Source organism: Lycium barbarum, chromosome 3 (genome assembly GCF_019175385.1).
Source record: "Lycium barbarum isolate Lr01 chromosome 3, ASM1917538v2, whole genome shotgun sequence".
In the NCBI taxonomy this organism is placed as follows: domain Eukaryota; kingdom Viridiplantae; phylum Streptophyta; class Magnoliopsida; order Solanales; family Solanaceae; genus Lycium; species Lycium barbarum.
The window spans coordinates 147188046-147322497 of record NC_083339.1 but is presented as its reverse complement, the minus strand read 5'-3'; the positions used below and the strand labels follow the sequence as shown (position 1 = coordinate 147322497).

Genomic DNA, 134452 nt, shown 5'->3' with positions numbered 1-134452 from the left:
TTTGGCTCCGGACTCGAAGAGGACTAATCTTCCTGTTTGTATACTAACACAAAACAGCTCATTAGCTAATAACATAAGGGAGAATTTATCCTTATAGAGATCTTTGTATCGGGGGTAACAAGTTATAGGAATGGGGATTTTATTGAAAAGGTCTAACCATAGTCAATATAAATTCTCTAAAGATATTCTAGTACTAGACCACTATCAAGTGTTCTAACGAGCAAGAACATATATAGTTATTTCGTAGCTCAAATACTAACACTTGGAGGAGAGGCGGAGCTGGGCCAAGTTTAAACCTCCACACAACAAAGTAAACCTTCAGTCTTGGTTCTGAACAAACCCATTAAGCCTTTGACTTTAGTGTGATCTCAATGTCATAAAATCTTGCTCGTATCATATATACATATAAAAAACATTGTATTAAATTCTTATAAGAGAAGAACAATTAGTCCAGAAATTAAATGAATTTTTTGATAAAAAGACATTCTTTAAACTGATGAGGCAGTTTGGAGACCTTAACCTCTTAATCCCAATTTGTCAAATCCCATCAGAATACTTCATTCCTAGAAGCAAAAACATGAGGAGCACTTTGACATATATACTTACAAGAAAGATTACAAGTAAATTATTTTTATTTGTTGATGGCACAATCAGTAAAAAATGTTTCTTTTTTTTTTTTACAGAAAATACGATGGGAACAATGGAGACGGTTGAAGAGGAATAGGAACAGAGAACTCTCGGTTGATGAGAAGACTGAAGAGTACTTTGGGGTATTTTATTTTCAGTTTACCGGAAAGGAGATATTGACAAAATAAGAATTAATTAAAACAACATGATCTTAGGGAGGGCAAATCTGTCTAGATATATTATTTTACATTAGTAATAAATAGAATAAAATAGTTATTACAAAAAATTTAAAATAGGGGAGGTAGCCGTAATACTGCAAACGTGAGGGGAGGTCAGTGAAACAAAGCAAAACGTGAGGGGAGATCTCTGAAATTTTTCCTAAAATAAAAAACTAATCTAATTTAACACAAAAATAATGTTTATCAATTTTATTTTAACTTTCAGTTTTTGTATACATATACTAACTAAATTTGTCCGCATATTGCACAGCCATAAAAGAAAATCAACGAATTATGAAATATTTATATTTTTTCTGTAAAATTTATTCTGTATAAAATAATAAAAATTTGATGTATATCATATAAAAATTAAGGGCTGACTGGCCAAATAGATAGCTCTATTTCATTTTATTTTTTTGGTTGACATAGGAACTGCAACTGCTCCCTTCTGGGTGCACACATGGTAAACTTCACTCTTGTGTAATAGCCCGCAAATTACAAAGGAGAGTTAAATCGCACTAGGCAAGTCTCAAGCGACGAGTTCGACCCAGAAGACAAACCCCTGTTGTGCATGTAAGGGTTTCGAACCTGAGACCTCCCGTTGAAAGTGCCATACTCAAACCAACTGAGCCACCTTTGAGGGTTATATAGCTTTATTTATTTGCTTTCATTTGTTTTTCCTTGAGCCAAGGGTCTATCGGGTATAACCTCTCTACCTCACAAGACATGGGTAAAGTTTGCGACTTTGCGTACATTCTACCATTCCTGGACCCCACTCGTAAAATTACACTGGATATGCTATTGTATTTATCCTATTTTGTCATCGAGAATCCCTACTTTCCGTGAGTTTTCATCAAAACACCTCAATTTATTTTAAACACTTTCAATTAAGAATGTGTAAATTTCGGTTTAATCGATAAATCAAGTCGGAAAAAAAAAAGTATTGATTTATCGATTTTCAAATAATTTTATTTCTCCACATTGGCTTATCAATTTGATTATCGGCTCTATAAGTTTACTTAACGGTTAAATGACAATTCAATAAGTTGTACTTTCTTATCTCTGATTACATAAAAGTGACTTTATTTACCCCTAGTCTCCTATTTCCCTTTCCTAAATCTCGTTTGACTATAATATGTTGGAAGTTTGTTATATTAGTTTGACTATAATATATTGGAGTTTGTTATAATTAAATCGATAATATGATACTTGAAATTTTCTATCCAGTGAATGGTTATAGTGTTGTCGCTTTAGTAAAAGGCAAATGAGATCCACCATGTTATGTACTCAACTAATTGAAAGTAAAAACAAGGAAATAACTTAGACCGAATTGATGCTAAAATATTGTGGTTATCCATTAGTTGTTTGTTGTGGTAACACATGCTAATGTGGAAGTTTAAGACAATAAACTGGCTTAGAGATTGTCATTGTTGAAGCCAGTACATATCAACAATGAAAACAAGAAGGGATATAAAAAATATTTATAGAGAAGTATTTTGGTCGTTGCCCAGCGGAAGGTTTTTTTTTCTTTTTTTGTAGATCAAATTAATAATCGAAATGTTAAGGATCACTAATGGATAATGAATATATTATTAGTTTGATTATCGATTCAATATATTTATATAACCGTTAATATATAAAATCGAATCGAATCATTTGATAAATGACCCTATTTTCAATATTATATGTTCCTCACTTGTTATGACACAAGAGACACATCACATCCACGTCTAATAAATTAAAAGAAATTAAATCAAGCATTCTTCTTCCTTGTTGTGCCTCTATGCTTTCCTTCTATCTAGCTTTATACATTTGAAATATAAACTTAAAAAATCTTGGCTCGTAAAATTGAAAAAATAAAAAGATTGCGTAATTATTCATTCTCCGCAAAAAGAAAAAGGTACATATAAAATGACACTTCAATTAAAAAATAAAAATAAAAGTAATCATACGCGTAGAAATGAAACATCTAAATACACTAAAACGGATGCTTATGATAATAGTCATAATAAAAGTTACTACATCCCAAGCACTGTTATATATCTCTACTAATTTAAAGTCACTTTTAACTCCCTATTTTCTTGTTTAAGTTTAAACAAAATCAAACCAAATATACTATACTTAGTGGGAAAAAATGCAAATTTACCCCTTAAATTTACGATTTAGAACAAATATACCTTTGTTAAAAAAATGATGTATATACACTCTTGCCGTTACACAAATGACACTAAATATAGCCTTTTTGTTGACATATTTTTTTAAAAATCATTTAGATTGTTTTTAATTTAAAAAATATAGCGTGGCTTTAAGAAATAAGTCTATTCATTTTTTAGTAGACTTATTTTTTAAAGCATTGTGATAGTTTTTTCTGGTGGGCCAGGTCTGGTTTGTTTAAAAAACGGTAGACTTAATTTTTTAAGTCACATATATATTTTTTTTAAAACAAATCAGACAACTCACTAGAAAATAATCACAGATGTATTTTTTTAAATGAACCGACAATACACTAAAAAAAAGTCGTTATGTGACTTAAAAAAAATGATATATTTGCACAATTTGATTGAATTTTTTGCCCTTCATTAAAAGACTCTGCAATTGACAAAATAGTCATTTACTATTTTCCAAATATTTAAAATACCACATAATTATTTTCCTTATATTTAAAAATTGACTAAATTATTTTCCTATTATTTATTGCACTTGGACCTTTTTTTGCCATTAAAACATCCTAATATAACTCAAACTCTAAACCTATTTCTATTGGACCCATAAAAATCCTATTTTTGTTGAAACAACCGACTGTATGTTCTTATCACTATTATTACGAACCAAATAAAATTCCTTCCTATTTCTTATTGAAAAACTACTACATAACAGAACTAACAATTTGATCTCCTTTTGTTTTCTGTTTGAATTGTACTGCCAATTTAATTTGATATTTGTCCAGTTTCGTTATATATAATTTTTGGATGAGATGAGATTGTTAAGTTGCAATTATTTAAATAGATCGATTATGATAATTATTTTGGTTAATTGTGACAGGCTTGATGCTTTTTAGATCAGTTAATCAAGGAAAATTCTCTTGAATCCTCATCAAGCCGTCAAGGTATGTGACTTTAACCTACTTTCAAAATCTATTTTCTATTATCATAATATAATCTTTCTGGAATGAGTTGTATTCGTCCATTTTCATTATTGCAGAGTCCTTTTCATATAAAATTGTTAAGTTTCAGTTATTCAAAGAGATCGATTAAAATCATTATTTATAATCAGTTGTGATAGGTTCAATATTTTTTACATCAATTGCTCAAGGCAAATTCAAGCCATCAACTTCCAGGATTTTTTTTTTAATATATATTTTAATCTTTCTGGAAAGAGTAATACTATTCTTTAATAATTTTTTTTAATGGTGGACTCTATATATATAGATATGTTTTTGGTAAATTGTATATTTATGCAATGCATTTGCGGAAGATAAATATTAGAAAGTAAATTTTCCTATGTTTTCAATGTAACATAACAACTCATCTACATTATTTACACGGTTAGAAGTCTTATTGAATGTCATCGTTGAAGAAAATCGTATAGCATGAAAAGTATGTCGACCAAATATCAAGAGGAAGGCAAAATTGGTACCAATAAATTCCAAGAAGAAAGTAAGCAGCTTCCAGTAATGTTTGATTTTACATTCAGCAAGATCCGTATTGAAGGTTAGTTAGGTTTGTGATCTACTTTATTTTACATTTTTCCATAATGTATATGAGTATAAATTTGTGTATAACTACAGATTAGTTTGTGTGGATTGCAATGATTTATTCTAACATTTTGTATATATGCTTTTCACGTATTATGTAAAGATAAGGTTACTGATTCTTTTTATTTTGTTTAATCTCTATTACTATATGGTGTTTGTGTATTTCACATGTAGAACAACACAGCTATGGAGGGTACGACTATATGTCACACGAAAACATACGGACAATACACAAATTAATATGAGAAAGGCACTACCTATGCAAATATTTTGTTTTTCACCTCAAGGTAATCTTCACTAATTTTAGTTGATTCGCTGATGCACAAATGTTATTAACTTATTATTCATCTCCAAATTGCTATTGTCTTCGTACAACTGAGTTAGATGAATTTAGATAATATAATAGATGTTGTTTTTATTATTTGTTTACAATGTTTTGAGTTTTTTGAATAATATTCAACTCCAAATTGCTATTGTCACCGTTTCATTAAACTGACACATTTCAGTTTCGTATAATTTATTATTTAACGTTTCGAAGTTGAAAAGATTTCATATCCTCATACTTATTTCATGATGATTTTTCGTAAATTTATTACAGGTAGACAAGCTGAGGGTAAAAAAAAATCCTGACCACGCACTATAGATTCTCAATTTTTGTTCCATATGATATATAAATATTGATTTATGTACTATTGCCGCTCTTTGAGATTACTTTAGTGTACTCGAGTTAAACATGTTCATACTGTTATTGTAAGCTATGAATAGTGTGTATTATTTTTTATTTACAATCTTCGTCAAGCTTGAAGTTTTACGATATATCGAATTCTGATTAGACAAAATAATTCAAGCTCAAGTCATATAAAGTTATCAAATAATGAATCATTCAAAAATACTAAAGAGCAAAGCCACAAAGACTAAGCAATCGTATAGCCTATAGGACTTCCAGGTCGTCACCAAAGCTATGTCTTTAATCGCTAATCTTCTTAGTGATGAATTAAATTGCATGGTACATCCAGAATAGTCCTAAGAAGACATGATCTCAGGCCGATACTTGACATGTACCTCCTCTTCCAGGTCCATCACAAGGAAAACGAAAACCAAGATTTGCTTTATCTGGTATCAAACGGGAACTGCGAGCAAATAGAACACCATTCAAGAGTATTAATAACGTCACATGAATCGTAAATGCATGAATGTGATGTACCAAGAAATCAGCAAGAGTCATGCTTTTAATCCTCTAAGCCACCAACAAATGAACTATATACCATTTGATCCCTCTATTAGCCAAAAAATATTAATTGTGATAAAATATGTCATCGAGGGATTTTACTTTATCACGAATCCATTGATTCTATATGACTTATTACTACTCCTCCTTTCGCACTTTATATAGAATTTTCTTTTTTATTATCCAAAAAAAAAATTATGAGCAATTTAGCGACGTATTAACGATGAAGTTAGTATCAAAGTCCATCTTTTTATTTTTCTATATAGTGTTTGTTATTAAATGAGATACGCGCTTTTGGTCACGCTAAACTAGTATTATATAAATGTACTACCTTTTTAATGAAACATGTATGTAGGCCTGTCAACCGGAACCGGTTAGGAAACCGGCCGGTTCCGGTTCCAAAACCGGAACCGCCTAACCGATTCCGGTTAACCGGTTTTAAAGTCCAAACCGGAACCGGTCCGGTTTGGATTGGTTAAATTTTTTTATTTTTTTTTGTATTATATATATATTATAGTATTTATTTGTATATTGTAGGTATATTTACATATGTTATACAACTTTATAATTAAAGTTTAAATATTTACTGACTAACAGCCTAACAGCAAGTCAGCAATACAGAATAGTGCTTTTCGTACACATATATATGTATAACTTACATATACTTATATATATGTATAACTTAATATATATACTATATGTACTTATATATATGTACTATATATATGTATACTATATATATGTATATATATGTACTATATACTATATATAGGTATAGCTTAATATATATATATATATATATATATATAGGTATAACTTAATATATATACTATATATACATATCTACTATATATACAATATATACTTAATATATATACTTATATATGTGTATAACTTAATATATATAGTATATATACTTATATATATGTACTATATACTATATATACTTACTTATATACTATATACACTTACTTATATATATACTTACTTATATACTATATATACTATATATACTTGTATACTATATATACTTACCTATATACTATATATACTTGTATATATGTACTATATACTATATATACTTACTTATATCTTACTTATATACTATATATACTTATATTCCTAACTTAATAAAAATAAAAATATGAACACAAGTAAATAGAAGAAAACTCAATGAGCAATATATTTTATTCATTCTTGGATAACATTTATTTGCAAGTTGTATTTTTTTTTTTAACTTGCAAATAATACATGAGTTATACAAAAATAGTAGAATAATAAAATCACCAATTTTGAACCATTTCGTTAATTTCCCCCACATCATATTCGGTCATGGAAATATCTTCAAAGTCTTCCATTTGGTCCGGTCCACTAGCTATCAAATCTTCAATTTCTTCCTCTTCGCCTTGCTCCGCTTCTGAGTTTAGGTTGCGTCGCTCCGATCTAATCCAATCTCGAATGCACACTAGTACTTGCAAGCTAAAGCCGGATAATGAATGTCTATGGTCTCCAATTTGTTGTCTTCCTTGGCTAAATGCGCTCTCCGAAGCCACGGTTGATACTTGAACCGTAAGAATATCTCGAGTCATTCTTGAAAGTACCGGATAGCTTGCCTTGTACTTCTTCCACCATGCTAAGACGTCCAAGTCATCCTTGATATCCACATTTGGCTGCATCAAATAAAAGTTAAATTCATCAAAGTTTGCAGTAGAAGAAGAAGTTGGCTGTGAATGTAAAACTTTTAAACCCGATAAGCCTTTTTTGCTACTCTGAGAAGTAGTAGGGCGTGGAGCAACGGGTGTAGCACGTTCTTCCAAACTAGAATAATGAGTAAAAACTTTTCTAAACTCATCATCAATAGCGAGATCGACTTAAGCTAAAGATGGTTGAACTCCCTCTTCAATTTCTAAAAATGTATAAATTTGACTAACCAAATTTTTAGTATAAGACACTTTTAAACAAGGATTTAAAAGGGAACCCAATATAAATAAAGTTGGGATGGGAAAAAAATACTTCTTAAATTTGATTATCATTTCAAAAATAGCCACTTGATAATCGGGTTTATATTTATACTCTTGTAAAACTCTAGCTATTTCCGCTAAGTAGGCTAAAATTCCGGTTACCGTGGGATAGAATTGTCTAGAAAAAGCAAGAGTTGCATTATAAAAATTTTCTAAGAGTTCAATACATTCTTTAACATCTTCCCAATGCCTAAAAGTTAACCAATCCTCACTATCAATATTATATTTGTTGTGAACTTGTTGTATGGGAATCCTATACTCATATGCTTGTTGTAGCATAATGTAAGTGTAGTTCCACCTAGTCTCAATTTCTACTTGAATTTTCCTAGGTCTAAGGTTATTTTCCACACAAGCATTCTTAAAATATCTAATTCTTCCCCTATTAACATTACAAAAAAGAAACGCAACAGCATTTCTAACTTTTTGAATAGAATCATCAAAATGCATAAGACCATCTTTAACAATTAAATTTAAAATGTGACAACTACATCTTACATGAAAAATATTTCTTAGAGGAGGGTTTATTTCTCTTTTTAAAAGACCAATTGCCTTTGTATTATTAGAAGCATTATCTAAACCAATACAAAGTGTTTTCTATAAATGTTAAAAAATCTCATTATAGTAGACATTGAAGTGGCTAAAATTTTTCCATCGTGACGACCTTTTCCTTCGTCGTATAAAAAAGCTATAATTCTTTTTTGCACAACCCAGTTGTCATCAACCCAATGACATGTAATAGCAAAAAAATCTAAATGGTTAATACTAAGACCCAAATCAGCGGTAAGACAAACATTACAATTTAAAGAATTAAATACATGGCGCAAATAAAATCTATATTTTTTAAACAAATCTATAACATCGGCTCTACAAGTACTTCTAGGAATACCCTCAAATAACGGGTTATAACAACGTTGAATGTAAGTAACAAACCCCAAACCCGAGGGAAAGGAAAATGTTTAACAATCATAAGCTACCATTTTAGCTATTTCTACGCGTTCTTTTTTCTTGTCATACTTAAATTTTCTACCGGTTCGTGGGTCTATCGTCATTTGAATCCCCCTACATTTGAACCCGTTTGCTATCCCCAAACATCCATATGTTTGGTTCTCATATGAGCATTTAGTGTACTCGTTCCACCATCCTTACCAGTTCCTTGCTTAAAACTAAATACTTGTCCACATAGGGTACATGTAACTGATTGGTTTTCCCTATCCTTAGTCATAAATTTCCAAACTTTAGCTGTTGGCTTACGAGTTCTAGGCGGTTTGTCTTGTGTATGTGATTGTGCAGGACCTGTATCTCCTATGGGATTTTCGGGGGGTTGTGTTTCATCATCATCATCATCATCTAAGTCTTCATTAAAAGTGTCGGTAAAATGTTGTTGCATTGCCTCATGACCTAAAAGTGGATTATTTCCACCAACATCAATACCTAAATTAGGTGTTTCTTCCACAAATGTTTCCTCATTAAGCGCACCCCTAACAGTACGACTACTACTACCGGCACCACGTCTTAATCTCTTTGACATTATTAAATAGAAATAATTTAAATCACAATCAAATAAATCACAAGAAAATAAATTACAACAAATTAAATTGCTAGAATTAAATTTCGAAAAATAAATTGTTAGAATTAAATTGCGTAAATTAAATTTCGAAAAATAAATTGCTAGAATTAAATTGCGAAAATTAAAGATAGAGTTGGAATGAAGGTACCAAATTGCCGGATTAATTTCCAACAAAGCGAAGGCGGCTAGAATTGCAAATCCACCAAAGCTACTTCGGATTGTTGCAAAATCACCAACTCCACCAACAATATTATAATTGCAAAATTAATAATTGAAAGTTGAAACTATAATAAGACTTTGTGGCTAATTATTGCAAAGTAACTATAATTGAGAGATTGAGATTTGAGAGAAAGATGAAGAAGAGTGAATTGAAATGAAAATGAAGAAGGGTTTATATAGGGGTGGGGGAGGGGTTAAAGTGTTAAAAATAAATAAATTTGGGGGCCAAAAATTAAGAAAATGACAGTTTGGCAACGGCCATTTTTGCAAATGGACCGTTGCCAACGGTCCATTACCGAGGCCCAACGGCTCTTTCCTTTTTTTTTTTTTTTTTTAATTTTATTTTAACCGGTTTAACCGGTCTGGTTCCGATTAAAAAATTTTTGAAACCGGACCGGTAAACTAATATCCGGTTAATACCGGTTTCGGTTCCGATTTAACCGGTCCGGTTACCGGTTAAAACCGGTTACAATGAACCGGTTGACACCTTTACATGTATGTGCTCTAAATAACAAATATTTACGCTTTTACATGTTTTGATTTATTGGTTTGGTCTCGAATACGCACGAGCGTGGTAAAAAACCGCTGGCACCAAAAACCCTTTATACACGTTCCCTCCCTTTTCCCCCATTTCTCTTCTCTAATTTCAAAACGCCTAGTTGAAATTAATTCAATCTTTTCCAATTAGGGTTTCTAAATTCGTCCATTATGAGTAATAATCCGAATAAAGATCAGTTCGATATGTCCGATCTCGGCGGTTCTCTCCCAGCCGCTGCCGCCGGTAAAATCCCTAATCGTTTCCCCAAGCCAATTCGCTTATTATTCATGTAATCTTTGAATTCCAATTATTTTTTGGTTGTTTCTGTGTAGCTTTGAGCGCTGAGGATCGTGATGGCTTAGTAAATGCGCTTAAGGTTTGGTTTTATATAATAATCACTCCGCTTTAATTTGTTTGTTTAGTTTTAACTTGGCATGGAGTTTAAGAAAATAAAGAATACTTTTGAATCTTGTGGTCTTAAATTAAAGAATATGTAGGATATACCAAAATGTCCTTTAATATTGTAGTCTTAAACATGTCAGGTGGAAAGATAGAATTAAAGAGTTACCAAAAAAGTAAAGAGACATTCTTTTTGAAGTGGACTAAACCCCTCCGTTTCAATTAGTTTGTCTGGTTGACTTTTAGGAAAATAAAGATACTTTTGAATCTTGTAGTCTTAAATTAAAGATATGTAGAATATACCAAAATGCCCTTTAATCTTGTGGTCTTAAACTTGTCATGTGTAAACTGTAAAGTTGGAATTAAACAATTGCTAAAAAAGGAAAGTAAGACAAACAAATTGAAACGAAGGAAGTAATATTTTGTCTTTTTGCTTTGTATTTGTTCCACCTATTTTCAATCTAATAATGCTACGTGTTTTATCTTGTTTATTTTTTTGTTTGATGTGTAGAATAAGCTTCAGAATTTGGCTGGGCAGCATACAGATATACTCGAGACTTTGGCGCCACAAGTTAGGAAGCGCGTAGATGTTCTAAGAGGGCTTCAGGTGCTTTTATTCATCCCTTAAGATTTTCATGAATTTTTGCTCTGTTTCTTCTTTATCCATTAATTTGGCATAGTGTGGAATAATAGAATTGATTAACTCCCATTTCTCTGCGGTTTTGTGGGCCCTCTATTGAGTTAAAACTGATGTGTAATTCAATCTATAGTTCGAATTGTAATGTCTAGGTTGATAAATGTAGAGCAGAATTTAAAATAGTACCAGTTTCAAAAAAAAAAAAAAAATGTAGAGAAGAATGTAAATGTTTGAAGGTTTTTGAGGTACTATTTTTTTGAAAACTGATTTTGTGTTTTGGAAGTTTAAAGTTATCCCTGTTACATGTCCTATAGTGCTGTTGGGAATGAAGTTAGTAGTATTATTATATAGGCTTTCTACGATTGACTTGTTTCCTCTGTAGTTTTTTTTCCTCCCAAAATGATTTAACTCCTTTCTCTCTTTTTATTCATGTTGGACTTTCTAACATATTGCCTATGTCATTACAGAGGGAACAAGTGACATAGTGCTGATAAAATCAAACCGAGAAATGAGAAAAGAACACAACTGAATGACTTAATTCCATCCTTGAAGCTTAAGAACTTGAATGAGAATGTAGAAAGTATTGACCTCAGCTAGCCCACTATTGACCAATAATTCTTGCCGCCTTGTCAGGGGATCCTTCTTTCCTCCTTCATTCAAATGTGAACTCTGGGTGGCATTAGCTGTGTGATAGCTATCTTCTTTACCAGCTTCACCAAGCCCTGAAGCTTCTGTTTCTTTACCCCATGTAACATTTACTTCTGAGGGCCTCTATCAAACTTTAAGAAAAAACAATCATTAATTTAGCTGCACTGCTTACTAGGCGTCTTTTTAGAATTTCATGAAAAGCTTTGGCTTATAAAATAATAGTGTAATTTTTAAAAGGATACCTTGGTAATAAGCGAAGGAACAGATGAACCAAGGGCTTCTAGCTCAGCAGGGCTGAAGTAGCGCGAGCTATTTGGATGCAGTAATTGCCACAGTGGGCAAGGCTTGTAAGGCTACAAGCTTGATAACTGGGAATAAAAACAGCTCTATAGATATATGAATGAGAATGTAGAAAGTATTGACCTCAGATAGCACACTATTGATCAATGGGGGGTTCACTTTTCCATTGATCTTTACCTCTTTTTTTTTTTGGTTTGGAAAATGGTAATTTGATCTTTGCCTCCTCTTTGACTACCGCGAGGAATTAAATCGAAACTAGTTTCTTAATTTACTCAATCAACATTGGATAAGAACATAAGATTTAATTCAGCTAATTAATTACCTTCACTGGTTGATAAGAAGCGAGAAGATGCTGCTGAAATAAAAACAAATAGGAAGATCAGAAATACAAGAAAACATATGCTTTACTTCATGAGTAGTACTTCAGTTCCAAGCGTAGTTAATTTTAGGTTTGACAATTTATCAAATGAGAGAAAGTGGAAGAGAAAGATATAGTAATTGTGATGAGAGTTAGAGGGCTTTGGAGTGTTGCCTTGCCCACAGACAATTCATCGCTAAGGTTTTCAATTAATTTTGCTGTGTTTCTTCTCTATCCAAGAGTCTTAAAGTTGGCATAGGGTGGAATAATAGAACTGATTAACTCTATTTCTTTGCGGTTTTGTGGTTCCTCTGTTGAGTTAAAGCTGCTTTGTAATTCAATCTGTAGTTCAATAGTAATGTCCAGGTTGACAAATGTAGAGAAGAATTAAAATGATGTCTGAAGGTTTTTGAGGTACTATTTTCTTTAAACTGTTTGTGTGTTTTTGGAAGTTTAAAGTTGTCCCTGTTCCATGCCCTATAGTGGCGTTGGGAAAGAAGTTAGGAGTATTATATAGGCTTTTGCTACTATTGAGTTGTTTCCTCTGTAGTTTTTTTCTCCCAAGTCGGTTGAACTCCTTTTCTCCCTTTTTATACATGTTGGACTTTCTAACATATTGCCTCTGTGTTTACAAAGGGAACAAGCGACAGTGCTGGTAAAATTAACGAAGAAATGAGAAAGAACACAATTGAAGGGCTTAATTCCATTCGTAAAGCTTAAAAACTTGAAAAGTGTTTCTACTGTGGGGATAATGGGATAGTTAATCTAGCTCCAAAAAGAATCTGAAAAATGTGATATAATAGCACCTTGGATGTCTATGTGATGGCATAGTCGTTATTTCACTAACCATATGTTAGGTCTTTAAAGGATCGAGTATTTAAAAAGGGGGCACTCCGTATATGCCTGTGTTTAGGTATGTGTTTTTACATAATAGCAGGCTGTTTGGAATGTCCTTATGATGGAGAGTAGTGAGGATCATGGTGTGTTACTAGTCATGCCTGATTTTCCATCTACATTTTAATTGGAGGGACACAGACCGCATGACGAATATGATCATGTTTTTGGTGGCTGTGCCCTGTTGCAGCGGCTTGTCCTTTATTTACATAAAATAACGTGGTGTAAGTTGTGCTCATCTAGAAAGACGTCCTAATTGCATGACAAATGTGCTATGGTTTGTGACGTCCTGGCCTCTTATTCAGCCATGCTATTTTCTTTCCCCAAAAGGCTTAAAACTTGGAGCTACATCCTCGCAGAGGAACAGATTCCTAATGTAATGATTAAGTTGTGGGATCCATACTCATTTCTCCAACCGATTTTTCTTTTTATAGACGGATTAGTCTTACACTAGGCTGGCATGTTTCCAATTGCTCCTCTTGTAGATGGGAGAAAAAGTCTTAACATGATTTCTCTAAATGTAGAGCCAACATGATGAGCTGGAAGCAAAGTTTTTCAAGGAGAGGGCTGCACTGGAAGCGAAATACCAGAAGCTGTATGAACCATTGTATACGAAGGTGAGAAGAATAATCCTAAGTTGTTCCATGTCTGCATGTTGCAGCTGAAATTAACTTCCTGAGAAAAAAGGAAATGACATATGGTTTGGTGTTTTGTGGATGTGTTACAGAGATATGAAATAGTAAATGGGGTTGTCGAAGTGGAGGGTGTTAATGAAGCTCTCGTGAACCCGGGCGCGGATAAAGAGACTGAAAATGGTAAGATTTATTGGATATTTCTTTCATCCATGCAGATTGATCTTAACTCGGGCTTTAATATTTCATGGTGTTAACGTGTGGTGCCAGAGAAAGGTGTTCCCAACTTCTGGCTGAATGCAATGAAGACTAACGAGATATTGGCAGAGGAGGTAAATAATAATAAATGTTATATGTAAATATCTCTTGGTTTTGAAATGCCGGTCATTTAACTGACTGCAAATGACTCTGCTGTAGATCTCAGAGCGTGATGAAGAAGCTTTGAAGTACCTTAAGGATATCAAGTGGTGCAAACTTGATGGTCGAAAGGGCTTTAAGCTTGAGTTCTTCTTTGATACAAACCCTTTCTTCAAGAATTCTGTCTTGACTAAAACCTATCACATGATTGATGATGATGATGATCCTATATTGGAGAAGGCCATAGGGTAAGTTTTAAGGAATATTATTTTTGGTCTTATGTACTGTGATCCTATTTTTGTTTGTTTATTTGATGTGGGATGTCTTGCAGGACCAACATTGAATGGTGTCCCGGTAAATGCTTGACACAGAAGATCCTAAAAAGGAAGCCAAAGAAAGGGTCAAAGAATGCTAAACCCATAATTAAGACTCAGAGCTGTGAGAGCTTTTTCAATTTCTTTAATCCACCCCAAGTACCTGAAGATGACGATGATGATATAGATGAAGATGCTGTAAGTTCTACAACTTCGATTTTGTTCATTTACGCTGTAATGCAGAATGTTCTTGATCTTATTTTGTAACTTTAATATATCTTGACAGGCTGAAGACCTTCAGAATCTAATGGAACAAGATTACGATATTGGGTCTGTTTCTGCTTTCCTCTTTAAGCTTTAGGATTCCTATTGAATTGATGTTTCAGATTTTTTTTGAACCTGGTCACAACAACTTCTACATTTTCCACGAGTTATACGGTGCTACATGTTGTATGTGTTAAATTGAAAGAGTGAATCTGATGTGTTTTCAGCTCGACAATTCGGGACAAGATCATTCCCCATGCTGTGTCATGGTTTACTGGTGAGGCTGCTGAAGGAGATGAATTTGAAGATATTGAAGATGATGACGATGATGAGGATGAGGACGAAGATGATGAAGAGGACACTGAGGATGATGAAGATGAAAAAGAAGAGGAGAGCAAAAAGAAGGTAAAATTAGTTTGGCTTGCTTCTACAAAGTAATTCATATTTTCTCCTTGGCTTTTTCTGGAGATTGCTTTTTTCGTCTTCTTTGTGTCTGTCCGATATGGTTTGTTCGATTGTCCTAGTAGTCTTCAGCACCGAAAGTTAGATGGATGGCTTTGACACATCATTTCTTTTAGGCGATAATGTAAGTCGCCTTTCATTTTCTTTAGTATGTGATGTTGTATTTCTTTGGCAAAATTGTAGAAGAGTGCCAAAGCACAAGCTGGAGAAGGTCAACAGGGAGAACGTCCGCCAGAGTGCAAGCAGCAGTAGTATGTGTTGTGCCCATAACAGCTGATTCTGAACCCCAGCCATGTCATTGGTTGTTAATTTTGTTTCGCCGTGTTATAATGTCTGATCTCTTTGTGTTTATTTATTTTCCGGTCTTCCTTTTCGGTTAGTGGGCGGTTTTGTAAAATCTAGATCGTACTGTGTTTGCTGGGGGTTAGCTTTTGGTCATAACAAAAGTTTCACATTTATGTCCTGTTTCTGCCGGTTCTCCATCGCCTCTGCCTCCATTTCAACCCTTTTTTGTGGTCATTTAAGAATGTCTTTTAGTTCATCTTACACAATTGCTCAACCGAAGGAAGATGGGGTTAGTTTCATAGTCATTACACTTAACTTTATTCCATCAAAAGTTACTCAATTATTTTCTATAACGAAATAATCAGATCTTGTTTTATTTTCTTCATTAAGAAAGTCATTTTCTTGATTTATGAAGAATTTATTTTCTTCAAAAAAATATTTTTCAAAACATTTGCAACTAACCAAACATGAAAAAATCTGGAAAACATTTTCCTTCACTCAAAACACACCCTTAGTAAAAAATTTCCCGTATGATCTTTTCGGTAAGAATGGATATATACTACGTCACAGCAGCCTAATTGCTCCGCATGTTGATTCGTTTAAAGAATAATAAACCGCTTCTGCTTATATTGAGGTTATTTCGACTAAGTTTGGAATTAAATTAGTATATATGACTTACCACTAAGTTATTTGCAAATACATATGTAACAGTGTCTCAACTCTCAACAAGATAATTGCCAAAAATGTATCTTCTTTATCCTTTCCAAATTAAAGCAAATACTAACGCTTTCCCAATATTTTAGGACTTACCTAACTGGCTGTAAAATCTTTCCTAATATTTTAGGACCTCTAACCGATTCTAGAATCTTTCCTAATATTTTAGGACCTCTAACCGACTCTAGAATCTTTCCTAATATTTTTAGGATTTCCATCAATTAATCCTTTTCCAACTTAAAACCCATTTAGGTTTTCCTAGAAGGTCAGGATTCCGTGTAGCTGCCACTGTTTAAAACATTTATATATAGTACTAAAACTTTCTATGTATAATAATAATAAGGGACGGTGAACACCCATATCAGCTTAAAAACCAACTTCCTCAAAGATGTTCTTCTACGAAATTGATAATGAAGGAGATGATTATTTTGATGCCCACGAAGATGATAGTCTTGACACAAGCATTGTTGAACCAACACCTTACGACCAGTTCTTGATCAAAATTGAGGTGGAATTTCTGAGGGAACAGGAACACGAAGAAGATGATGATGAACCCGATATCTTCCACTTAGAGAGCACAAGTAGAACCGAAATATTTCAGGAGCGATGTGATCGATTGCCATGTAACAACTTACCCTGGAACACCGCTGCAAGAATGTTGGATGTAATGGGAGTGCCAGAGCATAAACAACCCATGATGTTGCACCAAATACGATCTTTTGTTGATAGAATTGCTAATGAACCTTATAACAGGAACAAGAAAATACTCCCGATGAGATTTTTTATTAGCGTTTTCACGGATTACTTTGTAGAAGAGAGTAGTGAGGATTCCAGCGTTTGGATTCCTATGAATACGGAGCAATTCAACACAATTTGTGCTGGCAATGAATCAGTTGAAGATTTGGAGAAAGTAAAGATAGAAGAAACAGAGTTGGGAAGTGATTGTGTGTGTGTGATATGCATGGAAAAGATGGAAGTTGGAAGTGAAGCAACAAAAATGCCCTGTTCTCATGTGTACCATGGAAATTGTTTAAAGAATTGGTTAGGGGTAAAGAGGGTTTGTCCAATTTGCCGCTTTGTGTTTCCCTCTTAATAGTGTACAGGGGCGGATTCAGAATCTAGAGTTCAATTAACCCTTACTGAATTAATGTTCAAGGAAATTGTGAGATTGGTCTTTTCTTTTTCATTTAGATCGTCCTATTACTACTAGGTCTGGCAGATTGTGGAAAACCCTTTGTATCTAAGATCAACCGCAAGGGAGTCGATCAACAAAAAGTTTTGAAGATTTATATTATTGACTTAATAGTCATTAGCACAAATAATTACTTGTATTGATTCGAATGGATCAGACCAGTAAGGAAGCCACGTTATAGATATTCAAGAAAATTTAAAATATATGTATAAAGTATTATGAAATATAGAATGGATGTCCACTGCACAAATATAATGTCTCTTCCATTATCTTCCACCATATTAATGGTTCTTCCATTATCTTCCACCATATTAATGGTTCTTCCATTATCTCATATATTGAATGCATATGTAGCACTATAAATAGAGGCATAAGTTTTCATATGTAATGTACTTGAAACACATTTTGGAAGAATAATAAAATCTCTCCGCTTTGTCACTCTATGTTTATAGTTTTCATCCTTTAATATTATTACTCTTTTAGCTTCATTTTATAACACGTTATCAGCACGAGACCCTGCCGTTCCGAGCAAATACTTTAAAAGCCTCGAAGGTATTGACTTTCTATTTCCCTTTACTAATGGCAAATCTTACTAAACGTGAATTTGTAGCCTTAGATATATCCGGCAATAGCTATATGTCTTGGATTCTTGATGCCGAAATTCACCTTAATGCGATGGGTTTGGCAGACACCATCAAAGATAAAATTGAGTCATCAAACCAAGACCGTGCCAAGGCAATGATATTCCTTCGCCGTCACTTTGATGAGGACTTGAAAATGGAATATCTCACTGTTAAAGATCCTCTTACTCTGTGGAATAATTTAAAAGATAGATATGACCACCTGAAGATGGTCATACTTCCACAAGCACGTTTTGATTGGCTCCATTTAAGGCTACAAGATTTTAAATCTATTAAAGCATATAATTCTGCCATGTTTAAAATTATTTCTCAGTTGAAATTATGTGGTGAAAATATCACTGATCATGATATGCTGGAGAAAACATTCTCCACTTTTCCTGCCTCGAGTATGCCTGCAGCAGCAATACCGAGAAATGAAGTTCAAGAAATATTCTGATCTAATCGCACATCTTCTAGTGGCTGAACAACATAATGAATTATTAATGAAAAATCATGAAATCCGATCCACTGGTACTGCCCCATTCCCTGAAGTGAGTGAGGCAAATTTTCGCCATTCTAGGCGTGGAAGAGGTCGTGGCCCCAGTCGTGGTCATGGCCGTGGTCAAGGAAGAAATTTTAATCATGATTCTCGTCTTGCACCAAATAATACCCTTCACCACCAGCAGTGTAAAAGGAAAGATGAAAAGTATGAAACTGGGCAAAAGAAAAATTCAGAAAATAAATGCTTCCGATGTGGAGGAAAGGGTCACTGGTCACGTACCTGTCGTACGCCAAAACACCTAATTATGTTGTATCAAGCCTCTCTCAAAAGGGCAGAAAAGGATGCCGAAGCAAATTTTATTTCTGAAGATAATGTTGAGCCCATGCATCTAGATGTGGCAGATTTCTTTGAACTCCCTGAAGAAAAAATAGATCATTTGATCGGTGATGGATCTGTAAAAACGTAGATATTTCATACGTGTCGTTTGTATGTGGTTATGTTTCCATGTTTATGTAAATGAAGTGTGTGTAATGCTTTGTTTAACTAGTAATATATGTAATAAAATGTGTGTAATGCTTTGCCTAATCATAATATCTACTTCGATATTCACTTTATCTATTATTTCATTTTGAAGAATCTATGGAAATTCCTCAAATTTTATTTGGATCAATGACCAATCATGAAGATATTTGTGTGATTGATAGTGGAACAACACATGCCATATTCAAAGATGAGAAATACTTTTCTCACTTGCGTAGAAAAAGGGGAAATATTAATACAATTTCTGGCAATTCGAAATTGATTGAAGGCTCTGGAAGAGCTACTATATTTCTGACTAAGGGGACGAAACTTGTTATAGAAGATGCATTATTCTCTTCTAAATCCCCAAGAAACTTGTTAAGTTTCAAAGATATCCGCCGTAATGGATATCACGCTGAGACATTAAACGAAATAAATGATGAATATCTTGCCATTACAAAGAATGTCTCCGACCAGAAATATGTTTTGGAGAAATTGCCAACTTTGTCTTCTGGTCTGTATTATGCAAAAAATTAGTATAATTGAATCACACTCGATCGTAAACCAGAAGTTTAATGATTCAAGTACTTTTGTGCTTTGGTATGACCGAATAGGTCACCCTGGATCAATAATGATGAGACGAATTATTGAAAATTCAAATGGGCATCCACTTAAGAACCTGAAGATTCTTGAAAGTGGTGAATTTTCATGTGCTGCTTGTTATCAAGGTAAGTTGATAGCTAAGCCATCACCAATGAAAGTTGACATTGAATCCCCTGCTTTTCTAGAACGTATACATGGGGATATATGTGGACCTATTCATCCACCTTGTGGGTCATTCAAATATTTTATGGTCCTAATAGACGCATCTTCAAGATGGTCTTATGGGTGCCTCCTATCGTCTCGAAACCTGGCGTTTGCGAAATTATTGGCACAAATAATACACTTAAGGGCACAGTGTCCGGATTATCCCATTAAGGCTATACGCCTCGATAATGCCGGAGAATTTACGTCTCAATCTTTTGATGATTATTGTTTATCAGTTGGGATAAAAGTTGAACATCCTGTAGCACATGTTCATACCCAAAATGGCCTTGCTGAGTCATTTATTAAACGACTACAATTGATAGCAAGACCACTACTTATGAAAACACGGTTACCCACTACCGTCTGGGGACATGCTATCTTACATGCAACATCTCTTATTCGTCTCAGACCGACTCATTATAATAAATACTCCCCGTCACAATTAGTATTTGGTCATGAACCAAATATTGCTCATCTCCGAATCTTTGGCTGTGTTGTATATGTGCATGTAGCACCACCACAACGTACTAAGATGGGCCCCCAAAGAAGGTTAGGTATATATGTTGGGTTTGAATCACCCTCTATTATTCGCTATCTTGAGCCATTGACGGGAGATTTATTCACTGCCCGATTTGCAGATTGTCGATTTGATGAAATAAATTTTCCACAATTAGGGGGGAGAGAGAAAAGAAATCAAAAGAGAAATTGTGTGGAAAGTTCCATCACTATCTCATTTTGATCCACGTGCCCCCATATGTGAACAGGAGATCCAGAAGATCATTCACTTGCAAAAAATTGCAAATCAAATGCCAGACGCCTTTACTGATTTGAAAAGGATAACTAAGTCACATATCCCTGCAGAGAATGTGCCTATCCGAATTGATGTCCTAAAGGGAAAATCTACTAGTGTCATAGCCTCTGAATCTCATGCACACCTGAAGCGTGGTAGGCCATTGGGTTCTAAGGATAAAAATCCTAGAAAAAGAAACACGAAAAATGATCAAAATGACACTATGAAAGAATATCATGAATATATTCAAGATCTGACTAATCCTGATACTCTTGAAGATATTAGGGAACCCGAGACTCAAGTAAATAAAGAACTATCATTGAGTTCTTCTGGTGATGGGATAAATTTGAATCGATCGAAGATTATGGTGGATAGTGTTTTTGCATATAATGTTGCACTAAATATTATGAAAGACATTGACGATCAGGAACCCCAATCTGTCGAAGAATGTCGACGAAGATTTGATTGGCCAAAATGGCAAGAGGCAGTTCAATCAGAATTGAATTCACTTGCCAAACGTGAGGTTTTTGGACCTGTAGTCCAAACGCCTAATGGTGTAAAACCAATTGGCCATAAATGGGTTTTTGTGCGAAAAAGGAATGAGAGAAATGAAATTGTGAGATACAAGGCACGCCTTATTGCACAAGGATTCTCTCAACGACCCGGTATCGACTATGAAGAAACATATTCACCCGTTATGGATGACATAACTGTTGACACCCAATTTTATCCCACCTTTCCTCCGAAATACCTATTTTTCGCTTTCAATATTTTGGCAACTTTAAAAAATAATTATTTGCATTTTTTACTATAATTATTAGCTTTTATTAATACCGACATTTCATTATCCTGTCATTATCTTTTACTACCGTCACTACTACCATTATTATTATTATTACTGCTATTATTATTATTATTATTATTATTATTATTATTATTATTATTATTATTATTATTATTATTATTATTATTACCAGTATTATCATAATTTGCGTTTCAGCATTTTTTACCGCCTTCTGCATACGCATCGCATTTTATTTCGCTCAATTAAATGATAGCGTTTATTTATTGTTAAAATATTATTGCACGGCTATTACAACATCGTACAATTTTATTACCTGAGCCCTAATAATTACATATTTTGTATTAGATAATATTTGTCACACTCAGTATATGGTTAATTAAAATAGGTCCTCTTTTAAATTTAGAAGTCAAACTATTTCTTGCACTCAGTCCGTATTTTTGATTTTTATCTGACCCAAATCAAAGCCCAATCAACTCATAAACATTTTTTGGACCAGCCCATGTTTTGATTTATCAAATCCAATTTTCAGACCAGTCCACATTTCAATTTACCAGCTCAAACCAGCCCATACCCGGTCCAATTTCGACCCGCCCCATCGTTTAACAAGGAACCATTAGGGTTCCTTGTTCATTTTCTTCTAAAACGCCGCCCCTCCCCTGTTCTCTCTTCTTTCCTCTCTCTTCTCTCCTCTACCTTCCTACACCCACGCCACTGTTCTCTCCCTTCCCCATCTCTCCTTGTCCCCTCTGTCCTCCACCTTCTCCTGTTCCCCCCACGCTTCTTCCATCCCCATCTCACTTTGTTCCCCACGTTGCCACTGCCACCCCATTTCACCCTGTTCCCCACGCTCCTCCTGCTCTTTTCCTTCAAACAAAGTAAAAAACTATAAATGAGGGTGGCATTTTGAATCAGAGGGGGGTTTTTTTTTAATCAAAAAATCCTCTAAAAAATGAGTTTGCAGTCGCCATTTTTCTAAAAAAGAGATATTAAGTTTCTTCAACAGCTTAAATTCCCCAAGAAGGATGGTTTCCAGTGGCAAAAATTCCTCTTAAGCAATATTAGTTACTTCTGCATATCGGGTCAAGAATACCCAAATCAATTTTTGTTTTTCGTTTGCTTCGGTACTGCTTTGAATTCGAGCATTGCAATCTCGGATTTGATAGTGTTCGAGCATGAATTGAAGGCCCTGTACCCACTTCGCTGCACCCGAAGCAGGTAATTCCCCTTTTCATTTATTTTTGCATTTTTCCCGTTTCTTTAGTTGCTATGTGTTAACTTAAATTTGACATTTTTTTTTATTAAGAATGTTCATATGATGAGTTAATTAGTTAAATAATGTTTTTTCAGTGTTAGTTCGTTTTTACTGTTTCTGCGTGATTTGTGTACGTAGTCTAAACATATGTATATGTGTTAGAGTAATTGGTCCGTGTTGAATCATATTCGTGTTCAATCTTGATTTTAGATTGAAAAGGAATAAATATTATATGAATCAATTTAACTAGTAACTTAATTAGTGATTATGTGAACTAATTTAATAGTGGTGATTAGTTTGTTGTTGCATTCATTGGACAGTATACTATGTTTAGTCTGCTCATATAAACATGCTTTAGAAGTCATTTGGTCTAGGATGTTTATGCTAAGTGTGCACTATATATTGGTCGTGTTCTAGTTAATCATGATTTACAGGTTGTTTTGTTAGAATTGATTAAGTAGGCAGATTTAGATGTTGTTTGATCAAGCGAGCTAGTAAGGATTTCAATATGTTGTATTAAATGTTCAGGATGTCTGGCATAATACCATGACTTCTTAAAGTTGATTATGTCATAGTTGCTGTGCTGATTGTTATTTCCCTTAGATAGGAGCTGATGGTATATTGTGCACCAAAGAGTCTGTTCATTTGTACCTAATTAATCTGTTACTTCTCTTAGAACAATAATAGCTTTTGTCATAATTGGATGCTAATCTTTATCTCTTTTCCCCTTTCTTTTACATGTACACATCGGAGCAAACGGAGTCTTAATTCGGGACTTTATCAAAATAAAGTCTCAAGATGAGACTCGGCACACCCATCCGTAGAGTCATCTCGTTCCGTAGTTCTTAAATCACATCGGGCAGGCGAAGCTCGTTAGAGTCTGCCTATAACATTTGTTCTTTTTTTTCTTATCATTCATTTTCTTTCATCCATTTTTTATGATTGCTAATTTGTCTGCGTTTTGGATTGTGCGTGGTTTAAATTAGGTGGAGAACCTATGATTCATGTAGGATTAGAAAAGGGTAGATTATATCATTTGGGATTACCGCTCTGAACATCAAGTACTTATTTTCACCATATGGAGTGCATCATTCATATAATAATATTTTAAGCTTTGTTAGTTATAAGTTTTTTTTTTTTCTCAAAAGCTATTTTCTTAAATTTTGAACCTCAATTAATTAACCTAAGTTTGGCCGGACAACCGTAGTTAACGGATCCTAGAGGATGCCTAACCCCTTCCCTTTAGGATAATATAGAACCCTTACCTAGAATCACACTGATTAAGCAGACTATTAACGGAGGTTTAGTTAGTTCTACCTTAGTTAATAATTAGGTGCCCTAATTCACCTTAAAATCAATTAGGTGGCGACTCTTTAAAACAAGCAAAAAATAGGAATCACCAAAATGTTATACTCTAAATTAACTCGGTTAAAATGGGGTATAACAGCTTGGCGACTCTGCTGGGGACTTAGGTTCTAACCATAACAAACTTAGGTTAATAATTAATTTGTCGGATGTTTGGTTGTTTTTCTTTATTTTTTTGCCTTTACTGTTGCTTTATTTGTCTCTCTTATGTTGTTTTAAGTGATTGTTTTATTATGTGACATTTTCTATGTAATAATATGTTAATGCTTTCTTTAACTGGCATTCCGTTCATATTTCTTCCACTCCTGAAAAACTCACACATATTCACACACTTAAAGCGGCTTCGCGGTTCGCGCCCGTGCACTACTAAATTACCCCTTTAGTTGGATTGGTCTAGTGGATTTAGTCGATCGGCGGTGCAGTCGACGGCCACAGACTTTCCACTCCCAAGTTGTCCGCTTGGGGGAACCTTGCGTCATAGGAAACAACTCCTAGTCAGCCTAAGATAGAGCTTGCCACCAATTTTATTAAGTCATGCAAGCATAAGCCTTAGGTGGGTCGGTCCTAGGTATCGACTCCACAGTTAGAAAACCTACCAATTGTCGACGGGTTTCATAACCCAACGACCCACAAGCATATTATGTGTAACGTGATAATGATAGAATGATCGAAGCCTAACCATGACATGTCGAGTTTGGGAATCATATCCTTTTGTAGGATGGTTTTTAACATCCCCAAGTTCTGATTTTTTCAATTACGTCACTTAAAACAAAAAAATTTCTCTTGTAAATCGAGTCCTTGAATTATTGGAACAAGTTAAAATACTTTGAACTCGAGTTAGTTATCGCGTTATTTTGAAGTTGATTCATAACTCTTGTCGCCCCCGTCGCTATACGATTGAAATATAAAATTCCTAATTTTTCTTTCCTTTCTTGGTTTCTGTTTAGATTCGTAGAATTTGTGTTATGTGTTTAGCTTAGTTAGTTCTATGGTGGTTCTTCAAAAATGCTCATTTTCTGTTAGTGTTAATTTAAGTCACTAGTAGTTAGCTATATGATCACCATATAGTGCTCAACTTATGGCTCATTACCATGATGTTAGTCATCAATAATCTGTTCTTACTCGTTCCGCCATTAGCTTGATTATATCATTTGTTGTTAGCTAGTTATTATTGTTGGGCTAACCTGATTACCATTAACTAAGGATGAGGATTAAGGTAGGTGTTTAAGTGTAATTGTTGAATGGTATTTGATTTTCATCCCCTTTACATGATTAAGTTCCAGATTGGTTGGAGGTGGAGTTCAGTTTGGATCTTGGATGTGTGCTAGCTCGATTTTTTTTTTTTTGGAAACAGCCACTGCTTTACATCGTTAACTTAGTTGTATTCTTGAGTTTTTGATAACTTTATTCTGTATGTGTTGGATTCAAATGTTAGTATAAAGTTAGAAATGCTGCCTTTTGCCTATGTTCCTTCTTCAGATTAGCTTAAATCAAAATGAATAGAGCACTGATGTATGTTTATGTCCATAATCAGAAATACAACCGTGCACTTGCAGCATCATTATATTAACTCAACAACCATAATTTGATTAAACTCAATATACTTCCAGTAGGAGCAACATTAAAAAAAAATTTAAGTGTTTACTTTGGAATTGAGGTCATCTGAGGCAACCAGTTTATTGAGAAATGAATTCTCTTCCTAACCTGTTATGTTGTTCACTCAAGCATACTTCATTATCACGAAAGATTGTATGTCAAACATACGATGGTAAAGTTACACTGAAATTGGATAGAATTGCAAATTCTCTTATTTAGGGGAAAGATCCCACTTTAAACCAGTAGTTAACCAGGGTTTCCAAACCAGACCATACACTCTTTAGTTTATTATGTGTTTGATTGAGGTTTAACTTGTGCAAAGAATCTTTAAAAGAGCTACTGGACATGTTTTTGAAGTTTGTTTGGTTTTAGTCAACCCACTTTCTTTAAGTATATATGGAGTTTAAGATACATACCAGCTCTGTTTGAATTAATTGCTTTTAAATGTTAAGATAAAGGATAGTCTTGTGGATTTGATATGAGCTTTAATTTGTTTAATTGTTAAAGAGTTGTTTGTGCTAAACTAAGTGATCAACTACATTTATATCAGCTCATGAACTGTGGTATGTGCTTTTCCTGATCCTGCTCCTACCCCATTGAGAATGTCGGTTGAAACAGTTAAGCTCCATCACTAAACTTCTGTTTTAAGGAGGAAATGAATAGCGTGCATTCTGCTTGGGAATTTCTTTTTCCAGAACCTTTATCTCTTATGCGTTATATGCCAAACCTGTCATTTTCATATGATTCAGAGTTCTTTTTCTCTTAGTGGTTTCCCTGTTGTCTTATGATTGTCATGTCGGCCGAAAGCCAAGGCAAGCTTTGGGTTTGTTTTAGCCTTCTCCGATAGCCTGCCATGCCTAAGATTCTGGAAACCCTTTGGATCTTGCGCGGCATTGGAAACATGGATGGTAGTAGCCCCCATTGTTTCCCTAATATTTTTAGCCTAATGCTTTGTTCTATATGGCCAGTCTAGGAATTTTTTTTTTCTTTTTTTTTTCCTTTCCTTTCTTTCTTTCTTTAAGAACAATGTTGAGTTGATGCACTCCTTTTCATGTATTGGTTTACTAGCTGTTAGTTGGAGTCGTTTGAAATGGTTCGAGTAAGGGTCTGTTGAGGTTTAGTTGACTTTCCCTCGTGTTTTAATCTTAATAAGGATTCCTATTTTCTTACAAACTTGACCTGTGGCTAATCCTCGCTCAAAAAAATGACAAGGAGCTGTCCCTGTTTTGTTTTAGTACAGGTTAAACCCGGTAGTTTTTCTTTGTTTTATCATGTTGTAGCATTAGTTCCAAAATGTGCATTTGCTTAGATATTAGTGTGACTAGCTACTGGTTCCTGCCCTTTTATGTTAAACTTGTTCTCTCTGCAAGATAGTCTAACTACTCGATTTAAAACTTCCCACGAGTATTAGATGAAAATGCCTATACTCTCAAGACATGATAAGGTGGAACAATTTAGTTTGACATTTTGTTAGATAGAGGCTATCTTAAAAGGTGTGTAAGACAACTCAAATCGCTCATGTTTGATCGAAATGCTCAGCTTAAGGTCTTTACAAATGGAAATCTGTTTACCATGCATAACTTCCCCTCCCCTTAGTTAGCTACTGTCAATGTTTGTTACACCATAGAATGACTACATGTCGAATTCAAATCTGGAGTTTGTTCACCATTATCTGTAGTTTAGTATATTCTTGTTTCCTTGTCTTTACTTCAAATCACTTGTTGTTTTAATGTAGAAATATTATGATGCTTCTTGAAAGGATTTTCAAAGTTTGAATGGGTAAGCATGTTTTTATCCGTGATTTGTGGTATGTGACCTCTTTCATTAAGGACGTTGAGGAGAACAGTTTAAATCAGTCCCTAGGTTTCATCTTGAGATTTAAAGAGGGAGTTTCAAATCCCAAAATGTCATGGACTGATTGTTGCACGCTTGAGTTACTACTGATCCTTGAAGATTTGCTTGCACATGTAAAATCTTCAAAGCGCTGGGCCTTAACAAACCAGTTGCTGCATTTTGAGGATGGCTATTTATTTTACCACCTCATTTTGGGGTAAACTGCTGGTGTGTTTCGAGCCATCTGATGTTACGTTTTGGCTAAATGGTTGCTGCTTTCAAGAGGAAGCTGCTACTGCTTTTGAGTTCTAAAAGAGCTGCTGCCAATGCTGCAGTTTAAGATGCAGCAACTACTGCATGTTTTTTGGTTTTCTAGTTTTGTTGTGTTGTTACATTTTGCTGCTTTGTTTTTGCTGAAGTTTGGGGTGCTGCTACTGGATTTAAACTGCTGCATATTACTGAGAAACAAATGCTACATTATGGTTTGTTCATTTTCTTGGAATAGATGCCATCACTTCTAGTATTTTGGTAAGGGATAATGAGATTGTATACATAAATTACCTGATTTGGAATGTTTCTCAGTAATATGAAAACAGAATGTTGGAATGTTGAGCTTTTCACCTGATTTGGAATGTTGAGCTTGTAGTGAATAATGAGATTGTATACATAAATCACCATTCCTCTGTCAAAACCGAGTCTTTGCTGGATAACTAGTATGCATATATTGAGCTACTTTTCTCTTTTGGAAACAGAATAACATTTTCCTAATTTGCGAGCTTGCTGAAATAGGAAAAGGTTTTTCCCACGCATCGATAAGTTGGATACTATGTCGGAATTGCTTCAATTGATTTATGAGCTCAAAATGCTTCAACTTTTTTATTTTATTTATTGAATTTGTTGATTCATGTACTTCTTTAAACACTGTTGAGATATCCATTAACCAACATTAACTGTTGTTACGTATTCTGTATCTCACTATTCATGTCGCCTTGCATTTTTTCGAAAATGATCGGGCATTTCTTCTTTAGAAATCCTCTAATTTCTCTGTTAAAATTAGGATTGGATTGGTGAAGTGCAAAAAATGACATTATATATATATATATATATATATAAAATTTTGTTGATATTTTGGATGTTGGAATGGGAAAGCATTAACATACGGATACCTATTTCAAGATCCAATCCCTCTTCTTTTGGTAATCACATTCGCCCACGCATCTTAAGAAGCCGGAGCCAATATTTTCTGTTTTCTTAACTATGTTAGTGGCCCTGGTTTTAAGGTCCATTCACGACTATCTTCATGTCGACGTCATGTGTATTTAGTTGAGATAGTACTTCCAATTGTATGTTATATGTTTGACAATCCATTGTCATCCTAGAGTGTTATATGCTGCTAACTGATACACACCACACTGCAGCAAAGCCTTCTTTTTCCCTATATTCATAGCTTTGGAAATGCTTCTGCTGAGGTTGCTTGGTGAGCATTAATTGCGCCCAGCAACAGCCCACGGTTAATCATTATAGAAAGAAAAAGCGTCATAAAAAAGATTTCTAACCCATGCAAATAAAACTATAATCATGCTTCTATTGGTTTCTTCATAGTGCCCTACAAGCTAAATCCTTGAGAAAGATTTTAATCGTTGATTATACAAAAATAACAAGCAGTTTAAAGAAGTAAAACGGTTCATAAATACACTTCCTAATTTTTCCTTTTCAGCTTTCATTTTCATATTGGCATATGCGATATTTTCATGCTCTTATCACTTCATCAGATTCACACGGTTTACAAAGTCCTTTTGGTGCTAACTGGGGATCAAATGATGCCTTGAACCATCTAGTAGTAGCACTATGTCACCTTTTATGTATTTTGGTTTATTCTCTCGCTTTTGTTATTTTAATGAAACTTGACCTTTTATTTTCAAACTCAAGTGTCTCAATTAAATGGCTTGGATCACTCTATCATAATCTCGAATGTTTGGCGTTAGGCCTACCTCTGGCATAAAGAGGTCCCTGCATATTAGGACGTGTTATTAATGTTTGTATTATAAATTTTGTAAGTTGTTTGCTTGCTTACTTGCTAAGTGATTTACTTGAATTTATCTGTAATATGCTCGCTCTTGAATTTATTCGCGATTACTTGATGCTAAGAGAATTATTTGAATTTATTTTCTACTTGTAAAGTTTTAATTATTTAGAGGTCGCCTAGCATTGAACACTGCGTCGGCTGCGAATCTACGTTAAGGACAAGATACAATGTCAAAAAGATTTGAATCATTCAACATCGGTGTGGGATTGGTACAAGCGCAAAATGAGGATAGCGAGAAGAATGTGATACAAAGAAGCGTGTTGGTCAATTTAGGAAATACTTTCAGCCTTCTTCCTAACACAAGTTCTGCTTCCGGCTCAACCCAAAACATTTCTTTCACTATTTCTCCTCACCCAGCTCCTACATATATACCGCCAAGATACTCTATTAAACCAGAAGCTTTGCAAGTCACGTTGATGCCTAATGTCCAAAAGCCTGCACTTGCAGCAGCCTTCACAGAGAACCAGCAAAATCAGCTAGCGGTATGCCCATATAAGAGATTGAGAAATGAAACGAAGGCAATCAATTGGGATGATTCGGATAGAGAGCTTCACAATTTAAGGAGAATTGTCGAAGAAGAGATGCGGGCAAGAAATGTCGAAAGTTTAAGATATGAAAGCTTGTGCATGCTTCCAAATGTTGAGTTGCCGCCAGGATTCAAAGTGCCAAAATTCAACACCTTCAATGGTAGAGGAAATCCTGTTACGCACTTGAAAGACTATTGTAGCAGATTAATGGGAATTGGACAAAATGAAGCCATACGAATGAAATTGTTCATTCAGAGCCTATCAGGGTTAGCATTAGATTGGTACACAGAACAAGACTTTCGCAAATGGTACACATGGGAGGATATGGCCCGCGACTTTGTAGAACAATTCAAGTTTAACATCGGAATTAGTCCAAATATTTATGATATGTGTGAGATAGAAAGAATGCCACATGAGTTTTTTCAGGATTATGCCATTCGATGGAGATTGGAAGCTTCAAAAATACGCCCTCCGTTGCCCGAGAATGAGTTGATTTCAACTTTCATCCAAACGCAAAAGGGCATATATTATGAAAAGTTGTTATGTGCGCGGTTACGTGACTTTTCTGATCTAATTCAAGTTGGAAAGCAAGTAGAAGCAGGCGTTCGAGCAGGAAGAATTGTTGACACTTCATCAGTACAAGCAACTTCTCAAACTGAGACATTCAACAACTTGCAAGGCAAAAAGAAAGAAACCGACTCAGCTGTCAAGTCTACATATCAGCCGCAATCACGACAGAACCAACAAGTTTCGTGTGATCATATATCTCTTCACCAACAAGGCTTTCAATATCAACCCGATCAAGCACAGTCTAGCTTACGACAGTCGGAGCACGTAAAATTCCGCACTTTTACTCCTCTTGAAGAATCATTAACCAGCATATTTGAGAGAATGAAATCCAAAGGACTCCTGAAGCCAAAGAAAGGATGGATCCCTAAAAGCCTACCGCCAGATTTTGATTGGTCCAAGAGTTGTGCTTACCACTCTAATATTCCAGGTCATGACACAGAGGACTGCCCAGCACTTAAGCATAAGATCCAGAACATGATTGAAAATAATAAGATAAGCGTGCAACAAAATAAATTGTGCGATAATGATGGCCCTCCAGTTGTAAATGCAATTATTGTTACCGGTGATCCATCAAGATTGGCACCGAGACATTTGAAAAGGAAGCGTGGAACCAAGTAGGATGATTAAAAGGATTTACCGTCACTAGCATTCTCCAACCACCCGCCCTGTCATCAGCTTTATTTCTTGTAATTTTGCTAAACCTTTGTATGAACTACTTTTGACCTGATTCCTTCGGGATAAGTAGGCAGTCCATTCTTGGACACGGTCTTAATATAGTGAAAAATTCCATCTTCCCCATAAAGCAACACTGGGGCAGCTTTGCAAATGGCCTATCATTATTCGACAAAAGCATGAATCGAAATCCCGAGCAATATATTAGTGTCACCAGATTTGTCGCAATGCCATCACCACGAGAAATGCAGATTCAATGCCAAAGCTTCAGTGTTCAATGCAAGGCAACCATTTTATTTTACACTAACAAGTTTTCTTTGAGTAACGCAGTGGCATATTTTAGCTATTCTTGAAGGATATCACACGGTATCAAGTCGGCAATTGCAAGATTTAGATAAAGCAAAGGGCAAAGCCAACTTAATACTGATTAAATTTGAAACTCACAAATTTCTTTGAGTGCAGGAACTTTTTAGATGTAAATTTTGGCAGGGTAGAAGATCCCCAAATCATCAGCACTGCATCATGAATATTTGCTGCTGCAAGTTACGCACTGCGTCAAGCTCATCTCACCGCATATGAATGTTCGCTACTACTCAAGCATCGCATCAAGCTCTTCGCTCCGCACCAATTTTAGTAAACATAAATCAAGCACCGCATTTAGGCTAGTCCGCCTTTAATAGGACATTTTAGGCTAGTCCGCCTTCAATAGGACATTATAGGCTTGTCCGCCTTTAATTGGACATTTTAGGCTTGTTCGCCTTTAATTAGACATATTAGGCTTGTTCGCCTTTAATTGAACATTTTTAGGCTAGTCCGCCTTTAATAGGACATTTCGGGCTCATCCGCCTTTTATATGTTGCATGGGCTGTGCACCGCCCCTTTGAAATTTCTGCATAAGGCTGAGCACCGCCTTTTATATGTTGCATGGGCTGTGCACCGCCCCTTTGGAATTTCTACAAAAGGCTGAGCGCCGCCTTTTTATATGTTGCATGGGCCGAGCACCGCCCTCTTGACGTTTATGCATAAGGCTGAGCACCGCCTTCTATCTGTCGCATGGGCTGAGCGCCGCCCTCTTGATGCTTTTGCATGAGACCGAGCACCGTCTTCTATCTCAATTTTATTCTGCTTTGTAATTTGAACTACGCTTGACCTGATTCCCTTAGTGGGATACGTAGGCAGCCTATGTCAGGCTCGGTCTCGTCATTCGCAAAAGCTCAACATCCTCCTATACCAGAAACTGGGACAAATTTTAAGGGCATCACCGCAAAAGCTCAATATCCTTCTATACCAGAAACTGGGACAATTTTAAGGGGCATCATCGCAAAACGACACCCTACTATGCCAGTAACTGGGACAATTTTTTTAAGGGCATCATCGCAAGCGACATCGAGAAACATGAAAGAGTATATGGCCAACAGAGTCATCAGATTTCCAAGTTGCGGAAGCTAAAATATGTACAGCCTTGCAAGGATGGCACGTCGAACGGTTTGGGCTTTCTTATAACAATTATGCTTCTCGAGTATCAACAATTTTCAAGATTTGCAATGAATTAATGCTTGAATCTTGCGAAAATTCATTCAAACGTATCGATGCACAAAATTTTCCCATTGCTTTCAAATACCCCGCACTGCACATGCATTACTACTTTCAAATGCACCGCATATATATTGCTTTATTATTTTCAAATGCCTTGTGAATGCTCGCAAGTGCACCGCACATGCATTGCTTTATTATTTTCAAATGCTCTGCGTATGCTCGTAGACGCATTGCACCGCACCTGCATTGCTTTATTATTTTCAAATGCCCTTGCGTATGCTCGCAGACGCATTGCACCGCACCTGCATTGCTTTATTATTTTCAAAATGCCCCTGCGTATGCTCGCAGCCGCATTGCACTGCACCTGCATTGCTTTATTATTTCCAAATGCCCCTGCGTATGCTCGCAGTCGCATTGCACTGCACCTGCATTGCTTTATTATTTTCAAATGCCCTTGCGTATGCTCGCGGCCGCATTGCACTGCACCTGCATTGCTTTATTATTTTCAAATGCCCCTGCGTATGCTCGCAGCCGCATTGCACTGCACCTGCATTGCTTTATTATTTTCAAATGCCCCTGCGTATGCTCGCAGATGCATTGCACCGCACCTGCATGGCTTTATTATTTTCAAATGCCCCTGCGTATGCTCGCAGACGCATTGCACCGCACCCGCATTGCTTTATTATTTTCAAATGCCCCTGCGTATGCTCGCAGCCGCATTGCACCGCACCTGCATTGCTTTATTATTTTCAAATGCCCCTGCGTATGCTCGCAGCCGCATTGCACTGCACCTGCATTGCTTTATTATTTTCAAAATGCCCCTGCGTATGCTCGCAGCCGCATTGCTTTATTATTTTCAAATGCTCTGCGTATGCTCGCAGATGCATTGCACCGCACCCGCATTGCTTCATTATTTGCAAATGCCCCTACGTATGCTCGCAGCCGCATTGCACCGCACTTGCATTGCTTATTATTTTCAAATGCTCTGCGTATGCTCGCAGACGCACTGCACTGCACCTGCATTGCATTATTACTTTCAAATGCTCTGCGTACGCTCGCAGACGCATTGCACCGCACCCGCATTGCTTTATTATTTTCAAATGTCCTGCGTATGCTCGCAGATGCATTGCAGTATTATTTTCAAATGCTCTGCGTATGCTCGCAGATGCATTGCACCGCACCTGCATCGCTTTATTATTTCCAAATGCTCTGCGTATGCTCGCAGATGCATTGCACCACACCTGCGTTGCTTTATTATTTGCAAATGCTCTGCGTATGCTCGCAGACGCATCGCATCGCACCTGCATTGCTTTACTGTTTTCAAATGCCCTGCGTATGCTCGCAGACGCACCGCACCGCACCTGTCATTTTAATCATTCGCAGTTTTTATGGGTTTATCTTATATCACTTTACTTTCGATATTTATTTTACTGACTATTTTATCTAGTCTAAGCTTCGCAGGAACTTTAGCGCAACGTGGAACTATTTCTTCGGCAGCGAACTGGGCAATGCGTCGGGAAGGAAAGCAGACTTCCCGACAAGGGTCAAAGATTTACCTCGAACACTCGGCTCCAACCCCAAGTATTCCGCTCGCATTCCAGCACATTCATATTTTCAGAACTCTTAAGTTCGACCCAGTGTCAACATAATTCGACACTGGGACAATATTTTTGCGAAGATTCGCGCCAGCCGGGATTCTTTAGTCATAAGGTGTCGTAGTTGTCCCAGAACTACACTCGGCTTGATTCTCATGCAGCCCGAGATATGTAGGCAACTCGGAGACCGGAGTTCGGCCGTAATCCTCTTAAATTTTCTTTACCCTTAGTCCTCCAAAATCCTTTGGCCGGGACAAAATAGGCTACTGAGTCAACGTCTTTGCCCGAAAATTCTTTCATCATTACCGGGCAAAGAGGGACAAGTTGTTGACACCCAATTTTGTCCCACCTTTCCTCCGAAATACCTATTTTTCGCTTTCAATATTTTGGCAACTTTAAAAAATAATTATTTGCATTTTTTACTATAATTATTAGTTTTTATTAATACCGGAATTTCATTATCCTGTCATTATCTTTTACTACCGTCACTACTACCATTATTATTATTACCGTTATTATTATTATTATAATTATTATTATTATTATTATTATTATTATTATTATTATTTTGTTATTATTACCAGTATTATCATAATTTGCGTTTCAGCATTTTTTACCGTCTTCTGCATACGTATCGCATTTTATTTCGCTCAATTAAATGATAGCGTTTATTTATTGTTAAAATATTATTACACGGCTATTACAACATCATACAATTTTATTACCTGAGCCCTAATAATTACATATTTTGTATTAGATAATATTTGTCACACTCAGTATATGGTTAATTAAAATAGGTCCTCTTTTAAATTTAGAAGCCAAACTATTTCTTGCACTCAGTCCGTATTTTTGATTTTTATCTGACCCAAATCAAAGCCCAATGAACTCATAAATTTTTTTTGGACCAACCCATATTTTGATTTATCAAATCTAATTTTCAGACCAGTCCACATTTCAATTTACCAGCTCAAACCAGCCCATACCCGGTCCAATTTCGACCCGCCCCATCGTTTAACAAGGAACCATTAGGGTTCCTTGTTCATTTTCTTCTAAAACGCCGCCCCTCCCCTGTTCTCTCTTCTTTCCTCTCTCTTCTCTCCTCTACCTTCCTACACCCACGCCGCTGTTCTCTCCCTTCCCCATCTCTCCTTGTCCCCTCTGTCCTCCACCTTCTCCTGTTCCCCCCACGCTTCTTCCATCCCCATCTCACTTTGTTCCCCACGTTGCCACTGCCACCCCATTTCACCCTGTTCCCCACGCTCCTCCTGCTCTTTTCCTTCAAACAAAGTAAAAAACTATAAAGGAGGGTGGCGTTTTGAATCAGAGGAGGGTTTTTTTTTTTAATCGAAAAATCCTCTAAAAAACGAGTTTGCAGTCGCCATTTTTCTAAAAAAGAGATATTAAGTTTCTTCAACAGCTTAAATTCCCCAAGAAGGATGGTTTCCAGTGGCAAAAATCCCTCTTAAGCAATATTAGTTACTTCTGCATATCGGGTCAAGAATACCCAAATCAATTTTTGTTTTTTGTTTGCTTCGGTACTGCTTTGAATTCGAGCATTGCAATCTCGGATTTGATAGTGTTCGAGCGTGAATCGAAGGCCCCGTACCCACTTCGCTGCACCCGAAGCAGGTAATTCCCCTTTTCATTTATTTTTGCATTTTTCCCGTTTCTTTAGTTGCTATGTGTTAGCTTAAATTTGCCATTTTTTTTATTAAGAATGTTCATGTGATGAGTTAATTAGTTAAATAATGTTTTTTCAGTGTTAGTTCGTTTTTACTGTTTCTGCGTGATTTGTGTACGTAGTCTAAACATATGTATATGTGTTAGAGTAATTGGTCCGTGTTGAATCATATTCGTGTTCAATCTTGATTTTAGATTGAAAAGGAATAAATATTATATGAATAAATTTAACTAGTAACTTAATTAGTGATTATGTGAACTAATTTAATAGTGGTGATTAGTTTGTTGTTGCATTCATTGGACAGTATACTATGTTTAGTCTGCTCATATAAACATGCTTTAGAAGTCATTTGGTCTAGGATGTTTATGCTAAGTGTGCACTATATATTGGTCGTGTTCTAGTTAATCATGATTTACAGGTTGTTTTGTTAGAATTGATTAAGTAGGCAGATTTAGATGTTGTTTGATCAAGCGAGCTAGTAAGGATTTCAATATGTTGTATTAAATGTTCAGGATGTCTGGCATAATACCATGGCTTCTTAAAGTTGATTATGTCATAGTTGCTGTGCTGATTGTTATTTCCCTTAGATAGGAGCTGATGGTATATTGTGCACCAAAGAGTCTGTTCATTTGTACCTAATTAATCTGTTACTTCTCTTAGAACAATAATAGCTTTTGTCATAATCGGATGCTAATCTTTATCTCTTTTCCCCTTTCTTTTACATGTACACATCGGAGCAAACGGAGTCTTAATTCGGGACTTTATCAAAATAAAGTCTCAAGATGAGACTCGGCACACCCATCCGTAGAGTCATCTCGTTCCGCAGTTCTTAAATCACATCGGGCAGGCGAAGCTCGTTAGAGTCTGCCTGTAACATTTGTTCTTTTTTTTCTTATCATTCATTTTCTTTCATCCATTTTTTATGATTGCTAATTTGTCTGCGTTTTGGATTGTGCGTGGTTTAAATTAGGTGGAGAACCTATGATTCATGTAGGATTAGAAAAGGGTAGATTATATCATTTAGGATTACCGCTCTGAACATCAAGTACTTATTTTCACCATATGGAGTGCATCATTCATATAATAATATTTTAAGCTTTGTTAGTTATAAGTTATTTTTTTTTCTCAAAAGCTATTTTCTTAAATTTTGAACCTCAATTAATTAACCTAAGTTTGGCCGGACAACCGTAGTTAACGGATCCTAGAGGATGCCTAACCCCTTCCCTTTAGGATAATATAAAACCCTTACCTAGAATCACACTGATTAAGCAGACTATTAACAGAGGTTTAGTTAGTTCTACCTTAGTTAATAATTAGGTGCCCTAATTCACCTTAAAATCAATTAGGTGGCGACTCTTTAAAACAAGCAAAAAATAGGAATCACCAAAATGTTATACTCTAAATTAACCCGGTTAAAATGGGGTATAACAATAACATTTCGATATCTCATCAGTTTAGCTGTACATGAAAACCTTTAAATACATCTGATGGATGTGGTTACAGCTTACCTTTATGGCTCACTTGATAATGAAGTCTATATGAAAATTCCTGAAGGATTTAAAATGCCTGAAGCAATTAACTCAAAGTCTCGGGAGATGTATTCAATCAGATTACAAAGATCGTTGTATGGTCTAAAACAATCAGGGCGCATGTGGTACAATCGCCTCAGTGAATACTTGGTAAAAGAAGGTTATATAAATGATGCCATTTGTCCATGTGTTTTTATTAAGAAAACAAAATCAGAGTTTGTTAGAATCGCTGTTTATGTTGATGACATAAACCTAATTGGAACTCCAGAAGAGCTCCAAAAGGCGATTGAATATTTAAAGAAAGAATTTGAGATGAAAGATTTGGGAAAAGCAAAACTTTGTCTTGGTTTGCAGATTGAACATTTGACAGATGGGATCTTTATCCATCAATCTGCTTATACCGAAAAGGTTTTAAAACGATTTTACATGGACAATGCGCATCCTTTAAGTACTCCAATGATTGTTCGCTCACTTGAAGTGAGTAAAGATCCGTTCCGACCTCAAGAAGAAAATGAAGAGCTTCTTGGTCCTGAAGTAGCATATCTTAGTGCAATTGGTGCACTTATGTATCTTGCTAACGCTACAAGACCTGACATAGCGTTCTCTGTTAATTTGCTAGCAAGATATAGCTCTTCTCCTACACGAAGACATTGGAACGGAGTTAAGCATATATTGCGATATCTAAAGGGAACTAGCGATATGGGTATGTTTTATACTAACAAAGGTAGTACAGATCTTGTTGGTTATGCAGATGCAGGTTATTTATCTGATCCACATAAAGCTCGATCTCAAACAGGCTATCTGTTTACATGCGGAGGTACTGCTATATCATGGCGATCCACAAAGCAGTCCATTGTTGCTACTTCTTCGAATCATGCTGAGATAATAGCTATTCATGAAGCAAGTAGAGAATGTGTGTGGTTGAGATCAGTGATACATTTCATCAGAGAAAGATGTGGCTTGAAGTGTGATACAAAATTACCCACAGTATTATATGAAGATAATGCTGCATGCATAGCTCAATTAAAAGGAGGATTTATAAAAGGAGATAGAACGAAGCACATTTCACCAAAGTTATTTTTCACACATGATCTCCAGAAGAAAGATGATATTGATGTGCAACAAATTCGTTCAAGTGACAATCCTGTAGATTTGTTCACCAAATCTTTGCCAACTTCAACTCTTGAGAAGATGACATTCAAGATTGGAATGCGAAGACTCCGACATCTGAATATTGGTCTTCGTCAGGGGGAGTGAAATACGTGTTGTACTCTTTTTTCCTTAACCAAGTTTTGTCCCATTGGGTTTTCTTGGTAAGGTTTTTAATGAGGCAGCTCTCAAAGCCTATTACTAGATATGTGTACTCTTTTTCCTTCATTGAGGCTTTTTCCCACAGGGTTTTTCCTAATAAGGTTTTTAACGATACACATCATCTATGGACATCCAAGGGGGAGTGTTATGAAATATAGAATGGATGTCCACTACACAAATATAATGCCTCTTCCATTATCTTCCACCATATTAATGGTTCTTCCATTATCTTCCACCATATTAATGGTTCTTCCATTATCTCATATATTGAATGCATATGTAGCACTATAAATAGAGGCATAAGTTTTCATATGTAATGTACTTGAAACACATTTTGGAAGAATAATAAAATCTCTCCTCTTTGTCACTCTATGTTTATAGTTTTCATCCTTTAATATTATTACTATTTTAGCTTCATTTTATAACATAAAGGTAATTTTTGAGTTTTATATATATAGTTTTCGGTATATACAATATAATCTTTCGACGAAGAATGTTCAACTGACGAATGACCACCCTTCAATCTATTCTATATGGCTCCACCACTGGACCATACAGATCACTTAGTTCCGGTGTTTGAATATTTCACGAAAAATACAGTTTTGTGTCACAATATGCATGCGTACAGAATTAGAGAGTTAATTCATTAATACAATACAACGCTGTCAAAGAAAATAAATCTATATAGGATTGTATTTCAATTGATCTGAGCTGTTTTCATGCTCCAAGCAGTCAATTTTGAGATGTCAACACTCTGAGAACCATTGTTGAAGACATACAAATGGGTTCGACCATCGATTGCTATATTGGTTGGGTAAACCCTAGCTGTAATGCAAGCCTTTCCTTCTCCACCAAAGCTCTCCACTATTGAGTGATCAATCTACAAAAACAAAACACAATATAAATTGAATAATATTCTCATGACTTGTCCATTATGTATATATTCTGGGTGACATTAAGGGTGCTTTTGGTTCTGAAAAATATTTTGATTGAAGGGATTAAAGAATGATAGTAATGTAAATAACATGTCTAAAACTAGCGCATGCGATATTCCTGTCTCTATGGTAACCAACTCTAAAAGTGACGAAAATCATGTTGTCAGATTTAATGAGATGTTTTTCAAACAATTCTTTTTTTGGATGGAAAAATGACTTATTTCCTGAAAACATTTTCTGAGAAATATTTTTCGTCATGCCAAAACGCACATTGATTTGTATACAATTTAATGATGACTTATGACTAAACATACCAAAGTCCTCAGCGACAATTTTTCTTGAACAGGGTCAACATTCAAGAAAGCCCCATAAGTGGTTTTGTCATAATCACTAGAAGGCAAGTGTAAGGAAGACCTACAATATGGAAAAATGACAACTTAATTAAGGGAAAAAAAGAACATCACAATCACATTTATTTAGGAGACAAATAGGAAAGAAATCAAATTAAAATATACCTGCTCTGATCACTACACATGAGGACTATAAAATTGTTGTTATCTCCTTTGAAAATTCTGAAGAAAACTGCTGTATATTCTTGCATGTCATCAGATGCCAAGACTAGTAAACCAAATGGCCCAAGCCCACCTTTTACTGATGCACCTTTTATGCTACATACTTCTTGTGGATTTGTCCAATTTGCTTCCAATTTCTCTGCGTTTTCCAACGTTCTTGCTGAAAAAGAAATTTCTATATCTGCCTGTAGGCCAAATAATAGTTATAATTAGTTAAAGCAAAAGCTTTTCATGATCTTAATCATATGCTGATGTGATCCAATGTTCAATTTCTATACAATATCGAAAAATCGCTAATTTTGACTTATTTCATCGGAAGTTGGCTCGTCGGGAAAGGATTTCCGACAGAAAAGTTGTCAAAAACGTTTATGTAACTACATCTGTTAGAACTACATGTAACCGTTCATAGCAAGCGGAATTAGCTACTAACTTGAAAAATAAAACATGTTAGTTGCTTTAAAATGTATTGATATAACTATACTTTTACATTATTAGGTCAACTGAAAAATAATTACAAATAACTGTTCGTAATAAGTGAGGCTAGTAATTTGAAAAAATAAGATAGATACCGTGACAGCTATATTTTTACACAATGGGAATGGGTTAAGTTAAAACAATAGCTATATTTTTACACAATCAGGTTGGCTTAAAAGATAATTATAAGTACCGTCCCTAACAACAATGATTAATAATCGGAAAATTAGGCAAGTTACTTGCATTGGCGGAGCCACCTTTGTTCCAGGGGTATAAGTGAATCTCCTTAGCTTTTTCTTTTTATATATTTACTTCTTTATATTTTGACTCTTATTAACAAAAATCCTGACTTGACGACTAATTACTTATTTGCGAACATGTTAAAATATATTGACAGCATAAATTTTCTTTACCTGCGTAGCAGTGACTCCAGAAATTTCACGTACTGATCCAGCCATAAGAACTGTTGTACCTTCAACAACTGGGTTCATTCGAAGCTTTTCAATTTCAACTATTGGCCATTGCAACAACTGATTTCCAGATTTATGTAGCCAAATTCTTCTAGGAATTCCTTGAAGACCAGCCCACCCCCTAATACTATTAATCTCAAGATTATTTACTGATTCATTAACCCATCCAAACGATATCCTCCTATTAGTAGCACTATCAAAAAATGTTTTAGAAGCATAAAATTTCCCATAGTCATATCTAAATCCTAATCCAATGTCCAGTGAGTCATTATCCGGGATAAAAATATCCTCATTCGGATTATATATCCCAATTGTATAGTAATCAGTGTTTGCTTCACTTGCCTTGAATACATGTTTCACATTTGGACCCATTATGGATGTATCTAAACCAATTTGACTAATCGTTGAAACAGGAAAAAAATCAGGGCATTCCCACATTCCTGAATTTTCCAATGAATGCAATGGATGTTCAACCTGAATCCAATCAATGAAGTTTTTGCTTCTATACAATAGACCAATTCCTGTTGTTGAAAAAAAAAAAATTCAAAGTTGTAAGAAATAAAAATTCATTAGGATTTAATATTTTAATTTATACTTCATCTATCTCAATTTATGTGGCACATTCGAAAGTTTGAGATTCAAATATCTAAACTTTTACCGTGAATTCGGACATAGAAGTTTTGAGTTTTTTTGAAATAAAATTTATATGTTTGCAAACCACGTAAAAAGTACTATAAATTACAATAACTAACAACTTAAAATGTTTAAAAGACATATAAAGAAATTATGGTAAAAAAAAAAAACTTGATTGACTCTCGAAATTCTAACCGCGTCACATAAATTGGGATAGAATGAGTATCTAGTTAGGATTTATAGTCAAATTTATGTAGGAACAACTTTTCTATTTTTAGCCAAAGTAGCGTCTGTACTACTCCCTCTATATGTGATACTTTTCGTTTTTCGAAATTCAGATTGCATGAACTTTGATCAACATTTTAATATGTACCCTTTTCATCAAATTGACATGAGAAAAGTTGCAACTTAAGGTATTTTTCATGTTATTTTCAAAAATATAAATTTTAATCTTAAAATATTGAGGTAATTAAATCCAATTCAGCTTCAAAATTTAGTCAAATTGAATTTCGAACAACGAAAGTATCACATAAATTGGGGACATATACAGTATTATAAATAAGGGTGGTGCTAGTTTTATATATATATATATATATATATATAGTGGAGATTATAGAGCATTAAGTAGGCTTTTGGCCATAGAAGCCAAATATTTTTCACTTTATTTAAAATTTTGAAATTGGAATCGAAGATAGAGTTGTGTTTGGTAATAGTTTTTGCAGAAAATATTTAGTTGTTTGAATATACTAAAAGTGAAAAAAATGAAAAAGAAAAAAAAATACAACTTGAAATTGTATTTGAAATTTTTATGGCTAAATGATGATTTTCAAATAAAGTGAAAAAAAAAATCGGAAACAAAGAATAATTTTAAATTTATATGAATATTCACCTGTTCCATTTTGTTGATTTCCAACAACCATTCTCCAATATCCATCAGGATTTAACCAAGCAGTAGTTGGATCTCTAAAATTCTGATCATCAATTTTATTCACAGAATTCGGTGCAATTAATGGATTATAAGGCGATTTGACCCATTCGACAAGAAACGGGTCGGCTAAATTTTTGGGTACAGCTAAATTTTGGACTTGTCTATCAGAAAAGTCAACACCAGTGTAGATAATTGCCGGTTTTGTCCCTGAAAGAAGAGTTGTAGAACCAGAAAAACAGCCTTTGAAATCGTACGGTTCTGATCGTAGTAGAGCTGGTGGTTGTGGGGTCCAGTTGATGAGATCGGATGACGTGGAATGGCCCCATACTATGTTGCCTGCTTGTGCATCGTAAGGATTGTATTGGTAGAAGAAATGGTATATTCCCATGTATATCATTGGTCCTGAATGCATAATCATGATATATATTTATTGGTCGTAACAATTTGATTCAGCCAAACAAACAATAACAACTAGTACTATATCTCAATTTGATTACAAGTTAATATTGGATATAAATCATGAATGTTCATGTTTCTCTGTTTAAATTAACTTCAGATAAACATTGGAGTATATATAAAAAATTGTAGTACTAATATTTTGATTCAACAATGTAATATATTTAATCATTAACAACGTAGTTCGATAAAGTCATTTTGATATAATGGTAGTCATGTCAAGGAAATATTTTTCATGTATAGACAAAAGCCTGACAGTGTTTAAGCAGAAAAGGACAGAGTCATATATCACTGACTTTCTCAAATTTCTCGATAATCAAAGAAGAATGTTTCTCATAAAAAGGTCATTTTTGTGTGTTTCATTACCCTTTTTTTTTTTTGGCGAAAATCATTTAATTTCCATCTAAATGGGAAAATAATTTGCTCCAACCAACACTTGGAAATCTTTAATAGTGAAAAATTTCATCGAAACGTTATTTGATTTGTCAATTTTTTCCATTGTCACTCACCAATCAAACAACAAAAAAACCATCTGTTTTGTGTAAAGTGACTTAACATCATGCCAAACACACTCATCAAGAGTAAATTAACTTGAGAAACTCACCATTAGGATCTGTGGAACCAGAATTATGAATTTGATCACCATGACAAGTAGTCGTACGTGGACAACAGGAAAAAAGAAGACTCACGATTAGGATATATAAAATAGCACAAGTTCAAGCAATACATTGACTACTAAAATGACATGAAATAGAACAAAAGTTAAAAACAGTTCACCATTCATCCAATACTTGGCAGGTTGAAAATGAAAACCAGTCCTGTATATCTGATCCGGTGTCTCTATGACACGAGAAGAAGCTTCAAATAATTGAATGCCATAGCCATGAATTGAAATGAATAAGAAAATTGGAAGCCAAACACTAAAATAACCCATCCTGTTATTTAAGTGATAAAAGTGATCAGAATTTGGCCTTGCTATGAAGTTTGAAATAGAGCCTCAGAATTTCAACATATATTCTGATGCTTTCATGCAAACTCCTATATAAGTTTCTCTTTGTTTTCGTTAGTGGATGTTAAAGTTAAAACTGGTGAAATATTTGAGACATGGTGGATGATTTATAACTAATATGCCATGTGCATGGTTGGAGTTGGAATATGTTGTTCATAATTTTGAAAAGTCATAATGGACCATTCTTCTTGGCATGCGTTAAATGATGGGGAAGAAACCATAACCGAAGTTACATCATATCTCAAGTTGGGCCTCAATGGGTAAACGGAAAGAAAGAAAAACTGGACCATTGACTTATCATCTATGTAGGCCCAACCTACGAGCGAATGGACAAATGTACCCATAGCTACTTCCAACTTGCGAATAGAGGCGGATACAGGCAAACAGTGTACATGTTCGGGGCACGAGATGTCGCTTTGTCAAATTCTTATTAGATATGCAATATAGATATTAGAGCCTGTTTGGATAGGGGTGGGCATTCGGTATTCGATTTGGTATTTTTAAAGTTCGGATTCGGTAATTCGGCAATCGGTAATTGAAAGTAGATACCAAATACCGAACTTTCGAACTTCGGTTCGGTAATTCGGTAATCGGTAAATCAAACTTCGGTTCGATACGGTATTCGGTAATACCATCGAGTTCACTGTATTACATCAATGGTTAGATAACAAGCACAGATTTGGGGTTTCTTAATTTTTTTAGCTGTAAATTTGGATACCCAGATTTGTGATATCTGCAAGTGCGCAGTTGGTGATCTTCAATGTGATGATCCATTTGACAGATAATTTTTCCCTACCAATGATGTCTACCTAAGAATGGCAGAATTTATAGTAATTGGGTTGGTAGGCTCTCTGTCATTTGCCTAATATTAGTCTTTGTAACTGTGCATGCTTTATAAAGTCTCTGGAGTAATTTATTGATCTTTTCGTTTAAGTTAAGATCCTTCAATCTAAAATATAAAGCCAGCCACTCTATATTGACAATGAGACCATAATGCTGCTATAGTCGTCTACTCTGCTCTCTGTATTTCATTTATAGTTTTTCACTTTCAGTTGCCTTGGCCTGTTGGAACTACAGTTTTTGATAAATCATCTGCAACAATTATAAGATGTAAAAGATCAGAATAACAAGTTTTCGTTTTTCTCAACAATCAGTGCTCAAAATGCAATTAACATGATATACGCTAACGGTTAATAATAAAAGGAGAGCATGAGAACTTTTACTATAAAAGAAATGTATAAGCTAAGGACATGGGTTGATGGGCAGATCGCAGATGGGCTGGACTATTAATTTAATGGCCCTCTATTTAATAAATATTTTGGTATTCGGGAATTATCGAATACTGAATACCGAAACCGAATATCAAACTTTTTTAATTTTATTACCGAAAACCGAAATACCGAATACCGAAACCCTCGGTTCGGTTCGGTAATTCGGTTTTCGGCATTTTATGCCCAGCCCTATGTTTGTATGGGCTTATGCCTATAAGCTGTATGCAGCTTATAAGCTAAAAAAAATAAGTTGGATAGTCTAACTTTTTTTTTTTGGCTTATAAGCTGCTTTAGATAAGCTAAGTCAAATTGGTACAATTATTTTTTTGAGCTTATTTTAAGCACAAAATGACTTTAAGCTGGCCAGTCAAACACTCAAAAAAGCTGAAAACAACTTATAAGCCAATCCAAACGGGCTCTTAAGCAAAATGAAAACATAGATATATAAATCTATATAAAGAACGACATTGCTTGTTATTCATTTGCTCACACGGTCTTTAAATGTTGAGATTGTTTTACAAAAATCTATGTACCCGGGTCATGTATTTATTGGAACTCAACAACTTTGACTCATACCTTCTATTTAAAAATCACTTAATATTTAAAATAATATATTTTGAACCAAATAAGTTATGATAGAATGTTGAATTTGAACCAATAAATTTAATTTCTAGATTAGCCTGTGATTATGATTGTGATTGTGCCCATGACATACTAGTTGAATTGTTGGCTGAACTTATTGAAGAAGGTCATTTTTCTGATTTTTTGGGTTTAAAGTTTAAACGTGTTGTATCCTCTGAAATTGCTTAAAATAGGAATAGCCTCTCGATATGGTATTTACCTTTACTTCACTTTGAAAAAAACAGAAAGAGTGTCAGCTTGTACAGGACCACGCTAGAAAATGGACCATTTCCACTGCAAGGAATTCTACAGACAACCGCAACATTAGAGTTTTACCTAACTAATTTTCCTTTAGCACCTAGCTTCTATTTAAATTATAAGCAAAATTTTAAATATTAAACAATGCAAAAACTATTTGGTATATTTAATTTGTAGAAATTTAATTTTGTAAGCATGGAATGGATTAGAAGTCATTAGTATATTGTTGGATTTCAATGTATGCTTCTCCCATGCCCCAATTACCTGTCCAGAGTAAGACAAAGTACGAATACTATTTTCTAATGTATTTTTACGTCATTGACTGTGGAAAAATTAAAATACATAACAACTTCAGTGTAGTTTATTTAAAACTAGTTTCTAAAAGTAGTTTTAAATAAATACTTTTAGAAATGCATATTGTATTTTGAAGTGTTAATTTTGGTCATGTTCACTCTGCTATTTAAGTTCTATTTTTCTCTTTTATTTAACATGTAATTAATATTGACAAATTTCAGACAAAAATGCTACTCCTCCCCAATGTTTGAATGTTTCTTCTTCTTTGAAATTTTTTGAATGAAGATGACTATGAATTTTGGTTTCAATCTTTTAACCTTTGAAATATCCCACTTGACTTTTAGACATGATTTTCTTTCTTTTTTGTTTCTCTAAAACAGATTCAAGGTTACTTTTCCATTTATGAATAAGCAAAAGATCATCAATAATGTTTGGAACTTTGAATATTAAAGGTGATAACGAAATTGCAAAAATTCTCCTTTATTTTCTTGTAAGAGTTTGACGCAGCTGATGTTGAATGATTAGTGCTCGATGTAATGTAATTCCGGTTAAAATTTTCTGAAAGAACATTCCTCCACTATACTAACTTTAGATATTTGGATTTAAAGTCACACTTAGTCGTTCAAACTTCATATATTTGAATTTGAAGAAAAATTTAGTTGTTCAAACTTTAGACATATATGACAACTTACAACTTCAACGTATAAGAGCTTTGACAAGCCAAACTTTTTGCGCTTATTCTGAAGTTTATTAAGTTAATTTTGAAACGTATACACTTGTAAAAATTTATAAACTCCCGATCTGCTTTAAATGGAGATCCTAAACTTGACTATCTCTGCACTTGTCCATTTTTTAAACTGCAGCTCTAAAAGTAACTTTCTCCCTAATTTCTCCGACTTTCTTCTCATGGCTGGCCCAGAAGGAGGTGCTAATACATTAGGCCCGGCCCGCTAACATATCAGCGAAACTCGAACTCTTAGCCCAGCCCATAATTCTCCTTTGAAGCCTTTTGTTCCTACTTCCTACATACAAGTCCAACAGTTGAAACCAAACCAAACCGGTACGGCCAGTTTAGCTCCCGTCGTTACGTCGGAATTACAAATGGCGGCCTTTCTCGGAATAGTTCGTCCTCCTAGCCATACACTTTTCTCTATAACCCGTTCCACTCGCCAATTTTCTTTCACCAATAATAATTCAATCTTAATATCAACAAAAAGGAAATCTCAATTCAAATCCCTATTCACAGCTTCTCTTCATTCGAGTAAGTATCTTCCCTAATTTTCTCTCAGTTTGAGTGATAATTAAAACGGAATGACAGTCATTAGGGGTCGTTTGGCAGCTGGTTAGAAGCTACATTATTCATGTATTAATTCCATGTTTGCAATTTAGAAACCCTAGCATAACCAATAGATGTTATGAGCGAGGATTGAACATGGAATAACAAAACCCTGTATCTTCTATCCCGCACAAAATAATATATACACATAGATTCCCTTATACGTACATGTTTGCAATTTTCTTTCATCAATAACAATTCAATCTTGATATCACGAAAAGGTAAATCTCAATCCAAATCCGTCTTCACTGCTTTTCTTCATTCCAGTAATTATCTTCCCTAATCTTCAATATTTAATTCAGTCAATCTAATGCAAGTTAAGGCTGCGTACAATAGACTCTTGTGGTCCGGCCCTTCCCCGGACCCCGCGCATAGCGGGAGCTTAATGCACCGGACTGCCCTTTTAATCTAATGAAATTACACTCGTAAGACAGTTCAGGGATAATTACACTTATATTGACACGTTTTAGCCCATATTTTGAGTGTTATCCAGTTTAGCCCATATTTGTATATAAACACCTTTTTATATACTTTTATGTAGGTTGATACATTATGTATAAATTATAATGCTTCTCCCAGTATAATGTTGTATAATATTGTATAAACTGAAAATATGGCAACGTAGCGTAATATTTTATGTTGGGTTGTATATTTTTGGAATTTCCCTTTTTTATGGCTTCTCTTCATTCTAGTACGTATCTTCTAGAATTTTCAATTATTTTCGCTCTGTTTGAGTTGTCATACTAACGGAATTACAGTCATAAAGGGGTCGTTTGGTAGCCGGTTAGGAGCTAAATTATTCATTTATTAAATCTTGCATAAGTGATACCATGTTTGGTGGCTTTCTTTTGCGATGTTTGAAATTCAACACGCCTAATGGGGTGTTTGGTGTGCAATTTAGAAACCGCATAACTAAGTAATGTATAAGTTATGAGGGAATCTATGTATTATTTTATGCAGGATAGAAGATGGAATAACTAATACATGAATAACTGAACCCAACATAACTAATCCCTACGTTAAATAATAGTACATGGATTCCATCATAACTAATCCTTGTATTACGATACCTGCATAACTCTAACCAGCTACCAAGCTACCCCTCTTCACGTACGGTAATTTTAATCACATTACAGGTTCTACAAGTTCGCAAAATGGAGCTGAGGTATCTGCAAACCAATCTGAGATAATATTTATCGGAACCGGTACAAGTGAAGGAATTCCACGAGTGAGCTGCCTCACTAACCCCTTGAAGACTTGTCCTGTAAGCCTGAGAAACCTAAATGCTACATCCTTATTTGTATTAATTCTTAAGAGTACTTTCGATTAAAATAATTGATTAAACTATATGGAATTCTTTTAATGTCCTGTTATAGGTGTGCACTAAAGCTACTGAACCGGGTAACAGAAATAGGAGAATGAACACTGGCATCCTTGTTCGCCATACCAGGCCCTCTGGCAACTGTAACATTCTTATAGATGTCGGCAAGTATGTTAGAGACTTTTAGATCATGATTGCTTGTGAATGCTTTTGTTTTTCAGTTAATTTTCCGGAGACTATATTATGAGATAACTCATAATTTTACTGATGTTGTTTAATTCGGAATGGGGACAGTATTTTGAATTGTTCAGTCAAGTTGGTCCATCCTGATTCAACTGTAATCTTATGTGGCATCATCTTAGCTAAAACTTAAAGTTTTCCATAAAAAAATGATCAATTGTGGGAAAAACAAAAATCATTAGGTTCTAATTCTTATTGTCTAAGAGCACTTTCTCTTTGTGCAATCCAGGTTCTTCTACCATAGTGCTCTGAGATGGTTTCCTGCTTATGGGTAAGCCGTTTCTACTTGACTTCATAAATCACTTTGTTTCATTCTGAATTTATCTGGTATTGTGTGTTTTAAGTGGATAAAATAGTGTTACTAGTGTGAAGCAAGAAAAGAATATTTTTGCGCAGAAATGTTTAGGCTGCATGTTTCAACTTCCTCGATTCTAGTCCTGGGCAACTCATTCTACTGCTGGCTGTATTTTTTCTTGAGGACCTTGCTAGGGAAGTAGATAGTTATCGTCTTTATATCAGAAGCGTCAGCCTTAGAACCTACACATGTTATGAGTAATTGTGATTATTTTGATGCTGCTCAATGTCATCGCATAGTAGAATTCTTTTGTAACCACATCAATTGATCAGCTACCATATGTTACATAGGTTCTTTGGTTGAATCTGTCATGATTCTGGTGTGATGTCTTTGAGCGATGAAAGAGTTTGCTTTTTCAAGCATGTGGAAACGGGATGTTATGCCCTGTGGCCCATTAGGTTTCAATTAAAAGGTTTATAACTCTCTTAGAGATTTCATATCTGGTTCCTCTTTTGCTTATCAAATGGAAAAAAGAAATATTACAAAATAGCTTTATTGTTCCATACCATGCGAGTGAGACATACTTGTAGCTAGGAAGACTTCGTTTATCACATTTGCTGATGAAAGTTCTGACAATAGTGTCTATGAACTTCTTCCCATGTCATCTTTCTTTCCAATTTTTGCTTTTCTGACAGAAGCTTTTGACCTATTGAGTGCGTGAAGAGCAGGGGCGAATCTATGTATGAAAAATGGGTCACGTGAACCCATGGTCACCCGACTAAACTCGGTATATTATGTATATAATTCTTAAAATATAGCTAATATTAGCTGAAAGAACACATGGTCAAACTAGATTGAGGGGAGCACTGGTTAAGTGATGGGTTTAATTCCCTAAGGTTGTGAGATTGAACCCTACTAAATGCACTTTTGCATCCTTTTTTTTTTAAAAAAAAATTCTAAGGTGAACTCATCCTCCTGAAATCCTGGATTCGCCTCTGGTGAAGAGTACAAGAGAGCATCAGTAGGTGAGGCTGGAAACGTGGTATAAGATACAGCACTATGAGCTTGTTCCGAGATATAGTTTGAAGAGGGTTTTGAACTTGCTAAATTAAATGGTCGAGACAACAGAATTTCAATGTTATTCTTCTAGGATTAATTGTTTCCTTCTATTTTTCCCTTTCATGAATTGGATACAACTTGTTGCTTATGATCTGTATGCCTTACTTGTGTCTAGTTTTTCTGTGTCAGGATAAGAACAATTGACGCGGTCATTATAACTCATTCTCATGCTGATGCAATAGGAGGTCTCTGATAAAATTACTCGTGATTTTTAGTGCAATGTGGATAAGTCTTTTCCTGTCCATTCGTGCTGCAGCCCACCCCCCTCCCCCCAAAAAAGTCATCCTTTCTCTCTATATCTAAGCAAACTGCACACACTCCTGCAGGTATGGATGATCTTCGCGATTGGACTAACAATGTCCAGCCCTCTGTTCCTATTTATGTGGCCAGTCGTGACTTTGAGGTCTGAGTTCCTCTGAAATTCATAAGATGCAGTGCTTGATAGCTCGTCATGAAGCTACAGATACGAACATTCATGCAACTAAATGATAATGCATCATCTCATTGTTAGCATCTCTTGGTTAGCTGAGAGATTGCGGAATTGAATTCATTCAGCCTTTATCATTTTCTTGATAGATATTACCTTAATCATGTGTGGTTTACTTTGTATTTCTGAGCAAGTTAGAGCAGTGCAAGTTCAAGGAAACTCATAAACAAACAAAGAACTTGTCCTAGCTGAACAGATTCGACTTGCAGATTCTATATATATATATATCATCCTGGTTGCAAGAATGCATGACGAGACATAGTTATTGAAGTACTAACATAGCTTGTAGGGACTGTGCAACAAACATTAAATATTGAGCCATATCCTTTTGTTGGATGGATTTTTATTTTCAGCTACTGGCTGGAATTTCTCAAAAGTTACTATATTTGTTTTATAGTTCACTAGTATTCTCTTGCTACTCTGTGATAGCAATATGCCTGAGTTGATATAACTTGCTCCAGAAATTGTTATTTTTTTTATGACATGGCAACCCGCAGCCGCTACCTTTCGGGAAATTGTTATTTTTATTAGCTCAGAATTTGCATTTTTTTTCTCTTATTTTAGGTGATGAAGAAAACTCACTATTATTTGGTAGACAAAAGTGGTATCATTCCGGGAGCTGCAGTCTCAGAGTTGCAATTTAACATCATAAAGGAAGATCCATTCGTTGTACATGATCTTGAGGTTGAGTCCTTTTACTCTACTAGTTGATTTAGTTGGCCCCAATGATCTAGGGGTGTCAATGGGACGGTTCGGTCGGTTATTTTAAAAAAATTATACCATCCCAATTCTTTGGTTACTTTATTTTGTATAACCAAAATTAGACTTTTCGAGACCGTCCCATCATCTCGGTTTTTCTTCAGTATCGGTATGGTTCGGTTATTTTAGTTTTAAAGTGTCACCTAAGAATACACCACCATTAAAATGTAACGACACAGACCTCCACAAACCTGTTTGTAGTACACCATCAAATAAAAATTCTATTTGTTTCTTATGAAATACTCAATGTAAAAGCTAATAAAAAAACTACACAAAGTAATTAAATTGAAATGTGTTATATCAAGTAGTAAGACAACAACGACGTGAATGCTCATTGATTGACCAGGGAGAAGAATAACTTGCCAAAAACAACAATGTTGAATTGAGCCAAAACAAACATTAGCTTATAGGCCACAGAAACCACAGCTTGAAGTTGATACATATACATCAAGCAACATGGTAGAGGGGACCAAAATGGAGGTTAACTTCTGTTAGTCCTAACTACTACCAAAAATGCCTACTTAAATCATCTAAATCTATGACCGTATGACTATGTATATGAGGTGTCTTTTTGAATAAGCTTAAATAAAAATCCACGGTTTTATTTAAAAAACACTATAAATCGGTTCGGTATGGTTAGGTTCGGTCGGTTTTTCATATTTTTTTGACACCCCTTGGCCCCATTAATATTTTTTCAAATACCTGATTGCTATTGGATGTGCTACTATGTCTATATCAACTGTTTCCCAACGTAAGTGACGTTAACACACTTGTCTTCTTGGAGATCATAATGTTTCGCGGATTGTTTGGCTGGGATCCTAGCTTGTTATTATTATTTGTATAGGTAATCCCAATGGCCCTGTAAAGCTTAGACTTGCAAAGCTTAGACCTTAATTAATAATTAGGATTTCTGTACTATTTTCAGAGTTTCCGGTAGCAACTTGAATGCAGTTATCCCCGATTGCTCAAAGTCTTCACAGGAAATCGGAAATAGCATCGTAAGGTGCAGTAGATGCAAATTTTTGCCACTCATCAAACCTATGAAAAGCAGTAACCCGTTGTTAAGAAATCTCATGCTTACCCCATTTCAAAAGAAAAAAGAAAACCATATGGAAAGAGAAATTGTACAACACTAGTCTGTAGTACAAGGTGTGCATGTACTTCTCTCGACTTGGCCTTTTTGTATTTATTGTTGCCTCTCTCACGATTTGATCCATCGGTTCTGACTATAGTATCCCTAACTAAAAAATCTGTGCATTATAAGTTTAAATGGTTAAGTTAAGATGGCTTTGCTTATTATTATGCCTAATGGTTTCCATTGGTTCCCAAGTAGATAATTCCTTTACCAGTGTGGCATGGCTCTGGTTATCGTTCTTTGGGCTTTCGATTTGGGAATACTTGTTATATCAGGTAAACCTTATTCTCTAGTTTTGAAGTTTCATCAGCAGGCAGCAACCTGAGCGACTAATGTTTTCCTACTAACCTATCGGGACCTGGTTGTCATAGCGATGTAAGTGATATACCCGAGGAAACTTACCCGCTTCTGCAGGACTGTGAACTCCTTATCATGGTTGGTCTCTCTCTTTGCCTCTCTTCCTTGAACTCCGCATTCCTTATCCTGCAATTGGTTAATATTAAATGCTAACCAACTAATAAATGTCTCCTGACATTTTTAGGATGCTTTGCGGCCAGATAGATCTTCCTCAACACATTTTGGCCTTCCAAGGGTGAGCTCTAATCTTTTATATCCTTTTTCTCTTTTAGGCTGACTCGAGGGCAGTGGTATCTTGAGCTTTTAACAGTTGAATAATTATACATTTCTTGTCATTGACATATTCATGAAAACAATTGAAGGCTCTGGACGAAGTGCGGAAAATCAAACCAAAAAGAACACTTTTCACTGGTATGTTGGTTCGTTCTTTTCCTATATTATTTACCTTGGTTCTTTCTTTTTCTCTTTTACTTCTGTATATGATAGGCTAGGCTTTCAGTATCTCTTTTGGCTTGTGCCTTTTAGACCTTAGTAGATCTTCAACTACCAGAGCTTTGATTTGTCTTTAAGGAAGATTTTTATACTGCAATTATCTATGAATTACTTGGTAAATTCTGCTAATGTTATAATGCCGATGAATCAATAGTAAATGAAATTTGACGCACATCAAGAACTGCTTCATAGCTAACGAGCTCATATTTTGATGTGGTTTGAAGGCATGATGCATCTCATGGATCATGAAGTAGTAAATGAAAGGCTACTGAAACTGAAGGAGACGGAAGGCATCGATGTGCAACTTAGCTATGATGGGCTTCGAGTACCAGTGAGCTTGCAGGCTTTCAGGTCTGACTCGACAAACCTGGCTATTCTTTCTGAATAAATGAAGATCGTTCAGAATTTTGCATCACAATTCTTTGGGGCCAATGTGGAGGCCCCGCTAATTCTTGCATATGCATATTTTAGTTTCTGTTATATGGGAGGAAAACAACTACACTTTGTTTACCAAAAACAATTTACGAGCACAAATTGGAGATGTTATTTTGAATCGGAAGACTGATCTAGGATTTTAAGTGGGCGGTTGCAAAATACAATTGCATCCACGAACATTATTATTTTGTGATGGTGTATGCAGACTGCAAACTCAATATGAATATATAATTTCAAGAATATACATTTTGAGCTCTTTCATGTCCGGTGTGTTCTTACACGATGTGCTAAACCTATGCAATTATCTTCCCTTTCCCGAATGTTTGTATCTTCTTAAATTATATTTAAGTAGCGATTTGGAGACTAGTAGGAGCGTGCCATATGTAAAGTTGTAGATTTTGGAATCAAATCGTGGTCTTTTCAAGTTTAAAATGCCTGATTGAGAAGTGAAAAGAGAGGAGTATATATAGAAATTTTGGTGTGAAGAAAAATGGACCAAATTAAAGAAGATGATAACAAATGGATGGAGTGGAAAAGTTCAAAATGAGCAGCCAAGGCAAATGACAATTTTCTTCTCTATAAACACGACAAGTTGGAGTCAACATCTTATATACGAAATAATTGAGTATGATACTTCTCTTTTTGATAATCATGAACTGCAAAGGCGGTCAACTTGAGGGTATATGCTCAGTGCTCTAACTTCATTTCCATTGTGGCCAGTAGCAACTAAAAGCCTTTTTTGTGACATCTTCGTTACTGTACTGTTATAATAATTACATTCGAGAAACGGTGTAAATTAAGTAGCACCAATAAATATTAAAATGAATTAAGATTGCCCTGATAGGTTATGTCCATGGTCTGGAGACCTCGGCTTCTAGGTGTAAGACCATGGTGAATGAATGTGCTAAATGGGGACAAGATAGACTTAAAATTACATCTAGGAAACTGTCTTAAACGAATTATAGTCTCTTGAAAAGAAATCAGGCACTATCTATATATAGTAGCTTCTAACTCCGCAAAAGAGTTGTCACTTCCTCATGAATTTCTATTACATCGAGATCTTTTGGCTCAACTTTATCCCCCATTTGTGTATGTGTGCGATCGTGCCTAGCTGGGCAGTTATCAGGAGCTACTATCTGGGAGTCGTAGGTAACGCCTCAAAAAGCATGAACGAGTCACATTTAGGGAAACTTGCATGTGTGGGCAAAAAGACAAGATTGAATACGTCTCTACCAATAACAATCTCCTCTGGAGCAAGGAGTGTTTTAGTTTCACAAAAAATTATAGGTTGGTAAAATGACAACAACATACTCCTCAATATAATCTCATAAGTGTGGTCTATGGAGGGTGTGGTGTATCCACACCTAACCCTATCTTTGCGGGTAGAGAAGTTGTTTCCTATAGTCCTTCGGCTCACGAGGTTGATAAAAAAAATAGAAGTTAAAAAGTTAATTTTTGTTCTATAATGTTGGAACGTGATGAGCTTAAACGAAATAACATGAATAGTGAAAATTCATTATTTATTCTAATTCCAACTAGTCCCAACTTTTCCCAAACACAGAACTTTTCTGTTGAACTTATTTGAATACAAATCAAATTCTATTTTAGCTTAAAAAAGAAAAAAAAGGAAGAGAGGTGAGTCCGTGACAAGGACAAGTATACGGACGCAATTTGCATGGGGTTTGAAATGTGGAATACGGCATGGGCTACGTGTACTGTGGAGTCCTCTTATTGGTCCCCCCAAAATGGGCCCATCACCACAGCACTCTCAGTTTCCTCTTTAGACTTACCCTAATTTTTGTGATGAAAGTCGTCTAACACTTTCATTTCTGCAATTTCCTTGTGTCATTGCCCACACGCTTTGAATTTTATTTCCTTTTGTATCACCACCACCTATATAAAACATGAAGCGCGTGCACAACTTGTACATAAATAAGTTTAAGATATATCTTATGTAGTAAAATACTCTTATATATACACTCTTTCCGTCTCAAGTCATGTGATACTATTTTCTTTTTAGTGCGTCTTTCAAAAAAGAATGATATCTTTAATTTCTATATTTAGAAATAATTTAATTTTAATTTATTTATTTTACTCCGATCTATAGCGACGCAAGAATCGATGGAATATTTTAGATCATAGTCTGTGTCTTTCTTTTTAAACTTTGCATCAAATCACATATCATCACATAAAATGAAAGGAGGGAGTGTGTGTATAGATTTCCTTTGTCCCATTTTAACTGTCGCTTTAACTTAAAAGAATTGTCTCAAAATAACTATCATTTTGAGAATTCAAGACTAAAGTTGGCAATTATTTCCAACTAGATCTTTAATAGTTCTTCTTAATGTTGTACAATTCTCAAAAGACATCAAATAAGTACGATAACTTAGTAAACTACACCTTGTATTTATTGTTTTTCTTAACGAGCGTGAAAAGACTAAAAAACAGTTAAAATGAGATGGAAGGAGTATTATTTAGGGGTGAAAAATAGTGATTAATTTTAACCCCCTAAATTGCAAATTGAAATTATGGTATTCCCCAAAAATGTGGAGCGCAGTTAGAATGGAAATTGAAGGATCATGTGCACATCGTTATCGGAGGTTCTTGAATTGTCTGTATGCAGTTGTTTCCTAACCTCATTGTGCGAAACTCGAATTGTCTCTCAATACCAATTTCTTTTCGAATAGACAATACTACCACTCTCTTTCTCTTCTATCATCTGCTTGCTGTCATGCATAATATGACTATATACAGCTCTTGCTTTTGGTAGGCCCTCTATTTGCTCAATCATTTAGCTATGGACCCCTCTTGTTTCCTATGCCTTCTCGTGATCTCCTTCATTTGTGAATAGTTTTTTGTTTAATCATGTGGTATTCCACTTATACCGGTTCAGCTAATTTAAATTCATGCTATATAAACTTACGAAGAGATAAAAACAATTCTGAATAAAATCGGATTAAAGATTTAGAGTTTATGAGTTCTTCCAATAATCTCGAGTATAACTGTTTCACGGTTAAATATTTATATATATTTCGTAGATTTCTTAATACATATACAAAGTTTAGACAAAAGCTACTGAATTCTCGTGAACCCACGTGTCATAGGTTGTATCTGCCCTGTTTCTCAACCAGAAATCTCAATACTTAGAGCTCATATTCAAAATTTCTGATCAAGGGTGGAAGAATCTCAACCATCGCCATCACAATATCCCTTGATGGTTTCTTTCTGAAATTCCATACTTCTCTACTTACTAATTTGAATTAATACTTGAATTTACATTTTATACACAGTTAATGCAAGAATTTTACACTGTCAAGTCAATTTTACGCATGTAATTTAATCTTACTTTTAAGGTTACAAATCTCACATGCTAAGAGTAACAAAATAGTGTAAATAATTCTTTACGCGAACCGTGTATATAAAAAGTCTTATTATTTTATGCAGTGATACATTGTTGTACATGTTACATAAAAACTAATTGCGTACTAAATGTGGATTATTATCCTAAAAAATAATGTAACTTCAACAACTTGTTATACTATACAAGCGTAGTAAAACTTATTTATGTTGTTAGTATATAGAGCATAAAATTCCTCTCCAAAAATTACATCGAACCCGTAATTTTTTCTATTTCCATTTTCCTATCTACAAATTAGATGCATGAATATTGCTAAGAGATCTCTAATCTGATAGTAGTAAATTAATAATGGAATCTAATAAAACTTGTGGAGAACAACACTGAGTAGCACTCTAGGAGCTCACAGTAGAGCTTTTTCAATTAGTGTATATTTTCTGATCACCTTTTTAATTTTTATAAAATAAAGCAGATACAGAATATTATTATAAAAAAGTGAGAGATGAGCTGGGAGAGCATGTCTTGAGACTTTGGGTAGAGCAAGATCCCATTTCCAAACTAAATCATTGAGGAATAAACAAGATAATGACAAAACCAATACCATTATTTTATTTCACTTTACCATACTTTTTTTCCTCGTAAACTGTGGATGCATATTTTTAATCTGAACACTACCTAATGAGACAATCTTGGCTTTCATTTTTAATAAAAATTGAATGGTTTTATTACTTTGCTTTATAAAGCGTAAATCCTGAAAAACTCGAAAATGATATCATTACAATTATAGTATAGTAGTAATCAATTACTGCGAGAAAGAAAAAATCTCAATTTTATTTTTTGAGACACTGAATTTACCGTATTGAGGTTTACTATAACTGCGAGTCATGTTAAATACGTTTACTTTAAATCTTATGTTTCTAGGAGTATTCTTCATAGAAGTTTATATAAAATTTCTAATGCTTTTAATTATATTTATGTATCATATTTGTCTGAGATGATCATGAATATTCATATAACCTATCGCTATTTGTTGAGATTAATGAGGAATATCTTTTCATATTGTAATCTAATTTGTTATAACAGATTTTATCTTATTATATTAGCAACATAGTCATATAAAGGGTGGTCAGTTGAATACCTTTCAACAAAAAATTATCTTGAGTATATAAATTAAAATTTATTTTTCATAAACACATATATATAGTTTTGACAACCTTTAACGAAATTTTTAACTTCACCACAATATCAACCGACTATAAACACTGGTTAGTGCAGGTTAATTAAGGTGAATATACAAACATTGTTAGTCCGTGTAAGCACAATATTTTTCAGTGTAAAGTCTTTTTACCCCCAGAAAGTTACCCAGTTTTTCAGGTTGATAGCTGTATTACTTTCTCCTGTAATGGGGATCCGTGAAGACGCACTGGTTTCAAAAATGTTCTTAGTTTATGTCTTTTGCTTGCTTTATTATTTATTTATTTAGTTTTAAAATATGGTCAATTTCACACGCATTTAATTAGGGCCGGTTTGAAAAGTCACCCAGGTAATTGAAATTGAGTGTAATTGGGTGTAATTACACAGTTTGGCCTGTTTGTTTGACCAGGTAATTACACAGTTAGGTGGGAATTGGGTGTAATTACACTATCCAATTCTCAAGGGGAGGCTGAGAATTGGGTGTAATTACACCCTGTAATTACAGGGTTACTTTTTAGTCTGTTTATTTTTAATTTATTTTATTTCTATTATTTTAATTTTTTTGATTTTAAATATTTTTTTATTTCTATTATTTTAATTTCTTTTTTATTTTTACTTTTTTTTTATTTTTATTTTTTAAAATGTATTTTTCTTTTTATATTATTTATTTTTCATTTTCTTTCTTTTCATTCCTAACCTTTACTTCTTGTGATTCCATGTAATTGCTCGTATTTTTTTTTATTTTATTCATTTAGCATAACCGTGTTATTATTCTAATATTTGAAACTACACCTCTTAATATTGGAAAGAATGAGTTATTAACAAACTTGACATATAACATGTGACGTTATTAAAGTATAATTTCATTGTGAATGGGGTTATAGACTTATATTTTTCCTTTCTTTTGAATTATTTACTTAAGTTACGTTGGAACTTACTTATGTAATGTTGGAATTTGACATAAGAGTATTATGTTGAACTTTTTCTTTTGGATTTTGAATTTAGGTTATATTTTCAATTTTAAGTTATTTGCTTTCACATTGCATGTTGTTTATTTTTCACTTACATTTGATGGATTTTTTGTGTCAAACATCTGAATAATGTTATGGCATTATATTTATTAATATTATTTTTTTGTCAAACATCCAATCCATGACGTTCTCACAAAAAAAGTCTTCTTTTAAGTTTTATAATTAATTAAAATTAAATATTAATTTGAAAAATATATATCAATTATTTTTGTTACAATATTAGTTACAAATATATGATTATTAATTAATATATTTTCAAGAAACAATGTGTTATTAAATAACTAATTTAATATCATTTATAAAGGCAATATATTTTAAATATTAATTTTAAATTTTTTATAATTAAATTTTATTTTTAAATTAAACTGACTGTGTAATTACACTTGTGCAACTAAACAGCACGCTTGTAATTACACTGTAATTACGTTATGACAAACAAACAGGTCGTTGTAATTATACTACTGTGTAATTACTAGGCTGTGTAATTACTACCCTAGTAATTACACCAGTCGTCGCTTTAGTTTGCTTTTCTCATCCCTTAGGGGTCGTTTGGTAAAAGGGCCTTTGGCTTTGTATACTTCGAAGCTAGAATTTTTACTAAATAATTTTTAAAATATAAGAAAATAAAAGGACAAAGAAGTCAAGCAATTTTAACATTTACAGATTATAATTCTTTACTTTATATATAATCTCTAACTCGTCCTTACTGTAGAGGATACTTTTAAGGAGTCGCTTGGTTCAAAATTGGGATGTCTAAAGATTATAATTCTAAGAGGGGACAGGGTGCAAATATGCCTCTTAACTTTGTGATTTAGAGCAAATATTTTTCCGTTATAAAAGTGGTCTAAATATACCCTTTTTGCTGACGGAATTTTCTCTTAAAATCATTTAGTTTATTTTTTTAATTAAAAAGAAATACCAGTTGGCTTTAAAAAAAAGTCTACCTATTTTTTTTAGTAGACATATTTTTCTAAAGCCACATGACATTTTTTTTTGGTGGGTTGGGTCTAGTTCGTTTAAAAACAATGGATAGACTTATTTTTTTAAAGCCACAGAAATATTTTTTTAAACCAACCAGACCCGACCCACCAGAATTTTTTTTACCATGTGGCGTTAGAAAAATATGTCTACTCACAAAAAAATGAGTAGACTTTTTTTTAAAGCCACATGACTTTTCTTTTTTAATTAAGCAATAAGCTAAATGATTTTTTTTTTTTAAAAAAATCTGTTAGCGAAAAGGATATATTTGCACTATTTGTGTAAGGTAGGAGTATATTTGCACCATTTTGTAACAGCAATGGTATATATACACCACTTTTTTAAACGGGGTATATTTGCTCTAAATCGCAAAGTTGAGGGGTATATTTGCTCCTTTTCCCTTCTAAGATTATAATCAAGACTAAGACTTGAGTAACTTATCATACCTTCTAAACGGGATAAGTTATTTCAAGATTTTTGGTATAAAATAATAGCAATATTAGCTAATATCTCACATCAAACACAGCATAAATTCAATTCTAAAATTTATGTCCGAATAACCTGCCTACCTAATACCTTGAACCAAACCACTCCTAAGCACACAAATTATGAAGAAAGATTGAATGTTGTTCGGTCATCGAAGGCCTACTCAATCTCATAGCTCACCTTATGGATTTTTAGGAATAAATAAGTTGAGGGAAGAGGAAGAGTAAGGAGGATAAAGTTAGGCACGGCTCACTGTTTCCACTCTTATTTTTTTATAAAAAATTAGAATGGCCTGCAGGATGTCAGAAATTTCTGCAAAGCTTGTCTTCCAAAAACAAAATTAAGGTTGAATGATTAATGAAATGAAAGGTAGAGAAAGGGCAGCCTACTTATAAAGAAGTGAAGAAAGAAAAACTAGTAAACTTTTAGGCAACATGGTGTCTGTATTAGTAAAATTAAGAGTTAATCAGTGACTCAATCATATCACTGTAAATAACACTTAGAAAGTTGTATTGAAAGGGGTCTACTCGTGTGTACCAATGATGTTAAAATCAACATTTCAATTTCTATGTTCCTTCACTTTCTCTCTTATTTCAAATCTCCAATCTTTTTACATGCCTTTTTTTTCAAGTTAACTTTATGAGAGGAGGGAAAGTGTTTTTTTAACAGAAAATGATTTTTTTTTCTTTTGAGACTTCGTTAAAAGGCAGAATTATTAGTAATACAATAAAGAAAGATGATATTGAGAAGAGAACAAAAGAAAAGACAGAAAGTGCACGTCAGAGTTAGCCGTAAGGTGGTCTCCTTTCTCTCTTTTTTTCTTTCTTGTGGAGAGGATTATCTCTTCTCATCCACATCTCTCTCTCTCTATCTTTCTCTTTCTTCACAGTTGTAAGAAATTTGGTCCAGTTTCATTTGTTCTTATATGCATGGTTATTATTTGGATTTTCTTGATTTTAGCAAGCTTATTGAATGAGAAATAGTGTTCTCTCTCTCTCTCTTTCTCTATAACTAAGTCCTTGCTTACTTCTTTCTCTTTGTTTCCTTTTTCTTTGTTTGGGGTTTGGAAAAAACAAGATTTGTTTGTTGGGTTGATGCCAAAGGAAGAAGAAACCACAAAGACTAAAGGTAGTTGAAGGTTTTTTTATTTTTTTTCTCAGGTTCAAACAACTCAAAGTAACCAATTTTGTGTTCTTTCTCTATAAATTTTGTACATTTACATCACCTACGTTAGCTTTTTCTAGGTTTGTTTTTGTCTTTAGATCTCAAACATATTTATATCTTTCTCTTACTGGTTTTAGTATATGAGTGTGTGTTTGAAAAGTCTTCAGTACTTATGAAATTAAAAATCTCAAAATCAGCTTGCTAGATTAGCTTGAAGAAGAAGAGCAAGAATAAGATGATGAAAAGTTTAATGAATCAACAAACTCAAGTACCTGTTGTTGTGGAGGAAAACATGTCCAATTTAACTTCTGCATCTGGTGAAGCAAGTGTTTCTTCTTCAAACAGAAATGATAATTATCCTCCTCAGTATAACTTTGCTCCTCCAACTCAACAAGCTCAGCCTCAACAACAAATCAAGAAGAAGAGAAATCAACCAGGCAATCCAGGTCTAGATTCAATATGTTTGAACTTTTCTTATATGTGCTCATCTTTTTATTTTATTTTATTTGCTTACAAACTCCAACAACAACATACCCGCTGTGTAATTCCACAAAGTGGGTGGGCTCTGAAGAGGATAGAGTGTACATAGACCCTCGGCTCGAGTAAAAACAGTTCTTTACTTATAAAATCCCTTCAACATTTTTTCCTTTTTTGGTAACAGATCCTGATGCTGAAGTGATAGCTTTGTCACCAAAGACACTAATGGCAACCAATAGATTTGTTTGTGAAATCTGCCAGAAAGGATTTCAAAGAGATCAGAATTTGCAGCTTCACAGAAGAGGACATAACTTGCCATGGAAGCTAAAGCAGAGAACAAGCAAAGAAATAAGAAAAAAAGTTTATGTTTGTCCAGAACCTAGTTGTATTCATCATGATCCAGCAAGAGCTCTTGGTGATCTTACTGGAATTAAGAAGCATTTTTGCAGAAAACATGGTGAGAAAAAGTGGAAATGTGAAAAATGTTCAAAGCGTTATGCAGTTCAATCAGACTGGAAAGCTCATTCAAAAACTTGTGGTACCAAAGAGTATAGATGTGACTGTGGAACTCTTTTTTCAAGGTAACTAACAATGAAAAATGTATCATACATTATTTTTTTTAAAAGCACATAAGAAAAAACTAGTCTTATCAAAAAGAAAACAATCTAGAGTCTAGTCAGATACTAGTGTTCACATAGCTTTACAATGGAGATTTTGTCTTTATTCCTCTCTCTCCTCTTCATTCTCTTTAATTTATGTCAAAATTAAAATGCAATTAGTTTTCTGGTTTGTTGGAGGCCTACTTAGTCATATACCCTTCTTAGAAGGTGGATTTGACATTTAGGTGCTCTTTAGTTGTAATCTTTTGCTTTGTCTATGTCAATATTTCACAGAATATATGTTTTGCTTGTTTCAGAAGGGATAGTTTCATAACTCACAGAGCATTTTGCGATGCTTTAGCAGAAGAGAGTGCAAGAGCAATAACTGGAAATCCAATTCTACCATCTCAAGCTGGTTCTTCCACATCTAACATGAATTTTCAGTTTCAACCATTTACAACTAGCCATGAAATTCCAGTTACATTTTCTATGAAGAAAGAGCAGCAAACCGGTTTCAATTTGAGGCCCGAGATTCCACCATGGCTATTGGTTGGTGGCGGTGGTGGTCCTGCACCGGTGCAACCTATTGACCTAACCTCATCGATCTTCCAGTCCTCTAGGTTTGGTGATCAGGACTACACGCCGAGCCAAGAGTTCAACCCTAACCCTAGTCTATCCGGACCAATGGCTGCCTCTCCACATATTTCTGCAACCGCGTTGTTGCAGAAGGCAGCTCAGATGGGTGCAAGCATGAGTAACAAAACGACTACTGTTTCTGTTGGACCCCACCAAGTTCACGTGTCTGTTGCTAATGCTAATGCTAATGCTGAGTCTATTAGCGCAACTGATTTTGGACTTAATTTGTCATCACGTGAACGTTTTGTCAATAGCTTGGCTTCATATGGGAATAAAGCTGTTGCTAATGCTACTGCTCCTGCTCCTGCTCCTGCTCCTGCTCCTTCGTCTCTTCAGGATATGATGAATTCCTTCTCTTCAACTAATCCTACTGGATTCGAAGGATCGAATTTTGATGATCCTTTTGGCAGCATTGGCGGTAACGATGATATGACTAAGGATTTTTTGGGTTTAAGACCTCTTTCTCATACCGACATTTTCAACATTGCTGGTCTAGTTAATACTTCCAACGAAAATCAATCCCAAAATCACAAAACATGGCAAAGTTAGTTTTAAGCATAATACCGCATAATGCAGGTTCTTTCTTCCCCACTTTCTGGTCGTTAATGGCTGTACTTGTTAGAACTATATTTTATTTTATTTTTTGTGTATGCTTTTTTTGCTCAGAATAAAGAGATAGCTAGAACTGGGAATTGAGAAAACCCTAGCCTAGATAGTCTCTTTTGTTGTTACTTAGCTGTTATGGACAGTGACATCTTTATACAAAAATAGTGCATTCTGAAGCACTCGGAGGAGTAAAATTAAATTCATGTTAGAAGGATTTTTGCACTTACATTTATAGTAGAATTTATTATGTATGTGATAGTTCATAATCTATAAATGTGTAGTGTTGTTGTGTTTAGTTTTGGACCACGTTTCTGCACTCTTTCCTATATTGATTTTGTTCATGATCGATCTTAAATGGTATGCTGTGAAAGTATGTTTGTATCAACTCTTTTGGATAGTGACATTCAAATTAAATTCAAATTCAGTTTGATAACGAACTCATGTTCTTTATAATTTTAAGAAGCAATTAATAGTAGCTTTTATTGCAAGTCCAAAAGATATATAATCATTTTATATGATGAGTAAGGAGTGATGACCGGCCGGCCGGTTTAGTTGTTAATGTATACTGGTAGTAAATTGTTAGATATTAAATTAGATGACGTGACTGATATTATACTACTATAGCATATAATTTTATATGTTGGAAGTGGGTTCTGCATAAGCATGTAATATAAGGACAAAATTTTCAATTATAATATAAGGACAAAATTTTCAATTATACTTGTTGTCTAGTTGGTGAGGCACATGTAAACGACCAGCACAAAGAATTCTTTATGACACATGGATATCCCTATTTTCAATCCAAATTGACCCTCTTTTACCATTTAAAGGACCTTATGTTTACTAGCATGAAATTTTGTCTTTGCATAGTAAATTATATTCGCCTGTAGTTGTACGGTTGGTGGTACCAAATAAAAATTAGCATTGGATTCATTGATGGGAATAATTGGCATTTGAGTAAGGTGAATGTTTGGGCATGTGGTTTGTCGATCGGTAAGGATATGCATATTATATGTTGATATTATAGAGATTTTATTTACGAAATCAGCGTAGTGAAACCAACTAATTAGAGAAAATTAATCACTAATTTTATTATGTTACCATCAATTAATTAATGTACATATATACCTGTAATTATCTCATCAGTAATTTAATTGTATAAATATTTTTTAAGTGACCACATTAATTGTTTAAGAAATGACCACCTTAGCTCGAAAGTGCAAATAGCATGCATTGAGATGAAGATGGTTTGGACATGCTTTGCGTCGCCCTATAGATGCACAAGTCTGTAGGTATAAAACTATGGTAAGTGAAAGTGTCAATAAGGAACGGAGCCGATAGACCTAATATCACATGGAAGAAAGTTATTCCGGATGTTTTGGAAGACCTACAAACTCTCCTACAAATTCTCAGTACCAATGCTTATTTAGCGCTGCTTATTTAGCGCTAAAATAGGATGCAATGGAAGAGAAAAATCAAGCGCTGCTTATTTAGCGCTAAAATAGGATGCAATGGAAGAGAAAAATCCACATAGATGATATCTTCTAGTTGACAATAAGTTTTAACTGAAAGAAGTGGAATTCATATAGTCAATCTTAATTTGTTTGAGACTGAGAGATAGTTATTATTATTATTATTATTAACACATAAAATTTAAAATCATATTATAATGTATATTGGATATTTGAGTGAGACAGGTGCATGTAAGGTGTTGTATAGAAAAAAGTAAAGGGAAAAGAGATGTTGTTTGACCCCTGACGTGGGGTGCAAATGTGGGCTTCAATCCCAAGGTGGGATCAGTTTTGACGCCCATAAAAAGGCTGTTATATTTTCTTTTGAGTTTACCATCTACCTACCCCTTACCTTATTTTCACCACCCCACTAGCTAGTTTGATCTTCCCTCTCTAATGTCACGAGACAAACAGATTATGATTTTGAGATTTTGCCCGTCATTGTACCATGTACTCACACAGCCCCACGCTTATTTTAACCTGCTGCAACACTGTGCACTCAAAAGCGTGAAAATTCTTACACTATTAAACCTGTTTGCAAGAATGAAATCAAATATATGAAATTACCCTTGATTACGAAGCAGAGCCACCTCATTTTGCTTGTTTCTAGTGTAACTTTTAGCTCTAAATAATACGCAATCATTTATATCGAATTTGTGTAAAATAAAGTAATAGTAATTAGTAACATGATATTACCATTTAAATTTTGTTGATAATTAATGTAATACTCTCTACAGATTAAAAAGAGTGTCCACTTAGCCTTTTTTTTTTGTCAAAAATAGTGTCCACTTATCAAATTAAGAAAAAATGAACCTTATCTTTTCATATTTGCCCCTATTAAGTGTTATATGGTCAAATTTCAATACCTATTTAATTAGGGACAGTTTAGTCAAATTACCTATTTAGGAGTTAGTATTTTCACAAGGGGTAGTATTTTCTTAAGGGGCGTGTAAATGGTTAAGTGAACACTGTTTTGATCTAGAGGGAGTAATGTTTTACACTATTGAGATTTTGATTTATGCATGGTGTTATTTAGAATAATAATCTATATCTATATGTATATAATTGCAGGACATAGGCCCGTTGACATGACAGCCTAAAAATTCAGCATTTTACATTTATCTTTATTCTCAATTTTTGTCTTCATTGTATTAATTAATTAAGTAAGAAAAATAATTAATCGCCATTTTTTTTTCAAATAGTTCTGTCCAATTTGTAAACGTCGTCTCCCAAAAACTTCCTTTTCTCTCTCCTTATATTTATTAGTGAATTAATCTCCATCTATTCCTACACCACATTTCCACGTCCCTTTCCTCCATTCAATCCCATTTCTTTTTAACTTTCATATCAATCCATTTTAAATACCGATTAGTTCTATTATTGTGGAATTTCTTTGCTTATACGCTGCCATTTCCGTTGTTGTTTACTGAGAATCAATATAGAATTTTTTGCTTTTTATTTAATCTAATTATTAATTTATATTTATATTCATATTCATCCATTTCTAATGCCGATTACTCCTAATATTGTAGAGTTCTTTTGCCTATACGCTGTTATTTCCTTTGTCATTTATTGAGAATCAATGTAGAATTTCTTGCTCTTTATTTATCCAAATTATTAATTATGTTTTTGATTTTTAATGGTACTTTTAATTTCAATTGGTATCACTATGTTGTTGTTTCAGACATGCTTTTGGAGAAGCAGTAGGTTTTTTAACGTGCTTAAAATTTCAATAATAAAGGTAACAAAGTTAATGAATTACATTCGTAGTTTAATTCTCTCCTTTGCGGTCATTAACACTATTGTTTACATAATTTTTTTTCCGTACATGTATTCTTATGTTTCGATTTTTAATGCTTTCATTTTTTGGTATGATTCTGCTTTTTTCACTATGTTGTTTTTTTAGACATTCTTTTGGAGAAGCAGTAGGTTTTTGAACGTGCTTAGAATTTCTAATAATAAAGGTAACAAAGTTGATGAATTACATTCGTAGTTTAATGCTCTCCTTTGCGATCATTGACACTATTGTTCACATTTTTTTTTTGGTATATGTATTCTTATGTTTCGATTTTTAACTCTTTCATTTTCTGGTATAATTATGTTTTTTTTAAGGAAAAAATTTCCTCTGGTGGACATGTATAGTGTCGCTCCAATATTTTCTTTTTCTCTTCATTTTATTTTATTATTTATAGGAATGATAAGAGGAACTAATGAAGGAAAAAAAATATTTTGTATTTTTTGAATTTGCAGAAGCATGAGAATTTCGCAAAAGAAATTAAGAAGGAAAATTGAAAAATTGATTGGTGTGGAGAGGAGAGTAAGATAAAGCGGAGAGATTTTTTATTTGTTTTTAAAGTTAAATTTTTGATAAAGAGAAAAAGGCATGCTGAATAGGGGGATATTTATTTTTTTATTGATACTTTAATAAACATTTGAAGAAATGCACTTACGTTTTCACATGTACCTGTACAAGGTCTATTAATTGAAAATATATTTTTCAATGTGTTTATGAAGACACAAGGGTACCAGAGCTAGAAGAAAATTCAAGATATGTGTGTAACATTGACAGAAATTCTGAAAAGAAGACTTGAAGCTATCTTCTTAATGGCCTTAAGAAGTTTGTTGTGCATAATACTAGTGATATTGATTGATATTTATAATAATTTTAATTTAATTAGGATTAATAGGTAAAATGACCATTACATATTCACTCTCAAGAATGCCATCATTGAGTAACTACAAAAGTAATGCCTTAATGGCTTAAACCATATTTGGTTTTCTATCTTAATCATTTTTTCCTTATAATTTATTTTAAATTTTTTTATACTTACTTATATATTTTTATTTTTTGTTATGTTTTTTTGATATTTATGATAATTTAATCTCTTATGTTTCTACTAAATTTACAAAAGATCATTTCATAAATTTGATGAAGTTTTATAGCACTCTGCAAAGTTGAAGAATTCATTCTTTTTATGTATATAAATATAAATATATATCTAGGACAAATTCTACAATCAGAGAATATATAGAAGATTAAAAAAAAAGATTAAAGAGTAATATTTTTATATCATTCATTATCTTTCAATTTAAATTGAAATATCCTCAAAATTTATAATTTTACGAGAATTTGCCTTTTGTCACTTTAAAGTATTAACTTTAAGTTGAAGTATTCTAAACATTTCTAATTTTACAACAATATTCCGTTGTTATTTTTAATATTCAATTATTGGAAAAGGATTTTTCACAAGTTCAATAAAGTTATTCATGACTACGCAAAACGTGTGCATATTTACTAGTTACAATATCATTCTCGTCCCCAAGGTTCGCTTGAACGTGTATGTATGTGTATAAGCAACGACGACAAACATTAATGGAGAATAATTAAAGTATGACTATACAAAAAAGACTGAACTCATCGGGAGACACTTATGGTTGATAACATCTTTCACTTAGACATCTGAACTAAACTTTGTTCCATTTAGATATCTGGGGTAGGGTCCGACTGTGTCATTTAGACACTTTTCGCTGACTCAGCCAAATATGTAAAGAGTGTGTAACATACTCGCCGATGACATGACAAAGTAGTCAATTAACTGATTACATGTAGCATTTTGGTTCCGAAATAATAGCTAAAAAAGAATTATGAGAAAAAAAATATTTTTCTGAAAAACCAAAAATAGAAAAAAAATATATATATTTTTCAAAACCCAACCCCATATACCCACCCCCTTCTAAACAAACCCTACATACTTTTCGCCGAATAGGTTTTGTGGAAAAAATTTCTGGTGGACCTTTTTTTAAAAAAATAAGATCTATTTTCTTTTTAGGCTGAAATTGATTATATTTATTTATCATTACGTTCTAAATCTTGAAAGAATTAAATCTAATCAAGCTATAGTGGGTTAGTTTGAGTATAGTCTTGGGAGAATTTTGGAAAGTCATTTTATGTGCAATTACTATTCTAATAGAACTTGCACTTAGATTTTTATTTTTCAGGAACTCCATGTTTTTCTCATTCCCAATGTTTTAGTTCGTCTTTGTGCTTGTAATTTATTTCTTAGCTCATTTGTGTAACTGGGTTCTGTTGAATTTGATCAGTTTGAGTTTTTTTTGTTGTGCTTTTCATAAATGAGCGTGTGAGTGAGTTTTTTAAAACACCCAAAAAGTGTAAAGAACAGAAAATCACTACTGAAACCCAACCTCCATCATCAAACACGCCAAAGATAGTTTCTTTTTGTTGAAGTTTTATGATTTCCAAGAGTTCCATGTTTTTCTCCATCCCAATATTTTAGCTCATTTTTGTGCTTATAATTGTTCTTTGGTATGTGATTTTCTGCTGCTTCTACTAAGATTTTTTAGTAATGATGGAAGGTTTGTTAATGGTGGAATTTTAAGTGGAGAAGAAAGAGAAAAAGAATAAAGAAGAAAAGGAGGCGGAGAAGAAAATAAAAATAATAAAAAATCTATCCTTTTAGCATTTTCACGCATCTGTTTTGTGTGAATTTCACGCAACTTGCCAAGTCAGCAAAAAATGTCTAAAAATACAATCGGATTTTACCCCAAATGTCTAAATAAGATAAAATTTAATTAAAGTGTCTAAGTGAAAGATACTGACAGCCACAAGTGTTCCCGTTCAGTCGACGAAAAACAATTACCGGAGAATGACTGCATGCATGTGTAAAATAGAAGTGGTCACGCACATGAATTTTGGTAGTATGATATTTGTAGTATTTAGTGGAATCAAGCGAGACTGAAAGTGACTTTACCCCAATTCAATGACTACCGGCATTATGTCAACATTCTCTAGATGCATGCCCACTCGGGCTATACTACGTCGTATTATAATATTCAATTCGAAGCTAACCGCTGATTAATTCCTTACTTAGGAAAACTTGCCTATATGGATTATATATGTTCTCACACGTGACATCAAACACATTAATGATGCAATATCGATCAACTTGCCGCCCTTCCATGTATTTTTTTGTTTCCCAAATAGGGCCCGAATATATTCGGAGGGAAAATCACTCTCTAACGTCAAAGATGACTCCGTACTCAAGAGGTCTCGAACTTTAGACCTCTAATTAAGAATGAAGTCGTCTTACTGCTCCAACCAACCCTTGTTGGTCTTCCATGTATTTCCCTCATTAGTATATCTCTATCTTGTTTTCATCTTATAGTTCCACATACAGAAATACAACGTGATATACGTAATATTATTAATAAATTCACATTATTAGGTAATTTTTGCTCGTTGTAATAAATACGTTCTCTTATTTTCAAGAATACAAATTTCACATTTTCAAAAAACTTATAGATATTGTTTGTATAACTTATGCTGATTGTTCAGATAGAAAAAAAATGAACAATTGTAGTTGAAGTGTGTTTTAATAAATAGATAGTAATAGTTAGGTAAAAAGAAAAAGGAACACGTGAAACTCGCGAAATGAAAAACGATAACTCTATAAATTTTTCTTGCCCATATAACTTATTCAAGGTCTTATATAAACGTGGAAGTGGTATAGGCAGTTAGGCACCCGTCGTCAATTCTTACTCGAGGAAGGCAAGTTGTATTAGTGTTCTTGCAACCAAGCCAGCATGCAAGATCTTCTTTTCCCGTTTTCATCTTGTGTCGTTGTCTGTCAGTCACCATGTTTCTACATTTTTACTAACATGTTTCAATTTGCACAGTTTTCAATTCAAAGCAAATTGCAGTGGTCAAATGTCACATGCCATTTCCTTAAGTCTCTGATAAGTCAGAAATCTATGCAACATAGGAATTGTAATTGGTTACTATGGAACCGCTTCAAGCACTAAGCCAGGACAAATTGTTATAAGATCATAGATACAGCCATACAGGTAAAGATGGATTCTAGCTTTTTAAGATTCATAGTACTTACAAAACATACTTGTAAAATTACAGGCTCAAATTTAATACAATATATTAATAATTTCTTATTAGATATAAATTATATTGTGTCATTACGTGCTGAATTCAGTTAAATCCATCCGTCTCTGGTTACATGTTTGTTCAAATTTCTAAAATCTGCTAATTTTGAAAGTTTCTTTTTCTTTTTGGAAATGCTCTTCGAAAAAATACTTTTGAAGAATATCAGTTTGTGTTTGACTAATTAATTTAAAAAGCACTTTGATTAATATTTAATTTTTTGATTTCTTGTGAACACCTCTATTAAAAGCGCTTATTTTTTTTTCTAAAAAATTTGATCAAGCACCTCATAAGTTTTTTTTTTTTTTTTTAAAAAAAAAGCACACACTTTTGACTTTGTTGGTCAATATAGGCTACGAGTGCAAATAATGATAAAGCTGCAATCCCAAGTTAGCCGACGTTCCGATTTCCAACCAACTACCAGTCAAAATTGGTCATGTTACTATCCTCCTTCTCTGTCACCCTTGAAAAGTCCACTTTTTGTCAGTCAAATTTTGTTAAAAATTTACCATGTTAGAATTGTTTGTGATTGTACGACATATTTTTGTAATTTTATTGTTAAGCAAAATTAACCTGTCTTTACACTATAGTAATTATCGAGTTGACCTGTATCCATTGTTACTATGCAAGTATATTTGTATTGAAATATGATGGTCCCTTAATTCTTACGTGAATAATAATTACTCATCTTGGATTTCCAATCATCTTTTCACTTTTTAAACAGAAATTTAAATAATGTACCTGCCCCCTATAGTGCTAAATAAATCATCAAGTCGCTTTTTTTGGACAATGTCTATCTTTTTTGTTATTTGTTGCAACCTCTAATCATGAAGCTTTTGAAACGGTGGAAATAAAGTGTACTTAAAAAAAGGAAAAAAGCAAAAGACCTTTTGATAAGTTTATCATTACCCTCAAATTTAATTCGAGTAATAATTAGAACCACATCAACCAATTGGAAGTCCCATCAAATGTATCCAAATATCACCTGCCTCTACTAACGTGAGACAAATAATTACTGATAATACTATCGCAAATAGCCAGCCATAGCAACTCATGAACTCATTAGCAAAGTCCAAGCATAACCCATCCAACTACAACGTTCACATGTCCATCAGGACATTAGTTGTACAAGTTAATTACCTTGAAGTATGATGAATATGTAGCTGAAAATAAAGCAAACAATCCAAATAGACCATTAATAGATATGGAAGAGAATCGAAAGGTTGATTTAAAGACTTTTATATCAAGGTCAGATATAGTTTTAATTTTGAACTGCTAATTCAATTTATGCATGCACCAAATCGTCATACATGACTGCAGCCTTGAGAATACTGAGATGTAGAGGCAACATCACATGTATAAAAGAAAGGCTTAATAAATGTACCGGAAAATTTCATATAGATACTCGAAATAAGGTTTGTTCTAATTGAGCACCTGAACACATAATAGTGTTCCTATTAGACACTTATCGTTCAAATTTAGAAAAACTATTTGCGCGTATTCTCAAGTGCCTATTAGGTAGCTAAGTTAACCACATAAAATACGTCATTTCATTTAAGTATACACATTAGCCAAAATTGGAATATGCCTGAAGTTTTACGGCTTATGAGGCAAATACATATAATTAAAGAAGGTGACGTATTTGAAGTTTTTAACTTTTTTACGTAAAGGAAGCTTGAGAATACGTACATAAGTTTTTTTAAAAAAAATTGAATCGAAAGTATCTAATAGAAACACTTTATTATGTGTTCAAGTGCTCAATTGGGACAAGCTTTAGTTCAAATGTCTAAAAGAAAGTTAAAGTTATATTGTGATTTTATGCAATCATTCGTCTCGTTAATTCTAAATACATATGAATTCAAGTTTCATGCGTAAATAGTAGTCAATGCAATTATATCAGAAAGATCAACATAATCAGATGTACTTGCAACAAGTGAATCACCCCTTTGCCTCACAACTTTTACCATTTCTCGAGTTACTAATTCCCCAATTTCACCTTCACCGTTTGTAGATATTGTAGTACAGTGTCATTAAAAGCCATCACTTGATGTAAAGTGATGGCATACTATTTCATGGGTCGCCATGCACATAACAGAAATTGTGTGTTTCCATATGACGCGCAGAGGTGATTCGAAAAATAAATGGTTGATCTTTAAATCTAAACTTTAAGAAGATGGATTAGTATAACGTTGTGTAATGTTGACATTAGGTACTTTTTAAAAACAGCAATTTAATTAATTAAAGTACTAAATTTACCTATGTTTGATGTCTTTCTAGTTCTTTTGTGTTATAAAATAGGGAGGACACAACAAGCCACCATGCTCGGCATCTGTCGTGTTCCCATCCAAGGGGCTGACTCTATTACCAAGTGTTACAATCCAGGATGAACCACACCCAAAAGCTAGCTATTAAAGTGGAAGAGCACAAGGCTGTATAAGCCCACATCAAGCACATATCAGTACCAATGTGTAACATAACATTTTGTGTATGCCCTTCAATCTAAATAAGCCCGGCATGGCGCTTCACTTGTAATTTTTTCGCTGCAAGCCCCATCAACCTTTTCACTATTTTTTTTGTTTTTTTTGGCACATTTAACTTTTAAAGCACTGTAGTAGCCACCTGTTTGATGTGAACTTCTGAATCCTAAAAATGGGGACAGTTCAGAGAAAAGAAAAAGACACATTCATACTGAGCTAATAGCACTACAACCACCATACCTCGAGCCAAAACAAGTTAGGATCGACCACACATGTACTTCGAAAAGCTCTCTTACAGAAGTTAGAAGGAAACATGGCACCAAACAGCGAAACTTATTTACAAAAATATGGTTTCATAATGAAAAACTTCTGTACCAAATTTGTTTCTAATGAAAAACATATTATCTAAACTGCAGACAGCAAGGATTTCTCAACTTATCAACATTTCTACAAATCAGTTCTCTTTCAGATGAAGATTTACAAACGTTGAAATTCTCTTTCAGCTGAAGATCTGCTTCACTGAAGCAACTGTTCCTTCAATATCACGCTCAACATGACGAAGGTCATCACAAATGGCACCCTTTACAGATTTCGATACCTTGATATGACTATCCATCGTCTCTAACACGTTCTTGGCTGACATAAGTTCTTTTTCTAGATCCCTTATCTTCAAAGCAATCTTGTTAATCTCAATTTTAGCTATCGCTTTGTGAGAATAGCATTTTCTGATTTTGCCCTCTTCTTCTTCCAACTTGTTTCGAAGGTGAGTTTGCTTCTCGTTGTTCGACAGCAAATCCTTCAAATGACGTTTAACCGGCACTAGATCAAATCCATACTCCTCCAAGTCCTTGATAGAGTCCAGCATGTCACTAATGAGATCTGAACTATTAAGTTCAGCAACGGTTAATTTGGGTATCCTCTCAACGAAAAAAGCATAGTTTGTCATCTTTAGTAAAGCTACTTCTTCCCTTTTCTTCTCCTCATATTGTATTAAAGGTGAAAAATGTGGATTTTGTGGAATCTTTGCAAATATTTCCATAGATTCAAATTCTCTCCAAAGAGCAGAGTTCTTCTTAAATGGCAGTTCCAGACTCGGCTCAGGCGTGATGGAACTAAGTTCAGCATTTGGCATTTTTTTAGGTTGTTGAGTAGTGGGACCAGCACGTTGTTGGACTGCTGCAGCAGAGACTCCTGCAAATGTAATTTTTAAGGAAGATACTAAAATGAATAATTGAAATGTGGCTAGATTACCTTGAAAAGAAAGGAAGTACTATAAAAATACTTCTTTTCCTTCTTAAGTCCATAATAAATTATCAAGGTTGAGCTTGTATCGAATTATAAGGTCTAATTGAGCTCAAACTCACAACCTATCCATAACTAACTTCAGTCTTGCACACACACCTGGATATTCATCTTTTCCTGTTCAACTGCAGTTCTTGCTGTAAGTGAACACATGCACTTAGAAATAGATGATGCTTAATTTTAGAAACCTCTCTTTCATATTATAATAGTATCAAATAATGCAGACAGCTCGGAGTTCTTTATAGCACTTGGTACAAAAGTAGTTATTAAGCAATCTAGATAGAAGTTAAAACTAGTAGGAATAATTTAAGTATTTAACATTAGAACGCAATTTCCTTGAGAACCACAAACTTTGAAACAAGAAGCTAAACACATAGGAATTACAAAATAATTGAAAACAGGATTCGTAGATATATTGTGTTAAATTGCACTGAGAATGCATGCTTTACCTGCTGAAGTATTTATCCCACTAGTTTTAGTTGAAGATAACTCAGCTTGATTTGCATTCTGTTGATTAACCGAGTCATGGAGAGTGCTTTCAAGTAATTGTTTCTCCATACCTGTCATCAAGCAAAACATTATGCAATCATGCAATAGGGAACAAAACTGTACACCAAAATTTGTTACCTGGTGGTACAGCAAGTGATCTATGGGCAGACTGGTCCACGGTACTTCTTTCTCTGGTACCCTGGATGACAAAAATAGAAAGTAAACACCAGAATAAATCAGAAATAACAGAAAAGTGAATCTATGGAGGAGAAAGGCAAGGAACTCAAGCAGATGGACTACTCATACTTTAATCAATGACATCTTTTATATCATTTAGATCTTTATTTAGGCCTCATGCTGTTGGTAAAATCAAAGCATCTAGGTGATGGTATTCTGGAATCCAATTATCATATACAAATATCAATTCCTAGATTTTAAGTAGGTGTTTGGCCACGCAATTTGGAGCTCAAATTTGAAGTTTTGATTTCAATTCCATGTTTGCGATTTCAATTTTTTTAAAATTTAAAACTTCACCCATAAGTTTATATTTTGCAAGACCCACAATTTCAAAAGAAAGAAAGAAAAAAAAATGTTCGACGTGAAGAGATTGTTTGTACCGTGTGGGAGGGTTATTTTAAAGAATAGCTAGTTACTACTGTTGATTTATTGGACAGTGGATCTTTGCACCAGATGAATGAGCAATATGTTACCTCAACAATCTGAAATTTGGAATCACCTTGCTTCCCATCCTCATCTCTGGTGCGCTTGAGAGAGCGGACACAGGGCGCTAGGATTCCCACATCAACCACATTTTCAATATCCTCTTTGTTCAGCTCTCTATCAACACCCTCTTCAACTAGTTTATTGCAGTCTGCATCCACATATAGTTGAGTTCTTCACAAATAGTGACGGATATCAACTAGGGAGTGTAGAGTTAAGAGTCGCTTACTCCCACTAGAACGAGTGATCTCAATTGATGAACAATTTTTACTTTCTTCCATTGCATGACTTGATTGATTATCTATTGAACCAAGTGTTCTTGGTTTTCTAGTCTGCAAAAGTTAGCACAAACCACCAAAAGAGTCAGGCTCTAGAGACCTCTACCTCCCTTTCTCATTCAAACCCCGATATAGAGATATGTTAAGTATGCAAACCAACAACCTTTGCTTCAACACAGCTGAAAACAGCCATTAAATAACAATGCTGATTATGTCATACTGAATATTCTAAAGTTGATAAACATACCAAACGCATCAGTAGCCAGTGAACTTCAATTTAACATAGAACAAACCATAGAGCTTGATTTTTTTATCAGTAATCACAGAGCTGATTATTGAAGTACATTGTAGTGGCAGTCACAAGATTTTCGGATCTAGTCTCTTTTGCTTTGTAATTTTTCACTGAGCTGGTACAGAGAAAATTGAGAGAGCAGGGGAAGAAAGAACGGATATTTGGAATCTCATTCCCTACCACAGAAATGTACATTTTTCACAGAAGGGAAAGCATGATATAAAAGAGAAGGTTCAAAGAGAAAAAGTTGATGGGTACAATGTAGAAAGACTAGAAGTTCATCTTTTCTTGTTCTCTGAATGCTTGAAGGTTTTTAGGAAAGAATGTCAAGTTTCTCAACACACTGGTCAATGAGCTAAAAGACTAGAGAAAATAGAAGGAAAATCAATTCTATGGAACATCTGATCAACCTCCTTTAAGACCTTTTGGATTGGTCAAGCAATAGCGAAAATGTCTCCTCAGAGTTGACAAACTAAAAGAAAGATTGACAAACCAATTTTATTCTAACACAAACAAATTTCTGAATGCTTCAACATGTTACATTTTTCAGAACGTTCCAATGATCGCAATTAAGTATGCTGTATCAGCTATTCTTGAACAAAGAGAAAGCAATGAAACAAGCCAACATGGAATTAAAGGGGAAATAACCCATATATACAGCCCAGACATCTAGTTTACAGCCGACTAGCCTACTGTATCATCAGTGTATAGATAATGTATATATACGGGTCACACATCTAGTTCGGTATATAGATAATGTATCTGTTTTGTATAGCTATATATAAATATTACATATTTAATGTATATGCTTTGTATAATCATGTATAAACACACGAAACCAACTCAAATTGAAGTTTATTTCGGTCATAATAGTTCAAAGATTTGAAGTTCTAAACCATTTTAGATATGTTTAAAGACTGTATTTCAGATTAAACACATCAAACGTCAGAATAAAAGCTCATCAAACGTTATAGACAGATGCTGCAGGATGAGATTTCAAAGAAAATGATAAAGCAAAAAAGAAGATAGAGAGATTGACATAGAGGAAAAGAATAGGAACCAATTAGGCGTGGCAAATGGGCCATTTGGGCTAAAGTTGGGCGGGTCAAGATGGGTTGAACCTATAGATGGGCCAAAGCCCAACCCTGCCCAAAGCTTGTTTGGACTAAGATGGGCCGAGTCAAGATAGGCTAAATGAAGGGTCATAACCCAACCCGCCCAACTTAACCCACATTTTCAACATTTTGACAAACTAAAAATATTGATATTCTTTGATTGTAAATATTCTCTCGCTCTAAATAAACAGTGTTTTGAAAATCAAATTTAAATACTTTTTGGGTGTAAAAAAAACTCAAACATATGCTTTTACACAAAATAATAAAGATATTCATTGTAAATATTTCCTCATAAGTTATCTCAATATATTCGAAATTATTCCAAAAATAAATCAAAAGAAAATTAAATGTTAATTGATGTAATGAATATTGATTTTGTCAAATTCCTCTCTTTTACCCCTTTGTCTTATTTATATATTTTTATTGTTGTCTTGGACCAGTGTTGTCAAAGGCGCGCTTAAGCCCTAAAGCGAGGCTCAAAACATGTTGAGCACTTCGCCTCGCTTTATGTGCGCTTCAGTGTCATCATCAAGGCTCGAAGACATATTTTTCCTTGCCAATTAGTCTCTCTTGAAGAGATGACACCAGATAATTGATATTTCACTCCATCGTTATGTTTTTACAATTTGTTTGTCCATATATTTGTTATCCATGCTTAATATTATTAGTCTTGGGCTAAACATATATATATTATTATTTTGCACCATTGCGCCTTTTTTCATTACAGCCCACGCTTTATTTGCACTTTGCGCTTAAAGCCCCAGCTGACTTTAGAGCTTTTTTTGTGCTTTTCGCTTTTGATAACACTGTCTTGGACATAACTAAGAGTGGCAAACGTATCTCAGATATGAGTGGGTCGAAAATAGGTTAAACAAAAACAGATAAGCATAGACCCTCAAGAAAAAGAAAAAAATCAAAACTTAAAAATAAAAAGTTACTAATAAAAAATTTAAATAATGAAATAAAAAATATAAAAAAAATATTTTTTCTAAAAAAAATTAAAAATAAACATTTTAAAAAATAAAAATAATTACAAAATAAATCTAAATAATAATTAAAAAAGAATTTAATCATGTTTTGTACTTTTATTCTTATGAATGGAGGACAATTGATAGGTCAGTTTGGGCTCATTTCATGGGCCAGTTTGGGCTGATTACTTGTTGGGTCAACTTAGGCTAAGCCCAAATCAGCCCATCTTCAAAATCACTCTAGCCCAAACTCATTAAAGCATGGGCGGGTTGGGCGGGTCAAATGGGTTTGGGCTAGTTTTGTTACCCCCTAGAACCAATTCTAAGGTGACAATCTAAACAATTCCAACAGATTACTCAATTGACTTGATGGTTAATTGTGTTATGATGAATTCAATTAGACGCCTCACCGGTGACCACCATAGCGTCCCCAAAACAAATCATCAGAATCCGAACAATAAACCAAGAATATTAGTTACCATTTTCCTTAAATAGTTATGGCTATCTTCCTTTCGCTTTTCCTTCTTTTTCTCTTTTCTCTTGGTTTCGCGGCTCTCTTTCTTCTCCACTTCCTAATCACCTCCACCCCCTTCTGCCTTCCAGCGAGAACCCAATTGTCGGAGCTTCTTTATTGTGGGTCCCAACAATCTTTCTGTCAACTTAGCTGACGACCACTCCGAAAGTCACTCATTGCTGAGCTAAAGAGGTTTATTGGGCTAACATTGGTAAGAATGAGGAAGTTGGGCCAAATCCCGTAGACTAGATGCTTGATCGGTACTGGGCTGTAACGATCTCAAATCAATAAGGTTTAGAAGTCCTTTTATATCCTTGTTACTTAAGAAACAATATATGCTGCCTTAAATAAATGATAGAGAACCGCACCAAGGGTGCTGCTTAGTGGGTCAATGAAGTGGGTTTAAGACCCATGATTTCTCAGGTTCAAATCTCAGCAGAGGCAGCAACACTAGATGATTTCTTCAAAGCTATCCAAGCATTGGTGAACAGAATTACCCCCTACCTGTGTTGTTGGGAGGTGGCAGGTACTCAGTGGCGGAGCTACAGTAGTATAGGATGGTTAGTCGAACACCCTTTGCCGAAAAATTATACAGTGTATATAGGTTGAATATTACCTTTTCTTGAGAGATAATTTATCTTGAACTACCTTAAAACGACTGAGGAAGGAGGTCCAGTGGTAAAGGGTGTTCAACCTTCAAAGCGAGTTAATGGTCTTGTGTTCGATTCTAGCCTGAGCCGGCGTATGTCTATATGAAAAAGACTTAAAAAAAAAAAAAACATTTCTTTCCTAAAACAAAAAAGACTTACAAATGTCTAATCCCAAAAAAAGTCTTCATTCTTATTTTCGTTTTATAGCCAAAAATTAAGTGGGGATTAAAACGTTAATCCCACCCCTTCACTGGCAAACTTTTTTAGTTTTTGTCCTTCTCCCTTTCTCTCTCTTTCAACTCCTCCCACTTAACCAGATGGAACTTCTTCTTGTCTTCATTACCTTGCCAGAAAAAGTTTCTCCTAAGAGTATCTATCCTCTTAATTCTTTTACACTCAAGAATCAAAGATCGTGATAGATACTCAAAAATGGATTTGGTATTACACTATCTACTTGGCAAGGTTATTATACAACAACAACAACAACCCAGTAAAATCCCACAACGTGGGGTCTGGGGAGGGTAGAGTGTACGCAGACTTTACTCCTACCAAGGTAGGACGGCTGTTTCCGAAAGACCCTCGGCTCAATAAAAAAGCATAAAAAGAGGTCAGATAAGGCTAAGAGATTCAAAGCGATATGGAAATGAAGTAATGCAAGCGACACAGATAACATAGAATTATCAAAGCACAGGAAATAACAAATAATAGCATAAATCAGAGCACAAGAAATTATACTACGATAATGCGACTACTAATAAGACAGGAGGATGAGACTATCTACTAGCCTTCTACCCAAATCTGGGTCCTCCAAACCCTCCTATCTAAGGTCATGTCCTCGGTAAGCTGTAACTGCGTCATGTCGTGTCTAATTACCTCTCCCCAATACTTCTTCGGCCTACCCTTACCTCGTCTGAAACCATCCATGGCCAACCTCTCACACCTCCTCATTGGGGCATCTGTGTCTCTCCTCTTCACATGCCCAAACCATCTCAATCTCGCTTCTCGCATCTTGTCTTCCACCGAGGCCGCTCCCACCTTGTCCCGAATATCCTCATTCCTAATCCTGTCACTCCTGGTGTGGCCACACATCCATCTCAACATTCTCATCTCGGCAACTTTCATCTTTTGAACGTGAGAGATCCTAACTGGCCAACACTCCGCCCCATACAACATAGTCGGTCTAACCACCACTTTGTAGAACTTGCCCTTAAGTTGTGGTGGCACCTTCTTGTCACATAGCACTCCGGAAGCAAGCCTCTATTTCATCCACCCTGCCCCAATACGATGTATGACATCCTCGTCAATCTCCCCGCTGCCTTGTATAATAGACCCAAGATACTTGAAACTACTTTTCTTCTGGATGGCCTGGGTACCAAGCCTCACTTCCAAGCCAGCCTCCTGAGGTGCTTCACTAAACTTACACTCTAAGTACTCTGTCTTGGTCCTACTCAGCTTAAACCCTTTAGACTCCAAAGTTTGTCTCCAATCCTCCAACTTAGCGTTAACTCCGCTACGAGTCTCGTCGATCAGGACTATGTCATCCGCGAAAAGCATACACCATGGCACCTCACCTTGAATTTGTCGTGTCAATCCATCCATCACCAAGGCAAAAAAAACGGACTAAGAGCTGATCCTTGATGCAACCCCATCACAACTGAAAAGTGCTCTGAGTCTCCTCCTATTGTCCTTACCCTGGTTTAGGCTCCCTCATACATGTCCTTGATCACCCTAATGTACGCCACAGGTACGTTTTTAGCCTCCAAGCATCTCCATAGGATCTCTCTTGGAACTTTGTCATAAGTTTTTTCTAGGTCGATGAATACCATGTGTAAGTCCCTCTTCCTCTCCCTATACTGCTCCACCAGTCTCCTCACAAAATGGATGGCTTCAGTAGTTGAGCGTCCCGGCATGAATCCGAACTGGTTCTTTGAAATAGACACGCCTTTCCTCACCCTCATCTCCACCACACTTTCATAGTATGGCTTAGCAGCTTGATACCTCTATAGTTGTTGCAACTCTAGATATCTCCCTTGTTCTTGTATAGAGGGACCATTACACTCGACCTCCATTCTTCAGGCATCATTGTCGTCTTAAAGATGACATTAAACAACCTAGTCAGCCACTCCAAACCTGCCAGGACCGCGGTCTTCCAAAATTCCCCAGGAATCTCGGCAGGTCCGGTCGCTCTTCCCCTGCGCATCCTACGAACAACACCCTTAACCTCCTCAACCTTAATACTCCTGCAATACCCAAAATCGTGACGCCTTCCTGTATGTTCTAAATCTCCCAACACAATGTCTCTGTCCCCTTCTTCATTTAAGAGTTTGGAGAAGTATGACTGCCATCTCCGTCTAATGAGAGTCTCTTCTACCAATACTTTGCCATGCTCGTCCTTGATGCACTTCACTTGATCCACATCCCGTGCCTTTCTCTCCCTCGCCTTGGCTAGCCTGAACAATTTCTGATCCCCTCCTTTCTCTTCTAGTTCAGCATAAAGGCGTTCAAAAGCTGCCGTTTTTGCCGTCGAAACCGCCAACTTCGCCTCCTTCCTCGCCATCTTATAAAGTTCCCTATTCGTCCACTTCTCCACCTCATCCTTGGCAAGGTTATTATATACATCTAAATATTTAATAACCACTTTTCTTATTTTGGCTTTTCGGGTTCGGATCTGGAGCTGTTAGCTTCAATGATTGAACAATCACTATACCCCACTTCCTCTCTGGTAACTTCAACTTCATCGCCCTGAAGGGCGAGTATTTAGTAGGTGATGCTGATGCATTTCCTAAATCCACTTTCTCGATTATCATCGTTGTAGCTATTAGTGCAATTTCTCTGCTACCACTACTGATTTTAAACTTTGTGCAGACAAAGGGTTTGGAATTGTAAAGAACATTGGAAGTTGAGGAAAATGGGGGGTCCTAGAACAATGAAGACGCAAAATAAGTTCTTCAAGTCAAAAGATTTTGGGATCTAGTCTCTTTTGCTTTGTAATTTTCAGTAAGCTCGGACAGAGAAAAATCAAACAAGGTTTGTACCAACAGAATGGAGAGAACAGGCAAGCAAGAACGGATATTCAGGAATCTCATTCCCTTCACCACAGAAACTTACGTGTTTCTCGAAAGGGAAAGCAGGATCTAAAAGAGAAGGTTCATAAGAAAAAGTTTTTGGGTATAATGTAGAAAAAAACTAAGTAACTAACAGTAGTTCATCTCCTCATGTTCTCTTAATTCTTGAAGGTTCTTAAGGAAAAATGTCAAGTTTCCAACACACTGGTTGATGAGCTCAAGGACTAGAATCACCGAGTCCCTTATAAGAAAAAGAGAAAATAAAAGGAGACGTACTTCAATGGAACATCAAATCAACCTCCTTTAAAGTCCTTTTGGATTGGTCAAGCAATAGCGAAAATGTCTCTTTTCAAAGTTGACAAACTAAAAGAAAGATTGACAAACTAAAAGAAAGATTGACAAACCAATTTTATTCCAACACAAACAAATTTCTGAATGCTTCCCACATGTTACATTTTACTGGATGTTCCAAAGATCACAGATAAGTATGCAGTATCAGCTATTCTTGAACAGATAGAAAGCACTCAAACATGCAGATAGCATGGAAATCAATAAGGTTTAGAAGTACTTTAGATCCTTGTTACTTAAGAAAGGATCATTCTATCATGTATTGCATATGCTGCCTTAAATAAATGATAGAGGACCGCACCAAGGGTGTGGCTTAGTGGTCAATGAAGTGGGTTTAAGACCCATGAGTTCCCCGGTTCAAATCTCAGGAGAGGCAACAACACTAGGTGATTTCTTCACAACTGTCCAAGCCTTGGTGAACAGAATTAACCCGTTTCTGTGTTGTTGCGGGGTAGCAGGAACTCAGCGGAGGAGATACAGTGGTATAGGGCGGACAGTTGAACACCTTTACAGTGTATATAGGTTTAATATTACCTTTTCTGGATAGATAATATATCTTGAAAACCTTTAAAACAACTGAGGGAGGCGGTCCAGTGGTAAAGGGTGTACAAAGCAAGATGACAGCGTTGTGTTCGATCTGGCCTGGGAAGTCCGCATATCTTTATGAAAAAGACAATTTTTTTTAGAAAAAACAAACAACCAGACTTTCTGGGAAAAAAAAGGGCTAAAGGCGTTTAATCCCAAAAAAGGCAGAAAAGCTTAATTCTTATTTTCCTTTTATAGCCAAAAAGTAAGTGGGGATTAAAACGTTAATCCCACCCCGTCATTGGCAATTGTTTTTAGTTTTTTTCCTCCACTCTTTCTCTCTCTGCTCTCAATACCTTCAATCCGTTCATATTTTTTTTACAATCAAAAATCAAATAGTTCTAAAATACTTTTTAACTCAAATTTAACTTCAGATCGTGATACATACTCAAAAGGATTTGGTATTACACTCTCTCTACTTGGCAAGGTTATTAAATACACCTAAGTGAATACTTAGGGTAATATAGTATTTTAAGAAAGTTAATCCACTAATAATGACTTGCAATTTTTTTATAGCTCAAAAATCCTTGAGTATCAGAAACGCACGGTTTGAAATTTAACGAACAATGATTTGCACATTCCATTGATGCAGAATATGTAATTTTATAACGTTATTATTTCAACACAATGTTGAGTTAAATTGGAATGTTTTTGCTCTATATTTGTTTAAGTTTGGCTTTTTGGTTTTGTATCTTCCTTATTTTGTAAGATATGTTAACTTTACCATATGGATAATAGGATACTTGCAAATGGATGATCGCGATTTAAGGAAAAAAATTGTCGTCTATGCACCCATTCATTGATTTTTTAATTTGCTTCTTCAAAGTTTGAACACCCTTCGTGAAGTTTCTAGCTACGCCGCTGCATGTACCCCGTGGAATTAGTAGAGGTACGCGCAAGCTAGCCCGGATACAACGGTTATCAAAAGAAATAAATGATAGAAGACTTTTAAAAGTTCAGAAAGAACAGAAAGAAAATTGATGAGTTATCATGCAAAACATCAGAAGAAAAAAGCATGAACTAAGCATAAGATGGTAGAAGCCACTTACAAATGCCTTCCCAGATACCAAAGGCCTGGGAAATTCTTGATTCTCCAAAGCTTCTACCCTATGTTTTCTACTTCTTAACTTCTTTGGAGGCCGTACCCCATCAGTCCTAATCTCCATTTCCAGTTTCTTGTTGGAAGAGGTTGTTTCCTTGATGGTGTGATCTAATGCAGCACTTGAAGTTCCCAATTGAAGAGGCATCTGGTACCATTGGCACAGAAGTGAGTGATTATATTGCTTGATGATGTAAAATTTTGAACAAATAAAACCGAGAAAAATTACATGTACAATGGCGTCTCCAAAGACATTGTGTTAGGAAAACATATCAAAAACTCAGACAAAGACACAACACATGTCAATTTTTTAGTTGTAGTTATATCACAATAGACAACTACTCCCAAGATTTGGACATAAGAACATTATTAACACGACAGATCCATTGAACTTAGAGCAGGTTTATAATTACACTACCACAAGACAAACTTAGATCTTACTACAGACATCATGGGAACTAACAAATTACATGCTCCACCTTTTCCTAGTAAGTATTATTCTTCTAGTGGACAAAATGACCACATGCTCTCCCTGAAACATAAGCTGGACAACAACATACCCAGTGAAATCCCACAATGTGGGGTCTGGGGAGGGTAAAGTGTACGCAGACCTTACCCCTCTCTCGGAAGATAGGGAGGCTGTTTCCAGAAGACCCCCGGCAAATACAGACAAGTAAATAAATAATTCACTAATTAAATTGCGAAGATAAGGTAACATACGGATATTTTTGACACTGTATATGGGCATAAGGATCGTTAACGGTGTTATGGGAGGTCTAATCAAAACATATCAACAAGTATTATACTAGCTAACCGTGACCAATACTTTGAGCTCCAAATTGATTCATTCTATTTATTAGTGGAAGCAAATGCAAAATAATCACTAACGTTGAGAAAGTGCACAATATAGAGTAAATAACAGAAAAGTAGCCACCCAGCATATACAAGGAGACACATCAACCACCCTAGTAAGAACACGATACAGTACATCATCAAAATTGTTGTAGAATCGATTTTCATTTTTCAAAGTAGCAAATTTTTTTATTAAGATTCTATGTTCAGTAATGAGAAAATCTGTCACATGTAATTTGTAATTATCCAACTTCCTTGTATAAAACATTGTAAATAAATCTTTGCTATTTAGTTCAAAATTCAGGCCAACTTAATCTTAATAAACACATGCAAATTGAAGGTAAATTTATTAGTCCCTCCATCCCAATTTATGTAATAGTATTTGACTGGCCACAAAATTAAACTGTTTCTAAATATGGATTTGTGACATTCGACTAACAAACAGTGTTATCAAAAGCGAAAAGCGCAAGAAAGCTCTAACGTCCGTTGGGACTTTAAGCACAAAGTGCAAATAAAGTGTGGGCTTTAACGGAAAAAGGCGCAAATGTAGAAAACAAAAATATATATATATATATATACACACACACACATATATATACATAATGTGTGTGTGTGTGTGTGTGTGTGTGTATATATATATATATATATATATATATATATATATATGCACACATACTGTATCAATTGTTTAAGAGTATAGCCTTTTCAGCAAAACGCTCATTGGCAAGGAAAAGTATGTCCCAGAGCCTTCATGACCACACTAAAGCGCACATTAAGCGAGGCGAAGCGCTCAACATGTTTTGAACCTCCCGTTACTTCCATCCTTACCGCCTAACACAACCTTCATCTCCCGTTACCACCTAACGCACCTCGTCTTCACCTCCATCACCCCACACCCCTACGCCCACCACCCACCTCCTATAGTGTTTGTCTAGATTACATACAAATGCTTTTAGGATAATATATTTTGCTTACGTACCGAACACAAGAAAATAAGTAAGAAACTCACATATTTTCGTGGAAAACATTTTCCATGAAAGCATTTTCCTTCCTACCGAACACACCCTTAGTTTGATTGGCCAAATTGACCTTAAATAAACACATGCAAATTGAAGGTAAAATTTATTACTCCCTCCATCCCAATTTATGTCCCAATTTATGATATGGGGGCACGAAACTAAATTGTTTCTAAATATAGAAAGGTGATATTCAACCATACTGTAAAGTGCATCACATCGTAAAAAATGGGACAAAGGGAGTAGTACCTTTTCATGTGGACGGAACCAATTTCCACCACCAACCCAATCATGAAGGAACCTTAAATAAACACATACAAATCGAAGCTAAAATTTATTACTCCCTCCCAACCAATTTATGTGACGTTACCTGAATGGACACAAAGGTAGGTTTAAGCTCTGCGTACACTATGCGCTCCCCCAAACCCCACTTTGTGGGATTTCACTGGGTATTTTGTTGTTGTTGTATCTGAGCGGACACGAAGTTAAATTATTTCTAAATATGAAAGGTAGTAAGTACCTTTGCAACAGGATGGATCAAATTACTTCCACCAACCCAATCAAGATGGAACCTTAAATAAACACGTGCAAGCTGAAGCTAAAATTTATTACTCTATCCCTTCAATATATGAATGGACACAATGGTAGAAATAACGTTTGCGTACACTCTTACCTCCCCAGACCCCACTTGTGGGATTACACTGGATATATGAATGGACACAAAATTAAATTATTTCAAAATATAGAAGGTAGAAAGTACCTTTTCACCGGGACGGACCCAATTATTTCCACCTACCCAATCAAGATGGAGCCTCAATTCATGTTCATCAAACTCAAGTTCCTCATCTGGTTCCTTAAAAGCAACCCTAAACCTACAAGTATTACCATCAACATCACCATTACCAACAACCTTAACAACAACACCAGTCCACCACCCTGCAAGATAAAATGCATCAACAACATCATGCACTCGAATAAACCTCCGCCCCTCATACTTTAACGGCGGGACCGGCCTTAATAGGCTCCGTTTCCGAACGAACTCACGTTTAGGTTTGGATTCACTTTCATCAGATAACAAATGCTTATACTCAACCCAAAAACCCCTTTTTTTATTTTCTTTTTTTGGGGTCGGGTTTAGGTTCGGAGCCGAACCTGTTGGTTTGAGTGGTTCAACAATGATAGCTTCGTAAAGAGCTCCAGTAAAACCTATTTCTTCTCTGGTAACTTCAACTTCATCGCCTATTTTGAAAGGCGAGTAATTAGTAGGTGATGTTGATGCATTTCCTGTTTTTAATTCCACTTTTTCGATTATCATTTTTGTTGATTGTTAATGAAATTTTTCTGCTAAAACTACTGATTTTAGCTTTGTGAAGTGAAAGGGTTTGAGGTTTGTACAGAACATTGGAATTCGTAGAAAACTGGCGGGTTCTAGAGCTCCATTGGGAATGTACTGTATGGTACAAACACAACATACAGACTAAAAACTAAAAGGAAAATACCCCTAAACTTCTCCATTTTTGCAAGTAGCCCCTTGAAATAAGTTAACCTTTTAAAATACGAAAAAAGGATTAAATATACTCCTTTATTTTATTTTACTAACTAACTTTACCATCGGTGAGTAATTGTGCGTCTTTAAACTTCACACTTATACTCCCAATTTGAATGATCCCAAATCCTCTTTAATTTCCTGATTTCAAAAAAATTATCCACTCAAAGACAAAAACACACCCAAATAATAAACCTAAAAACTCACCTCAGATTTCACCTTCAAACCCATATCCGATTCTTGATTCCTTGAGAATTGAGTAGTTTCCAACGAGATTCAACAAGCTTCTTCAATGGAGTCTTATGCTCCATTCTGATGTAGGTTTTAAGTTCCACATCTTTTACTTAGGACAAAACACAAGAATTCATTGTTCATTATTTTATTTTATTTTATTTTTCTTGAAGAATGAAGCTTTGTTAAATTTTTCAGAATTAGAGTGTTAACAAAGAGAGTGGGTAATTTTTTTAAAATCAGGTAATTTAAGAGGATTTGGATTTTCCATCCAAATAGGGGTATAAGTTTGAAATTTGAAGACGGCAGAGTATTTTTATTCACAATCACTAACGGATGATAAAGTTAGCTAATAAAATAAAATAGAGAGATATAAAGTAATAGCATACCCTTTCCATGAGTAAAGCGATGCGCTTAAGAGAGAGTGTTTCCAACAAGGCGCTCAAAGGTAATTCCAATAATAGATGGTAGATGTATAAATCTAAACTTCATAAACATGGATTAATATCATGTTGTTATATGTTGAGATTAGGTACTTTTTAATAGCAATGTAATTAATTAAACCACTAAATTTACCTATGTTTGATATCTTTTTAGTTCTTTTGTGTAAATTATCCGCTTCAATCTGAAGAAGCCCGGCAATACGCTACATTTTTCGCTGCAAGCCTCATGAACCTTGTAGCTATTTTGTTTTTTGCACATTTCACTTTTAAAGCACTGCAGTTGCCACCTGTTTGATGTAGCTGTTGAATTGTAAAAATGGGGACAATTTAGAAAGAAAAAAAAAAGACACCTACATACTGATTTAACAGCACTACTACAACTATGCCTCGAACCCAAACAAGTTAGGATAGACTTTTGTGAATCTATCTCTATCATGTACTTCAAAAAGTACTCTTACAGAAGTTAGAAGGAAACATGGCAACCAAACAGCCTAACTTATTTACAAAATATGGTTTCATAGTTAAAAATTCTGTACCAAATTTGTTTCTAAGGAAAAACATATTATCTAAACTGCAGACAGCAAGGATTTCTTAACGTACCAACATTTCTACAAATCAGTTCTCTTTCAGATGAACATTTGCAGACATTGAAGTTCTCTTTCAGCTGAAGATTTGCTTCACTGAAGCCACTGTTCCTTCAATATCAAACTCAACATGATGAAGGTCATCACAAATGGCAACCTTTAGAGATTTCCATACCTCGATATGATTATCCATCGTCTCTAACACATTTTCGGCTGACAGAAGTTCTTTCTGTATATCCTTTATCTTCACAGCAATCTTGTTAATCTCATTTTTAGCCATCGCTTTCTCAAGATAGCATTTTCTGATTTTGCCCTCTCCTTCTTCCAACTTGTTTCAAAGGTGAGTTTGCTTCTCGTTGTTCAACAGCAAATCGTTCAAATGACGTTTAACCCGCACTAGATCAAATCCATACTCCTCCAAGTCCTTGATAGAGTCCAGCATGTCGCTAATGAGATCTGAATTATTAAGTTCAACAACGGTTAACTTTGGTATCCTCTCAACGAAAAAAGCATAGTTTGTCATCTTTAGTAAAGCTACTTCTTCCCGTTTCCTCTCCTCATATTGTATTAAAGGTGAAAAATGTGGATTCTGTGGAATTTTTGCAAATATTTCCATAGATTCAAATGCTCTCCACAGAGCGGAGTTCTTCTTTAATGGCAGTGCCAGAGTCGGCTCAGGCGTGACGGAACTAAGTTCAGCATTTGGCATTTTTTAGGTTGTTGAGTACTGGGCCCGGCACATTGTTGGACTGCTGCAGCAGAGGCTCCTGCAAATGTAATTTTTAAGAAAGATACTAAAACGAATAATTGAAATGTGGCTAGATTACCTGGAAAAGAAAGAAAGTGGAGTATAAAAATACTTTTTTTCCTTCATAAGTCCTTAATAAATAATCAAGGTTGAGCTTGTATCGAATCATAAGGTCTAATTGAGCTCAAACTCACAAAACCTATCCATAACAAACTTCAGTCTTGACAAACACCTGGATATTCATCTTTTTCTGTTCAACTGCAGTTCTTGTTGTAAGTGAATACATGCACTTAGAAATAGATGATGCTTAATTTTAGAAACCACTCTTTCAAATTATAATTGTATCAAATAATGCAGACAGCTTGGAGTTCTTTATAGCTCTTGGTACGAAAGTAGTTATTAAGCTATCTAGATAGAAGTTAAAACTAGAAGGAATAATTTAAGTATTTAACATTAGAACGCAATTTCCTTGAGAACCAAAAACTTTGAAACAAGAAGCTAAACACATTGGAATTACTAAATAATTGCAAACAGGATTAGTGACAACAGTAGAAATATTGTGTTAAATTGCACTGGGAATGCATGCTTTACCTGCTGAAGTATTTATCCCACTAGTTTTAGTTGAAGATAACTCAGCTTGATTTGCATTCTGTTCATTAACCGAGTCATGGAGAGTGCTTTCAAGTACTTGTTTCTCCATACCTGTCATTAAGCAAAACATTATGCAATCATGCAATAGGTGAACAAAACTGTACACCAAAATTAGTTAGCTGGTGGCACAGCAAGTGATCTATGGGCAGACAGGCCCACAGTACTTCTTTTTCTGGTGCCCTGGATGACACAAAATAGAAAGCAAACACCAGATTAAATATAAATGAACAGAAAAGTGAACTTATGGAGAAGAAAGGCAAGGGAACTCAAGCCTATGGATTATTCAATACTTTAATTAAAGATATCTTTTATATCATTGAGATCTTTATTTATTTAGGCCTCATGTTGTTGGTAGAATCAAAGCATCTAGGTGATGGTATTCTGGTATCCAAGTATCATATGCAAAAATAAATTCCTAGATTTTAAGCAGGCATTTGGCCACGCAATTTGGAGCTCAAATTTGAAGTTTTGATTTGAATCAGTGTTTGTTTATGATAGTTGAATAAAACTTCAGCTTCAGATTGACATTTTGATTGCAAATCCCAAATCCTACAAAAGGTAGGATTTCAATTCCAAGTTTGTGATTTCAATTTTTTTTAAATCTAAAACTTGACCTATAAGTTTATATTTTGCAAGAAAAGACCCACAATTTTAAAAATTTGCAAAAAAAATGCTCGACGTGAAGAGATTGTTTGTACCATGTGGGAGGGTTATTTTAAAGAATAGCTAGTTACTAATATTGTTGATTTATTAGACAAGTGGATCTTTGCACCAGATGAATGAGTAATATGTTACCTCAACAATCTGAAATTTGGAATCACTTTGCTTCCCATCCTTATCTCTGGTGCGCTTGAGAGAGTGGACACAGGGCGCTAGGATTCCCACATTAACCACATTTTCAATATCCTCTTTGTTCAGCTCTCTATCAACACCTTCTTAAACAACTAGTTTACTGCAGTCTGCATCCACATATAGTTGAGTTCTTCACGAATAGTGACGAATATCAACTAGCGAGTGTAAAGTTAAAGAGTCACTTACCCCCACTAGAACAAGTGATCTCAGTTGACGAACAATTTTTACTTTCTTCCATCGCATGACTTGATTGATTATCTATTGAACCACGTGTTCTTGGTTTTCTAGTCTGCAAAAGTTAGCACAAACCACCAAAAAAGTCAGGCTCTAGAGAACAACCCCGAAATAGAGATATGTTAGGTATGCAAACCAACAACCTTTGCTTCAACACAGCTGAAAACGGTCATTTATTAACAATGCTGACTAGGTCATACTGAATATTCTAAAGTTGATAAACATACCAAACGCATCAGTAGCCGGGGAAGTTCAATTTAACATACAACAAACCATAGAGCTTGATTTTTTTAATCAGCAATCATAGAGCTTGGTTATTAAAGTACATTGAAGTAGCAGTCACAAGATTTTCGGATCTAGTCTCGTTTGCTTTGTAATTTTTCAGTGAGCCGCGAAAGAGAAAACTGAGAGAGCATGGGACAAAAGAATGGATATTTGGAATCTCATCCCTACCACAGAAACGTACATTTTTCACAGAAGTGAAAGCAGGATCTAAACGAGAAGGTTCAGAGAGAAAAGGTTGATGGGGACAATGTAGAAAGACTAAAAATTCAACTTTTCTTGTTCTCTTAATGCTTGAAGGCTCTTAAGAAGGAATGTCAAGTTTCTCAACACACTGGTTGATGAGTTAAAAGACTAGAATCACTGAGCCCCTTACCAGAACAAGAGAAAATAGAAGGAAAATCAATTCAATGGAACATCAAATCAGCCTCCTTTAAAGTCCTTTTGGATTGGACAAGCAATAGCGAAAATGTCTCTTACCAGAGTTGACAAACTAAAGGAAAGATTGACAAACCAATTTTATTCTAACACAAACAAATTTCTGAATGCTTCAACATGTTACATTTTCCTGGACATTCCAATGATCGCAAATAAGTACATTGTATCAGCTATTCTTGAACAAAGAGAAGCAATGAACAAGCTGACAGCATGGATATCAATAGGGAACTAACCCATATATACAGCCCACAAATCTAGTTTACAGCCGACTAGCCCACTGTATCATCAGTGCATAGATAATGTATATATACGGCCACACATCTAGTGCCCACACATCTAATTCGATATATAGATAATGTATCTATCTTGTATAGCTATATATAAACATTACATATATAATGTATAAGCTTTGTATAATCATGTATAAACACACAAAACCAACTCAAATTGAAGTTTATTTCTGTCATAATAGTTCAAAGATTTGAAGTTCTGAACCATTTCATCAGAATAAAAGCTCATCAAACGTAACGTTAAAGACAGATGTTGCGGGATGAGATTTCAAAGAAAATGATAAAGCAAAAAAGAAGATAGAGAGATTGACTTAGAGGAAAAGAAAAGGAACCAATTCTAAGGTGACAATCTGAACAATTCCAACAGATTATTCATTTTAATATAGATTACTCAATTGACTGTTAATTGTTGTATGATGAATTCAATTAGACGCCTCACCGGTGACCACCATACCGTCCCCAAATCAAGTCATCAGAATCCGAACAATAAACCGAGAAAATTAATTACCATTTTCCTTAAATGCATAGTTATGGCTATCTTCCTTTCGCTTTTCCTTCTTTGTCTCCTTTTTCTTGGTTTCGCAACTCTTCTCCACTTCCTAATCACCTCCACCGCCTTCTGCCTTCCGGCAAGATCCCAGTTGTCTGAGCTTCTCCCAGCAATCTTTCTGTCAACTTCGCCGGCGACCACTCCGAAAGTCACTCATCGCTGACCTAAAGAGGCGAATTGGGCTAAAATTGGTAAGAATAAGTAAGTTGGGCCAAATTCGTAGACTAGATGCCCGATCGGTACTGAGCCGTAATTATCTCAAATGAGTAACGTTTAGAAGTCCTAAAAAAGATCTGGAGAGCTATTCCTCTTAGTATAGCTTGGACTATATGGAAAGAAGGAAATTTGAGGTGTTTTGAAGGTAAAAAGGAGCAGTTGCAGTCGGTGAAATATAGTTGTTTGCACCAGTTGTATTATTGGAAAGATGGAAATATTGTTATAATCTAGCCTTTTTTTTTCTTGTAAAAAAAAAAAAAAGGGGGGGGGGGGGGGGGGGGGGGGTTTAGAAGTCCTAAATGATAGAGGACCACACCAAGGGTGTGGCTTAGTGGTCAATGAAGTGGGTTTAAGACCCATGAGTTCTCAGGTTCAAATCTCAGCAGAGGCAACAACACTAGGTGATTCCTTCACAGCTGTCCAAGCATTGGTGAACAGAATTACCCGTACCTGATTTGTTGGGAGGTGGCAGGTACTCAGTGGCGGAGCTACAGTGGTATAGGGTGGTCAGTCGAACACCCTTTGCCGGAAAATTATACAGTTTATAGGAATATTCCCTTTTCTGGATAGATAATTTATCTTGAACTACCTTAAAACAAACCTGAGGCAGGTGGTCCAGTGGTAAAGGGTGTTCGAAGCGAGCTTACGGTATTGTATTCGATTCTGGCCTGTGGCGTATTTCTATATGAAAAAGACTTTTTTTGAAAAACAAACGCACTTCTTTCCGAAAACAAAAAAGGCCAATAAACGTCTAATCCCAAAAAAGGCAGAAAGCCTTCATTCTTATTTTCCTTTTATAGCCAAAAATTAAACAACAACAACATACCCAGTATAATCCCACCAGGTGGGGTCTGGGGAAACCTACAACTTTCTGCTTAGGAAACAGACGCTCTATCCACTGAGCTACAGGCGCTTGCTTTATAGCCAAAAACTAAGTGGGGATTGAAACGTTAATCCCACCCCTTCATTGACAATCTTTTTTAGTTTGTCCTTTTCCCTTTCTCTCTTTGCTCCTTAATAACTTCCATTCATTCATATGTTCTTTTACAATCAAGAATCAAATAGTTCTAAAATACGTTTTGACTCAAATTTAACTTCAGATCGTGATAGATACTCAAAAATGGATTTGGTATTACATTCTCTACTTGGCAAGGTTATTACATACATCTAAATATTTAATAAATGGATTTGGTATTACACTCTCTAGGTTATTACATACATCTAAATATTTAATAACCACTTTTCTTATTTTGGCTTTTCGGGTTCGGAGCTGTTGGCTTCAATGGTTCAACAATGATGGATTCGTAGCCAGCTCCACTATAACCCACTTCCTCTCTGGTAACTTCGACTTCATCGCCGATGCTGAAGGGCGAGTATTTAGTAGGCGATGCTGATGCATTTCCTAAATCCACTTTCTCGATTATCATCGTTGTAGCTATTGGTGAAATTTTTCATCTACCACTACTGATTTTAACTTTGTGCAGACAAAGGGATTGGGTTTTGTAAAGAACATTGGAAGTTGAGGGAAATGGGGGATTCTAGAACAATGAAGACGCAAAATTAGTTCTTCAAGTCACAAGATTTTGGGATCTAGTCTCTTTTACTTTGTAATTTTTCAGTGAGCTCGGAAAGAGAAAAATCAAACAAGGTTTGTACCAAGAGAATGGAGAGAACCGCCAAGGAAGAACAGATATTCAGGAATCTCATTCCCTTCACCACAAAAACTTACATTTTTCTCAAAAGGGAAAGCATGATCTAAAAGAAAAGGTTCATAAGAAAAATGTTCCAACACACTGGTTGATGAGCTAAAGGACTAGAATCACCGAGTCCCTTATAAGAACAAGAGAAAATAAAAAGAGACTCACTTCAATGGAAACAAGAGAAAATAAAAGGAGACTCACTTCAATGGAACATCAAATCAACCTCCTTTAAAGTCCTTTTGGGTTGGTCGAGCAATAGCGAAAATGTCTCTTTTCAGAGTTGACAAACTAAAAGAAAGATTTATTTATTTATTTTGATAGGTAACTGAAAGAATTTTATTGATGTAAAGAGGGGGGCAACTTCAAGAAAAAGCTGGATAGAAGTACATCTAAAAGATAACCCTCAGGGGTTGGCCTGGTGGCAATTGACTTGAGCCTTGGGGTGCTCCCTTTCAAGGTTTCAAGTTCGAAACCCGCTGGGTGCAAACAATTTCTGAGGGCCATCGGATTGGGGAAAACCCTGAATTACCCGTGGTGCACTTGCGGGAAACTCCTTGCCGAGGGCCTGTGCACCCCCGGGATTAGTCGGGGCTCAAAGAGACTCGGACACCCGGCGCTAATCAAAAAAAAAAAGTACATCTAAAAGATAACTGTAGAGTGAGTGTAAAGAACTAAGAAACTCAGCCAACGCCTAAAACATTTGCCAAGGTTATGTTGCACCAAAAATTAAGCAAAAATATACATTTGTGCTTCAGATTAACTACATTGTCCTTTTTGTTACCAAAAACTCCAGCATTTCTCTCTCCATACGACCCACCAAACAAACTAAAAGAAAGATTGACAAACCAATTTTATTCTAACACAAACCAATTTCTGAATGCTTCCCAGTTCCCACATGATACATTTTACTGGATGTTCCAAAGATCACAGATAAGTATGCAGTATCAGCTATTCTTGAACAATAAAAAGCAATGAAATATGCAGACAGCATGGAAATCAATAAGGTTTAGAAGTCCTTTATATCCTTGTTACTTAAGAAAGGATCATTCTATCATGTCTTGCATATTGCTGCCTTAAATAAATTATAGAGGACCGCACCAAGGGTGTGTCTTAGTCGTCAATGAAGCGGTTTTAAGACCCATGAGTTCTCAGGTTCAAATCTCAGCAGAGGAAACAACACTAGGTGATTTCCTCACAGCTGTTCAAGCCTTGGTGAACAGAATTACCCCGTACCTGTGTTGTTGCAAGGTAGCAGTACTCAGTGGCGGAGCTACAGTTGTATAGGGTGGTCAGTTGAACACCTTACAGTGGATATAGGTTTAATATTACCTTTTCTGGATAGATAATATATCTTGAACGCCTTTAAAACAACTGAGGGAGGCGGTCCAGTGGTAAAGGGTGTACAAAGCAAGCTGACAGTGTTGTGTTCGATTCTGGCCTGGGGCGTCCGCATATCTTTATGAAAAAAGACTCTTTTTTTGGAAAAAACAAACAACCAGGCTTTCCGAAAACAAAAATGGCCAAAAGAGGCAGAAAAACTTCATTCTTATTTTCCTTTTATATCCAAAAAGTATGTGGGGATTAAAACGTTAATCCCACCCTTCTTTGGCAATTATTTTTTAGTTTTTTTCCTCCTCTCTTTCTCTCTCTGCTCTCAATATCTTCAATCCATTCATATTTTATTTTACAATCAAGAATCAAATAGTTCTAAAATATTCTGTCACTCAAATTTAACTTCAGATCGTTATACATACTCAAAAATGGATTAGGTATTACATTCTATCTACTTGGCAAGGTTATCAAATACACCTAAACTAATACTTAGGATAATATAGTATTTTAAGAAAGTTAATCCACTAATAATTTCTTCCAACTTTATTACAACTCAAAAATCCTCGAGTATCATAAACGCATGGTTTGAAATTTAATGAACAATTATTTGCACATTCCATTGATGTAGATTGTAGAATATGTAATTTTATAACCTTATTATGTTCAACACAGGGTTGAGTTAAATTGGAATGTTTTTTGCTCTACATTTGTTTTAAGTTTGGCTTTTTTGGTTTTCTACCTTCCTTATTTTGTAAGATATGTTAGTTTTACCCTACGGATAATAGGATACTAGCAAATGGATGACCGCGATTTAAGGAAAAAAATTATCGTCTATGCACCCATTCATCATTTTTTGTCAGTGCACCCATTCATCGATTTTTTAATTTGCTTCTTCAAAGTCTAAACACCCTTAGTGAAGTTTCTAGCAACGCCGCTGCAGGAACCCCGTGGAACAAGTAGAGGTACGCGCAAGCTAGCCCGGATACAACGGTTATCAAAAGGAATAAATGATAGAAGAGTTTTAAAAGTTCAGAAAGAACAGAAACAAAATTGATGAGTTATCATGCAAAACATCAGAAGAAAAAAGCATGAACTAAGCATAAGATGGTAGAAGCCACTTACAAATGCCTTCCCAGATACCAAATGCCTCAGAAATTCTTGATTCTCAAAAGCTTCTACACTATGTTTTCTACTTCTTAACTTCTTCGGAGGCCGTACCGCATCAGTCCTAATATCCATTTCCAGTTTCTTCTTAGAAGAGGTTGTTTCCTTGATGATGCGATCTAATGCAGCACTTGAAGTTCCCAATTGAAGAGGCATCTGGTACCATTGGCACAGAAGTGAGTGATTATATTGCTTAATGATGTAAAATTTTGAACAAATAAAACCGAGAAAAATTACATGTACAACGGCATCTCCAAAGACATTGTGTTAGGAAAACATATCAAAATCTCAGGCAAAGACGCAGCACATGTCAACTTTTTAGCCATATGTGGTTATATCACACTAGACAGCTACTCCCAAGATTTGGACATAAGATCGTTATTAACACGACAGATATCCATTGAACTTAGAGCAGGTGCATAATTACGCTAGCACGTGACAAACTTAGATCTTACTAAAGACGTCAGGGGAACTAACAAATTACATGCTCCACCATTTTCCTAGCAAGTGTTATTCTTCTAGTGGACAAAATGACGACATGCTCTCCCTAGCTGGACAAGCAAATAAATAATTCACTAATTAAGCTGCGAAGATACGGATAATTTTGACACTGTATATGGGCATAACCGTGATATGGGAGGTCTAATCAACAAGTGTTATACTAGCTAACCGTGATGAATACTTTGAGCTCCAAATCGATTCATTCTATTTATTAGTGGAAACAACTTTGCTATAAGTACAGAAATGTAATTTGTAAATATCCAACTTCCTTGGATAAAAACAACTTTGCTATTTAGTTCAAAATTCTGGGCAAATTAATCTTATATAAACACGTGCAAATTGAAGGCACAAAATTAAATAGTTGAAAGGTGATACTCAACCATAACGTAAATGGGACAACGGGAAAAACCCTTTTTTCAGGATTGGGATTAGGCTCGGAGCCGAAACTGTTGGTTTTAACCTATTCCTTCTCTTATAACATGGACTTCATCGCCTTTCTCGATTATCATTGTTGTTGCTGAGACTAGGGTTGGGGTTTTGTCGGGGAACAATGGCGTCTTATATATAATACAACATACATAAAATGCCCCTAAACTTACTCCATTTTCTCAAGTAGCCCCTTCAAATAAGTTAGCAAATTAAAATAAGTCACCTCTTTTTTCTTTTTTTTTCGATGACATGGAACCCGCAGCCGCTATCGTTCGGGTGCGCACGGGGTAAACCCAATAAGTCACCTCTCTCAATTGGTTAATATGGATAATACATTCATTTTATCATGTGTTTAGATGTTTAATCGAAACAAATTATAGTTTGAGCGTCTAAATAAATTATACTGATATACTCATTATGTTGAGTCACTGCTATTGATCTACCATATACAGATGTACTCTAATATGATTCCCAAATCAATTTAAAAAAAAAAACATGTGTTATTGATATCATTCAACAAGGATGTGAGAAATACTGAAGAAAAAGCACAGGATTAATGCTTTCAAGAGAAACCATAACATCAGCACATGTAGTCACAAATAGGGTTGCATTTCGGTCGAATCTGTTCGGGTTTCAAAGTTGTCGGTTCAACTTATCGATTATCAGTTTATAAACATGTTAAATCGTTAAAGAAGCATTAAGATATCGGTTAATCGGTTGTTGTTTGTTATCAGTTCGATTATCAATTTAACCGTTAAGATTTCACACCAAAAAAATTCAAGAACAAGGAACCCATCTTCAAGACTGAAAGTAGCTTCAGCTGCTAAGACTATGCTGAACAAAATATTTTCAAGAACGAAGAAATTTTTCTGCAAGGAAGTGATTTTCCTAATTTCCCAACCCTAACAAAAACCTCAAAACACATAAATGCAAAAACACAGAAACAATAGTGAGAATTGAAAGCAATGTTGAAGAAGTAAAAGATAGTCTAGTAAGTTTACATTTTCAAGTTGTGCTTGCGTCTTACGAATTGGAGGAGAAGGGTTTCTATAGTGATACGCCGCTTGAGAAACTGAGTTTATGAAGTGAAAATCAAGTGGACCCTAAATCTAGTGAAGTGACTTTATATATGGAAGGTAGAATTCTAGTTAAATAAATAGTTATCGGGTTATCGTTCACGCGTTAACAAAAATGGTCAAACCGTGACCCGACCCAATAAGCCAATAACCACAAGGCACCATCCGATACATGAACCAGTAATTCATTAATTCGAACCATTAACCCAATAACCCAATAATTGATTCGTGTTATCGGTTTAACCGTTAATATGCACAACCCTACTCACAAAGAGCAAAGACGAAAGAAGATAATAATAGGAAAAACATCAACATCATACACATTAATAAGAGGAAAGCACAAAGAAAAAAGACACAAAGAGGTACAGCAGGATCAGCACAAACAAGGAGATTCAAATCGAAGCACGGAATCAATAGCAATGACTTTGAAGCAATAAAGGTTTCAGATCTAAAAGAGTATGACAAGGCCAAAGTGCATAGTAAAATTCGCTCGTACTCTGTCAAATTCTAGTATAGTTTAAGATATCGTCCCACAGAGATTAGAACCACCTAGACTACAGATGTGTATTGTCTTGGGTACTATTTGAGAGAATCAAATTGATGAAAGGAGAGTTTTTGAAATTATAAATTACTTAAAATAAAACAAACAACTTATTAGAAAATTTAAAAAGAAAAGAGTTGGGTGTCGTTGAATCCACTCGGTACAATTATAATAAAATCTTATTCTTGTAAATTCCACAATAGAATATAAAAACTTATTTGACTTGATTTGTGTCATGAGGAATAAAGACCTCTTGCGATTAGCCCTTAAAATCAATAAACTTATTTGAGTCAGTCCCTCCGCGAGAATTAGAACTAAAAGAAATAAGATAGAGACCCCTCAAATCATTAAACTTATTTGAGTCAATCCCTCCGTGAGAATTAGGACTGAAAGAAATAAGAGAACAATTTTAAACCAACAAAATTATTTGAATTAATCCCTCCGTGAGAATTAGGACTAAAAGAAGCAAGATCAAAGATTTGAATATCAAGACATGAAAAAATTAAAGTAAAGATAATATTATAACATCATACCAAGCTTCTTCAACTATCCAAAAAAAAAAAAAAAAATCTCCATTAAGGAGTATGTAAGAAAGAAATTAAAAATAAAATACTACTCCTACAAATATAAATAAAAAGAAGAGAAATAGAGCAAAGACTATTTCTTATGTCCTTCTCAAGATTGGATTCTATTTTTTTCTAAGCAAAGTGATGTCTCTATTTATAGGAAAATGTAGTGTCTCCCCCTACGAATGCATTCCTTGAAGTAGTGCTCACATACGTGACCTTACTTGACGGGTGTGAGTAGAAAGTAGCGGTTACACCCGTGGATTTCAACACTTGATGGGTGTGAGTATGAAAGTGGTGGTCACACCCGTGGATATACAACTTCTTTCTTGATGCCAATACTTGACGGGTGTAAGTATGAAAGTGGCGGTTACACCCGTGGATTTTGCAACTTCTCCCAATATTGTCTTTATGTAATTCCCACATGTGAAATTTCACGATTGTGAACATGTACTTGTGGTTGAACCCATGAAATATTGTCTTATCTCTTTGGCATTTGCTTATTATTCATTCTTCCGAGATATTCTTTTTCCTGCAAGATTCTGTCAGAAAATATGCGAGAATAAGATATAATTATTCATGTTTTATTTTAAAACTTATTTTTTTATGTATAAAATTATATGAATAATTTACACCCATCAGAGTACCTGAAAAGAAGCATGAGAATCAAATATTTTCTACACAAATCAGGAGTTGGAGATGGACAAGTATTCCTTCACGAATCAGGATCTGGAGGCTAACAAATGGCACATCGGCACAAAGGAAATATCATTCAACGAGTGGAGATGGAGGATACATGGAAAAAAGAGCTTAGATCGTCTCTCTCAACAAAGTTCATCTGAAGGCGGCATACTTTTCAAAGTAGGGATTTCAGACCTGAGTTTTTGCTTTTATCTGAAGGCGGCGTACTTTCTAAAGTTTATCTCGACGCGCCTTTACTTAACACGTGGGTTCATGTGACATCAGTACCATTTAAACAAAACTAAATTTTTTTTATTACTTTCTTTATTTCACTTTATGTGTCTTAATTTGACTAGGTAGGGAGGTTAAGAAAATAAGGAATTTTTTTTAATCTTATGATCTTAAATCAAATATATGCTTAATGTCATTTCTTGTGGTCTTAAATGAGTCATATAAATATTCGAGTTCGAAGGTTACCAAATATAAAAGGAATATTTCTTTTTGAAAATAGATTTAAAAAAAAAAGTAAGACACCTAAATTAAAATAAACTAGTTTCTCGGCACGTGTGTTGCACGTGTATGCCTAGTCATTCACTACAAATTATCGTAAAATAATTCGGTAATACTAAAATTAAAGTTTTCCATAAATAGTTTATACATGAAAGAATAAAATAAAAAATTTTGTGAATGTTCCATGTGGATCGTCGTGTGGTGATTTATTCATCCGAACCTACAAAGATGAATAACAAAAATTTAATTAGATAGATATTATTTTCATACTTATTTAGATTTTATCGGATACAAACACGTTTTGTAACTGATACTGTGCTACTGGTTACACACGCTTTTGATAATTCTGTTTCAGTGGCCATTTGGGCAGAACATGAGATGATTGGATGATCAAATGAAAAACAAATAATAGTAATAAGTTTTGTGCTTTCTATTATGTTTAAAATTGTCATTTCAAATAGATACTAGCTTAAAATGTTTGTAGAATTGGAACAACTTGTGCTGGCAATAACTTTTATTATATTATTGAACATTGAAATAACTCTACAAGAACAACAACAACAACATATTGAGTGTAATCTCACAAGTGGGTTCTGCGAAGAGTAGGATGTATGAAGACCTTAACTCTATCTTTGCGAGCTAGAGAGGTTGTTTTCGATAGACCCTCGGCTTTAAAGAAACGTATAGTCAATGCAGAATTCCAAAAAAAATAAAGACAGCAATATACCAAAATACAAAACAAAAGTGGCAATACATTGCAATACACGCCTAAAGATAATGATCTACGCGGTACCAAAACAATCTTTCTAAGAAAAGAAGAAGAGGAGATGGACAAGCTATCCCCCACCTCTCTCACACACAACGCGACAAAAGTCAACTACGTACTAATTGTCACAGAGTTGTTTATCCACGCCCAAGTTTCTGCCCGAGGTTTGCCCACTGTGCGGCAGTCAAGTCCTCTGCTTGACTCGCCTTAGCCAGCGACTAAACTTTCCAGGGACTTAGATTATTTTCAAACCGTAAAGCAAATGAGACAATCAAATACGGGAAAATTTCCAAACCTTTGTATTAATCATAAAAACAACACAAAAGACCCTCACTTGTTTTGAACACAAGTCGTCCAAAACTCAACTTCGACTTCAACTTAGGCACAATCACAAGTCGATTGCTGCCTTGAAACACTCTCTCGATACCCTCATATGTCTTCGTAGTGTTTATTTAGTAGAATTACAAGTCTTCTACCACTGATTTTTGTCTAAGGCCAAGGTTGCACATTTATAGCACATGTGACATCATTTGGCTTACAACCAATGAGTTGCCGACACTTGGCGGGCTCAAGATCAATCAATACTAATGGGCAGTTGACAAAGAACCCATCTTTAAAACTGAAAGTAGCTTCAGCTACTAATACTATGCTGAACGAAATATTTTCAAGAATGAAGAAATTTTTCTGCAAGGAAGTGATTTTCCTAATTTCCCAACCCTAACAAAAACCCCAAAACACATAAATGCAAAAACACAGAAACAATAGTGAGAATTGAAAGCAATGTTGAAGAAGTAAAAGATAGTCTAGTAAGTTTACATTTTCAAGTTGTGCTTGCGTCTTGCGAATTGGAGGAGAAGGGTTTCTGTAGCGATACGTCGCTTGAGAGACTGAGTTTATGAAGTGAAAATCAAGTGGACCCTAAATCTAGTGAAGTGACTTTATATATGGAAGGTAGAATTGTAATTAAATAAATGGTTATCGGTTCACGCGATAACAAAATGGCCAAACCGTAACCCGACCCAATAAGACAATAACCACAAGGCACCACTCGATACCTGAACCAGTAATTCATTGATTTGAACCATTAACCCAATAACCCAATAATTGATTCGGGTTATCGGTTTAACCGTTAATATGCACAACCCTACTCACAAAGAGCAAAGACGGAAGAAGATAATAATAGGAAAAACATCAGCATCATACACATTAATAAGAGGAAAGCACAGAGAAAGAAAACACAAAGAGGTACAACAGTATCAGCACAAACAAGGAGATTCAAATCGAAGCACGGAATCAATAGCAATGACTTTGAAGCAATAAAGGTTTCAGATTTAAAAGAGTACCTGAAGAGAAGCATGAGAATCAAATATTTTCTTCACAAAGCAGGAGCTGGAGATGGACAAGTATTCCTTCACGAATTAGGATCTGGAGGCTAACAAATGGCACATCGGCACAAAGGAAATATCATTCAACGAGTGGAGATGGAAGATCCATGGAAAAAAGAGATTAGATCGTCTCTCTCAACAGAGTTTATCTGAAGGCGGCATACTTTCCAAAGTAGGGATTTTAGACCTGAGTTTTTGCTTTTATCTGAAGGCAGCGTACTTTCCAAAGTTTATCTCGACACGCCTTTACTTAACACGTGGGTTAATGTGACATTAGTACCATTTAAACAAAACTTAATTTTTTTTATTGCTTTCTCTATTTCACTTTATGTGTCTTAATTTGACTAGGTATGGAGGTTAAGAAAATAAGGAAGATTTTTAAATTTTATGATCTTAAATTAAATATATGCTTAATGTCATTTCTTGTGTTCTTAAATGAGTGATGTAAATATTCGAGTTAGAAGGTTACCAAATATGAAAGGAATATTTCTTTTTGAAAATAGATTTTTTTTTTAAAAGTAAGACACCTAAATTAAAATAAACTAGTATCTGGGCACGTGCGTTGCACGTGTATGCCGAGTCATTTAGTACAAATTATCGTAAAATAATTCGATAATATTAAAATTAAAGTTTTCCGTAAATAGTTTATACATGAAAGAATAAAATAAAAGTTTTTGTGAATGTTCCATGTGGATCGTCGTGTGGCGATTTATTCATCCGAACCTACAAAGATGAATAACAAAATTTGATTAGATAGATATTATTTTCATACTTATTTAGATTTTATCGGATACAAGCACGTTTTGTAACTGATACCGTGCTACTGGTTACACACGCTTTTGATAATTCTGTTTCAGTGGCCATTTGGGCAGAACATGAGATGATTGGATGATCAAATGAAAAACAAAATAATAGTAATAAGTTTTGTGCTTTCTATTATGTCTAAAATTGTCATTTCAAATAGATATTAGCTTAAAATGTTTGTAGAATTGGAACAACTTGTGCTGGAAATGACTTTTATTTTTTATTGAACATTGAAATAACTCTACAAGAACAACAACAACATATCGAGTGTAATTTCACAAGTGAGTTCTGCGAAGGATAGGGTGTATGAAGACCTTACCTCTACCTTTGCGGGGTAGAGAGGTTGTTTTTGAAACCCTCACATGTCTTCGTAGTGTTTATTTAGTAGAATTACAAGTCTTCAACCACTGATTTTTATCTAAAGCCAAGGCTGCACATTCATAGCACATGTGACAGCTTTTGGCTTACAACCAATGAGCTGCCAACACTTGGCGGCTCAAGACCAATCAATACTAATGGGTTATTGACATCCCAATTGCATAGGCAAACATAATTTTGTGTGGCAACATGCTGCTGATGAAGTCCATCCCATTTGGGGGTAATTGGAATGTGCCAATTTAGTTGGCTACAAATTGAACTTGGAGCCAAAGGAAAATACTTGGAGCCAAAGACAAATTCTTGGAGCCAAAGGAAAATTTGTGGATTACAAATTTTGGGTCCTTTTCTCTTTCTTCTTTTTGTGCTTGGAGGCCAAGTTTGGTCTCCTATAAAGGGAGAGTCATTCTTCCATTCGTAAACACACCAATAAAGAGAGAAAGAAGAGTGAGGCATTCACAGATGGGAAAATAGTCGGTGAGGAAAAATAGAGAGTGTAAGCGATATTGTAGTGAGGTGGAAAATCTTAAAAGAGGGTAATTTCTTTTGAGTGTGTAGTGATCTTTGGAGTATTTTACTCAGACCTACAAAATGTTAAATCCTTGCTATAGTGATATCAGCCGCTCCTCTCGGCCTGTAGTTTTTCCCTTTTGGGTTTTCACGTAAAAATCTTGGTGTCATTATCGCTCTTTTTTATTCTGGTTGATTAACCATATCACGGTGCTATATTATTATTCTGTTGTAAATACCGTGAATATTATTTCCGTGGCGGGTTTATTCCCAACAGCTGCAAGGATACAGAAAACACTATAACAAGCGGTTACAAAAATGCAACCGCCCCATGTGCGTGTGCTGCCAGTTTCCCGCGTACCCAAGGCTACTTTGGCACCAAGCCTTAGCCCCTTCACCTATTTTCACGCCCTATTCCAGCCGTGGCATGCCTTGTGCATATGCTTACCTTTGTCGCATGCTGCACACACACTGCCATGCCTTTGTTGTGCCATCGCCCATGCCTTGGCCGAGTTTCCTCTTCTGCGTGCCAACTCTTGTTTTCCCTTGTGCCATTCCTTTGCCTTTACCTTGTCTTGCCTTGCTTTTGTCTTAGCCAGCGCTTGCCATCAGTCCGCCTTGCCTTGCCCGCACTTGATCCGACCTTAGCACATGCCACAAGCTATTGTGCCAATGTCTTGCTACTGCTCAGTGCCTATACCATGCCATGGCGCACCAATCTGCCTTGCCCACTTGACAATGCCACCACACTGTCCCACATGTTTGATTCATCCCATACATATGCCATGACAAGGTCATTCATGCCAACCCCTTTCTGCCACCGTGCCATCTGCCGAGTCAAGGAGTCAGTCTACTTTGAACGTTCCATCCTTCAGCCGTCTACCTATCAGCTTGGCAGGCAAGCTACCTTGATCCGTCTCCGACTTTGATTTGTTACGCTTAGAAACTCAAACAAGACCTAAAGTCTCTTGCCGCCTGACACTAACCTTCTATCCTAATCCTCGACCTCCAAATTTTCCTATCTAAGGTCATGTCCTCAGTCAGCTGAAGTTGTGTCATATCCTGTCTATTCACCTCCCGCAGTTCTTTTGCGGCCTACCTCTACCTTTCTTAACTCCTGCGACTGCCATCTCTCACACCTCCTAACTGGATGCCCTCACACCTCCTCTTCACATGCCCGAACCATCTCAGTCACGCTTTCCTCACCTTGTCCATCACGGAGGCCACTTCGTCCATATCCTGTATATCTTTATTCTTAATCATATCTCTCCTAGTATGACAACACATCAATCTGAGCATCCGCATCTCCGCTACCTTGATCTTCTGAACGTGAACGTTCTTGACCGACCAACATTCTGCCCCATACAACAATGCTGGTCTAATAAATAAAAATTACTATACTATCAATTGTGTGAGCAAGCTATCATAATAAACTGTTAAAAAATACAAAATAAATTTATATTTACAGAAAATATAAGGGTAATCATATACCTAAAATGAAATCTGACTAAAGATCTTTTAAGTCAGTACTTCAATATATTTGCATTCTAAGTAAAGCGCAGCCAATATTACTGGGACCAATGAGATAAATACTACTCCATACATCATTGACAGATATTAATAGAAGTGGCAACCTTGTCATAAAACAGGAGGACACCTTAGTAAGCCGAGAGTTAAAAAGAGTTTGCACAACATTGTCTTCATAACAAAAGAGATAAGAGATATCACAATCTTAATAATGTGAAGATGGCAAAAGAAATACCCCAACAGAAAAGTGGTATAGCCTATAGGAAGTCAGATTCAGAATAAAATTTTCATTAAGACACCAAGCACAGTGAGATATTGATGATTGGACACTCTTATTTGATTCCCATAGTTGCCTAACACCTTTTTGCTCGTGTGAAGAGGACTTTTACTTTCTTGAAAATGCTCTATTCATTTTACTTAGCTTTGTCTATCAGTGAATAAAAATTTCAAAAACGGCTCTTTCATGTATCGAGATTCTGAGTCCTCAATTTTAACCGTCTATTCCTTAATGTGTTCCTTCTCCCCCATTATTAATTATTTATTTTGTTTGGGAAAAATATGATTCCTTTTCAAGCCTTTAAGTTTTTAGTCCTTGGTAGCAAATAACAGTAATGATCAACAACTTGTTCACAAATACAAGGAATTTACCCAAAAATTTCATACTTCACATATTGTTCAATAAGATGGGAGATATCTTTTTCAGTTTTTTTTTTTTTTTTTTTGTGTGTGTGTGCGTGTGTGTGTGTAACAATGCTTGCTTCATCATGATTTTTTTTTTTTTTTTTCCAATAATGAGCAATCGGCAGTGCAAGAATCATGTAACGTCCCATGACAATCAGCGCTAAGAAATTTGAAGCCCAAGTCCTGCTTTTTCATCTCCATGAATACACTAAAGAATGTTTTCTTTATTTGGAGTTACCATGCTAAGTTGCTAACTATTTAAATCAGAAAAAAAAAGGAACAACATAAGGGGATTATAAGAAACTGAAAGCTTATTAATTAAATGCTCGACGTATCGAAATTTTATTCTCTTCCTCTAAATGATCTGCTTACTCATTGGCAAAACTGTGATGTAGAAGATTCTAAATAAAGGTTATATTTCGTGCTGTATAGTTAAAAGTTATAATTTAATACGTCATCAACCGAATAACAGAAAATTAGTGGACAAAGTAACTTGAAGAAAGCCAAGTTACAGGGTATTAAATTATTGGGTTGATGTTGTGCTGTAAGGCAGACTTTAGGTAATATTATGCAAAAGAATCAATCATAGCTAACTATTTAAACTTTTTGTTGCATCAAGAGTTTTTGGTGGACGCTTGGAAAAGGAACAAGTATTACATGATCAATGACACGAGTAGAGTTCAAGGAAACAAAATAAATAAATACTCTATGAACGTCATTGCAGAAGAGTAATAATAAAGATTAAAGACTTCAGAACAAAAGAATCACTTTATCTATGAAAGGAATATGTAGAAGCAGTTAAAAATATGAAGAGGATCATAAAGTTAGGACGACAAATACAGCTAACTGCATGCCTCTGTGCTTACTGTGCTATGTGTTAGACAATAGATTAAGGGGACACTTGAGCTTCTGAATAGGCAAAAAACCAGATTTTATTTGTTCTTTTGTTGCACGCTTTAATGTATTAGAAATTGCACGGGCACAACCAACTATGGTCTTCCTCATAATTCTGGCCTAATCTGCTACGTGTTTGAACTCTGGTGATAGAATAAGGGGACACGTAAGCCAATTGTTTATAGGCAAACAGAAATCATTTTTTTTTTTTTTAGTCCTTTGTTGGGGGCTTTAATGGTCGTTAGTATTTCCTCAAGTGGTATTATGGGCTCTTCAAATACACCAACTCTTTATGGAGAATTTAACGGAAGGTCTATTAAGAATCTAGGTACAATTTCAGATGGTTACTTCAAAATAATGTATCAGAAATTGCTCGAACACAATAAACTATGGTACTGACCATGTACACAGTAAAATTATCGGCCATTCTATAGAAGTTACATTCGTAAATTACGACAGTTACATAAGAAAACAAAAGGCAACAGAGAAGCATAACAAAGTAAGGGCATAAAAGTTCAAACTCAACTTTATAATAGTGAACTTACAACTCTACTTCGATGGAGATAGATATGGCCAAGGATTTTATCGGAAACTACATTTAGGGGGATAGTAAAAAGATGCCGAATATTTGACCACTAATTACAACTTTGAAAAACTATGAAAAGAAGATGACAACTGATGAAGGTCTCCTTCATAAGAGGCTAAACCTGTTGGGCTAACAGAAGATCAGAGAGTGAGAGGAAAGAGTGCCATATTCTCATACGAAAATTGGTAGAGGCTATCTTCAACAGGCGTCTATAGCAAGAGGTCCGTTCAGAAGGCAGGGGACTCTTCAAACAAACGTCTATCTCTGTAGCGTGTATTTGTATTTTATTTTATTTTTAAGAAAAATTAATAGCAAGGATTTTTTAGTAAATTAACTTTTAAGTTAGGGATTTCATGTTTTTAACATAATATAGAAGATAGAGTATGAATTAATTATTCTAAATTAATATGTCTCACAAGGGGTTACTGTTTTCGGAAAGGAAACCAATAGTTTTTGTTGGACTCAAAACGGGTCAATAACTCAATATCCTAAGTAGAAGCTTCCAATGCAACGAGATATTTATTAGCAAAATAAAATTAAAACATGGGACAATCTTGGCTGACATAACTTCTCAGTACAATGATCTCTTTATTTATCGTCTCTTTCGTGTTTTTTCTTTTTTGGGTTAAAGTAGTATGTTAATATTAAAACTCATATAAAGTCATTCCACGTCGTTTTACTCCGTAGAGCAAATATATTTTCCGATCGAGCTAAACTATTACAAGTTACAATCTCTTTCGTGGCTATACAGAATTCAACTAAATTTATTGCTTTGGGCTCGAACCAACTGGTCTTCGCATAATTCCATTCCAACGCAAAATACACACTGCAAAAAACCATTCCAAATTTACTACTCAGAAATTGTGACTGCAAATAATAGTGGCAGCAAATTATTTTCTTTCTGGGACATGGCTAGTAAGAGGTCAATGAGACATGGAGCTATCTGTAATCCCTGACAAAAACTTTCAAATACACAATGGGTTATTAACAGTTTCTTCTTCAATATTTGTGGTCAATACATAACTTCCTAATCAATTTCTAAGTAACCATTTAAGGTTCAAAAAGGACTAAAACTTGTATGAAGGGACCATAAATTTCTTGCATTACCTAAATGAATAAATCAACAGTGTGTCCCTTAGAGTAACCCGTCTTAGGACTGCTTCGTCACAGCCACAACACGATCATCAAGTTCATCTGTGTTTGCAATATCAGTACATATCACCCATGTTTGGCATGCGGTTTGCAAGTGGGTTTATCTCCCCTTGACGGTCCACAATGGCAGCCTCAGTTGTCGTCAATAGCAAAGAGATGCTGCAGTATATATCCAGCTTCTGTTAATAGAATTGAAAGATTTCCCTATTGTTTTACTGGAACATGTTATGATCCTTACCTGGCAGCATCCACCAATGCTGTTCTAACTACTTTCACGGGATCAATAATTCCAGCCTTCACCATGTGTTGGTACGTACCTGCTTGTGCAAAAGAGCACCAACATAAGCTTTTACAGAAATAGCAGTAAATTAAACCATGCAAATGAAATTTGTTATTTCCTTTTCAAACACATGCCAATTAAGAAGCATTCATAAATATTTTTCAAGCATATGTTAGAATAACGTGTAAATTTAGCAACAAAAAAAAGTAGATGCTGCTGGCAGATTGCTTTAAATATGTTCCAATCCTTTCATAGAAGACATTTTCTGGAAAAAAGCAACTACATGCCTGGATAAACTAAAATTCCATAAATGTACTGTTCCCAAAGAATCAAATTTCCATGTAGCATAAAGTTAATGGGTAAGTTCTATACAATTAGGACAACAGCATTTTCAATGTCCCATTTTAGATGCGACAGCTATAATTTTCAAACAACTTTGTTTTATTTACTACTTTCTTTAAAGAGTTTTTAAGTATATGAAGGTCCAATTTATATAGTTTCTGAATGTCAATTATGATCTCCAAAATTTAATGATCTTGTGCTGAAAATCAACTCAAAGTTTGAATGGTTTGCACTCCCAACTGAGTCATTCACTTAGAGAGAGAGGGTGGATATTTTATTTAACGTGTCTTGAAAATAATTAATTTTCCAATATAAAAGAAGCTACCGTTTAGGTAAATAAATTCTGTTCCTTATCATATACAAATAGTTGACCAAACAAATTCACTTTACGAATATTAAGCAACATTTCCACAATGCGATCAGACAATGAGTTACTGAGATGTGAGGCACAAACCTTTAGCAGCATCATATCCTAGATTTGAATCATCTTGTTCTAAGAGCTTGCCTACAACCAAGGCACCGTCAGTGCCGGCATTTGAAGCTATTGTAAAAGTAGGTGCCTGTGAAGTGGCAAAGAATTCCCATGTCAGTACACAAATAACCAATTGGAGATTAAACTAGTACAAAAAGAACATAAAAATCAAGGTGATGTGAACCTTGAGAGCATTCTCAATGATCTCGACTCCCTTTCTTTGGCCATCATTTGCAGTCTGAAGGCCTTTAAGACATTTGGTTGCATATAGGAGAGCAACACCGCCACCTAAGGAAACATCATCATTTAGTCAGGTCAACAGACGAAGAGACAATTCATTCAATAAAATAAGTAAATAGCCTACCTGGAACAATGCCCTCTTCCACAGCAGCCCTTGTTGCATTTAAGGCATCTGTAACCCTATCTTTCCTTTCCCCAACTTCCGCCTCACTGGCCCCTCCAACCTGAAATGATGTACAGATCCAATTAGGACGCAAAGACTCTAACCAAATGCAAACATAGGATGCTCAAACCCTGAGGAATATACCTTGAACACAGCAACACCACCAGATAGTTTTGACAAACGCTCCTGAGCTTTCTCCTTATCAAACATGGCACTACTCTTTTCCTTGGCTATTCTTAGCTGTTCAGAGATGCACAACTTGTCAGTGTTTACTCAACCGGGGAACATGCACTTTCAATGACATCTAACCAAAAAAAACTACAAAACTAATGACTCTGTTCCAGATATGCCCACAGGGAATTCAGACCTTCCGCATAAGAATTTCGAAATACAACAGAATAAATTAACTCAGAGAGGAAAATACAAAATATGTGACAGAACGCCATGACAAAGTAGAGATAAAGGAAATGGGTACAACACGCGCAGTAATTTTCATAATACCGTAAAATGAAAGAAGGGAATAAAGCATCAATACCTGCTCACACCTTTCTTCAATTAACTTTTTGTCCCCACCTCCATGCAGAACTAAGGTGTCATCAAGGGAAACAGTAACCTACTCAAAAAAGAGAGTTATAGACTATGCTTGTACATAAACACTTCAAATTTAAGCAAAATAAAACTGAATAGTGAATACACAAACCTTTTTAGCAGTACCAAGCATATCAATTTGAACTTTGTTCAGATCTAAACCGCGTTCTGCACTAATGACCTGTATAAAACATTAAGCATTTGAAACTATAGTGATAAGTGATAACCAACAAAAGATTAGGGCACGAAACGGGTATCTTACTTCTCCTCCAGTAAGAACTGCGAGGTCCTCCAAGTTGGATCTTCTATTATCCCCAAAACCAGGAGCTTTAATGGCACAGACCTAAAAGTAACATGAAATTCTTGATATGAACAGGGAATAACTGCAAAGATGTGCAGAATAATGATCCTCAAACTTAAATGCTGAAACATTATCATCAACAATGAAAACAAGGCCAACTCTGGCTCTTCTATTATCCCCTAAACGAGAGTGTTAATGGAAGACCTAAAAGTTACTTAAAAATAATATATATTCTGGGTATGAACAGGGGACTAATTACAAAAATGCGAAGTAAAATGATCTTCAAATTCATATGCTGAAACATGACAATCAGAGATGAAAATAAGGCCACCACAAACATGACCCACATAGAGAAAATTAAATACCTTAATCCCAGCACGATGCTTGTTTAGGATAAGCATAGCTAATGCATCACTTTCCACATCTTCAGCAACAATTAACAGAGGCCTCCTTCTCTACAATAGAGATAGAAAACAATATTATGATGATTAGTTTACATTTATTGCAAAAGAACAATTACTTTCCGTCTTCAAAGGTCATCACTTCTGCAGCTATTATTCAACATTTGTAACTTGTGCAGACACATTTTATCCCAACAAAGTAACAACCTCTCTGGGATTTGGCACTTACAACCATGCAACATGGCTGGAGGGCTCCCTTTATGAAATGGTTCATTGAGTTCTTTTTTCAGCATTTGCCTATTTTCTTCACGAGAAGGACTTTTTATCCTCACCATAGTGAATTATCACTATGTTTTTTTGTTTCATAAAGATTTTGAATTATCTTCTCAATTCTTTGCCTTTTATCAGTAAAGCTCTTCTTTATCCCAGAAAAGAAAAATAAAAAGGAAAAGAAGTGCATCATGCTTGTTGGTGAAGGACACACTTAGAAGTTAGAAGATCACTCCAAAAAAGCGCGCACACATAAACTCTTACAAGATACTGATTACCTTAAGAGCAAGCTCCAATATCCGCACAAGCGAGTTCAAATCTGAGATTTTCTTGTCATGAATAAGGATCAATGGATTTTCCAATTCCTGTTTACATGCAAGTCAGAATATCATGCCATGAACTTAAACGTCTAACACTCCCAGTCGCCAATTGACAAAGATGCTCAGTAGTACAAATATTACATACACATTTTTGAGTCTTCACGTCCGTGACAAAATAAGGAGATATATAACCACGGCCAAGCTTCATGCCTTCCACCACTTCCAACTCATTATCTAACGTATTTCCGTCCTGTTTATTCAAAATATATGAGATTTCAGTTTCAAGATATTTGTCAATGTATTTGTATCAGGAACACTAATATCAGCATTACTTACAGCAACAGTAATCACTCCTTCCTTCCCAACTTTTTCCATGGCTCGAGCTATTAGTTCCCCAATTTCACATTCACCATTTGCAGATATAGTTGCTACCTATTCGAAGTAAGACATTGAATCCTCAAAAGGGGGACCATTTAGAGGGAAAATCATGTAAGAAATCCAAATGCGTTTTTCTCAGTTAACAGCATTAGCCTTCAATGAGTCTTCTTAGATAAGTAGTAAGGACTGCACAAATTTTAAGGTGTGTTCAAAAACTAGTTCGCTTCACATGTCATGCAGTTAAATTCCAATCACAATCACTGCATCATTGTTGAGCATAACTTGTAAAGATATGATTTTACCTCCAACATAGGGAAAAGAAAATGAAGGCAGTGCGTTCTGTAGTAAAAGGAAAATGTAAAAAGGGAAAATGAAAGTAGCAAAAAAAATTATGGAACTAAACTGGAAGCAGAACCCAGTATTTCATCGTGTTTTCAGAAAGATGAGTTTTTCCTAGTTGACAAGTCAATTTGGCAAAATGTAGAGCAAAACCACCGGAAAATTAAAAATGAAAAGCTATATAATGACTTGTAGGAACAGTCTGGACAAGTGGTTTTGCCTGAAACTAAATTATGACTTGCAGAAAGCAAGGCTTAACTAAGGTTCAGATTTATATCTTGTGTGTTTGTTCGCAACTCCTTCTAGTTTGGTATCCCCGACCCCGAGTAGTTAGGCTTTGAAGTTACTTATTGATTGATTGATTGATTGAAATGATGTGTTTGTCCATAGCATGATCAAGTTGGTTCTAATCTCCATTAGCCCTTCACCTGTGTAATCTCCTCCGGGGTGCTAATCATGACGGCTCTGCTTTTCAAGTCAGCAACAACAGCATCAACGGCCATGTTAATACCAGTACGCAAATCCATCACGCTTACACCTGCAGCAACAGCTTTGCAACCTTCTATGAAAATTGCCTGAGTAAGCACAGTTGCACAGGTGGTACCTGTTGCCACATGACATTTAATTTAGACAAACTCATGAAAAGATTGACACCACAAGCTACAACCATCGTACTGAAAAAGTGAACCTCAAAGATTCAAGACTGTGATATACACTAAAGATTTCTTTTCAGGAAAGAAAAAGTGATTAGTATAAAAGTTCCTTTAAATTATCTAGTGTAAGTTAACAAATTAATTATGATTCACGAATAAGCTAATCTAAAGAAGAGATCCTACCATCTCCAGCAACTGAATTAGTAGCGTTAGCAACCTGCTTCACAAGATCAGCTCCCACATTCTTTGCCTTTTCCTTAAAGTTGATGCTTTTGGCTACAGTGACACCATCCTTTGTGACCTTGGGATTCCCTGGGCTTCTCTCAATAATTACATTACGACCCTGGATTGTATAAAAAAGACGAAGAATTATCTTCAGTATGATGATGGCTCAGTTTATTCTTTTCAATCAAGGGACCTTGTGAAATGCAATATTGGAGATGTCCTAGATATTCTCTGTAATTCATTTAAACTTGGAGGAAAGTCATTTACAGCATGTTGAACCGTTCAGAAGAAAGGATAATAGAAACATTTTTGGTAAACTAAGCAAAACACCATTTTTGCATCCTTTTGGGTGAGCGAATAAAAAAGAAACATTCAAAAAAATTCCTTCACAGGTCACTGGTGAAAATTGAAACTCAAAAGTCAATCCTGCTTCGTCCAATATGGCTTTGTTTTTCACCACGTACTCCATAAACAAGAAACACTTGCAAGTATGTGAATGCATTCCTCCTCAGGTATTCATATTAAGGAGAAAAAAAAGTGAATATACAACCAAATGCTAAGCTCCATAGTCCGTATCATACGATTCATATCGGCGAGATGCCTGATTAGTTTCCTTTTTTCAGTTAACATTAAGATCCAATCCAAAATTGATTCCCACTATATGATATCAGTGATGATTCAGTACACAACGGATCAAGAGAGGTATAATATAAATCTTAATTACCTTTGGTCCCATAGTGACTTTTACAGCTTCTGCAAGCTCATTAACTCCTTGTAACATGGCTAACCGTGCGTGGTTACCAAAACTGATATCTTTGGCAACATAATTTCTGCTTGAAACAACCCTACTAGAAACCTTTACCACCCCAAAAAAAAAAAGATATAATAAATAAGCCATAAATGTAATATACCCAATTGACAATATTCCAACATAAACTCTGGACTCCAAAGTTAAAACTACACCGAGCATTAACAAAAAATTAAGTGAGCATTTGGACATAAGAATAGTGAACTTTGGAAAAAGGTAGTATTTGTTTTCAAGTTGAAAATGATATTTGGAAATTGGAGTTGTGTTTAGACATGAATACAAATTGGAGTTGTGCTTGGACATGAATACAAATTGCAGTTGTTTTGTGAGTCATTTGGAGTGAAAATTGTGAAACTTGCTTTTTGGAGTTTTTCGTATTCAGGAATTCGAAAATTGCAACAATTCTATATATCCAAACAGTTCTCCGGAATAATATTCTAGAAAAAAAGTGAAAACTATTCATGGCCAATTACAATCATATTCGGCGGCTTAAATGAAATATAGAATGGAAATTTTACCAATTTCCTGGAAGTTGAGGACCTGAAAAGAAACAATGTTTAAGTGTGAGTTCACCTTTTGAGTATGTTGAATCAGGAGAGTGTTTTTGAGAAGAGTATATACCTGATTGATGAAGCAACAGCTAATGCAGCTCTGAACATTGCCCCAATATGTAACGATTGACGGTCTAAAAGTAAGAGGAAATGGAAAATGGAGCTGCCGGAAGTAGCAAGACTGGACAGGGACTTCTCTACGTTCTCTGTGTTTCGTGTTAGCATGTTTTTCGGTAGGGTTTATGGTTTAGGATTTTTTTTTTTTTAAAATTAATTAACTTTAAAAAGAATTGCTTCCTTCCAAACGTATAAATTTAGCTTTTTAGATTTTTGTCTATTTTCAAAATCTAATTATTTTGAACTATTTTTAAAGATAAAGTTTTAAGTAAGCATTTGAAAAAGAAAAAAAAATATAACGTTTTTCTATTTAGATTTTTTTTTAATATTTTTTATTACATAGGGGGTAAGGGGGAAGGGGGTATGTTGAGTTTGATAAATATTTTTTCGAAAAATGTTTTAAAATGTTACGTTAGCACTTTATTTTAAGGTTATCTTAAAAGTATGTGATACTTTAGCTAATTTTTCAATTTTATTTAATTAAATTGTAAAAGTAAAATTACAAAAAGTTTTGAAAGATGATATAATTCTAATTTCCTCTCTTGCAAGCAAACTTTTTTTTTTTTGTATGAAAAATATTAGATAATTTCAATATATTTTGTAAGCTACGTGGCTCGAATAAGTTCGGGAAAAAAAAAATCATATTCTAGAGCGCAACTTCCCATATCAGCAAATCTTCTTCACGTTTGTGTCATTTCTTCTGTCAAAAGTTTGACACGACGATTTGCTTCCCTCCAGATATGTGTAATGGTGGTCCTATAGTCTTGTTGGCTTCCCAAAAATATTTACAATCTTTAATAATAGCCTTTGGCAAGTGACATTATGTGTCGTCCCTTGACAACAAGTAGATAATATGTTTTCACTTCCAAATCTTTGTATCCGATGTGTTTAACTATTGTTAACTTTATTTATGCTCCATAATTATGTAACAAGACTTGAAGTAGATTTCATTTTACTTGAATACGCCAACAATCACTTTTCCAAATTATTTTTTAAGAGTCATCCAATAGAAACATCCTCAATTTGCGTCTTGACTCATTAATATTTAATTTATATATTTCCTACAGAAAGAGGAAAATCAAAATATTAGTTTGACTTATTTGAAGATACGGCTTTGACGAGAAAAATCTTCAACAATTTCTTTAGCATATTCTATTCACATGCGAGTTTAGTGGATAGACATTTTTATTCAATGAATTTTGTTTTTGTATATGTCACATAATTAAGAATATAAGTGTAGCCATACGGAGGTTGCCTGACGCTATTATCCTCGTCATTCAAGTATTGATGTAACATTCATAATATCAATCTCGTGTTGTTGAGGTGAACTTGTTTCATATTTACTTACTTTAAACAAGTTCCAATAGTACGTGAAGAATTCTCCACGTCACCACCACATTTTCATACTTTGATGACTCAATAATCTGAATCGAATTTTATTTGACATAATTCTGTTAAGTTGTACAAACCATGTATAAAGTATAAACAATAAACAAACTCTGTTATGATTATATATGGTAAAAAGATTAATATGTTGGGGGAGAAATAGTAAAATAGTACTTAGAACTAAGATCATAGGGTGCAAATTAAGAATGATACATACATTAGGGGTGTAAAATGCACACACTAAACTCTTTTGCTTTGCGTATGACGAACGGACGCCTAAATTCCTTCTAGCGGGTCGGACCGGCAACCCGTGATCCAAAATTAGACCCTTTTCTCCGGCCAAATTCACCAGTAAGTTCCCGTCTCTATTTCTCCCGCTCCTCTTCTTCGATTTCACGATGCAAAAACCCTACTCCTATGATTTTAATGGTTAACTAAACGATTTTGTGATTGTTATATTAATCATTAGAATGTGGACGTATATGTTTATCATTTGAGTAGACCTTTTTGTCTTTTTTTCTTTCTTAGCAATTCAAAATTCTGTCGCTTTAAATATGCAATGATAAACTGGTTTAGATTATGAGCAGAGGCGGAGCCAGAATTTTTACTAAGTTGATTCAAAAATATAGAGGAGTAAACAAGCAGGAAGCCAAGAGAGTTTAATATCTACTACGGAGTATATATTATATAAATAAACATACAACAACAACAACAACAACCCAGTGAAATCCCACATCTTGGGGTCTGGGGAGGGTAAAATGTACGCAGACCTTACTCCTACCAACGCAGACTTTATTTATTATATAAATAAACATAAAACATAATTTTAACTAGTTTTTTGCCGAAGGGGGTTCGGGTACCCCCTAGCCACCACCTAGCTCCCCTGCATATAAGGACAACAACATATGCGTTTATCTAACACAATAATAATATAGAAAAAATTGCAGCCAATACCATTCAGCCATCTAGTTTACAAATATTTGCACAGTGTATAGGTAGCGTATAGTTTATACTATACATACCTATACATATAACATACAAACCTATATGGCCGAAGTGTATAGGCACTGCATACTTCAGCCATGCTTGTTAAACTAGATGGCCGAAGGGTACATTTACATAAGTTTCCCTAATAGTGTACTCCTTTTGACCTTTTTACTTATGCTCTGTTCCTTGGTTGATGTTTAAAACTGACACTGTATCTTATACTCAACAAGGTTACTGTAATCTTAGCTCGAACCAAATTTCCGAGCAAAGCTAGATGCAAGTAGTGCTACATAAGCAATGGAATCAACTGTTGCCCTGGGGAACAGTAATGTGGAGCTTCGAGATGATATGGAATTTGATTCACATGAAGCAGCATATGAATTCTACAAAGAATATGCAAAATCGCAGGGGTTTGGCACTGCCAAATTGAGTAGTCGTCGTTCTAGGGCATCAAAAGAGTTTATTGATGCAAAGTTTTCCTGCATTAGATATGGTAACAAGCAGCAGTCTGATGATGCAATCAACCCTAGACCTTCTCCTAAGATAGGTTGTAAAGCTAGTATGCACGTGAAGAGAAGGTCGACGAGTGGAAAGTGGTACATTCATAGTTTCATAAAAGAACACAACCATGAGCTTTTACCATCTCAAGTGCACTTCTTCAGAAGCCACAGAAATGTTGATCCGCTTAACAATGATGCAAAAGTTCGAAGGAAAAAGATGTTGGCTGGTATATCAAAACAGTACGGTGCATACCAGTTCTCTGGTAATCTGGAGAATCTTTTCAGGAACCAACATGACAGAGGTCGAAGTTTGACTTTAGAAGGAGGAGATGCTCAGGTTTTGCTTGAACTTTTTGTGCACATGCAGGAAGAGAATCCAAAGTTTTTCTATGCTGTAGATTTAAACGAGGAGCATCGGTTGAGAAATGTTTTCTGGGTTGACGCCAAAGGCATGGATAATTATTCCAACTTTGGTGACGTGGTGTCATTTGATACTACATACTTCACAAACAAATATAAAATACCTTTGGTCCTCTTCATTGGAGCAAACCATCATGTTCAACCCACCTTACTAGGTTGTGCACTAATTGCTGATGAGACAGTGCATACATTTGTATGGTTGATGCGGACTTGGTGCCTGGCAATGGGTGGACGAGGTCCAAGAATCTTGTTGTCTGATCAAAATGACAACATCAAAGCTGCTGTTGGAGCAATCTTTCCAGATACCCAACACTATTTTAGCCTGTGGAGTATATTGGAGAAGATCCCAAGGCGTCTCGATTTCAGCATGTGGCATGAAACATTTATGGCAAAATTTAGTAAGTGCATATATAGGTCATGGACTGAAGAGCAATTTGAACACAGATGGTGGAAGTTGATCGAAAAGTTCAATCTTAGAGAAGACGAGTGGGTCCAATCATTATATGAAGATCGCAAGCTTTGGGTTCCTATTTTTATGAGGGATGTCTCTTTTGCCAGCTTATCTATGGCTTCAAGAACCGAAAGCATAAACTCTTTCTTTGACAAATATGTCCAGAGTGAAACGTCTCTTAGAGATTTTATTGGACAACATAAGCTAATTCTTGAAGACTGGTATGAAGAGGAAGCCAAAGCTAGTTTTGATGCATGGCATGAGATGCCTGAGCTTAAGTCTCCTTCTCCGTTCGAAAAACAGATGTTGCTTATTTACACACATGAAATATTCAAGAAGTTCCAAGATGAAGTATTAGGAGCCGCTGCATGCCATCTAAAAAAAGAATCAGAAGAGGGCACATCTATAACATATGCTGTCAAAGATTTTGATGCAAATCAGGACTTCATGGTGGAGTGGGATGCTCCAAGGTCGGACATATACTGCTCATGCCATTCATTTGAGTACAAAGGTTACCTTTGTAGACATGCTATTGTGGTTCTTCAAATGTCTGGTGTCTTCAATATTCCTTCCAAGTATATATTGCAACGCTGGACCAATGCTGCCACAAGCAGGCATTCCATAAGTGAAAGACTAGATGACGTGCAAGCTAAGGTCCGTCGTTTCAATGACTTGTGTCGACGAGCAATAATATTGGGTGAAGAGGGATCATTGACTCAGGAGAGCTACAACATTGCGGTTGGTGCCATTAAAGAAGCTTTAAGACAATGTGCAACTGTGAATGTCACTTCTGAGGCTAATCTTAAATCAGGCGGTACTGTGACTCTTGCTATCCATGGTGTTGATGAAGTATGTCAAGTAAACACTCTTGCAGCTAGAGAGCTAGTGCCTTACAGGAAAGCGGCCCAGACAAGCAAGGGTTCTAAAAGAGCAGATCCTGGAAATGAAAGGGAAAGAAACAACAGCACTTCTAATAAAAAAGGAAAGGTTAGAAACTTTTATTTTACGTGTCCTTTTCTTTATTTATTTGTTCTTCTCAGCCGCAAGCTCACCCTAAGATGAACTTCTCTTACAAGTGTTTTTCATTTTTATCAGGTACCTTTGGAACCAGAGATTGCAAGCAGTGCACAAGGAGTCTTTCACCAAATGGTTTGTTATGCTAGCACCTATTCTAATTTAATGAGAATAATCCTTCTTTTAAGTGGGTTCATGTAGTGAACCTTCTGGGACAATTAGAAATTATGCCATGAGGAAACCATAAATGGTTTATTCATTTCTGTAGTCTTCTTTCTGTTTTTTTTTTCATTCACTTCTTTTTTTCTGAAAAAATAAAATTTGGTGACATAAATTCTTTTACCAAAATTTCCTGACTGGAGCTTCTGGGAAGAGTCTATGTTGAACATTTATTTGATGCACCTAATGGTTGGCGAGCTAGCAGATACAACTAGAAGCTCAGGTTTATCATTTATGGATGACAATTTCAAATTGATGTCAATGCTGTCGTCTGGGCAGACCTGATTTTTCTATCTTTGTGTGTTTGTGCGGAGTACAGCTATCCACTGGACAATGACTAAAAATAAACTAGATGCTGTTGTAATCCACCGTAAAAAAGGTCTATAGAATTAAATGGTAGGATGGAAGTAACGGGAGATTTAAGAAGTTTATGTTAGGTGGCGACTGTTAACTATTTTGAACCTTAGATTTTTGTTTTCAGAAAAAGCATGAATTCTTTTCCAGGTTCCAATACTTTTGTTGGTTTGCAATCCAACTCTGTTGCCTGTAATTCCATTTCTGCTCATCATTGTGGCCGGAACATCCCAGACCCCAGTGTCCTGTCAAGTCAGTTACATGATAAAGTGCTGGCTCACTTGTATCGTATTTCATCAACAGTATCCTATAACATGACATGAAAGTAGTTACATGATGTACATAGCATTAGGTGGTTGTACACTTCTACTTGTAGAAACAGCTAGAGTCCCTGTATAAAATTTGTACCAGTATGTTTACTTTTGGTTCGGAAGATAAGTACATTAAGTGTTGTTTCTCTTGTTCTCACTTATGACCGGCAGTCTACTTTTTGCACAATGTAGGCTGATCTTTGAGTTTTAATTTGTGTAGGATATGCCTGGTAGCCTGGATTATCCTACCAGATTCCTTACAACACTGTTAAGAGGTGGTGACATGAACAGAAGAAGTGTGGAATTGCTTGGAGAGATGCTGGAGGACCAAAATTAAAGGGCCGTATATCAAGTATTGGCGGAGGAACAATTTATGTTTTTTAATTGGGCTGTTCCTCTCAAAATAGAAAAGGTATATTATTATTTTTATATAACGTTGTCCACTGTTTTCAGCTTCAAGACCCGTTTTAATAACCTGCTGACTACATTACTAACCATAAGATGCAGGATATCAAAAGATTAACTTAGATGCTTAATGTCTGAGCACCTGCAACAGCACAATCGAATCTCTCAAATGTGAAAAGTAACTTGCTTTTATAGTCCCCGAGATTCCTTGTTTTCTGGTGTTGCAGTGTTAAAGGCTCTGCTACTATGTGAATGGAAAGAGGAGGGGGAGCCCGCGGGGGGGGGGGGGGGGGGGGGGGGTTGCTGTTGTTATGGTGGTGATGTTGCCCTAGAATTAGAATCTTCAGTCTTATTGAGCTTACCTACTCAGACAAGACTCTTGGTCGGCAAGGAAGATCGGCTGTAGTTGCCTGTTTTTCTTATTCAAGAAGACCGACCTGCGGCTTCCTTGTCATTAGTTTCAGACACATTCCTTGGACCGCCTAGGCTATACATTTATGAGTTTAGCTTTTATTACTTTTCCTTTTATAGCATATGGATAGTGAGAATTCATATAGCTGGAAACTAACTTTGAACCGAGGCATAATAGTGTTCTATTGACATGCTGCAACGTAGGGCCAAACATCTGTATACTGGAAGGTGTAAAGGTTTCTGGGGAAAAGAATGTGTAAAGCCAATTTGTGTTTTAATTCTACTTCTTGATTGGTGAGGATGAGAACTTTTAACTTTTCTACCTTCCCAATCATAAAATCATGATGCAAGCTGAATAACTTTTACTGACTAGTTAGAATCTATAACTGGCAAGTACAAAGGCCCAGCTCTAACAGCTATGCAGTATAGGAACAAGAAAGTTACAGAGAGTTAATCTGGAGGATGGAATAGTTCAAATCTCTCCTAAAAAATACAAGCTCTGGTATCACGTTTCTTTCTTTGATTTGTCCATTCAACATATATGTCTAGCTTAACAAGCGATAAATTATGGAGATCAGTACTTGTAAAATTAGGTTATTGGATGAGATGTCAATGTTAAATGATCAGATCATCCGTTGATTTCATTGAAAAGAAAAGAAATCAGAAATATCTTTTAAAAAGAATTCATTACTCAGATTATCCAAAAACCTTAGCAGTAGTTATGACATCGTCATCGAGTGAGTGAAATGCTATTGTTTTAGGTAGCACGTTCCTAGATCTACCCAGAAATAGTAGTTGGGTCGTTGTCCAGATCTCTTAAATTGGGAAATAGCTAAAGGCAAGTATGTGCTCTGCCGAGGCAAACGAAATTTAAGTGGGAAAAGGAAAATTCATGTTAATTAATTTCCTAAGACATTAATCTAGGAAATGGATTATAGTAATAGACAAATAGATGCGGAAGAAATGAGATATCAACCTTCAAAGGAAAAAAAAAATTGAACTTTCAACTAACATTTTACCCGAATTGTCCCAGCATTTTGTCCATAATTCAACTTTTTTTTATGCGCCTAAAATATTTTCGATTATAAGTTAAAAACCCTACAATTTCCTCAGTTCCCACTGCACATACACAGGGTATCATTGGAAATTTAATAGTCTTACTAATTGCTAACACACGTCAGCTATGTTCTTAAAGTTTGACTTTTTAAAGATGAACAAATATTGACGAAAATGGAGTAATTTTATCACATGCAATGGGCTTGTTGTGGTTCACAATACATAAGTCTGTAAAAGAAGGGTATACTGAATTGAATGAAAAATAACCTAATAATACTATTTAAGAGAATATATTACCGAATATAAGAATACTTTTTCTTATTTACAAAAAATAACAATTTAATTACAAAATATACCATATCTGAAATAAAATAAAAGCCCACCCTATCTTCCTCTTTTCTCTATTCTTTATTTCATCTGAAACAGAGCATCCGCCCCACCCTTGCCATCCCTTTCTCTCCGTTCTACTCAACCATTGCTTCAGATCTACTATGTTGATGGATTCATGGCTATTTTGGTGTGTCTCACGATGGTTACAGGATGGAGATGTGGTGCGGAAACTGAGAAAAATGGGGCGTTCTAATGTGATAAACGGTGGCAGCTGACGACAGCTTGGCAGGGCGAAATTCTTTTGCCGTAGAACTTCCGCCGGCCCCAACCCATGACTCTAACTGTGTTTCAAGATTTATTTATGAAACCCGGCTAAGTAAATTTGGATGCAAATCGTCACTGCAAATGACATGAGAATTGCAAATCATCACTACTAGCCACAAGTTTCACCTCTGAAATCTCCATTAACAACTTTGCAAGAAAACAAAAAGTGCAAGCGCATTATGAATCTTCAAAATAGATACCAGTAAAAGTAAACTCCTACAATGAAATTTTGTATTAAATTTGTATTAATATTTTATGAAAGTTGTTGCAATGCTATTGTAGTTGTATTAAATTTCATCCATATTCCAAGCGAGATTCAAATTGTATGAAAGTTGTATACAATGTTGTTCTAGTTATATTAAACTTACAAATACCAAATATGAACTTTATCCAAAGTTTAGATAATTATATACATATTTCATACCTTTTTATACAATTTTCATATACAAAAAATGTGAGACTTCTAAGCCTTGAGCGAGATATACATATTTCATACACAAAATATTGAGTCAAATTTGTAAGCCTTGAGCGAGATATACATATTTCATACAATTTTCATACACAAAATATTGAGTGAAAATTTTCATATATATTTTGTAAGAAATCTATTGATATGTTTTGTAAGAGTCCGGAGCCAAAATGGCTTATTTTTACAGCCATTAGACCAAAATAGACTGCCTTTTTTTTTTATACCACAATGGGTATTTCGTTGGTTATCCAACGAAATACCCACACAAGGCACTGTTCATAGCCGGATTTTTTTTGTTGCATTTCGCTACACTTGTAGCGAAATGCAACAATTTTTTTTTTTTATTATTATTTTTTGCATTTCGTGAGTTAATCATTGAAATGCAACAATTTTTTTTTATTTTTTTTTTGCATTTGGTGAATCAATAAACGAAATGCAACAATTTTTTTTTTTTTTTTTTTTTTGCATTTCGTGAATTAATAAACGAAATATGTGTTTTTTTTTTTTTCATTTCGTGAATAAAAAAACGAAATAAGAAATTATATATATATATATATATATTTGCATTTCGTGTATTAAAAAACGAAATAGGATAAAAAAAAATTAATTTCGTTCATATAAAAACGAAATTGGAAAATATATATATATATATATATATATATATATATATATATATATTTTATTTTTGCATTTCGTTAGTATATCTGCGAAATAGTAAAAAAAAAAATTGTATTTCGTTTATTAAAAAACGAAATATGAAAATAATTTTTTTTGTATTTTTGTATTTCGTTTATATAAAAAAATAGGAAAATAATTTTATTTTCATTTCGTTTATATAAAAACGAAATAGGAATACATATATATATATATATTATTTTATTTTTGCATTTCGTTGGTATATCTGCGAAATAGTAAAAAAAAAAATTGTATTTCGTTTATTAAAAAACGAAATATGAAAATAATTTTTTTTGTATTTTTTTATTTCATTTATATAAAAAAATAGGAAAATAATTTTATTTTCATTTCGTTTATATAAAAACGAAATAGGAATACATATATATATATTTCATATACCAATGAAATAGGATAAATATATATTTTTTTTTTGTATTTCATTTATATAAAAACGAAATAGGAAAATAATTATTTTTTTTCGTTTATATACCAATGAAATAGGAATAAATACACACACACACACACACACACACACATATATATATTATTTCTTTTATTTTATTTGAAATATGAATTTTTTTTATTTCATTCATATCAAAACGAAATTGGAAAATATATATATATATATATGCATTTCGTTGGTATATCAACGAAATAGTATATTTTTTCTTTTTTTTCTTTTTTGTATTTCGTTTATTAGTCAACTTTATATGTCGAGAAAATTAGTCAGCTTTATTTTCAAAAATTGAAACCGCAGAAGTAAAATTGACATTCACAGCTACATTACCCCAAGATTTTTACGTTGAAATCTATTGCGTATCATCATCTTATAAGTAAATAAAACTGAAAATTTCACGCCAATTTGGGGGAAAATTGAAATTGAATGGGATAAAAGCTGTTTTTTTTAAAATCGGCTCGGCCAAACTGCCTATGTCCGCATGGATCTCGAAAAAATACGCAAGTTCAAAAACAAAAACGCGTAAAACGGACGTCCGAGCGCAAAGTTATGACCATCTAAAGTTTGACGACTTTACAACTAGTTTTTCTCCCTATATTTTTTAGAATTATATTTATATTCAAAATAAAGTTATGTCTTGACTTTACAACTATTTGTTTTTTTGTTTATTAAAAAACGAAATAAGATTTTTTTTTTATTTCGTTCATCTAAAAACGAAATATGAAAATAATTTTTTTTTTGTATTTTTGTATTTTGTTTATATAAAAAAATAGGAAAATAATTTTATATATAAAAACGAAATAGGAATACATATACCAATGAAATAGGATAAATATATATATATATATATATATATATATATATATATATGTATTCCTATTTTGTTTTTATATAAACGAAATGAAAATAAAATTATTTTCCTATTTTTTTATATAAAGGAAATACAAAAATACAAAAAAAATTATTTTCATATTTCGTTTTTTAATAAACGAAATACAATTTTTTTTTTACTATTTCGTAGATATACCAACGAAATGCAAAATATATATATATATATATATATATATATTCCAATTTCGTTTTTATATGAACGAAATTAATTTTTTTTTATCCTATTTCGTTTTTCAATAAACGAAATGCAAAAAAAAAAAAAAAAAATTGTTGCATTTCGTTTATTAATTCACGAAATGCAAAAAAAAAAAAAAAATTGTTGCATTTCGTTGATTAACTCACGAAATGCAACAAAAAAATTCGGCTATGAACAGTGCCTTGTGTGGGTATTTCGTTGGATAACCAACGAAATACCCATTGTGGTATAAAAAAAAAAGGCAGTCTATTTTGGTCTAATGGCTGCAAAAATAAGTCATTTTGGCTCCTGTAAACTAAAAAGTAATGTCATATTTTATGAATATACCCTATTCTTATGTATATATCCGTCATTCCCCCGTTAAAGAAATAGTACTAATAGTTAAAGAAACTAGGTGGGCCCACTTCTCTTGCTAGTTTTATTCAGAGAACACTGAACAGTACTAATAAATTAGTAAAGTGGTGAAAACCTAACAATTGAGACCTTACAACGTGTCGAGTGATTCTTATTTATAAACTAGATGGCTTATGCCCGCAACACTTCGGATTATAGTATATCTATGTATATGTAGTTGTGTTTAGATAGTGATAATATATATATATATACTATGTTCAAAATACGATTAATATAACATTGTAGTTTGTGCTCCATATCTAAAACTTCATTATATTCGTGTTTGCTATAAAAAATTATTAATACTTTTTAAAAGAGAAGACTTGTTTAAAAAAAAACTATTTTCCTCTCTTTGAGATAAAATAATAGCAATATTTAAGCATCAGTTGATACTTTCAATTTTAATTCGATTAATTTAAAGGCGTAAAATACTTATTATTTTTTATCAAATTTTGATTTGGATAATTCTAATTCAAATTATTAAATTTACATGTTTAAAACGAAACAAAGTAGAAATTGAAGTATAATAAAGTATTTCGATCTACTTTTTAGAAGAGTTGGTAATATAAAGTATAAAACGTCATTTTTTTGCCCTTAAATAAAAAAGTGGGTGGGACCACAAAGGATTTTTTTGCCCTTAAATAAAAAAATAGAACCGAACAAGGACAACGATCTTGTCTCTATAAACCGGCTCTTCTATATAGTAATAATAGTAAAGTAATACATATAATTTTTTTTATTAAATTTTGATTTGGATAATTTTAATTCAAATTATTATATTAATTTTACATGTTTAAAATGAAACAAAGTAGAAATTTGATTTTCTATTTAAATGAAAAACTTCTATTTTTAATTTTTAGTAAATATTTTTTGTTTAACTCATTTTACTTGTCATGTTGTTTTTTACATGATTTTTTAAGGAAACGTCAATTAGAATTATAATTTCACTAATTTACCTTATTAATTATTTGATCTCCATTTAATATTATTTTTTCTTTTATGACATTAATCTCATTTATTAGAGTAAGGTAAAAATGAAAAAGTAATTAAATTCTATCTTATTTTTTCTTTTCACATTTATTAGAGTAAGGAAAAAATGAAAAAGTAATTAAATTCTATCTTATTTTAATATATAAGTATTTTAAGTATGTTGCTGTGCAATAATTTCATTTGCTCCACTAATGGGTTGATACGCATGTGGCAATGAATCCATCATTATTGATTTAATTGTTTGATTTTCTAAACACCTTTTTTTTTAACATTATTTGTTTTTTAATATGGGATTCACTATTTTTTTTTAATATTGCTTGATTTTGTTAATATGAGGTTCACTTTTTTTTTCCCGTGAGTTTGGACGTGGTGGGTTCCACTTTTTTTCTTCTCTTTTTTTTTTTTAAAATACTGGTTGGTGTTTAATATGGGGCCCACATTTTTTTTTAATACTGGTTGGTGTTTAATATGGGGCCATGAAGAACTTCTATTTTTTAATTTTTAATAAATATTTGTTTAACTCATTTTACTTTATATGTTGTTTTTTACATGGTTTTTTAAGGAAACGTCAATTAGAATTATAATTTCACTAATTTACCTTATTAATTATTTGATCTTCATTTAATATTTTTTTATGACATTAATCTCTTTTCACATTTATTAGAGTAAGGAAAAAATGAAAAAGTAATTAAATTCTATTCCACTTTTTTTTTTTTTTTAATACTGGTTGGTGTTTAATATGGTGCCCAATATATTATTTTTTAATATTAATTGTTGTTTAATATATATGGGGCCCACAATTTTTAACATTATTTTTTTTTTAATATGGGAATCACTTTTTTTTTTTAATATTTCTTGATTTTGTTAATATGGGATCCAGTTTTTTTTTTTTTTTTTAATACTGGTTGGTGTTTAATATGGTGCCCAATATTTTTTAAATATTAGTTGTTGTTGGGGCCCACAAATTTTTTTTGACATTGTTTGTTTTTTTAATATGGGATTCACTTTTGTTTTATATATATATATTGCTTGATTTTGTCAATACGGGATACTCTGTTCAAAACACGATTAATATAACATTGTAGTTTGTTCTCCGTATTTAAAACTTTATTATATTAGTGTTTGCAACGAATACGCACTTGGAAATTAATCCATCATTATTGACTTAATGAGATACTTTGAAAATTACATGAATATTATTTGATTTTTTAATATGGGGTGCACTTTTTTTGGACATTATTAATTTGTACTATTTTTTTAATATTAGTTGTTGTTTAATATATATGGGGCCCACAATTTTTTTGTGTGTAGGAGAATTAAAATTATGGGGCCCATATTTTTTTTTAATATTAGTTTTACACTATATAGAAGAGATGGGGCCCAAATTAAAGTGGAACGGACGACGAAAATGAGCCCCAACCGGCTCTTCTGTAAAAACTAGACGGTCTATGCCCGTGCTGCGCACGGGCCCAACACTTTACGTTATAATGCATTTATGTGTATGTAGTTGTCTTTGAATATATATATATATATATATATATATATATATATATATAATTGTAGTTTGTGCTTCGTATCTAAAATTTTATTATATTAATGTTTGTTACGAATACAAAATCGGCAAATTTATTAATATTTTTTAAAAGAGAAGACTTGTTTAAAAGGAAACTATTTTCCTCTCTTTGAGATAAAACAATAGCAATATTTAAGCATCAGTTGATACTTTCAATTTTAATTCGATTAATTTAAAGGTGTAAAATACTTATTATTTTTTATCTCATTTTACTTGTCATGTTGTCTTTTGCATGATTTTTTAAGAAAACGTCGATTAGAATTTTTTTTTTTTTTTTTTTTTTTTTTTATAAAAATATATATATATTTTCTGAAAAAAAAAAAAAAAAACAAAAATATATATGAAAATCCGTCATGTTGCGTAATATATCGTTATGTTTTGTAAATAAGGAAAATTATCGTTACGTTTCGTAAATATTTCTCCTTAACATGTATATATACGTAGTTTTCCCTTTTTTATATTACTTGCTGTTGTTTAGTATGGAGCCCACCCTTTTGAACATTATTAGTTTGCATTATTTTTATGCATATAATATATATATATACACACATGGGATACTATGTTCAAAACACGATTAATATAACATTGTAGTTTGTGCTCCGTATTTAAAATTTTATTATATTAGTGTTTGCTACGAAAACGCACGTGGCAATGAATCTATCATTATTGACTTAATGAGATACTTTGAAAATTACATACATATTGTTTGATTTTTTAATTTGGGGGCAATTTTTTTTTAACATTATTAATTTGTACTATTATTTTAATATTAATTATTGTTTAATACATGTGGGGCTCATAACTTTTTTTGAAAAAACAATTGGAACGGATATATATACACCTTAAAATTATGTGGCCCGCATTTTTTTTTATATTAGTTGTTTTGTTTAATAATAGTTGTTTTTCTACTATATTAGAAGCACCGGTTGGTGCTTCTTTCGTCGTCCGTCTGTGGACCCCCCACCAACATAAAAAAAATAAAAATTGGGCCCATATTAAACATATCCTAAAAAAAAATTGTAAAAAAAATAAAAAATTATGGGCCCCATATTCAACATCCAGTATTAAA

The 134452-nt window shown here is 34.6% G+C and overlaps 8 protein-coding genes, 1 long non-coding RNA gene and 1 pseudogene across 18 annotated transcripts; 6 read left to right on the top strand and 4 right to left on the bottom strand.

Moving 5' to 3' along the window:
- The first annotated feature begins 3637 nt into the window (after positions 1-3637).
- Positions 3638-5291, top strand: LOC132634381 (uncharacterized). Its single transcript, XR_009580130.1, has 3 exons — positions 3638-4555; positions 4774-4886; positions 5198-5291. It is a non-coding gene; the product is annotated as an uncharacterized LOC132634381 (long non-coding RNA).
- A 4892-nt stretch (positions 5292-10183) lies between these two features.
- On the top strand, positions 10184-15915 carry LOC132633478 (nucleosome assembly protein 1;4). Its single transcript, XM_060349922.1, has 11 exons — positions 10184-10415; positions 10505-10548; positions 11083-11178; positions 13933-14025; positions 14136-14223; positions 14311-14372; positions 14458-14645; positions 14729-14909; positions 14998-15041; positions 15203-15380; positions 15621-15915. The coding sequence occupies exons 1-11, from the start codon at positions 10343-10345 to the stop codon at positions 15687-15689; spliced, it is 1116 nt and encodes a 371-aa protein (XP_060205905.1). The 5' UTR covers positions 10184-10342; the 3' UTR covers positions 15690-15915.
- Positions 15916-16824: 909 nt separating this feature from the next.
- Positions 16825-17529, top strand: LOC132631537 (uncharacterized). The gene has a single exon (XM_060347106.1). It carries the CDS (start codon positions 16825-16827, stop codon positions 17527-17529), a length of 705 nt encoding a protein of 234 aa, XP_060203089.1.
- Positions 17530-39783: 22254 nt separating this feature from the next.
- Positions 39784-44908, bottom strand: LOC132633477 (beta-fructofuranosidase, insoluble isoenzyme CWINV1-like). Its single transcript, XM_060349921.1, has 7 exons — positions 44470-44908; positions 44297-44305; positions 43198-43638; positions 41619-42196; positions 40675-40916; positions 40474-40573; positions 39784-40104 (listed from the first exon to the last, which is right to left on the bottom strand). The coding sequence occupies exons 1-7, from the start codon at positions 44624-44626 to the stop codon at positions 39922-39924; spliced, it is 1710 nt and encodes a 569-aa protein (XP_060205904.1). The 5' UTR covers positions 44627-44908; the 3' UTR covers positions 39784-39921.
- A 3194-nt stretch (positions 44909-48102) lies between these two features.
- On the top strand, positions 48103-55382 carry LOC132633476 (putative hydrolase C777.06c). 2 transcript variants are annotated; one of them, XM_060349919.1, is made up of 12 exons: positions 48103-48406; positions 49618-49745; positions 49858-49970; positions 50272-50313; positions 51586-51641; positions 51783-51859; positions 52508-52627; positions 54036-54112; positions 54209-54272; positions 54379-54429; positions 54557-54605; positions 54911-55382. In XM_060349919.1, the coding sequence occupies exons 1-12, from the start codon at positions 48247-48249 to the stop codon at positions 55072-55074; spliced, it is 1101 nt and encodes a 366-aa protein (XP_060205902.1). In that variant the 5' UTR covers positions 48103-48246; the 3' UTR covers positions 55075-55382. The 2 variants fall into 2 exon arrangements, with proteins under 2 accessions (XP_060205902.1, XP_060205903.1); XM_060349920.1 differs by lacking the exon at positions 48103-48406 and adding an exon at positions 49139-49172.
- A 7562-nt stretch (positions 55383-62944) lies between these two features.
- Positions 62945-65858, top strand: LOC132633475 (protein indeterminate-domain 7-like). Of its 2 annotated transcripts, none has more exons than XM_060349918.1 (4): positions 62945-62961; positions 63527-63775; positions 63991-64387; positions 64723-65858. In XM_060349918.1, the coding sequence occupies exons 2-4, from the start codon at positions 63565-63567 to the stop codon at positions 65588-65590; spliced, it is 1476 nt and encodes a 491-aa protein (XP_060205901.1). In that variant the 5' UTR covers positions 62945-62961; positions 63527-63564; the 3' UTR covers positions 65591-65858. The 2 variants fall into 2 exon arrangements, with proteins under 2 accessions (XP_060205901.1, XP_060205900.1); XM_060349917.1 differs by lacking the exon at positions 62945-62961 and adding an exon at positions 63011-63293.
- Positions 65859-75877: 10019 nt separating this feature from the next.
- Positions 75878-90342, bottom strand: LOC132633473 (DUF724 domain-containing protein 6-like). 4 transcript variants are annotated; one of them, XM_060349915.1, is made up of 8 exons: positions 90031-90341; positions 89639-89814; positions 86961-87158; positions 78326-78428; positions 78087-78247; positions 77515-77575; positions 77337-77447; positions 75878-76776 (listed from the first exon to the last, which is right to left on the bottom strand). In XM_060349915.1, the coding sequence occupies exons 1-8, from the start codon at positions 90191-90193 to the stop codon at positions 76085-76087; spliced, it is 1665 nt and encodes a 554-aa protein (XP_060205898.1). In that variant the 5' UTR covers positions 90194-90341; the 3' UTR covers positions 75878-76084. The 4 variants fall into 4 exon arrangements, with proteins under 4 accessions (XP_060205898.1, XP_060205895.1, XP_060205897.1 ...); XM_060349912.1 differs by having other exon boundaries at positions 89639-90341; XM_060349914.1 differs by having other exon boundaries at positions 78087-78232; positions 89639-90341.
- A 1145-nt stretch (positions 90343-91487) lies between these two features.
- LOC132633474 (DUF724 domain-containing protein 5-like) lies at positions 91488-101189 on the bottom strand (annotated as a pseudogene).
- Positions 101190-112530: 11341 nt separating this feature from the next.
- LOC132633471 (chaperonin CPN60-like 2, mitochondrial) lies at positions 112531-119719 on the bottom strand. Of its 2 annotated transcripts, XR_009579659.1 has the most exons (19): positions 119525-119719; positions 119422-119443; positions 118820-118951; positions 118054-118213; positions 117646-117821; positions 116837-116932; positions 116646-116750; positions 116459-116545; positions 115875-115964; positions 115471-115551; positions 115321-115389; positions 115156-115233; positions 114765-114860; positions 114582-114681; positions 114402-114505; positions 114200-114305; positions 113362-113440; positions 113079-113282; positions 112531-112797 (listed from the first exon to the last, which is right to left on the bottom strand). XR_009579659.1 is itself a non-coding variant. In XM_060349910.1 (18 exons), exons 1-18 carry the CDS (start codon positions 119677-119679, stop codon positions 113180-113182), a joined length of 1839 nt encoding a protein of 612 aa, XP_060205893.1. In that variant the 5' UTR covers positions 119680-119719; the 3' UTR covers positions 112799-113179. The 2 variants fall into 2 exon arrangements, 1 of the variants encoding a protein (XP_060205893.1); XM_060349910.1 differs by lacking the exon at positions 112531-112797 and having other exon boundaries at positions 112799-113282.
- Positions 119720-121136: 1417 nt separating this feature from the next.
- On the top strand, positions 121137-128104 carry LOC132633470 (protein FAR1-RELATED SEQUENCE 4). 4 transcript variants are annotated; one of them, XR_009579657.1, is made up of 5 exons: positions 121137-121308; positions 122175-124302; positions 124411-124464; positions 125434-125625; positions 127625-128104. XR_009579657.1 is itself a non-coding variant. In XM_060349909.1 (4 exons), exons 2-4 carry the CDS (start codon positions 122242-122244, stop codon positions 125548-125550), a joined length of 2232 nt encoding a protein of 743 aa, XP_060205892.1. In that variant the 5' UTR covers positions 121137-121308; positions 122175-122241; the 3' UTR covers positions 125551-125672. The 4 variants fall into 4 exon arrangements, 1 of the variants encoding a protein (XP_060205892.1); XR_009579658.1 differs by lacking the exon at positions 127625-128104 and adding an exon at positions 125721-125815; XR_009579656.1 differs by lacking the exon at positions 127625-128104 and adding an exon at positions 125715-125815.
- Positions 128105-134452: the final 6348 nt, after the last annotated feature.

What these genes read in the sequence shown, in the direction of transcription:
- LOC132633478 (XM_060349922.1), top strand. Translation starts at nt 10,343, where the DNA reads ATGAGTAATAATCCGAATAAAGATCAGTTCGATATGTCCGATCTCGGC. An exon ending in ATATTGGAGAAGGCCATAGG is followed by an intron (nt 14,646 to 14,728) that starts GTAAGTTTTAAG and finishes GATGTCTTGCAG; the next exon opens with GACCAACATTGAATGGTGTC. An exon ending in AAGAGGAGAGCAAAAAGAAG is followed by an intron (nt 15,381 to 15,620) that starts GTAAAATTAGTT and finishes GCAAAATTGTAG; the next exon opens with AAGAGTGCCAAAGCACAAGC.
- LOC132631537 (XM_060347106.1), top strand. Translation starts at nt 16,825, where the DNA reads ATGTTCTTCTACGAAATTGATAATGAAGGAGATGATTATTTTGATGCC.
- LOC132633477 (XM_060349921.1), bottom strand. Translation starts at nt 44,626, where the DNA reads ATGGGTTATTTTAGTGTTTGGCTTCCAATTTTCTTATTCATTTCAATT. An exon ending in CTGGAGTCACTGCTACGCAG is followed by an intron (nt 40,917 to 41,618) that starts GTAAAGAAAATT and finishes TTTGGCCTACAG; the next exon opens with GCAGATATAGAAATTTCTTT. An exon ending in ATGTGTAGTGATCAGAGCAG is followed by an intron (nt 40,574 to 40,674) that starts GTATATTTTAAT and finishes TCCATATTGTAG; the next exon opens with GTCTTCCTTACACTTGCCTT.
- LOC132633476 (XM_060349919.1), top strand. Translation starts at nt 48,247, where the DNA reads ATGGCGGCCTTTCTCGGAATAGTTCGTCCTCCTAGCCATACACTTTTC. An exon ending in TGGCCAGTCGTGACTTTGAG is followed by an intron (nt 51,860 to 52,507) that starts GTCTGAGTTCCT and finishes CTCTTATTTTAG; the next exon opens with GTGATGAAGAAAACTCACTA. An exon ending in TCGTTGTACATGATCTTGAG is followed by an intron (nt 52,628 to 54,035) that starts GTTGAGTCCTTT and finishes GTTCCCAAGTAG; the next exon opens with ATAATTCCTTTACCAGTGTG.
- LOC132633475 (XM_060349918.1), top strand. Translation starts at nt 63,565, where the DNA reads ATGATGAAAAGTTTAATGAATCAACAAACTCAAGTACCTGTTGTTGTG. An exon ending in AAATCAACCAGGCAATCCAG is followed by an intron (nt 63,776 to 63,990) that starts GTCTAGATTCAA and finishes TTTTGGTAACAG; the next exon opens with ATCCTGATGCTGAAGTGATA. An exon ending in TGTGGAACTCTTTTTTCAAG is followed by an intron (nt 64,388 to 64,722) that starts GTAACTAACAAT and finishes TGCTTGTTTCAG; the next exon opens with AAGGGATAGTTTCATAACTC.
- LOC132633473 (XM_060349912.1), bottom strand. Translation starts at nt 90,193, where the DNA reads ATGATAATCGAAAAAGTGGAATTAAAAACAGGAAATGCATCAACATCA. An exon ending in GGGTCCGTCCCGGTGAAAAG is followed by an intron (nt 87,159 to 89,638) that starts GTACTTTCTACC and finishes CAATGGTACCAG; the next exon opens with ATGCCTCTTCAATTGGGAAC. An exon ending in TGGGATAAATACTTCAGCAG is followed by an intron (nt 76,777 to 77,336) that starts GTAAAGCATGCA and finishes TTACATTTGCAG; the next exon opens with GAGTCTCTGCTGCAGCAGTC.
- LOC132633471 (XM_060349910.1), bottom strand. Translation starts at nt 119,679, where the DNA reads ATGCTAACACGAAACACAGAGAACGTAGAGAAGTCCCTGTCCAGTCTT. An exon ending in AGCATCGTGCTGGGATTAAG is followed by an intron (nt 115,552 to 115,874) that starts GTATTTAATTTT and finishes TGTTACTTTTAG; the next exon opens with GTCTGTGCCATTAAAGCTCC. An exon ending in CAGTTCTTACTGGAGGAGAA is followed by an intron (nt 115,390 to 115,470) that starts GTAAGATACCCG and finishes TGTTTTATACAG; the next exon opens with GTCATTAGTGCAGAACGCGG.
- LOC132633470 (XM_060349909.1), top strand. Translation starts at nt 122,242, where the DNA reads ATGGAATCAACTGTTGCCCTGGGGAACAGTAATGTGGAGCTTCGAGAT. An exon ending in CTTCTAATAAAAAAGGAAAG is followed by an intron (nt 124,303 to 124,410) that starts GTTAGAAACTTT and finishes CATTTTTATCAG; the next exon opens with GTACCTTTGGAACCAGAGAT. An exon ending in AAGGAGTCTTTCACCAAATG is followed by an intron (nt 124,465 to 125,433) that starts GTTTGTTATGCT and finishes TAATTTGTGTAG; the next exon opens with GATATGCCTGGTAGCCTGGA.